The sequence below is a fragment of the Parambassis ranga genome, chromosome 1, assembly GCF_900634625.1.
Source record: "Parambassis ranga chromosome 1, fParRan2.1, whole genome shotgun sequence".
NCBI lineage: Eukaryota > Metazoa > Chordata > Actinopteri > Ambassidae > Parambassis > Parambassis ranga.
In genome coordinates this window covers 16,671,078-16,815,256 of record NC_041022.1, presented here as the reverse complement: position 1 = coordinate 16,815,256, position 144,179 = coordinate 16,671,078, and the positions used below count along the sequence as shown (strand labels likewise).

General features: G+C 40.7%; 1 protein-coding gene across 2 annotated transcripts; it reads left to right on the top strand.

Moving 5' to 3' along the window:
• The first annotated feature begins 51,974 nt into the window (after positions 1–51,974).
• LOC114436353 (alpha-1,6-mannosylglycoprotein 6-beta-N-acetylglucosaminyltransferase B-like) lies at positions 51,975–136,163 on the top strand. Of its 2 annotated transcripts, none has more exons than XM_028406586.1 (18): positions 51,975–52,083; positions 56,553–56,665; positions 81,762–81,912; positions 88,103–88,212; positions 90,946–91,022; positions 91,692–91,871; positions 93,447–93,611; positions 99,701–99,870; positions 119,275–119,406; positions 124,805–124,938; positions 126,083–126,213; positions 127,028–127,033; positions 128,501–128,656; positions 128,780–128,926; positions 129,150–129,266; positions 132,363–132,437; positions 133,456–133,739; positions 135,357–136,163. In XM_028406586.1, the coding sequence occupies exons 1-18, from the start codon at positions 52,013–52,015 to the stop codon at positions 135,553–135,555; spliced, it is 2,418 nt and encodes an 805-aa protein (XP_028262387.1). In that variant the 5' UTR covers positions 51,975–52,012; the 3' UTR covers positions 135,556–136,163. The 2 variants fall into 2 exon arrangements, with proteins under 2 accessions (XP_028262387.1, XP_028262379.1); XM_028406578.1 differs by having other exon boundaries at positions 52,013–52,083; positions 128,498–128,656.
• Positions 136,164–144,179: the final 8,016 nt, after the last annotated feature.

Below are 144,179 nucleotides of genomic sequence, written 5' to 3'. Positions count from 1 at the left end.
ACATGATTAGATGAAAGGCTCAAACCTGCTGGTAATTTACAACTCCTTTCATTTCATTCTCTGCTGAAAACGTACATCTTTACCAGCAGACCAAGACGATCTAAAGTCATTTGTCAGAAAGTTTCTGTAAGTTCCTACAGCTGCACACTGGAGATATTAGTTTTCATCGGTGGTTTGTGACAGTTTTGCAGCACTTGCAGCAGGAGAGTGTATGTGGGCCTGTTTATAAAAATGAACAAAGCCACATCCTGTCAGGTCAACCTTAGATTTATAGAAGAGTGGTTTCAAACAGTGCTGGAGGGGGATTCAGATTTATTTCTATACATATTTCTGTATTTCTATTTTTAAGCAGTGCATTTCTGTGTAAGGCTGTGCGTTTTAACATGGAATCTGTGGGGGTGAATTTGTGGGGGTCTGGTACTTCTGGTTTCATTTTCAGCCCTACTGCTCATTGTGTTTGTAGCAAGTGCTTAACAGTCTGTGGTCAGCACCTGCAGAACCTCTCCTTTATAGGGCTTGTCTTGATAACTGCCTCTCATTTCCACCTGTTGTCTGTTCCATTTGCACAACAGCAGCTGAAACTGATTCACAATCAGTGTTGCTTCCTAACTGGACAGGCTGATTTCACAGAAGAGTGATTGACTTGGAGTTACATTGTGTTCTTGAAGTGTTCCCTTTAATTTTGTGAGCAGTGTAGTTGGATGATGACTCACACAACCACAGAGTCCTCAGGTTGCATTGATACCACCTTTCTATTTTTGGTTTGGATTGTGATTCAGGACAGTGAAGCACCATTTCACCTCTGTTTTTTAATGCACTCAGGAGTTTTGAGACATTCTACTTAAGCAGATTAGAATTATTTCCTCAAGCTACACACACCTCTTCAGCCTCAATTGCTCTGTTGTATCTTTTGAACATTCAAATGTTGGGCCAAAATAGTTATAATAGTCTTTTCTCTCTCTCTCTCTCATTCTCTCTCTCCAGCATCCATCTGTCTTTGTGTGATGTGGTACTCAGTCTCAACAAAATCTCCGAGCCAGAAGAACATGTCATTCAGCATATAATTAGTATATTGATGCAACAGATAAACTCTTTACACTTTCTGGTGTCAGATGTATTGGTGCATTCGCACAGAAAGGGATACACAATGTAATCCTGCATCTACTTAGAAAATCTGCCAACACCTCACAGACACGGCACCATAATTAACTGACCCTTCGTGATTAGCACGTCAGCGGAAGGGATGAGAAGGCTGGTAACAATTCACAAGGGTGTTTTATTAGACAAACATCCCCCCAGCCTGCAAACATGTCAGCTAATAGACAGTATTACAAACAGAAAGCATCCTCTGAGTAAAAAAAACAAAAAAAAACAACAAAAAAGTGACTGCACCAACATTAGATTAGCATGTGAGCAGCATGTGTAGATATACAGATCTCTGCGTGACCAAAAGTATATGGACACCATGTAAAACTTAGTTGAGTCAGCAGATCTGCAGCTGATGACTGTTTACATTATTGATTTATTGTCCGTGGTTAATGACGTTTTATGGACAAACCAATTAAATATCAAGAAAAATCCACAAACATGATGGTGGCTTGGTGTCCACATAATGTTGTCAGTTTATTGTATGTGTGCCTGGACAAAATGGCCCCTATTTGTAAATGTCACAGAATATAACCCCAGAATAAGGCAAAAGTTATGAAGTCAGAAATGATACGTACATGATCTATGTCACTGAGTTGTGATGGCAATAGAGTGAGTATTGATAGCAATAGTCTGATGGTACTCGTTACTATTTCCCTTGCTTTTAATCCCAATAGATGAAAACAGATACTTATAATATTGCCTAAATATTGACTAACGATATAACGATATAACGATATAACGACCTCTCTTCAGTTGACCACAGACTATTCAAGGCATCAAAGATGACAAACTTTCTTTAAATGACTGGTGCATGTTAAGTTTATCTAACGCTGACCTCATTCTGTAGCCTCTGAGATGTTTGGAGAAGAGTCAGACGAGGTTACAAACATTTCCACAGATGTCACAACTGCTGCAGGTCCTGCCATTACCGAGAGCTTCCTGTCAAATCAAGCTTTATTGAATGTCAGTAGAACGACACACTTATGATCAGTCACAACCCATCATATTCCAGCACAAAACATAAATAGCTCAAATCATAAATAAATAAAGGAACGTTATTATAAACATGGACACAGTGAATGGAAAGTTATGACTCACATCCAGAATTGTGGATTTATCCAGCGTGTCCTGCACTATAATCAGTCTGTTGATATAGCAATGACTCAGTGCCGAGATGTTTCTGGAAATGAGTTTCTGGAGAGGAGACAGCAGTGCTTTAGTTATCACTCTAAACACACAATGTACTTTAATGGGAAATGATGAGAGTTTGTGGACCTCATTACAGCTCACAAATATGCAATAGTTTGTTTTTTTCCTAAGACAGATCGGTGATAAAGGTTTTATGCAGCATGTCTGATTTTAAACTGTCCACTGCTGTTTGCGTCCTGTTTCACGTGCTCTACGTGATTTCTGACACAGTTCATTTTTCCATCCTCTAATAGAGCATTTGTTTACCTGACATCTGCTGACCTGCTGTTTATTTAACCAGTCCAGCCCTCCTGATAGTGTTACAGGACCACAATGCCGATCAGCGGAGTGGTCTTTACAGATATCAGGAGTAGTATTCAGACTGCTGGCTTTCAATTACACACGTAATCTCTGTGTGTGTGTGTGTGTGGACTGACCACCAGGCTTTTACATGTGCATATGATGATCCATGGTATATGGATAGCTTTTTATTTACATGCATGTGCATGTGTGTGTGTGTGTGAGAGAGAGAGAGAGAGAGAGAGAGCGAGAGAGAGTCAGCAGCAGATGGCTTGTCAGTTTGCACTGGACTAAACAATGTGACATGGGAGATCAGTCACGCCACATCCTGTTGGAATCATATCTGCGACAATTACAAGGGTCAAAGGTTTCACACGGTGAAACTGAAACCTAGGAAAAAAAATATGCAATTACAAAAATGTTTTTGCTTCTTCTTCTTCTTCTTCTTTTCTTCTTCTTATTTTTAGATGGTGTATTTGTGTAAGGACCCATTCTTGTGTGTTTGCCCCTTTTTCCATCCACAGGTGCAAACTTAGTCATGGTTCCTTTATAGCCGGTGATGATGAATCTTAAATCTGTCTCTTGATCTGAAAGTCTGTTGTGCTTTTGTGGCTGTGATGGAGGAGGACAGGCAACAGGTGCCAAATCCACCCATGAGACTCATATGACACACAGGGAGGGACAGTTAAGTCACACAGAGCCGAGATTCAGAGTGGGAGGAAGCTTATCTTGAACTGTAATTGATGCAGAATTGTCATTTTGCAGTTTTGTTTTTGAAAAAACTCAGCTCAACAAAGACAGAAACAATGTTATCAGTGAAGTTAAGATCATATTTGGGTACATATATATGTGGTGTAAGATGAAGCCCTGAAAAGGTCAGTCCCTGCCTTCAGCTACTATCACTCTGCATGAGGCAGCTAATTGGATTAATAAAGCACACAGTGATTAGTAATTCACTGCCCTGTGTGTGTGTGTGGAGTTTGACTTCATATGAGGAAGGAGGAATGGAAAGTTATCTTATATTAGTTATGTTCACTCTTACTAATAGACAGAAAAACATGGTGTGTAAAGATGTAGCACAGAGGATGTATCTTTCTTCTGTGCCTGTACCTTTTTTATTCTCTTTACAATTTGACCTTGAATGGAGACGTATTTGATGAGTGCAGATATTAATGTGTCATAATTGAATTTGATGATTTTACTTTTGCAAGCTAACCCCATTATCAGTGACCCACATAGTTCCACCCTGCAGTAAATGATAACTGAATGCATATACGCAGTTCTGAGGCTCTGACCCAAAAACTGAAAATGGATGTGTCATGTCACGTAGGACCCCCTCATTATGCTTCAGTTTATTTCACATGTAAGTGTGCAGTTTCCCTTTTCACATCCTGTTATAGAGGCACGACAGGGTGACTCACTGGGGTTCATTGCATTGTACCATTTTGTGTGTTGAATGCAGGCGTAATCATCGGCTAATTGTGTCACCTTGGGAGTCAAAGAAGGGGGACATATCTGGGGCACAACACCGGTGCGTCATTATAGTGGATATTTTTATTTATTTTCACTGAGGTCACATCCGTCTGTCAGTTTGTGAGAAATAAATAACCCTGCTTCAGTCATCACCACAACGTTTTCACAGCATATCACTGATGAATTATTGAAGGTTATCTGCAGGATTCTTTTTCAGTTTGAGATGAGTGTTTGAATATCTTGGTGTGATAACAGTGAATGAGCACTTTACAAAATGATGATGATATAAACTAGGTCAGAAACCCAAAAACTTTGTGGTAGCTGAAACTGGATCAGAAATAAATGACCGTAAACGTGATGTAAAGAGACAGAATTCTGTCCTTCAGACATGGCCCACTTAGGTGTTGATGTTTATGTCTCTTATTCAGGCAGTGAATGAGCCTCCTGTGGCTCCTTCCACACTGCCATCTGCACGTCTCGTCCTGGCTTTCCCATGATATCTGATGAGGATCTGATGTGTCTATCTGTTAATACGACTACAAGCTGTTCAGTCGTTTGCCAGGCTGTCTGTGATATGTAAATGCTTCAAGCTAGTTTCAGCTTTTATAGAAATGTGACCAGGACGAAGACATAGCAAACACCGAGGTCCCAGAGGCCCAGGTCTATATACATTATTGTTCTAAAGTCTGGGGTCACCAGGCCAGTTCTACAGCTTCTCTGATCAGCATAACAGTCCAGCTGTGCTAACATAATTTCACAGGAGATTTCTAATCATCAATTAGCCTTTTTAACACGATTGGCTAACACAATGTATCATTAGAACATAGAAATGATGGTTGCTGGAAAAGGGCCTCATATAGCTTTGTATAAATTCCATTTAAAATCAGCCTTTTCTAACTAGAACAGTCATTTACCACACTAACCATGTCTAGACTGTATGTCTGATTACTTTAATGGAAATCTTATATCTTCATTGAAAAAATAAATACATTTCCAAGTGACCTCAAACTTTTGAACGGTAGTGTATATAAATAATAAATGTCATGTAATATCATGATGTTTTTCCTAGTCAGGTGCCAATCTATAGAAGGTGTTAGAGTATGGGTGCCCAGGGAGACCAAAATAAGACAAAGAAATGTAAATAATTATTATTATCAGCTTTGAGAAAACATGAAGAAACATTATTAAATATCACTTTATACTTTTAATATTTAAAAATGTCAGATTGTGCTGTAATATTCATTATGTATGATATATCACTTGTACATGGAAAACCTTCAATTGATTACTATGAACATTTTCACACAATATTACACATCTGGAAAAAAAAAATTAAAGAAGAATCCAGCTTAGCCTAAATGCATATTTTTGCACATATTGATTATTTTATCATAGCAAGTTGACTTTTTAGATCTCAGCATTTCTAAAATCATGACTACAGCCATGGACCAGGGTATTCCATCCAACATGAAGCTGACATGTTCGGCTGTGGGATTAAAGCGCGTCTGTTTGTAAGGATTTTGGAACTCCCTCTATTGATGATGCATCCTTAATTAGAGTATTCTTCCAACAGTCTGAGCTGGTTTGGTAGGAACTGAGCATCTCTGACCCATTTTTTTTTGGCAGAAGAGAATTTTAAAATCTCTGCATCAATTTCTATCTCCATCTCTGGCTGCAGTTTTATAGACAGATAAAATGAGTCAACATTGTATCACTTATTTGTGTGAAGGGTTATTTTGACGTACTGATGAACATTTTGGATCCACTTGTAAGAAAGAACAACCCAGATGAGTCATGGTTAAGCTTTGACAAAAGAATTCTGTGCATCCTGCAGAATTTCAGATATTTTAAGGAGCATTTTTTTCTTTTTCTTTTTTTTATGTGTGAGGCATCAGGTCTACTTATGCATTTCAGTGGAAGTAAAAATACCAGAGATGACAACTTTCCCTAACAGTGCACCGTCCTCTGGCTCACAGGCTCATGTTTCATGCTCGTCGTATGATTCAGATGCTTTACTGTCTGTCTCACTGTCCTTCATTTAGCCTCTCAGCTCTCTCTGTGCCTGCAACTCTCAAAAAACGTGGGGCTGCTTCTGCACGGGTGTCAAAAAATATTTAACCAAGCACATTATGAATCAAAACTAATGGGAATTAATTAATGAATAGGAAATCCCAGTGAGAGCTGTGAAGGACTCGTTTTAATCGGAGTTAATGTGACACTTCCCCTCCTTTGATCTCAGTATGTGACAGATCAATATAACAGCTGTACACGTGAGTGTCAGTCAGCAGGACTGACTGCTGACTGACACTCTGTGATGCACTGAGATAAATTAAACAGACCAGCAGCAACGCACTCCTTCCCTCAGCTCTAATAGCTGCACGGAGGAGCAATCAGTAACCAGGAACATTGATCATTTCCCGGAAATAACTTCCCGGAATTAGAATTCCCCAAAGTCCATATATTGTTCAATAAACATACCACTGCTGGACGGCAACATCAATCACAACACACACACATTCTTACATGTTTGTTATTCTGAACGCTGTAAGACAAAGGTCCACTAATGGAAGACTAGTTGATCACAACCACAGACATGAGACATTGTACAACCTGAAGTTTGTCATGTATACATTTGATTTTTTTCCCCTCAAAGAATCCAAAACACTTCATAAGTTTCCTGTTTTATAAAAAAAGGACTCTTTGGAGTGAGCTTAAAATGAAACGTGCTCCTTGAATGACAACTCATCCTGTGAGAGAAGCAGGCAGAGCAGGGATTGTGTGTTTTTTCTTGCCTCGGTGCCTTTCTTATTGTTCATCCTCAGCTTTTCCAGCACATCAAAACCTGCTCAGGTGTTTTCACACAGTGACAGATCTGGGTCTTTAGGGTGCAGGAGTCGCACTTTGTCCTGTCACCACTGATAATCAAATAATAAAGTAATTAACATAATGAATGAATCCATCCGCTGCAATGTATAGTATCTGTCTTCCTATGCTCTGCCACCTTTTCCCTTCATAGAAAAGAACCGACCTGTTGTGCCTGTGTACACACACAGTATGTCTGTGCCTGAGATGAATTGTTTTTTCATCTTCTATTAGTCCCCTAACCTGGCACACTGTCGCTGACAGGTAAGCTGTCAGAGGCAGCAGAGGGAAACAGCCTGCTGGGCATTCATGCACTAACAAGTCACATTTGTGTTGTGTAACTGTCAGCAATCCAAAGTCTAAACTGAAGTCTCTGCTCGTCTCGCTTTTTTACAGCTCGCTGCCGCCTGAGGATGTTCACAGGCCCAAGAAGATCAGCAGCATGAGTCACAAAGGGTAATGGTGTTCTTTAGTTATCCTGGAATGGCTCACAAAGTATAAAATTATTAGATCATTTTGTTTAATTATTTAACAGGGAAACTGCAGTAATGTACAACGTAAGACGTAGGAATCCTGTTGCCGATGGAGTTGTTACCATGGTAACTAAACCATGAACTAACCCTTGACCTAACCAAGTAGTTTATGTAAGTGCATAAAGATGGAAAAAAAACATGTAAAAATATTTTCATGGGAATCAAACCCAGCACACAAACTGCAATTCCTCATGTGGACACCTGAGGCTGATTTTGCTTGGGTGTGTCTATACTTTGAGTGACAGGTGGCAGCCATCACACACACAAATTCAAATAATCAAAGCATCAATATGTATGATCAGTTTTTTGTTTTAATATTTTTTATACATGTATTTCAGGAACAGTCGTTTGAAAGATCTGTGGGAGCTCTGAAACACATTTCAGATCTATGCGGGGGCATTGTTAGCCAAAGAGGTCAACAACATTAGTGATGGTCTGTTAAAAACATTTCTGAGTGAGTGCTCTGATGAAGCACACAGTTGAAATGTGCCAGAGGGATGTTAACATTAAAGGGAGAGCTCTGCTTGTTATTCTGTTCACTCTGTAAACATTTCATTAGTAAAATGCGAGGATAGGAATTCTGCACTGTCAAGCTGATTTCATTATTAGCGTGCACCTTTTTAGTTTTATTCCCTGAGCTGGCTGGATGTTGTTCTGATATTGTCCACTTGGTCCTGCTTTATGCCACTTGTTGTAAGCTAAAATGTAAGGATTAAAAAATGTGCCGATTCAATCTATTCCAACGACGATCCAAAGACTGAGCACAGACTAATCAGATTGTTTCTCAGCCTCCAGTCTCCGTAGCACACACAGATAAGCTGATTGTCGGCATGCAGAACTGTGCCATCCAGACAGTAAAAGCAGTCTTATCAGTGTGTCCATGTGTGAGCAGCAGGCAGCGCTGAGGAGATTTGGGAAGATGCAAAGTAGGCCAGATGAGACCTTTGGAAGTACAGAGGCTAAAGAGCTCTTGTGTAATCTTAGTAATGAATTCTAATGAGAACTTTGCACTCAATACTCGGCTGTGTGAACACAGGCAGAAAAACCCAGAAAGATAAGAGGCTTTATTTGCAATCTGTTTGCCCCAAAAACCCAGTCTTACATTTCACTCTTATTCTTAAGCACTTTTTATATTTGAGGTGTTATCGTGCATGATCGTTGGGCTTATGCCTAAATGGATTTTCTTTAGCTTCGAATTGTAAATTGGCTCCATTGTCTGTTTTTGAGCGCCACGTCGTCCTTTTTTATATGTGGACAAAATAAATGAGGCATGTGTCTCTATTTTACAGTTACACTACAGTAGCAGTTCTAACAGCATCATAAAGAGATTCATAATTTAGGTTTAGGTGCAGAGAAACCCACGAGGATTAGAAGCAATATGTTACATAAAAGCTTTCGCCTGTTTAAAAGGTTTTAATCCTCCCATCAGCTCCGATGCTGGAGCACGATGTTGTCCCTGACAACGAGTTTCCCTGCAGGTCCTCTGTACACATCACTGACTGAAAGATTACGCATCCCCTGTGATATCCTAAAAACCTAATGTAGAGGACAGAGGATCCGTCTCTGCGCAGGATAGAGAGTGAGTAAGTATCTGAGAAAATCAGCACCTGTCTCTGATGTCTGTTATCACACAGAGCAGCACGCACCTCAACCACTTTAATCCAGATTACTGCTCTCTCTCTCTCGTCTTCATCTCTCTCATTATGCATCTCAGGTCATACATATTACCCTGAGTGGGTTTCCATAGATGGGAAGCTCTACCCTTCATTCTGTGCTCCATCTCTAAGGTTATTAGGGTCTGCTGGAATGCATCCATTGATACAGACACACCTCGGTTTAAAACAGACCTTTCTGTCACCTGAACTCAGCCTGTGATGAAAAGCTTCTCTATAGTTTCTCTGTGATGAGGTAGACACCCCAACATATAGCCGGGCAGGCTCAAGTCTGCCTCAAAAGGAAAGAAATATGCAATCAAGCCCATGTGATGATTCAGTTTCTCTCTTTGTAAGATGAATGGCCTCCTGGCTCGCTGTGGTCTTGGCTCTGAAATGGGCTTTTTTGTTTCGGTGTGGAATAGAAATGGGGTCATTGTTGGAACTAGGGGTCATTCTGTTGAGGAGCAGGAAACTAAGAAAAACTTCCATGTTAATTAAAAAGATGGCTTTTCATTCTGAACATAAATGACAGTGTAATGTAGCACATTGTGATGAAATGTGGAATTTAAATGCCTCTATTATGTGAAAGATGTGAAATGATTTCAGGCCTGCAATTTATTCCACGTATTGTTGTTCATAGTTAGACTCTCTGATGTTCTCATCACTTTAGTTTGATGCTGCATGTCAGGCATTTAAACATGGGAATAAATGAGGACTGTGACACTTTCAGAGCCAACAAGTGGCTATTTGAGGAACTGGAGTTTTTAACACATTCTCATACATGTCATATTTATAGAGACGATTGAAACAAAGCGTTTGGACTTGTCAAGTTTTCTTGAAGATGTTTCGCTGCTCCTCCAAGCAGCTTCATCAGTTTGGTGGGGAAACATGGTTTATATGTGGTGGAGGACCTCAGTGGGTGGGTGTGGGTAAAAACGTACAAATAATCTAAGAAGGGCTAAAATGTCGTGCAGGTTAGAAGCAGCGCATCAGATGCACTATGGGATACTTTGTATAAAGCCTCATAATCTATGTGCAGCGTCTTGAGTAACTCAGGGGATATTGATTGCATACACTCCCTTCCAGTCTCCATTTTCTTAGCTTTCCCCTTCCCTTCATCACCTCCTTTACACCTGCGCTTCCACCTCCTCCCTTTCAACAAGGCAGATAATGAGTCCAACTGTACAGGGACATGTATCAATGACCTTTTCTGGGGTCATTTCAGGGGTCTACAAAGAAAGAAAATAGAGGTGAAGCGTGACTGGAGCCTAGGCCAGCAGGCAGCTAATGATCTGTCATCCCAAGCAAACCCTTAATGTAATTAAAACAAGTGAGACAAAGCACTTTTTAGTGTTTGGATGTTTTTATGAAATAACCACTGAGCACACCTCAGCTATTAATAAACTGTACACAGTTTAGTGTATTAAAGGAGTGGACGTAGACCCAGGAGGACGGGGTATGTGGGCTGCATTGGATCATTTCTTTTTCACTCTTACTTAAATTTAGGCACAATGGAGACTTTTCCTAATGTTAATCTTAAAGTGACCTTCTCCTCTTAGCAACAAGCTTCTGTGCCATTTTTTTAGTTACCATGGTGACAAGAAGAAGAAAATGAACGTGCCTTCATACCTTTGTGTAACACCTAGGGTCATTATAGCTAATTATCATCAATCATCAGTGACATCAATGCTCAGGGCTGTCTTCGATATATTCACTGAACTGCCCTTTCCAGGTTTTCATGGCTCGATGACATACAGAGACCACTCACACCACTGAACTATGCTTCTACAAACCCTAAGCTAGGGTGAGCTCAATGTGACCTATTGACTTACTCAGTGTGATGATCTGGTGTGTTAATGTAAAGAGTTGTGTAACAGAAATAGAGAGTCTGGTGAGAGTCTCTCAGCTTTATAATGGCTTTGGTTATATTCTTGGGTTTCTGTACTGTGCTTTTGTCTCTTTTGTGGTTCCGTTTTGCATTTTTCTCGTTTTTCCTGTCCTGCTCTGCCTCGATTGTCTTCACCTGTGTCTTGTTAACCTTTTTATATTGAACTCTTGTGCTTTCTTTTATCTTTTTCAGTTTGTCTGCGTTAACCCCCGGCGTTCATTTCTGTGTAGCTCCCTGTGTTTCCTGTGTGTTCTTCATCCAGTTTGTTTAAGTTATCCTTTATTTTTGGGTGTATTTTTTTAATTTCAAATTGTCTTTCAGTGACATTTTGGGCTTTTGTTAGTTTCTGTAGGTTTTTAAACCTAATATAACACGGTGAATGCTGTACATAAAATATACAAAAGTTATTCTTTTTTCTGCATGACCACCTAAAAAATGCATGTATTGGGGCCTTTATAGGTCAAACCGTCATCTCTCATATTGTCATCTTTAGTGCAGGTTTTATACAGCTCTTGCCTCCATGCAAAGACACAGTGCAGGTGACTGGAATGATTCATCCTTCAGCTACAACACAAAATATGTATATTCTATGTGTATTTTTCAACACACATGTAAACATTAAGTACATGCTCGTGGAACACATGAAGATGTTTGAGGACACTCAGATAAGAACACAGCACGAGCACATTTTCATGCTAATGACCCATATTATCATACATATCACCCACACGCTACACTTAGACAGGGACCGCTGATTCCAAACAAAAGCGGACTTTCATGGACGAACATAATCACTGCACATCTCGTGTATGCTGACACTACTATTGTTGATCATGCTGATTTGCAAGATTTGTATGAGCTCACGAACATATTCTGGATGCATGAGAGCGTCACTGTTTTCAAAAACAAGCAAGAGGATTTGAGGTAAACTCTCACACCCTTCTACACCCTTCTCCACCCATGTTTGCTGTCTCACAGATAATCCAATGTAATCTCAAAGTTTTTCTGAGCATTCATTAAAACCCTTAAAAGACCCAGATGTGATCATTCTAATGATGAGCCATAAATTACTTCAAAATGTTCCCCAAAAGTAATAAACTGTAACAGCTGTTAGTTCTGCATGTTTAAGATCTTTAAGCAGTGATCATTGCTGCTGTGCTTATTTATTTATTTATTTTTGTACTAACCTCTCTGCTTCAGTCTCCAGCACTTTCCACACAGAATGATACCTATTACAGCAATCAATCACCATGGAAACCACACACCAGCCTGTTTAACCGACAAATGGGATAATGAAGAAAAGCACAGCCTACGTTCCCAGAGTCAGAGGATAATCTACTCATGTTACTCATGAAATAGCAACAATTTCCTTCATCAATCCAGACATTTTGTGCTAAAACATGATACTGTCTATCTGTATATAATCAGTGGTTACACAGCAGTGTCACATCTATAGCCGTACACTTTAAGAGACTTCTTTGTTGTGGTTTGAGCCTTGGTTTCTCTTCTGTTTAGAAAATATCTTGTTTTTAAGGATTTTATATTTCCTGTGGTGTATGTCATGTCAGTTTTCCTATGTCTAACCCTACTTCTTGTCATTTTCTCTACATTGTCATTAGCTGCCCTCATTGTTCCCACCTGTGTCTCATTACCCTAACCTGGTATGGTCTGCGTGTTCTTGTCTGTTTTCCAGCCAGTTCTTATGTCCCTGTGTTGTTTGTTTTACTTCCTGTTTGTGTGTTTCAGTTTAGTTTTTGTTTGTTTCTTTGTTCAGTTTTACTCTTTTAGGGTTTATATATTTATTTGTCTCTATGCTGTGTTTGGGTTCTCCACTAGTTCACAGCACAGTTTACCAGTATATGCTGTGTGACCAAAAGCAGAGTCTGCAGAGCACCACCCTTGTTTAGATGCTACGAGACAATACAAACATTTTCCAACCTAACTTCAGATGGAGATATCTGCTCCTGATAGTTATTTAGATGCATGAAAATACCTTTTTAATCTTACGCATTGCTTACAGAAGCATGACCAAAGTGAATGACATGGAGAATCTTGAACAGAAAAAATAAACACATACAATGAAGCACACTACCTCCTCCTTTCACCACCACTCTGCGTGTCCTTAAACATCAATCAAGCTTAAATATCAAATGTCGAACACAAAAACCTGCTGGGACTTGTTCTTAAAAGAAGATTTTGGCAGCAGCCCCCCTCATCGGTTTTGTGTCTGTTCTACTGTGTATGTGTGTGAGACGATGACCTATAGCTCTGAGGTCTAAATCCATCTGGAAAGCTCTGCAGAGCCTCTGCACGGGGAGGAAGGTTCTATTGATCGCAGAAATTCCTCTTTGCAGAGAGGTCAAAATAACCTGAGTGGGCAGCTTAGACCTCTTGAGCCTTATTTCCCCCTGCTGGAGGATTGTTTGTGTCAGAAGGGTCGCACTGAAACAGCGACTTTTTTTCCCTCTTCCAACATAGTTTTTCATGTTTTGAACCAACATACAGTTTACAAAGCAGAGAATATAAATCAAATCTTATTTTGATATGATTTAAAGGATTCCTAAAACATGATTACATTCTGAAATCTTACAGCAGACATGGCATCCTACATGATAACATCACACTGATAACCTTTGAACAAAAGTAACATGGAGCGACTGACATTATACACTCAGACTCTGACCTTTAAGGTCATTTACATTTTTTCTTCTTCACTTAGATGTAATGCAGTGCAGAATTTTGGTTTGCTCTTTCTGGCAGTGATAGTAATTACACAAACACAGCCAGCATGAACTGTACAGTAGGACTGTCTGTGGTAAGCTAACTATGCTAACCCAGCTTGGAGCTTAACAACGACTGATAAATATGTTGTAGGATAGATCTATACTTGATCTTTTTGTTGTTTTTTCTCCTCCCATTTCTGTGTTTTTGAATATTTTCACACCACAAACTTCAGTTTGACAACAGTCCCAGAACTCAGAATCAGAGTTTGGCTGTGAAGATGCTGCATGTGTCTGAGTGCTGAATGTGACGCGTGACTAATGAACTGTCACAGGATGTAACTGTGATCCAAACGCATCACTCTGCTCAATGACCTACTTAGTTACATGTGGAGATCTGTCTGAAAAAAAAACATCATGGGGTGGACCTACTAAATGTCATGTCCACTTATGTCTGAAGGACTCATTGTCTCTGTGCCGCGCAGGAATCTGCTTGTTTCATGCACGTGCCTGTGTGTGTGTGTGTGTGCGCGCTCATTATTAAAAACACTTATCCAAAATAGGCCATACTCATGCAATCAGTTTGTTTGTTGATCATAAAGAGATTCTACAGATGCACATTTCCTCTTCCTGCAATGTCAACAGAGACATTATGTCTAGTGGCTGTGTGAGCATTTATTGTGTGTTTTTCCTATTCCTGTCTGCTTGTGTACTTATGCCTGTGGAAGTGTATACATGCACAGTGTGTGTTTGCCTTTGTGTGTGTGTGTGTCTCTGCAAAGAACATTTTGTCTGGCTTTTCTCCCAGTGTCTTCTTTCATTGGATGTTGACATGTCCAGAATAGAACACCAGAGGTGTGTAAAATAAGTGTGTGTGTGTGTGTGTGTGTGTGTGTGTGTGTGTTTTCAAAGAGTCAAACCAAACAAGCTTTGTTTGTGAGTGTGTGGTGCCGTATCACTGTTTGCAATCACTTATTAATTAATGTGTCAGCTCACTTTCTGTGGTGTGACTTCTATTTCCAGAAAGGAGAAGCCAGTTAGTTCAATGTTCTAAGAGACATATTGGTATTTGGTACTATTTTAATAATTGAACCCCATCAGTCTGGCCGCACTGTCCTCTCTGTCACCCACGGCATGCAGCTTTCTGTCCAGGTTGTTGACTTGGGCCAAAAACTTTAGCTTTGATTAAAGTTTTTGTATTGACGGAAGGCCCTGGAGTGGCTAATCTGGAGATTCAGGAGGATTCCCGAAAGGGCCGAGTCCTGCCAAAAAGTGATCGTCTGCCAAAAAGTGACTTAGTGTGTGTAGCCCAAGCTATGGCTGTTTGGTCTCATCCATACTGTTGCAGCACACACATACTCCTAACTCCATGTCCACAGTTATAGCAGACCAATTACTTTGTGATGGTTACATTTGTGAAAAGGAAATGATCACAAGTGTCTAGGAAAGTTTGTACTTTGTCATGTCAAAGAGACTGTTAATGATACAATTAGTTCTGTCTCCAAGTGACTTAAAATTATTCTTAATTATGACATATAATAAATTTTAATTCCAACCCTTTTATACCTATGAAGACCGCTTTAAAAAGCCAATAAACCTCAGAAATTGGTGTTTTTCATTTGCCAGAAGGTGTTTGTGGCCCCCACAGTGAGCCCAGGGGCTTATTTCTGCCTCAAAAGGACTTAGTTTTATTGTTGTCAGTGATATTTAACTGATTATCATCAAACCAGCTCATCTGTACCTGTTAACACACCTTTAAAGGGCCAATACACCTCATAAACTGCATTTTTCACCTGCCAAAAAGTGATTAAGGCCTCTACGGGCAGCCAGAGTGGATATTTCTGCCTCAGAATTACTTGAGTCTTGATTTTTGTCTCTAAATTACATCTTTCCCCGTGTCTTTGATTCCATGTCATGTAGCCTACCTTACACTTGTGCTCAACAGAAAAATATTGTGAAATAATTTCCTCGACCTAGTGGCAAAGGATGACAGGAACACAGTTACTTTTAATTGGTATACTAATTACGTGTAATGCATTACTCCCCAACACTGTATATGCGGTCCCATTAGGTCCATTTTTTAACTGTGCTTTTACTTTGGTAGCATTTCTATACAGATTGAACAGGTTTATTAAAACAGAGTGTTGATGGAGGACTGCTGGTATCTGGGCTTGAATGAGTCATCTTCCTGCAGATGGGAAGTCACAGTTTCTGCGCAGTGTAACATGATTTGATGTATTTCACCATCTCAGAATGGACTTTAAAATTGGCTCTGTCATCTCCAGACAGTGATCCCCCTTTGAAGAGTGAGCCTCCATTAAAAAGGTTCCTCACTGTTCAAAGCGGGCCCTCCAGTTTTTTTCTTTCTTTTTTTTGCTTTCACCATAATTGGGAACTCACATTAAACCCAAACAATCCCACCTCTCCTTCCACCTACGCCCCGGGTCACTTCAAAGTCATCTGTTGTTCTTGGGGAAACATGAGTATACTGATCAAATGGCAGTCTCCTTATTAATGCACTGAAATGTGTTCAGGCTCAGCGAGATTTACCGCAATTACAAGAATCAAAACCAGAACAAGAACAAGCTCTCCTAATAATAGAGTTTTATTTTCTGATCACAGTGAAGCATGACAGGCATTGATCCCTCTCTTCATACAGAGCAGCGGTGGGAACAATCTGCCAATCGAAGGGGGGGGGCTTTGTTGCACAAGTTAATCAACAGCTCATTCATCCGAGCCCTGGAAGGGTTTGTAATCCTCCGGGGATGGTTTGTTATGTAACAAGTAGGCTAAATGATACTTTATTGATGCATTCAAAGGGGCTTGATTTAAGTCGGCTTACAGCCCGCCTCCACAAACATGGCAGCACAGTCGATTTTTGGCAAGATTATTTGTTAGCTTGTTTCATATGTTTATACGCAATTACAATAAAAGATGTTCAGATATTGATCCTGTGTTTCTGAGAATGGTTCAATAACTCATACATATTTCATAGAGGAAATCCTGGAAGCGCAGAGAGGACACACACACATTCGATTTTTGTCACTGATACTGATACTTCATCCAGAGTAATGAACTGCATTTGGTTCAACAAAATAAGTGCTACTCTATTTGTGTGTGTTTTGTTTAATGATGTGATTAAGTGGGGCTGAGAGAGCCATTCAAGGGAAGTCTTTGTGTTGAAGCTCTAAAGGTCATGTGTACAATGATCACCTTTATCTTATTTTTTTTGTATTTATTAGTAAGAAGATGAAAGCAGCCCATTATTTTCAGTCATACAGCATCCTTGCTTTTGTGTTGTTTCTTTTCTGTCAGGACAGGGTTACATAAGCAAGGATACAGCGGCACTTGTTCTCCTCTTCCTGGTTAGACAGGGCTTCATTTTTGTTTCACAACAAGCAAAAGAACTTCAAGAGTTCAGTGCTAGATTCAAACATGCAAAGCAAAGAGAATTTCATTTAAAGCTGACCTTTAGCTTCATCATGTCACCTAGTACATCCCAAAGATGCACGACAGGTTGAAGCAAAAGGTGTGAGACAAATCATAATTTCCAGCGTTCACAATCGTTCACCGTTTACAAAACAACTGCACAGAAACAGTGACATCACATCCAGTTACACCGAAAACTGGATCTAATCAAACTGACTATGTGTGTGATCAAAAACTTTTTTTTTATGCTTGGGGCTCCTGTATAGATGCCTTTGATGTGATACATGGACAGGTAATAAACAGAGCAGATGCTAGACTCTCACCGCCAGGTTCAGTTAATAACATCCACAGGGTTCTGCTTACAGTAGATCTGCCAGGTCGCCTGCAGCGTTCTGAGCTGTCAGAGCCGCGTACGGTGGTGTTTCTATGTAAGCTTTGAATGTCTCTGCACAGCCTGTTGGCCACATGTGCTCTATGCCTGTTGTTCTAGGTGCTTCCAGATCCAGATGTTCTACATGAACAGATATAGCTTGGTGTAAATGCATTCTGAAGGCTTTTTCAGATTGACAGAGTGTGTCATAAAACCCATTTACATCCTTAACATCTAGTCCTAATTATGTTAATAAGAGCTTCGTCTGTGAGGTGAGACTTATGACCCTGTGGTCTCCCAGGGCAACAAAGGCTATGATTGTGTGCAGTTACAACGACACTTGCACCATCACACACAGGCTCTCAGCCTCCATACTTGTGTCTACGTTTAGAGGGATCAGAAATGATGCAGATGGAGAGGGAGGGGAAACATTTTTAAGAGAGATCAAGTTTTGGGCTTAGTGTAAAGTAAAAAAACAGAACTACTGACAGCAAATGTCCTTCTACTGTTACACCTGTGAGTAAGACTTAAACAGAGCATGTTTTCATAGCTCAGGCTGCCAGTAATGAAGAGGTTCTGACAGTCTTTAAATATCAGTCCTGGCACATAAATTAAGAGCATATATTGCTGTTTACTGTCACTTATATTTCTCCCTCTATAACCTCAACTTCACGTTTTGTTCATGTATCGCTAAAGGTTTTTCACTGAACTGCACAAAGGACAAGAAAACTGTTATAATTATCCACAACAGCAGAAAGAGTTGAGTCATCGATACACTGTGTGTATCTGATGTGCGGTATCAAGTGTCCAACGTCTCCTGTGGCGCTGCTGAGATATTTACAGGATGTACACAGACGTGGTGCAGTGAGTGTTTGAGCCATCGCTGTGACCCATAATCCCAGCACAGGAAAAGTACGTTTTACTCTGTCAATGGTTTTACATTACATTTACATCTACAGAGTAAAAGAGAAAGAAAAGAAGAAGATATGCACTGAGCTGAAAACAGCTGTGAGAGCTGTCACGGCACAAACAAATTGTGCATCATTGCCTCTCAGCCTTTTTCCCACTCATCACTTTCTCCAGCAATACACTTGACGTGGTGCCAAGCAACACTTGGGGTTTGTCTTTATACTGTAGCACTTCCCAGCAGGGCGAAAACCTTTCCACCTCTATATTTCGTCTTTGTTGTCCCATCCTTGTTATTGCATATGGCTGTCCAACCCTATTGTTTGTTGTATAGGTGCAAAGTCAAGGTTTTATAGATTCAACCTCTTTTTTACTTCATTGTTTCTACGTTTTAACTGTTTGTAAGTGCCTCTTATATTTTTCCATCATTAGTGAAATAATGTAACACTGTGGGGATTTAATGCTGTTTGAATTTAAGTAACTCATACAGTGATGTGCTGAAAAACACACAGCTGCAGGCTGTAAACACACACTTTATTGTGCATTTTAAATATGTGAGTGTTTGTGTGCAAGATGGGAGAAGAAAAAAAACACAAAGAAGCATTCAAAAACTGTGTTCCAACACCCGCTCTCAGCTCTCATCTCTTGGGCCATTTAATCCTAAACCAACTCCCATTTACCGTAATGTTAGGTAACAGGCTATCAGCGCCTCACATAAATCTGTGCTGTTTGTTGACATAATCTGGCTTTTATCTCCTCTTTCCATCCCCGCCGTCCCTGTCCCCTCTTCCTCTCTGTCACATCTATCCATCCTTGCCGGGCTGTTTGTCGGTCAGTCGGCTTCTTATCTTGTCTCGGGTGATCTGTCCACCTCTCCCCTCCCTCTGCTGCTCCCCCCTGTGTGTGTGTTATAACCTGCTGAGGCCACTCACCTGACCAATGAGCATCAGCTATCAGGGTGACAATGTAAACCTCCATGAGATAACAGCTTACAGGGATAATTGGTCTCTCTCTCTCTCTCTCTCTCTCTCTCTCACACACACACACACAAACTGAAGAATACTTTGCACCCAGGGAGCCACATCTCAGTTACCATGGGAACATGAATACAAGCCCCTATATACACTCACTTACACATCTTAGTTAATAGGCCAAACAGATGAGGTGCTCACAGGAGAAGCGGGCTTCAAACATTGACAGATGATGTAACATGTCAGCAGGTCATTGTTTTAGGAAAACAAAAAAAAATCCTGCTGGTCAGTTACACCACATTCATTATTTATGTAAGAAATCCAAACAAGATATGTTTGTGTAATTTAAAGTGTCTGTTGTGCAGGGAAATGGTTGTCTAGTTTCACCTAAAACAAGTGGACCCTTTACACCCTCCGTATGCTGTGAATAAGCATCAGTGTGAAAACAGCGAGGCAGCATCATTATTCCTGCGGAGGACTGTAAAATGTGTGACTTGGTCCACCTTGTGGTAACAAACAGACATTACTGTAGCTGTGGAGAGACGCTCAATCAGCTGGAGCAGCTTTTGTCATTTTAATACCACAAAGTACAGAAGACTAAAACAACCAAAAAGGTGCAGTGGTTACCATGGGTTACCTGGTTTCTGGCTGCACATTTGTTTAATTTAATTTTTAATCTCTCTAAACCTATTTGGTGCGTATGATGGTTCCATTGATAGTTCTGCAATATAAGTTAGCCCTATCGTCTACATTTCTACATTCATTTTTAATGTCGTCTTGCCGTGTCAAATTATCACTGAGCAATTTCTGTTTTTTTGTTAAACAGTTCACACTCCAATGAGAAAGGAAATGGTGACAACTCAAGGACTTGATGACAGTGTGATCATCCAAAGATCTTAAATTTCAGTTGAATCTGTGTTTTAACCTGCAGCAGAAGCTCTAATCAATAAATCAATCAATAAATCAGCACATTTGTATATATTTACAATAGAGCTTTCTTGACAGTACACATTAAACAGTGTGAACTAAAGGTATATTTTAATTTCAGACCAAATGCTTGAGCACATTCACAATTATTTACAAACTTCAAAGAGGTCAGTATTGAAAAAAAATCCAGCATTTATCAATCAAAATGTAAATGAACATGAATCACAACAAAGCCATTATAATGTGTCAGCTTATTTTCACAGTTTTAAATCTACAGTGACAGTTTTATTGTGCAGCATTCAGACATAAATCACACATATTGACACACACTTTATACTGTATTTTATAGTCATTGTTTTCATTTAAGTCAATTTAATGTAGATAATTATTTATTTTTCTCACAAAACATATTAAATATGGATACATGATGTATATATGTACAGTTTAAGCATATATATAACATTTTAAGATGATGACTGCTTTAAGGTCTAAAGGATTACAACGAGGCAGGTTAAAAAAAAAGGTTACTCATTTGAATATGTTTTCAGGATACGTCCATGCAGAGGTCACCTTGAATCTTTTACCCAGTGGGATCTCTGCTGTGCCTTGCTAAAAGCACCAACTTCTCCCTGCATGGCACCGGTTTAGTGGGACCATTAGCGAACAGTCAGCGCTGTGTAAAGAGGGTGCACTGAGCCGTTAAAAAGGGGGAGTTTGTGGGGCTCTGGGTTTGTTCTCTGCCTTTTACTAGCAAAGACAAAAAGAGAAAGTAAAAAGGGCTTTGTTCTGTAAAAACGTGTGTTGATGTTTGTCTTGTGTTTGTGTGAATGTAGCACATGTAAATGTGATGAATTTGTCATCATTCCACTTTAGGCAAACCCTTTTGAATGCACCCACATTGTCTTTCAGCTGTCTTACTCATTACTGTGCTACTGGCTCACCAGAGGGCAGCATCCAGCCAAAAACCACAGACCTGCTGTCTGACTGTTCCTGTGTCTGCTGCTGCTTCCTGTGTAAAACTCAAAGGTACCTGTTTTTATGTCTAAAAGTAAGGGATCTTTTTTTCTTTTTGTCTGTCTTTTTAAGATGCTTGTGCATAAAATTCACACAGAGGTTTCATATGGACATCAGTTTTACAGGCACACACACACACACACACACACACACACACACACCTGTCAACAGACATTTACCTCCTCTCTGAATAAATGCACACTCCTGAAAATAAAGTTCAAAGGTTTATAGCTCAGCTCTAAAGTGAACCAATACCCAGGCTGACCTATTTGCAGTTATATGAATGTGCTTATCTGTGTGTACTTATCTGTGTGTGTGTGTCCAAAACATAAAAACAAAGCTGTTTTATTATGTGTAATGATTAACCCCAATCTCATTGATATCGTCAATGCTCTTGTTCACCTGAGCTACTAGGACCAACAAAGGAAAAATGACACTCTTGTTGTTCCTAATTGCCATTAATCCTCATGGCTCCACCTAGAAGTCATTCATTCATTATTTCAATGTACAGTGAGTAAGACTAACATACACAGGACTGTCCTCAGGGCTCCCTGTGATCCCACTCTGTTGCTGTCCGAGCCGCCTGTCGGTGTCTCTTTCACGTGGTACTTCGACTTACTCACAGCATGTTGAGCTGACTCATGGCACTCTGAGGGGAAGACCAGGAGAAGAGTCTTTAAGTGAATTACCCATACTTACTTTACGCTGGTAATTAATTACATACTTTAAAGACGTAATTTGTAGAGGGGCTTTTCCAAAGTGGGTTGTTAGATCAGACTTACAGAGCCATCTGTGAGAAAGTAAGTTTCCTGCTTTATGTGTGACAATAGCCTGTGTGGACGACTGCAAGGTGCAGCTGTTCACATTTCAGGCACACACTTCTCTCACAAAGGCAGCACTAACTGCTAGCTTTTTAGCAGATCTTTAGAGTTTCCTCTGATCTGATTGGCTGTTAGCCCAGGATAGGATGGGTAATGTAACCACTGCAGCACACAGACACCATCCAACAACCAATCAGCATGTTGATCTATTGGATGAGCTGCAGAGACCAGGCTCTCAGCACTGATACATGCTCAGGGGATGCTGTAAGTGGTGTGTGAGGAAGTGAAAGCACAGTAAGAGGTCTGTGCTAGGCTAAAAACCAGGAGCCTCAGCTATTTTAGTTTACTGCTTCGTTCACTGACTACCTGTCAATCAACATGATTGACAAGAGGCGATAAATACTAAAAGAAAAGAAAAATCGCTCTCTGTTGTTCTTATGGTACTACATTTTTTATTCTTTGACACAGAGTCTTACTATGTCTCTGGAAAGTTTTAAACTCTTACTTATTTTATACTGGCTTATGAGACCAAGTTTTGCTTTTCACCTTCTATAGAACATGTCATCTGACCTGCTGCTAAAAGCTTTTGGTTTCAGTTGGACACATACACTGAGACATATTTTTGTGATTACATTACCTTTGAATTCCACTGTTGTATTTTTATAGAACACTCCGTGGGTTGATTGAAGTTTGCACATGTAAGTTGAGTCTTTGCTCTCCAGTGAGTGAGGCCTTTGAAAAACAAGGGATAGATGCCCATCTCTGTACCCACAATGCCAGTGAAGGGAGTCTGTGTCCTGCGTGTGGAGCTTTCCATCCTTGACAGAACATAGCATCTGTCTTTGGTTTGGTATGTACCAATGCATGCCTCTCACATGCTCAGATGAAGATGCGTTGCAGTGCAGGGTAACTTGCTCGCCACACTCTGCTGTGATATGTGGAGTAACTCTCAGAAAATCTGTAAATTAAGACCATATTTTTATTATTATATGTCTTGTTAGTCAAAAAGATACATAGCTGCACCATGTGAGAGACATATACATACCTTGTGCTGTTGGAGAGAAGGCAGAGAGAAACCAGATCAAATGTAAGGCTCTGACCCCCATCATCACATTTCACTGTAACAAGGAACAATCAATTTGTTTTTCTTCAGGCAGGATGGAACCTGCTGATTCTAAGCACCACTAACCTCTGGAGGATGCTACTTTCTCCTGAGCTGTTCTTCAGTGCTGACAGGCAGAGCGTATTGTTCCTCAGGCTTCTGAGGGCAGAAAGTTAATCATTGCAGATTTATGAAGTGAAATCATCAGGAAGGCTGAGCACTTAAAAGGGTGTGTGTAGCGACAGACCGACACGGCAAATGCAAGGAACAGGAGGTCTGGTGCGTCTGTGAGAGATAAAGATGGAAAGTGAAAGTCCCATCATGCAGACTTTCACTTTGAACAATAAAGAAAGGACCTCAGATCTGTATGGATGAGTTATAGTGCTGCTTTAATTCACTGAATGCAACTCTGCTACAGCGTTTTTCCCATGACGTCATCATATCTATTAAATTCTGCTCAAACATCATGGCAGTCGCTTCAGGGGGAATGCTTTCATGTATTATACTTAACTGAGTGACTCCATTGTCACTCAGTTAAAGTCTTCATTTTGTGTAAAGATCCATCACACTCTATCATGCACACACATTATGCACACTGTGTTTCTTCAAGGCGCACGAGATAAGTTCAAAGACCTGGCAATCAGAAAAACATGACTCATTCTGACCTTTGCATCCTACACCCATACTGTAGTTGAAGACTTGAAAAGAAGTGTTCAAGAGATCATTTGAACTTTTAAATATTTGATTCTATTAGTTATTAGTAATTAACATACAGAGATACATGAGTCACAGTGACCTTTGACCACCGAATTGTTATATGAGTTTTTTTTAATCCAAGTGAGCATTTAAGCTAAATTTAAAGGATTTCCTTAAAGTAGTGTAATACATGACATGAGTTTCACAGGGCTGCTGGTCCGTCTGTGGATCAGGTTTGGGAGGTAGGATGAAGGAACATGGAATGTGACAGACGCATGTTATTTCTGAACCTAACCAAACAGTGACAGACGGTGAAAGCTCAGACTTCCATCCTCAGTCTACAGAGTGTATTAGTCCTTTGACTTCAGCACCTAAATGACCCTTTGAGAATCACCAGCAATCAGTCTAATTTGTTTAATTGTAAGGACAAGTTGGCAAACAGCTGATTTTTAACTGCTGTCCTTTGGCCGGATGTCAGACTGTTCACTGGAAATGATTTGGCATTACATCATGAACTTCCAACCTTAATGGCACTTAATTGGATATATCCAGAAAGAGTGTTTGACCTTCACACAGACACACACACACACACAGGACAAGACCTGCTTGTCAAGTGTGTGTGTGTCTGTGTGTGTGTGTGGAGAGACAAAATAACACTAATAATTTACTTAAGTGAGCACTGGGAGCCAGGGAGGAGCAGCCAAAGAGCTCACCCCTAAATTTAAAGAATTTTATGTTATTCCAGCTCATCAGTACGAGCCAAGCAGACAAAGTGACAGAGGTGGCTGCTGGTCACAGACGATGCCTTCCAGCACTATTAACAAACTGAGAGCTGCAGCCACAGCCTTTATTGTTGTAAAGTACTCAGTAACTTTCAGTGAATCTCAACAATAGCAGTATCACACTGTTCCAGACAGCACCTTATTTTTCTGTGTTTACAGTGAATGTGTCAAGAACATTAGCAGAGACAGTGTTTGACTCTGTTATAAGCTGCACTCCAGATGTTGCATCATAGGATTTTATTTTCTTCTGTGTACTTTTGGGTAGCTTATGAAACAATTTTTATGAGTTTCATGAGTGCAGTGCAATACTGTAATAAATCCTGATTAAATAGGCCGGCCCTCCACATCATCTGGAGGATAGTTTCATTACTGTCCAATCGTGCTTTGACACATTCTGTCATTACTGCAGTCCCACATAGTTCTACATACCTATCCACACTTACATGTGTATATCTGCTGGCTGATCCCTACCTCCTGTTGCACACATCCTGCAATTGTTACAGCTGAAAGATCCACAAAGAAGGTCTGTCAGTATTAAAACTAATGTGTGACCCAGAGATAAGCAGCATAAAACACACCACAGTTTAAGGTTAACAAGTTAAACAGAAAGCGTTGATGACTAACGTCAATGTCAATCCAGAATTGCAACATCGCTGTGCTACTGCTTTTTCTGAGTTCCTAAACTAAAATAAATGGAAGACACAAACTTTAGCTGCATTTTGACGAGCGTCAGGCCACTAAATGCAATAATGGACCCATGTGACCTCACTTATAATTTTCTTATTGAGCTTTAGTTAAACTAAACTACAGTAAGTCCACGTTGCGTGAGTGAACGGGGAACTGTATCTCTGGATATTTTGCCCTGTCTGTAATCCAGCTTTGGCAACACACACTCACACCACACACACACACACACACACACACGTCAGTAAGTCTCACATTGAACTCTCAGGCCCGCACTGCCTTGCATGCCAGTAGCATGCAGCTCAGTCATATGGCGGGCAGACTTTTATCCTGTTTTTAATTGCTGTGTAGAACAGATTACCCACAATGCTGAGTTTCATCATGTGACTTCAGCGTGATTTACATAGGGACCAGTCATGATGTGTAGTATTTGGTATCTTGCATGAATGAAAGTCTGATAGAAACAGCAAACAGCAACAAAGTTACACTAAGGGCACGTTGCTATGGAGATTTGTCAGATAAACTTGCTTACAGCAGGGTGAAAACCTCCACTCACATTAAAGTAGTGATATTGAACAAAAAGCCTGCTTTTGTTGAATACTAAATGTAACTGAGAAGGATGCATTAGTGAAACCAAACCAAAATGATTTAACATGATTTAACATCATTGGAAACAAAAACAAAGGATTTAATAGGAGCAAAATAACAGCAAAGTGAAATGAAGCTGTGATGTTTGTTTAACGTGACTGTATTACTTAAGCTGTTGATCTTCATATGCATCAGAGTCTTGAAGATGCTGGTACAAGTTGCACTAATAATTCCTGTGTATCTAATTCCTGTTAGCTGTTAAACCCCCCCAAAGCTTCACTAAAGCTCAGCCTCACAGAGATTTAAAGAATCTAAGCTGTGCTGGCACTTAACTCCAAAACCTGTCTCTGCAATTTTACATTTAAAATACAACTTGCTGCATTTTTTGTGACTGAACTGAAGCCTCCTTCTGGAGAGCAGCACGGTACAGTATATTTCAAATATGCATGTCAGGTTCAAGCAATACCTTAATGTATCCCAGACAAGAGGGCAATCATTCAATTAAACATGTCAGTATGGAAACAGCACATTTCTAGGTCAGGCTTACAGCTACCTTCTTCTACTGCCGCACCTTTAACTCAATGTTGAATGTTGACCCTTCCTTATCGACCTTACAACACTAGTTAACCCTTGCAAACTATAATGAGAGCAGAAATGACCAGCCCTTCCATCCTTTATAATGGAACTATCCATCTTAGACTGCTGATGCCAACTATCAGCCTACAGTGCATAGTACAGCCATTACTGTGACCAGTGGCAGGATGCAATCAGTGCTCTCCTGTGAGAGCAGTGGAAGAGAGCAGAACCAGGGCTCCAAATTGTACAGAATTAGTTTCTCAAGCAAAGAGGCAAAGCATGTTTGAGTGACAATGACTTTCTCTGTCGGAGAGGCTTTGTGCAGGTAGCAAGTGGCTCGCCACTCAAATAAAATAGCGACAATTTTCCCAAACTGTCAGAGGACTGCCTCAGGGGATTTCTGAAGGGCTGAAGCTGTTGAGTTAGCCATAATGTCAGTTGAGAAACTGGTTGGATGTGGAATGTCAACTTGACTTACCGTCACACGGTTTCCAGAACAAGTTAAAACATAACTTTATTACAGGGTGTGATGAAATACACAAATATACAAAAGGAGCAAGCAGTAAAACACAAGGTTTGCCTCTAGTGGCTGATTTAACTATTTGATTGTTGTTTGGTTACATTATGATTTACCTAATGTAAGGGAACTGCAGGGGACTTCCACTCATAGTCATAGTCATAGTCATAGCTGTGTGTGCATAAATGCAGTGTGTGCCATCGGCCTGTTCTATTACTCCAAAAACAAATCATGTAACAGGCCATAAGGTTACAAAGAACCCCAGGCTGGCATCTAAGCAGCTAAAGGCCTTTCTCACATTGTCTAATGTTAATGTTCATGATCCACCATCACAAGAACACTCAACAACCATGGGGTGCATGGCAGGACTGCAAGGAGAACTGGACAACCAGCAAGCTGTTGTATGCTGCTGTATGAACCTGTCCCATCAGTGAAGCATGGTGTTAGTATCATGGTTTGAGCCTACATTGATGGAGTGATGAATTCTGAAGTATACCAGTGAATTAAACAAGGAGAATGTCAGACACTGATACTGAAAGCAAGGGTTCATGTGGTTTTGCCACTCACGTAAATGTAATATTGGATCATTTTCTTGTGAATTTCTGTTTCATTTGTTTGAGTTCTCTTTTTGAGTTTCCACTCAGTGGTTGTGGGAAAATTGTCTGATGTTTTGGGTCAAGGTTCACAAACTTTTCCAGCGTGACTGTAAAGGGTAGCACATCGAGTCCTGTTCTGGTTTTAGCCTTTCAGGGTTAAGAATGAAGTGAGCCTTAAAGGCTGCAGTCCTTGACACAGACACTTGAGACTCCACAGGCGAGTCTATCCCATCGACAGTAACAAACTATCTATGCTGCCCATAGGCCTTTGTGTTGTTGTCCAACTCTACAACAGAAAAAAAGAATCCTTTGGCACTAAGAACACTGACACCACTATCTTCCAGATAAATTGAATGCTCAGTGTTCAGTGACAACTGAAGCTGTGTTGTCTAATAGTCAGATCACATCAGCATGACTCCCTGCTGTGCCTCCTCATCTCCTCAGCCTGTGCCTTCACTTCAGAGCTCTCAAAGTCTGAGGACATTTCCTGCACACCATCATAAATCACATTTATAAACTGGTCTGAAGGCTTTGCTGCCCAGCACCTGGTCCAGTTTCTACTTATATACCAGTAGCACAGTTTCTACCTGCATTGCCGTGAATGCATATATTTGGACCCAAAGAAATGCTGATGTAGAAATTCTGTGAGCATGATGCTAAAAGAGTAGCTATAAAGATTATTTCTAAATACACTACATATCATAGTATTGCATTTGATTGCAGCAATTCCATCATTTGGCTCAAGTAGTGGCTGCATCAAGACAAGCAGTTCATCAACAAAGGAAAGTGGCAATAAATCAACACTGGACTTTATGCCCAGTGCCAGAGAATATATTTTGCACTATTTTGCATAAATCTCCATCTCCCCATCACGATTCTGCTGCAAACACCTTTCCTCTGCTTCTATAAGCTGCTTTGCCGCCCTAGCTTCTCCTCAGGGCCTTCTTTCTATACACCGTGTCTGACTTAACATCAATATATCAGTGATGTCATTGCCATTGATGCCTGCTGTTATCTGCACTAGCAGGTCTTTGTTGCTGTTATCCAGTGGAATTAGTCCACTGATGTAAATAAACAGGCTGGATGACAACAGATATAATTATGGTCATTATTTCCTTTTAATGAAGTTGCCCTGACTGTCAGGTATAAAACACAACTCAGATACCACTGTGACTGGTTCCACTGTATCCAGGGCATTTCATATGCATGTGACAATCAGACACTTTTAAATATTTAAATTCAAAGATTTAAATTTCTGGTGATGATAGGCTGTTTTTCATACTGAATAACTTTCTACCTTTTTTTGTAAAAACTCCACAAAGTCCAGCAGATCAGTAAAAAAATGATGTTTTTTTACACCATAGATGAAAATAATTGGTTATAGGACCATATAATCTTAAAGGTCATTTCATTAAAAATGTTTTAAAGTCAACATTGCATTTCATAATGGCCTGCCATCAGCACAGTGATGCACACAGCAGCATAAATTACCCTTGTGGGGTTAGAAAAAGCTGCAGCAACTACACGAACATTGAGACATTTAGGGAGCATTGTACTTTGCCATCTGTGGCCTCATTATACACCAATCTCACCATAATCTACTGCCTGTGACTGGCTTCAATAGGATGCAACTGAATAATCTTGATTGTAGTGCAGCTGCTTGATTCAGTTGCCATTGAACGGGACTTTGAGGGATCTGAGACTAACAGGAGGGGAAAAAAAAGTGTCCCCGAGAGAAAATGTTCTCACTGACATGGAGGACTTCATCCAGCACAGTGTAGAGGCCGAGTATTGATTTTTAAATATCTAAAATCTACTCACCAGGAAACCTAAAAGTATAGGTCAAGTTTTTATGACAATTAAAAAAAAAGAAACATGCAGAATCTCCCAGTCAAGCAGTGCCTTGTCACCATGATGTTAGCTGTTAGCCCGGGTTTAGATGTTATTCATTGAATTATAAAAGTATTGGAGAGCATCACATGTCTAAACGGTTAACAACAAGTTTCAACCTGCATAATACTGTAAGTCTATCAAAAGCCTTTGTCACATTTTGGCAGGAAAACTCAGGAAAAGCTGAGAAGTGGTGTGACATGTATGGCAGGATGGGTGACTGTGCATTAACCAGTCGTATACCACACACATATCTTACAACATTTTTATCATATATTCTGCCCTGTGAGTTATCGGAGCTGTAATGCTCTGTAATCTCTAAAGGAACAACTGTCTCAGGGATCCTTGTTATCTTTTATTTGGAATAAAAATGGGTGAAATACAATATTTGGATGCCTCCTGTAAGCCCGGTGGTGTTGTCAGCAGCTTTGATGCAGGGCAAATTTGTGTCTGAGGGAGAATTTATCACTCTGAAAACAGCTTTGAGAAGATCACAGGCATGTTTTTTTTTAGTTTTTTTTTCGCAGAATCAGGAAGCTAATCTGGCTGAGAGGGTACAAGCACTGAGTAGCTGGAATACCTTCTTAGCAAATGTAGAGCAATACTCAAAGTTGATGCCAATGTTTGCTAATGCAGAGGATTAGCTTTCTCTGTTTGCTTGTACTTTGTGCTTGCTGATGTGCAGCATTACTGGGCCCAAACACATCCTTTATTTTGGCTCCACTCCCAGAGCAGATTCCAGCCTCTAAAGGTGTTTTATGATACGACAATTAAACATGGCTCAAACTGTCTTGGTGAAAGATGACCCCCTCTGAGACAGCCACTTCACACTGAAGTGCCTATAGACGCAGTGCCTTCCATTTCCATTTAAAGTGGCTGTATTCACTTTAATTATAAAAAGCAAATGATGACGGTAATTATTCCGTCCCCTCATAGCTGATGGAGAAATGATTTTTGATTTAATAATGAGATGCATACAAAGCTGCTCTGTTAATTAAACTTTTGTGCTTAACCTTGAATGTGAGACTGAAAGTTGTAAAATTACAAACACATTAATAAAGTTATCAATGAGCTGGGCAAAGCAACCATAACCATAATGCTATAATAACAGTGTAGTGCTGCTGGTCAGTGGCAGCTCCCCTCACACTCGATTGTTGATGATGTCAAAGACTTCCAGTCCAGAGGAAAGGACACACTTCCTCTGACCTTTTATTGTAAGGCTCTACAGGAGGGTAGATTCCCGTAATCACACCTCACTGATATGTTTTTCATCAAGATCCTCTGTTCTCATGTTCTTGTTTCTTGGTTATTTTAGTTGGAGTGTGTTTGTTTTGATTGTTTCCCCTGACATCCCGAGCTCCTGGTTATCTTGTTATGTTTCTATTTCCATGGTTTGTTTGATTGCTTCCTGTTTTATTTTGAAAGTCCCGTTCTCCTTGTGTATCAGTGTCAGCTTTACTTCCTAGTGTTTTTCCCTCCTTGTTGATTACCTGCCCCAGCCTAATGTGTTTCACCTTAGTCACATTGTCTTGAATGGTACCTCTTGCTGTGTGACTGTCTTCTTTGTACTGTCGCCTGGTTGGACCACCTTGTGTATCGAACCTCTGAATAAAATATTGCACTCGCTGAATTTTAAGTCCTGCTTTTGGGTTCTACTCTTGAACCAACCCTGACATTTTCGGCCTAAACTCAAAGTGCAATTAACAAATGAAGCCTCTTTCCCACCTGTGGCTGCTCAGCTCTGAGCTGACAAACATCGGACTGGCGCCGCCTGCTGCTAATATGCTTAATAGAAGTGTAAGCAGTGTAGTGGACCTGAAAGGAAGCTAAATGGAGCAGTATAAAAAATGCTTCTTTTTTCCTGGTGCACAGTAATAAAGCAAAATTGTTTTTGAGTAGTTTTCTTGGAAACAAGTCAGACAGCCAGCCAAGAAAATGTCAGCCTCTCTTATGCTCACCTGATAAGGATACGCTGCTTAATGCAGACTGTAATACTCATTATGATTTTGAGACAAATCATTAAATCATTTTTTGTCCAAAGTCTTACACAAACAGTACCTTTACACCAGAACGTTTTAACACAGCAGCTCTGCTGTTCTGTGACAGCTCCATAAACACTGTTAAGTGAGTGTGGGCTCTTTCCTGGATACACCATCCAGGGTGTAAATCCTGTCCTGCAGAGGAAGGAATGTGTACTCCCCCTGCCCACCAATCTATTGTTAAGGCACTTAAGTGTTTGCTGACCAGGAAGGTACATTTCCCTTAATCACACCTTCATAATATCATCAATGTGATGGACTAAATGCAGGAAAACAAGAGTAAGAGGAAGTGAACTTCATTTAAATAAAGCCACAGATAGAAGATCACAAGAAAATCTGGAAAATACCCCCTAACCATGCAAAACCTAACGAAGGCTGAGCAGATAATATAAGGTATAAAAACTGAACCAAAACTAGGTGAAGAATAGAAAAGATAACATCTCAAAGAGTGATGTTCCAAAACAAAAAAGAGGAAATCATTAATAAAATGAAGAATCATGGTGGTATAACTATATAATATAATATATATACAAGTTAAACCTCGCCTCAGGCCCCATCCATCTCTGAATTTAGACTGGCCTCACTGCTCATACTGTTCATGGACAGTGTGTAGCAGCCTTCTAGCCTCAGCTTGGTGCTCAACACAGTGATTCAGCGGACCCAGCAACCATTCATTTCAGTCAAGAGATGAGAAGAGACGGTGATTTTTCCTTTTGTTTATAACTTGATGTGAGGAGTGAGAAATCTTTCAAAAAAGGAGGGAGATCTCTGCAGAAGAATTCAAGATGATTGTATTTCACCAAATGGAGACTTTTGTAGTTGTTTCTGCAGCCACAATTTATCACTAAAAGCACCTCATAAAAGTGAGGCTAAATGTCATCCAGCAAAGAATTGGCAGTCAGATCATTAGCCTCCACTGCTGTCCCCTTTAAAGGCATTACCCTTCATAAATGATACCCCTGTCCATTAGGTGTAGTGCATAAAATGAGCTGTTTGACTGCTGATGAAAATATGAAAATGGCCTCTATCAATGCTCTCACACCGCTGAAGCTTAAAATTATAGCACTGGTGGGAGATTGCGCTAAGGAAGTGTCATTATCGCTGCTTCATAGGTCTCGGATGTGGAAAACAAACATCAGTGGTATATTTCTGAAATAACAGTCCCTGATTTGAAGTGGTGTCCTTGTTGCAGAGGTGGAGTGAGAAGTACCAAGGCTACACAGCTACAATGAGGAGAAGAACCATAAAACAAAACAAGTTTCTCCATCAAGACCATACATGATATGTGTCACTGACACACTATATTTAACAGTGCTGCGCTCCCCACGGACTCCTCAGCTGCAGAAAGGCAGCAGCGGGGATGTCAGAGCTCCGTTTGTCTGGAATGTAACATGTAATACTAACAATACAATATAGGTGAGATAAGACAGACCACCAAAGGCTGGCTGGTCAGATCGGACAGTAAGGCAAATCAAAGATCACCTTAGAAAACACTAGAAAGACTCTGACACAGGGAGCAGGGAGCAGTGCAGACAAAGTTCCTGTCAGGAAACAGTAATATAGCAGGTTACTGACCTTTTTGCCCTTTCTTCCAGGAAACTTCCATGAAGAAACAGTTCACAATTGTTCATCGCTGAACTGCAGCAGACAAACACATTCCTGAAGATCTGTTGTTAAAAAAGAAATGTATATAAAACAAGCTGTTTGGACACTTAAGTGGCCTCACCATGAAAAAGTAACACAAAGTCAATATTTTAATCCTTGTGTTTAAATCTCTACGTGTTTTCAGATGGTTTGAACCTCACCTCTTACCCTGTTTTTAACACTAAACGAGTAGTTTTTAAGCCTAATCCAGCTGCGACTACCTGGAACTGTGTTTGTGCCTTATTTTTCTTCACACTTCTTCTTAACTCATTGTTTATTTGAGCAGAGGATGTGAGAGGAAGCTGAGCTGATTCCAAGTTTACATATATGCTTTGTATTTTCCTGTACTACAAGGTATTTAGAATATTGAAAGAAAGCTGCACCGTTTTGGAAAACCTCTCATGTTGATTTCCTTCCAGAGAAAAGCCTTGAGCAAGAACAAAGTTAACCTTATATCAAAGAGCAAAGTGAACCATGCTGAAGCAGTCAGCCGTGTCCACTGTATTACTTCAGTGTCCTGGAGTAGCTCTTTAGACATTTGAGCAAAACAAAACGATCACAAATATCATTTAAATCCAGTAGAAAGTTTTCTCACAAGGCTTCAGGGCTTGATTAAAGTTTGCCACAAACATTACAAGACAGCTTGTTCCCCTGTTGTTAGAACAGTTACAGCCAATCTGCTCAGGGCTGAACAACACAGATTAGAATCCAGTTTCACTCACAGCTGCTGGTTGATGTGTACAAATCCAGTCCTGTAATGTGAAGTTTTTCATCTTGTAAACTTTCCTCTCCTGAACTAGTGTGCTCACCATTCTGATCTGGATTCAGCTGTTAAATTAAACCAAGCTGTTAATGACAAAAGTTCTCGTCCTTACCTGTTGCCTCTTCTGTCTGTGTCTCTTTAACTTAGTCTCACACTCACTGCTGAGCTGCTCACTGCTGAGTAATTTCCTTTTGTGAAAGCTATTGTCTCCTAAAAACCTGAACACACTGTCTTAAAGGTAATAAATCCATGCAATGCTCTTCCTTCCTTAACTATTCTAAATTATCTATTTATCTATACATTTTTCCCCACGGCCTGCATTTTACATCTATTTACTCAGAAAGAGACCATTTGAGATTTACAGTGATGATCACTGGAGTTTGAGACTTGAAATAATCTGCTAAGAAAACTCCTCCTCACGCCCACAATCCAGACACACAATTTGGACAGTTAGCTATCAATGATTTTTATTCGTCACCTCAGAATGAACCCACAAGGACGACAAAGACTCCAGAATTATGACACTTCCTCCTCCATGTTTATAGTATTTGAATGTAACTCATATAGATGTAACGTTGTTCTTACTGTTCTTCTCCACACATTTCCTAGAGAACGCTAACAATCAGCTTCGTCATAGCATTAAGCATAGTTGAGATTTTTAATCTTAAACAAATGTTAGATTTCCACTGTTAAATTCAAGAACTCATCAGCTGATCACAATGCCATTTTCTGTGGTGAGATGCTCTGTCGCCCTCTGTTGGTTTCTTTTGGACGTTCTGGTTGCCTGCTCTTTTCCCTCCTGTTGGTTTCTCCTCAGGTGCGCTGATGAGGCTGCAGTGGCTGCTGGGTGGAGCGCCAGGCTGAGTGGACACACCTGGTTGTCATTACCCAACCAGCCTGCCGGCTCCTCTTAAGGGCCTCACTCTACTCCACTTGCCACCAGTTGTTCAATTTGCTTATGCAGCAGCAGGAGCTCCGATCAGATGAACCTTTTTAAAAGCCTTTTTTGCTTGAATATCATCTCTTTTCTCTCAGGAACCACTCAGCCAGGTGACCTCCAGGACGCTGCAGTCCTCAGAGCAAGACCATGTGGTCCTTAGGTATAAAAACCAACCATATGTCTCTAAAGTAGACATCACTTTGAGACAAAGGAATTTGTTTCTTGGCTCCATGAGCTGGTTTGTTTTCACCTGCGATTTGTGGCTGGATTTGGTATTATAACAAAAAAATACTGGTTAGCCATTAAAAACAATCAAGATCCTGTAAACTAAAAACACACAAATTCCCAGCATTAAACTCAATTTACGAGGTAAACTGCTCCCGTTGCGCAGTCGCCATTTTCAGCTACCATTGGACTGATTGAACACATGTTTAAAGGGTGAAATATCAACCTATTAAGTTTTCCTGGTGAGGACGGGCTGGGATGATTATTGTTATTCAGACCTTAAAGGAAACAAAACACTTGTTGAAGTCTGTTGTTATACAGCATCATTGTTCTATGTAAAAAAAAAAGAAAAAAAAAAGACAGACACCAGGCTCCTCTTGGGGTGGATTAGCCTTCATATATGGGTTGAGGTGTATACATTAAGATGAAACTGAACTCATCATTATTTTAATTTCCTCTCTGTGCTGAAAGGTTTTGGTATTTTCCATTAGGCTTCTAATGACACCAGCGAGCTGTGCTTGGCCACAATGTGCTTTTGTTACAGTACATCAGGGAGTAGAGTAATGTTTTAATGGGCTTCTGTTAATAACATTTCACTACAGTTTGTTGTGCCATGTCACACAGTGACACACTAATGCTTTGCTGATCCGTCAGGAACATTAATGGGACTCAAAGCTCATATCAGTGGTGCAGTGATATTTACAGATTAGACATGTAGGATCAATAAATGTCACAAACCATCAATCCTTTTTTTTAGATAGAAACGCATTTACGATCTGTTGCTTTACACTATTTGTGCATGAATAGATAATTCAGTGTACTGCTGTGTGAGATGAGAGATTTGGTTTATGGCACACTGGTCATTGCACATACTGAGCGACACTATTTCAGGGATGAAAGGAGGAGGCCAATTTTACTGTCATCCATGCTCAGTAGTCCTCATCCCCCCCCCCCCCACCCTTTCCTCCACCTCCTCTGACTTTGCTTCCACCAGCTGCCCATGAGAGACCTGATGGCAAAAAAGAATGAGGAGATTTCTATGCTGGTGCAGTTTTATGTCAGCAATCTTGTTTTCCATGCTTCAGTCTTTGCCTTCCTCTTTCCTTCTATCCATCCATCCATCCTCCAATATACTCCTTCTTCTCTCCTCGGTGTTGGCAGTTGATCGCCTTGAGCTTGTTAAAAAAAAAAAGTAGGCATCTGGGGACAACCGTTAAAGCACCAGCCTGCAAGCCCCTCTGTTTTAATGAAAAGTTAAAGTCGCAGCAATCACACCTACACTCACACACACACACACAAGCCCTATGCATACTGCCACACATATAAAACTGACACGTACATTCTGAAGCAAGCTAGCAGGCAAATCTGGGTCTATAATTACCTATGCTTCGTAGAGTCCCGCTGGCGTTTAACAACTGGAGTTACCACCTTGTTTGCCTGCTGAATAGAAGATTTATTTCACAATGTCAAGAGGATTCTGACTGACTGTAAAAATGAGCATTTGTGGTGAAAATGAGTTCCCGTGTGTCTGTGGAGAAACAAGAGGTGTTTTTTAAGAGTCACATGCTGATGGCACAGAGAGGCTCTAACATGGGCGGGAGTCATAAGAACTAGAGAAGAGAGAAGCTCCAGGGGGAATCAATATCATGTATTGATCCATGCAGAGGAGGAAAGGTTATGTAAGGTAATGTGTGTGTACATTCTGTATATCATGTCTGCTTTGTGCAGTGTGCACTGATATTTCAGACAGTCCATTTCACAAAAGTGTCTCTCAGGGTTAGCAGCTCCACAAATATTCACTGTACAGAGTCATGCTTATAGTTATTTAGTAAATGTTTGTCCATCTTGAGAAGGACCCACTGAATGGGGTGAGCTATGGATGTGTGAGCTGATGTAAGCACTCCTCTCATCAGCATCTGTTTTCTGCCATAACTGTGTGCCCAACATCAGACCCCTTTATAGATACTGAATAAACAGTACAGAACTGCCTTCCTTGGCATTTCAGGGACATTTCACTTTGAGGCTTTGGGCCTCACAGATTTGAAAATGACAAAGCCATCATCTTCAGGCTGTCTCTGCCACAGCCACAAAAACCTGTGTTAGTAGTTTGGTTGGCGATGGGGGCGATTCATACAACACCACACACTTTTACCCAGGAGCCCGATGCTTGAGTCCCGTGGGCACTGCAAGCTGTTTCGTTCTCACCACCTGTTCTTGGAAAAAAATTGCATTTTATTTGGGCACAAATAGCAACTTAACATTTAGGGTAAAAAAAACAGGGTAAGGGGTGAAGTAACCCCTATGAGTATGTAGAGGTGTGGCAGCAGAAATATGCACACATGTTCTAACTGAAACAACCTTATGTTTCCCCGGTGAGGACAAGCTGGAAACAAAAATATATCTGAAAAAGGGAACTTTTGAGTTTTGCCAATAATAACTACATTTAATCATACTTTGCTGCCTGTGCTGAATTATGTGCAAATTGCTGCTAAGGGCAGTGCAGTAGCTGTGGGCAAAGCTGTCAGATTAAGTGGTGCTGTTCAAATGCCACACAGAACAAATTAAATCAGTTGTATCTGATGCTAATTAAATTGTTTCTGAATGTATTTTCTGTATTTGCATAGTCTGGATATATATTAAGATTTAGCCATATTTGACGCCAGCTGCAGTCCTAAATTTTCGCTCCACAGTGGGCTGTTTGGATCACTTCACACTCACACGCCTGCAAATGTTCCCTGCTGAGGGAAGCTGCTCAGCTGTGGTGTGCTCGTTTGTGCGTGCACACATAGAACACACACTGCACTCACCTGTGCGCTTCTTCTTAGCTTTGACTGGAAGCCAGATAGACGAGGTGTTTATTTTAGGAGTTGATTTTTCCTTCTTCTCCATGTTGTGCGTCTGTCTCTGGTCTGTCATGCTGCTGCATCCAGCAGATCAATAATGCAATTCTTAACCAGTGGCTGCTGTGAGACGGAGTAATTACCTCCTCCATTATCTGGCCACATCTCTCATTATGCTGTAAGCAGCGTTCATTAGGGCTGCAGGCAAAAAAAAAGTCATGGGGGAAACACAGTACACACGCACACACTAACACACATGTGTAAGTGAACAACTGATAAGCATGCATAAACATCTTGGTAGCATTATCCTTGAGTGCTCAGTAAGACAAACAGACAGACAGTCTCGTCACCTTCCTACACTCCTCATCTCCACTTCCTCGCCTGTCTTCCTCTCTTTGCCCAGTCAATCAGATAGCCATTAGCCAGTATTGGTCCCAAGGGGCAGTCTCTCACATACTGCACATCTATGGGAACATTTCCATTCAGCAAGATGGCTCACCTCCTCGCCTCGCTGTGATAGCAGCGTAGCCCAGGGGAAATAAAGACAGTCGCGGCTAAATTAAATCCGCAGCACAGTGGGGAGACGATGGCACAGATCAGCATGTTACTGGCCTGTTTAGGCTCCTTCTGTGGGGCTTCTTCAGTCCGGCTCAGGGGTGGTTTAATGCTTTAATATTGTTAATGCTGCCAAGGCTGCAAGTATGATTTCCAGTGAGGATAACTGCTAGAGATGGTGCAGAGGGAGAGTAAAAAAATATATTATACATAAGGAATGTTTATGCACCACCTGTATTAGTAATACACCCACACAAATACTATTTCACATTCCTCTCTTTAAGCCACTACTACAAGGTAGAGTTTGTGTGCTTATTAGCCTTTTCAGCAGAGGCTGAAGTCACAGTGCATTAGCATTGGCTGCAGAGACAAAGGCCAGTGCGTGACAAGAGCTAGGAGGTCACTGTATCCTTTGTAGAGGAGACCAATGCAGCTTTGTTTGCAGCACAGTGGGTCAGTGTGTGTGCTGCTCCATAATAACTAATGTTGCACAAGAAAACGTTAAGTTATGGGTCTGAAAAGGTTTGTAAGTTTGTATTAGAAAGCTAAGCCAGTGACAATATGCTTTGTGTGTAAATATAACTGTGATCATGCATTGTCATCCCTAACAGGCCTTGCATCCACCTTCTCTCTCTTTTGGGCATGATGAGCAAAACGCGGTGTAACCTGTGGCAAAGGAATCGCTGTTGTGTTGTTCATCATCAGCTGTCTCTCTCCGTCCCTCCCTCAGCTATCAACCGCTTGTTATATGACTGTTTATCAGCCTGATGGCAGTTTGCTAATGGTGTCAGCGGACTTCAATTAGCTCTCCGCCACGCTCGATCGCACCGACCGTTATGCTGGAGAGGGACTTTAAACAGTCTGAAATACCAGAGCCATTAAGTGTGAATGGTTAATAGGAGTTTAAACAGAGAGTGAGAGAAGAACAGGTAGACGGGGGCACAGCAGCATCATGCCGGCCGAGTGTTTCTGTCTTTGTTTTCCACTCTGTCCTCTGCTAACTGGCTGAAAGTGATAAACACATTATGTCTCCAGAGGTGGAGGGATGACTTCTTCCTTCAACACACTGCAAATTGCTTTCCTTCTAAACCTCTTATGGCCGACATAGACAAGAGGCCCATTTTTATTTCACTTTATTTCAGTTCAGCCTATGAGTCAGCAAAAAGAAATATTCACATGTAAACAGAACTTGTAAACATGCATATTTCTGCTATTGGCATTTTAATATGAATATCTCAATTGGCCATTGTGCTCATGAACACATGACACAAAGATCTCTAATACATAATTTAACAAATTGATGCTGAGTCATTAAGTATCATATTGCAGTTGTCCTTATTTAGGAGTAAAAGCTGAACCAGAAGTGTTGTTGTGTTGTTTACATTTTTAGGGACGTTCATCCTCAACACGCACATTTCGCACAGAACACTGCACCCTAAAAAAAAATGACTCGGATGCTTGTGGTTGTAGTTTAAGTGCTTGTTCCACAAAGGTAGCGGGTGCAGGTAGACACATCACTGCTTAACACCACACAGTGGACCTGAGGATGCCAAATTAAAAAAAAAAAAACTGTGTCAGTCCTGCACCTAACGTTAACATTTACTTTCTACATACATTTTTAATTAACTCTGCTTGCTTACTGTATTGATCTGTATGTGTGAAACTGTTACACATGGTCAAATCCTGTATATGAGGATCTGGTCATACCGTATTCTGCATTAGAACCTTCTCCCAGCCAGAGACAAGAGTTTGTCTTTGAGTTAAACTACAGTTGTAAGTATTTTCCACACTAATACACTGCACACAAAAGCAAAGCTTCTTGTGCCAATGGAAAAGTTGGGATGGGATCTAGAAGAAGGAGGAGAAATCTTTGCATGACAACAGCTGCTACTGGAACAAATAGAGTGGATACATCAAACAAAACATTTGTGCAAATACAGTATCTACCCACTCAAGTACAATCTTTCTTGCCCAGTCTGTAGGCATAAAGACTGCCAGTGACAATGTGCCAGATCAAGTATTGGCATATCTGTGTTGTCTAGACACAGCAGGTGTCTCAAAATAGAATCCATTTATTTTTGTCTCACAGCTCCTCAGAAGTTATTGCTTCACAACCAATACTGACTGCAGAAAGCAGTCTACGCCTCTGCACCATGTAAAAACAGGAGTAGTCTCTTTTGTTATACAGTTACATTTTAAGCCCAATGCAAATTTGACACATGCATTTGTATTTATATAAATCCAAATGCCTTGGTGAAGCCTTTATAGGACACAAAAACAGACACACGTGCAGGAGTAATCTGAGTAATCTGCAGAACATCTGTGGACACACCTGAAGACAGAGACTGAGCGGCTCTGCTGTGAAGAATGAGACTAACAGCCTGCATCCATGTGAAAAACAAATGTGTAAAAATTTAAGCAATTAAGGCTTAAAGCTGTCTGTTATGATGGGCCTTTCTAGAAACAGCAGATATAGGACAGAGAGCTGTTTTGTATTTTTACAATTATACAACATGGTGGTGTATGCAAACAGTCACGGGCTCTGAAACATTAAAGTATAATAAAGAAAATAATTTCCTGGTTTGGGTTATGATCCCATGATCTCGTGGTCTGTTTTCCTTGTTTCTTTTAAGTCCTTTGTAGTGTTGTAGTGTTATGTGTTTCCTGTTTTATTTTGAAAGCCCATGTTCCCTTGTATTTTCCTGTGTGTTTTCCCTCCTTGGTGATTGCCTGCCCTGCCCTAATGTGTCTCACCTGTGTCTTGTTACCCTTTAAGTCCTGTGCTCCCCTTTGTTGCGTTGGATCGTCTGTTTTAGCACGGTGCTCAGGTGATCACGTTGAACCGGAAACTAAACATGTATAACCCGGAACTGTTGCTGTTTCAAAGAATAATCTAAATCAGAGTGTTGCTGCCTCAGCTCATCAAATATAGCCTCCATCAATTCTGTCCAATGCCGTGTGGGCCACCATGATTGTTATCATCTGAAATCAATCTGACATTGAGCATGTTCAGCAAACGCATGCACAGTGGGGGAAAAACACAGACTTCGGGCGGTATCTCTGCTTAAACTGTGTTATACTCTCAGGAGGTGCGACAAAAATATCAAACATGTCAGAAATTGAACCGATCATCCGATCGCCCATATTCATGTGACGTTGATCGCCTCCCGTGAGCCCCAGTACACTGCACGATTAAAGACACATGACAAAGCTGAAGTTCGACCGGACCCAAAAAAAAGGTACGACTCAAAATTTGAGATTAAAATCAAACCTGTCCTCATGTCTGCATTTGGGTCCTGTTAAACAGCTTCACACAACAGTTTGTGCAGGAAGAAGTCAGCAGGTTTGTTATTAAAGAGTTTTGTGCTTGTACTTTTCCGACAGGGATCTACAGTCTTTACTTTGTTCTCTTCAAAGTTACCAGACTCCTTTGCCAAGAACTGTAATCTTCACCTCGTAAAACACAGTGGTTACTGGTCTGACACTGTGGTGTTCAGGGACATAAGTCAGATCCAAACTATTATGTTTACACACCACTGTTTACACACAACTAACAGATTGAAGCAGCAACACCCATTTTGCAGGTAGACTAAATGTTTCTGTAACTGCAGTCTATCAATATTGCATTGCTTGGATTCTGTGTCTGTACTTCACCATAGACTGCTAGTAATGCACTAACTTTACAGAGACTGTGGTAGTGGCATTGGCACACACACATGTGCAAACTCAACATTGTTCAAGGTAAAACACTTGATTCTAAAATGGAAATGAGTATGAATCTGTCGTTTCAAGGCTCGCTTTAGTTTCCTTCTGTTCTCTTCCTCTCTATCCTTGTCTGCCTTCTGTTCTGGCTGTTCAGTCTTTGTGCCTCACATCACACATATACCTCTAGTATTTCCGTCAGACTAATTTGCTGTTTTTTAGGTGTTATCGTCACTTCCAAATGAACATTTTTGTTTGCACAGTCACTAAGCACTTCCCAGGTACTTCTCAGACTTGTTTGATTTTGATTTTTGTAAACACTAGGTTGTGCTGCTAAAACAAAATTGACTTGGCAGCATCTCACAGCTTTCTTACTCTCTGATAGTCGTCTTCAAAATAAACCTCCATCCTGCCAATTGACTAATGTTCACGGATGGCACGTCGAAGAGTCAAGAGTTTAAATTCATATCACTACAAGTTGCATTTCATCACAATAACTGCTTTAAGATAATGATACCATTACTCTCCTGCTGAGTCAATTAAAAAGTCAAATGCTGAAACAGCCACACTGAATAATTAAATGATAAACTCTGTCTTTGCTTTGATGGAACATGGATTCTAGGAATGCTAACAGATGAATAAGATTAAACTTATGATTCCGCTCGAGGCCACCTGCTGCTCACAGACCTGTGATGTAGGAGTCCTGCAGCTAGTTGTGGGCGTCCATCTTGAAGAGTCTCTGAAGCTTCAGAAGATGAATGATGGCTCTTGATCAAATATGATCAGCAGGTGGTCAGGAGCACTATTAAATGTTCAGCTTCCTCTTTTTTGTCTCGGCATAAGACACAAAGCAAATACATGCTCTTTTTAAACAAGTTAGTTATGCCCCATGCATGATTTATTTCAGCTCATCATATCCCTTATCCTTGTTTAAACCAGGCTGCTCCCATGTATGTGACTTATTTGCTGCATGCACTCTTTTTCGTTGTTGTGTACGTGTCATATAGATATCAAAAGACAACAGGGCAGGAGAGACAATTTAGCTCATGATCAAAAGTGAAATTTATATTAATTCGAATGGTTTTTTTTTCCCCCTTTTGGTGTCACAAATGGCTACAAACCAGAATTAGTCATTCTTCAGTTCTGAATTGATGTAGGAGTCAGAAACAGGAACATCGTCAGTGTAAGATGTCACCCATGGTACCCGAGAGAAAAGCCTCTAGTGGGACTTTTAGGTCATGATAATGTTACATTTTTCAAAAGTTATTTTTAAATAAAACATTCCCAGTACAGTAGTCATTTATGTGGAAAATCAGCACCAAGAGAAGGTATTGTTTTCGGGCTGTAAACATGTCTGATGCAAATTAACTCACTGAGGAACTGCATTTCTGTTTTGAATTCATTTTTTCCTTTAAAGTTGATGTCCTTACACAGGCAGAATAAGTTATAATAAAAGTAATTAAGAGAGCACCACCTGTTGGATGTGGCAGGCATGCATCTGAGGACAATACATGTAAACTAAAGCTTTTACTCTTTTACTTTTGTTTTGCCTGCAGTTACTCCAAAGGAAGTAGGAACATCTACTTAAGTTTTAAGTGCAAAGAAAGACTGTTTACTTTCAGGGATGCTACAATGTCTAATGTTATTTTGCAGCTGTTTTTTTTCTACCTATATTTATATAATCAAATAATCCCAGCTCTGCCTGTTAAGCTTAAACACAGCTGGACCTCCTAGTAACACCTGAACTCATGTGTTCGCTCTGTTACAAAGCGATTGTGGTGCTCTGTGCACATCTACTATCTAGATTTATGAGCCTTGTTTCTGCCAGCGAGGAATGAGAATGAAATTGGGCACATTTATACACTGCTGTGTAAACAACTGAGTGAAAAACAACGTGTCTACACTGAAGCATCTCTCAGTCTCTTCCCCTCCTCTGGTGCATGCACTATACAGCAGCACTGTACGTCCTTTAGGCTTATTGAAGAATTTCTGTCGCTGCTTATGGGTGCCTTGAATTGCCAGCCTGCATGCGTCCCAGGTGACGCCAGCAGCTGAGACCTCCCCACTGGTGATTCATTGCTTTAATCACTCTGGCTCTCCAACCTCTTACCAACCATGGCAAGGTTTGACACATGACTGCCTTCACTGAGCCCTCACGCCATTTGTCCTATTTAGAACATTGTCTGTACCCTTGTAGACAATTAGATATTGGGGGATACAGTGTTGTGTGGTGCTGGTAAAATACAGCATGGCCAGTGGAGACTGAATAGCTGTGAAAATTGGTTTGAAGTTTTCCTTATTCACCTGAGTGTTTTTACACTTAGAGTAAGTGTATATGTGAGTTTTATTTAAAATCAGGATAGTAGCTTCACTCTGTTAAACTGAAAGTGGGTATAACATTATATCCACGGCAAAGGAGCAACCTTTATAAGCCTTTATTGATTTTGCCCTGGTCGGTCCTTTTATTGCTATATAAGGTAGAAAGAGGATAGGATCAATCGCTCCACTTTTCTCCATTTGCCACCTAAAGGTTGAGCTTTTAGTAGCCCTGGGCACACCAGTGGATGAAGAAAGCTCCATAATTTGTCAATTTACTGCTTTATCATGAGGAGATTACAGCTGAGTAGGAAAAACCTCTGTTCTCATTTCAGTGAAGACCGCGAAATAGCCTTACAGATGTAATTCACTGTCAAAGGGGACACTGTGGGGCAAGTAGGATGGCCAGAGACAGTCATCAGAATCCTAGGATTCAACTCACATCAAGATAAGAGGTTCATCTGAAGTCATCTCCAACATGTTTCAGACACTGGAAAGAAATGCAAACAAATGGCTAGAATTGCTTCTAAACCCTCTCAGGTCCAAGCTGGGTCAATGTGGCTTTATGTATGTAGGCTGATGAAGAGTCCAGGTGTCACAGCAAATTCTGTGGTCCATTGAAGTAGTATTCACCTTTGTGCATTATTCATGTGCTGTTTGTGTAATTGCTCTTACTGCCAGAAGGGAAGGCAGAACTTTAATAACTGTAGCTTCGCGAGTCAGTTCAACACTGCTGCTTGGATGAAAGGTCTTACAAACTTCAAATATTAGCCAGCATTGGCTAACTTTCAATAGCAGCATCACTGTTTACTTGGGACAGAGTGTGTGTGTGTGTGCATATGTTATTTGATCTTTTGTATTTTGGCTTCTGGGAGCTTGTCCTTCTCTTTGTGTATTCCATGCTAGCCCTGCTGTCACAGAATCAGACTGCCAGTCACAGTGTCAGTATTTGGGGCCCTCGGTGGCCCCGGCAGCCTTTTCCCCTTTGGCGTCCCTCAGTGATGGTCTCTCAGATGACTGCTCCCTTCAGTCTCAGGGCTGCTGGCTGTCAAAACAGTCTGCTTGACAAAGGTGATCGTGTGTCTGTGTATAAACTCTGTTTAGCTTCAATATAGACAGTGCTGCCATACTGTGAGGATGACTGGACATAATCAAAGCATTACAGATGAGCTCTAACGCAGTTGAATAAGTTTAAAATAATAAGAACAATATGCTAAAGTCCACCTTCTTGTCAGAGTCAGACTTTAACCCCATTACATACAGACACATGGTCACAATCTGAAGCCAAAGAGCGCACACTGGTGTCAGTTTTCTGTGTGTAAGTCTCAAACCACACAGGAGAAAGAAGTCAATCTCAACTGTAATGAAAATGCAAATGGTCTCTCTTGTGTCGACCTGTGCTGTCAATCAGCGTCACAATACTTCATTTCCTTTCAGCCTCTCACAAAACAGCTACAATCAGCCCGGACGTGACTGGGACAAATCACTCCACCAAGCCTTTTCCATCATTCATCACAGATAAATCAATCTCCCTTATTGTAATGTTCTCTTCACATGCCCATTCTCTATTCAGCCATTGATTTCTGTCATCGCTCCATCAGTCTGGACCGTTTCTTTCAACAGTTTTCTTCCATGCCATCCAGAGGGAGTGTGTGTGTGTGTTTTGGTATAGAAAGGGTTGGTAAAAAAATAAATAAATAATTAAAGCTTGGGGTGAATGGAATGATTAATGATTAGTAATTAACTCCAGACTCTGTTTTCAATTACACTTCAGTGTAATGGATTGTTTTGTGTTTTTGTTTTTTGTGACCAGGTGCAGACTTCCAATTAGGCTGTCTCTGTTTGAAACAAAAACTGAACAGGTCTGAATGAACAAAAGAGCAGGTTATTTCATTGCTCGGTCTAATTTCCGCTCTTTTTCTCCTGTAGTTATCAACTGCAATGGAATCCACTCATCGAAGTTATATGGTACAAATCAATCTGTATTAGCAAGGGTTTGAAAGGTGGGAAGGAATTAGCTCACACACATACTTTCTGACTCATTTAACAAACCAGTAATCAAATTTCTGTATTAAAAAATGTTGTAATGCAAATTTTATGAACTTTAAAATGATGTTTAATGTTGCTTCTTTAAGGGCCTCTGTGGAGGATTAATGTTTGAGTGACGTTGAGTGATTAATTATTATATCTCTAAAACATGTTGGGTTGTTGTTAGCTTGGAATGAGCCCTTGATATCTAAAAAAGAAGAGCAGATCCCATTTCATAGAGTACGCTATGGCACACCACAAAACAAAGGGTCTTTTGCTAAAGTGGGTTCTTTTATATGATTCAATCAGCAGACATATTCACGTCAATCTGCAACCTCACCACTAGATGTCACTATACCCAGCACGCCTGTCCTTTAATTAAACAGTTGCCTACTGAGGTGCATAAAACCAGCTGTTATTATATTTACATTTATGTGCAGTTATATGTTTTTTCATATGAGTTGTGAGAGTTCAAAGTTAATTAAATCAATAAAGCTGCAGATAAAACAATTAAAACTATGAGCCAAAAGCTCATGTATAACACAGTGTAAAACTGGTGGTGACGATTATCTGAAGGTCTGTTGAGGCATCCCTCATCGTCTGCCACTATCCCTCTTTGGTGTATATTGATCATTTCTCTTGCATTTCCTGCTCAAAAAAATTTACCTCATTCTTAATTCTTGTCAATACTCTCCAGTTTACTGTTCACCTATATTCTGTGAACCACTTCTTATCTAGTCCTCATACTTAAAATTTCTTGAATTTATGCCACTCTACTTTTCAGACACATTCCAATAACACCGAGTGTCTCCACCAAAGTCTCCATCGTCCCTCTGTGAACTCTGTTCCACCAGCAGCAGCTTGATTAAGTGCTGACCTTCAGATATTAACAACTAAAATAAACTTGTTCACAGACTGATTAAAAAAGCAGCCCCTCATATATGATATCATGGAAGGTAGTCTGTCTGTATTTCCAGTCTATATTTGTGACTATACTGTAAACATTTGATGCATGCTGTTCAAAATTGGACACAGTCTGAGTTAAGGCAGTCTCCGACTTTAACTGGTGTGTTTGTTCAACAGTAGTACTGCTTACTGTTGAACAAATGACAAGAAAGTAATTTCATACTTGAAGATGCCCTGGGTCTACCATTCACTTCAATTTGAGGCTTTGATTTTGTCACTGAACATTGAATGTTGAAGAGGAGCAAATAGTACCCACAAAAACAACTCTGTGTCCATTCTATGAATATGAAATTGAAGCTGAATCAACTCTTTTAGGCTTGTTGCTTTCGTGACCACACAGCAGTGACAGCTGTCACGGCGGCATGATGAAGACACCCGTGGACATGATTTATGCGGCTGTGGTCTGAAGAACAGGATGTGTGGAGCCACGTTTATATTTTATTTTTGTTGGATGTATTTTTTGTGTAATTTACTTCATGTTGTGACCTGCATCCGTTACTGCATTCTTCTTTTTATTTATTCATTTATTTTGTGGTTCCTCCTGGCTGCCAGATAAAATTGAATTATACCGTGTGGCAGGGTGCATGACATCGATGTGTCTGTTGTCTGCATGTCAGCTCTGCCTTACTTTTATAATGACCTGCATAAATCAGTTTTGGTTGAACTGATGCTCTGATGAGCAAATGGTTTCGACCTTTTTAGGCACCAAAAACAAAGAAAATCAATGTATGCTTCTGTTATAATAGCTTCTCAATCAGCTCACAGCATACATAGCAACATATTTTTCATTTATTTATTTGACCAGAATATACATATATCAGTGCTTCTATTGACACAGATTTAAAGATCCAGATTTTTTTTTGTAGGAAACATTTTGCTCACTGTTTCTTTAGCAAACATTTGAAAATGAGTCATGTAGACTAATTGAGATTAAATAAGGACCACTTAATCATACACAAGACTGTTGAGCCTTGATTAGATTTATAATCACACATCAAATTGTTTTGCTTTTTATCTCTGCTCATCAAATTTGCAGATTTGTTTTGCATGCTCTATCCAGATTTGTTTGGATAAATCATGTTGTAAAAAAAAAAAAAGAAAAATCATGCTTGAGATAATCCATGTGCTGTGCTCTGACATCTGAAAGAGAAGAGGGAATTCTTTAACCCTCACACACACACACCACAAGATTATTAGGACCAATCCTCCAGTGCATGCCTGCTCAGCCTCAGACTGTCTGCTCTTCAGAACAGTTTAGAAACATCAGGCTACCAGCTGTGTACGTTGCCTGCAGCATTAACCAGTGTATGTGTATTTAAACAAACAGAAGATCAAAGAGCAAAATCCTGCTGTGATAAACACACGGTTCATACACGGAGGAATGGTGAAAATCCTTAGTGTTTGTAGAGAATGATAAAAGTGGATGAATGATGTTCAAAAGATAACTTCCCTAAAAACAAAAAAATATATTTATGATCCATAAATACAATGTCTGTGCTGAGACCAACTGTCTTACACCTTCTGAGACTAGTGTCATGTAACTCAGGCTGAAAGCAGCTGTGATCATGATGCAGTCATTCCTCTGACTTGGTCACAGAGGTCATTATATTCTGTGCTGGACTCCGCCTGGAACTGCCTGTTGATGGGTCGTTGGCAGCATAAATATTGCGACCTGATTTGCCAGAACTACATCGATTAACTGACAGATTTATACACAAAGAATTAGATCTGATACAGTCATTTGTCAGGCTCTATAGTGTAAGGGCGCATGTAGTTATGTATCCCTGTATTCACTATTTTGTCTAATTCTGGATGAAAATTGCACAAAGCCAGTAAAGACATGAAGCAGTATATAAACAGGATGAATCACATGTTGTGTTTGTGCATTAATCCAGTGGCCTGGAAGTTGCATTGTAATCATCTGTACATTTCAGGACATCTATCATTTGCTACCAGCAAGCTGGATGGGAAAATCCTTTTTATAAGCATCTGCAACAACAACACATCAGCACCAGTACAGAAAAGTGTGAAAATAAACACGGTGAACATCAGGATGTGTTTTGCTTTCCTTACAGATTGCCTACTACTTCTGTGGCTGAGTTGGCTTTACATATGCTGCTGGTTAGCTCAGCCTCAGGCAAGATTTTGTGTCTATGTAGACAGCTCATTAACAATAGCGACAAGTGCTGCAGGGAGAACTTAACCAACTGAGGGGAAAAAGAACCGGGCTACCAAAAGCTGCCTATAGCTGTGATAGGGCCTGTGACACTGTCTCTACTCTAGAATGTAGCCTTTAAACGTTATGATTAGTTATTCTACTGAAACATAAATGCAAATATCCCACAGATCAATAAAGACGATAAATTAAAATATTTAATTAAAATATTAGTATTTTTACTTTTGTACTTTTGTATTTTTGTGAGTAGATATCACCTTTCCTCTGTTGCATTTGCACAACTGCGTATGCATACATATATGTATGCATACGCATATAGGGGATTGCAATACACTGTGCATACAGAGAGAGAGAGAGAGAGAGAGACACACACACAAACAAACCAAGGTGTAAAAATCCCATGTTTGCTCAGCGGATTCCCGTTGATAGAGCAGAACTATTCCCACAACCCGTAGAGAGGGACAGCCTGCGTGGGTGGTGGGATGTCAGTCAAATCCACATGTACAAGTGCCGGTGATGCATGAAGGGAGTTTGAGATTTCACTGTCATCTTTGGCCTGGTCCCCCTACAGACTCCCCCCTCACCCCTCTGCCTCCATTTCTGCTCCACTGCTCCACTGGCTACAAAGACTGTATAATCTGTGCTCAGACTAAGACTGACTGCAAATCATTTCACTGAACAAATAAGGTGGTCTACAGGTGGCCAGAGAGAAAGTGCTTATTTTGTTTGTTATTTTATTGCCGCCATCTCAGCCTACCATGTATAAACTGTGCTGTATATTTTATATATACAATATGGATTCTGTCTTGTTACTAAAGTGGTTGCCGCTGCAGTACCGCTATCTGCCACTGGGTGCCGCTGATGCGACCTTGTCGCTGTCCGCGGTGCTGAAATGCTTCACACAGGGTTTCCCCTCTTTGTTGCAAGGCAGATACACAATCACAACCGAGGTCCTGATGTTCCCACTTTAACTTAAGAAATATCACTCCACCCATTGTTGCACTATATCCAGCTGAAAAAAAAGAATAATGAATTTCCACCAAACAGCTTTCCCTCATTTCATCTATGGAGAATGAAAGGACTCTCATGAACACATCTGAAGGTCTCAGTTGTAACTCTGTATAGAGATAGCCTTTTGATGAGCTTCACAATAAAGTGGTATTTTATATATAGCTTGCACCATTGTTAGACAAGAACATGGCAGTTAAGTAGCTGGAGTGCTTCTCAAAACTCACAACAGCGTGACTGGGACTAGATGGCGCCATGCAGAAGTAAACGTGGCTGCAGAGGCACCAGACCTTCCGGATCTGTCTAAAACTGTGTCGCTGAATCAGAGTCAAGTCGACAAAAGGAAGCTGCAATAAGACAGGAAATAAAATGACGCTGCCTACAAAATAAAAGCTGTTATTAGCGTGTGTTTACCAGTGAAAAAAACTAAAATCATTTGCTAGCACTGCAGTTCATTGAATTTTGTAATAAAAGAGACTAAGTCAATTGTGGGGTAAAACGCTTTTACTTTAAACAGCCTATTTATGTTGAACTATTTAAATATAATGTTTTGTGTAAAAAGCGAGATAACGATCATTATTATTATTGTTATTATTATTATTAGTAGTAGTAGTTCAGCCATGTGTAGTCGTGTCTCTCTCGGCCTTTATTTTGAAAGGATCAGGCGGATGTTGACGCCTCAGCTGCGCTCAGGCGCCTCTTCAGAAGTGAAACGCTGGCTGACTGGCCACTCTCCGGCGGCGCCGTGAAGTTACACCGTCCACGCAGCTGGCTCTCCTCTTGTGATCTCCTCTCGAGAGATAAAGTGCATTTTTCAGTCGACACGCACTTTTTTCCCTCTCTCGTGTTTCCACGGAACATCTTTTTTTCATAAACTAAAGACTCGGATATCACTCAAACCCGCGGCGACTTCCCCTGATTCACCGTGTGTATCCTCACCGCGGATTGTAAGGCTTTGAAAGACATTTTTTTACGCACGGATAAGGAGATTTGCTGAATGAAACTTTGTACCGATACTCCTGGATGAGTGAAGCAGCACCTCTGGGTGCCGTTTTTGCTGTAGAATAAAGTGCTACGGTGCACCGCTGGATGGGACGCAGATAAGATGTTTGGTCACTTCCAGCTTCAGGTCGGGAGGTTAGCAGCAATGTCAGGGGTCGCACGTTTTGGGAAATGATAACTGGCTGCTGCACCGACGGTAAAATAATGGTCAGAAGATGCCTAGTAACGTTCAAACCGTTCAGGTAAGAGACAAAGAGCTCAGTCTGTGCACACTTTAGCCTCCAGCACCGTGTATGCTCACTGTGTGTTCCTCACTGTCTGCATTCATTTGTCTCCACGCTGAATTGAGGTTTTAGTGTGAGTTGTTTGTGTAGACTTAGCTAAAGGTGTGTGTGTGTCCATGTGCTGTCAGTCACCACAGCAGATGTTTCACTGAGTCAGCCAGATGAATAAGGTCTGGATCCATATGGATAAAGAGACAGCTGTAAGAGCTGCTGTAAATAAGCTGTACAAGCAGCCAGCCGAGCTCTCACTTCTTGCTGCATGGATAGCTCTGTTATCACTGTGTGGCCATGCTTTCTGTGAGCATAGAAAAGCAGGAGGAGGAGGATTTCTTACACATCTTAACCACAGAAGAAACTGATACTTCACAGTCTGTTAAACCGTGTGATCAAAATCTGTTTCATTTGGTTTGCAATGAGAGATATTGACTGATGGTGTAAGAGCTTACTTGGTTTTCTACTTGTCACAGCTGGATTTATTTGGGCAGGGCCGCCACTGCAAAGAAGAAAGTGGCATGTTGTTGATGATTTCTTGAATTATTGCAGCTATTTACCCTGTCAGGCATTCACTCAAGCACATTTGGTTTAGTAGCTCTTTGGTAAAGCTACATTAGGCCTGTTTGTGACAGATATTTAAATCAATGAAACCACATCTCTTTCATTGAGTACTTTGGACAAGAAAAACACTAAGAGAGGTATGACTCCTTTTGGCAACGGACAAAAACCCAGCTCCATGTGGCCTCTCTCTTCATTGCAAGACAATCTGGATTTATTCACAGGTCAATGGAATATCCATGATGACGCTGCAAACATGACACCTGTGTTAGGTCTCAGTATTTTTTGCCTCCATTTAATAACGTTCGTAGTTTTTTTCAAGCCACAAATGACATCTGTTCATAAAAAAGTAAGGGCTGTAACATATCATCATTGGCCTCGGTGTTGGCCTCACCCATTTTACAGTGCAAGATGTTGATGTGACACACCAGACCAAAAAACAAACATGAATATTGTAAAGCAAAAGGTACTAAATAAATAATGGATGGCCATTTTAACAGGTTTACCACAGTATAAAAAAAAAAAACTAAAACATACAACTGGGGCACAGGGACCACCACAGGAGAAGGGAAGGATTTAGGCAGTAAGCCTCCATAATGGTCTACTCGTTTGTTCATATTTGTAAATGGTAATTGACAGATCTGAACATCAAAGTGCCAAAATTCAGCTCATCTGTGGACCGACTTCATAAGATCTGATTTTTTTTTTTCAGAATCTTGGCTAATCTAGGTGCCAGGAAAAGTTTCTTGGAAAGCACCATGACTAACACCTACAGCATGGTTCCTCCACGCCTGGCAGAGCTGCTCTCTTCAAAATCATCTACCTAGAGGCCAAATCTGATAAGTCTATATGTGTGAGGAAGCCAGTTAGCTGATAGCACATCTCTCCCTCTGATCCAATTATGAGAAGCAGTGCATTTACTTTAAGCCGGTTAATTAAAGACTCGTCAGGCAGGACCGGGGCCTAATCCTCTCATATCACCCACCTAGCGCCACTTTGCAAAAACAGCTAAATGATAAGGAAACGATTGCCCTAGGACAGCATCAGCTTCTGCACGCCCACGTGAACTGAAAATCACCGTTTTTTTCCCTCCATCGACCTCTATGTTACGCATGCAGACATATATACACACAGAATTGTTAATTCTCTCATAACTAAAAAGACGAGATAAAAACTGTAAAGCTTTAAATTCAATTATTGTCTCCTGTGTAACCTCTTTATAGTCTCTATCCTATCATAGTGCATTTTCAGTTTTTTTGGAAAATGCACAATAAATAGGTCAGCTGAAGTATTATAATGCTAGATGAAGCCAGTGATTATCAGCGAGCCCCTCTCTTGACCCGATGCTACAGTAACATAGACTGCATTATCCATGCAGGTATTAGTGGATCATGGTCTCATTGATGACAAGTAATCCCTGATGGTATAGGATTGGCTTCACATCAGTAACCAAGTTGCTGTTCTCTGACAATAATGAAGTTGACACATAGAAAATATCTTCTTATTTTTTTATGGAATATTACAGTTTCCTGTGAAAAATGAGAACACACTGTGAATAAGCCTAGATACTGTGATAATGGTTTTCCATGTTTTTAATGAGAATGCCACGTGCAGGAGCCATTTGTATAGCCATGTAAATCATTCTTTTTTTGTTTTTGTAATATTAAAGTCATGCATTTATTAGAAGGAAAAAAAACTAATTTAAAAGACAAAACTTTTGCACAGAGATATGCGAGCTTTTGTACACAATAAGAAAAAAAAAGACCTAATTTCCACTTGTATTCATGCACAAATATCTGTGCTGTAACTAATTTAATCCTGCTCCATCTACAAATGTAATCAAATCTCTCAGCTTCTGTGAAAAACCAAGATAAATGAGCCATTTCACTGTAATGTTTTTTGTTAGGCAGCTATAACCGTGTTTGATGCAACTTATTAGACTGAAGCCATGATGATGTATTCTTTAATATGTCATTATGTTGTAATGCTGCACAAAAGAAGTTTCCTCTTAAAAGAGGCGACACATTGTTGGCTGTCCTTGAAGCCCCCCCCCCCCCCCCCCCCCCCCCCCCCCCCGAGTGTATTATGACTCAGGACAAGACACACTGGCTCTATCTTGGAATACATACTCACCTTGGGGGCTTGCCAAACCACCAAGCTCTATACTTAACAGATTATTCAACATCATCTTGATCCCTGTGGGTCAATCAGATCCCTTCAGCAAATGTTCCTTTAAGTGGCCATTCTTCCTTGCTGTTGATAGGAACTCATTTCTTATGACTTCATCAATATTAAGGGGGTTTTTATCCAGAAGTTTGTGCTGTGTCAGCACTGCAAAACAGTCTGCTTGCACCCGTTACCACAGAAAAATAGCCTTTGCGTGGTGTAAACAGCACAGGCAATGGAAGGCTTTGTACCAAGAGTCCACATCAATAGCTGCTTAGCATTCCAGGTGCTGTCAGTTTTCACACAGGGCTGGGCATTCAAGCAAACAGCTCCTGCCTGGAGAGAAAGCAAAAGTTCTGAATAATTCAGTCATTTGTTATGTTAGGATTCAATTTTTCAAACCTTGAGTGCAGAAGTTAAAAGTTTAAAAAAGGTCAACTCTGTAAGATGGGCCCTAAATTAAAGCTAAGTGAAATGAGATGATTATATCTGTATTTCTTCCATCTTCCATGAGTTCTCTCTTGTGGGGGGTTAGCAGTTGAAGCGTTTTAAAAGTAGGCCTTGACTCTTTAGTCATGGCGGCTGACTGGTATTTTGTCCACTGCATGAGAGTCACAGGCAGCTTTTCCTCTCTGTTTCCCCAAAGAGTCTCAGCATAATAAGATAACCTCTGATCCGTATACATGGAGGAGAGTCACTTAAATAAGGCAGGATTTACCCAGACACAAAAGCCCTGATTTTCAACTCTTTTAAGTCAAAGATCTGATTCTCTCTCACTGTGTCTTTCAAGGTAGAATTGACACAGCGCCTCATTTTTTTTCTCCTTTTTTAAGGTTTTTAGCATTTCCAGTATCAGATTTGCAGGAAAGCAGAAGTCACCATAAAGAGGGCAAAAGTCAGACCTCTACTTTTCATCTCACATAGCTGTGTCATTTTAAAAATGGAATTCCCTGAGAGCTTAATGCATTCTTTCAATACACTCACATACTGTATATATATTCTCACAGTAACGCTGAACCCTGTTTTTGAGTGGGTCAGGACAAAGGGCTGACTGAGACCAGTTGTGTGCTGAAGTTGGCATTTTACGTGGCACTCCCTCCCTCCCTCCCGCCCTCACCTTAAAGCCCCTTCATGTTTCCGCCTGCCTCCTGCCCTCTTTGCGCCCTTTTCTTCCTTTCTGCTCTGTGCACCTCTCATATTACATAAATAATCACATCTATTTTCCCTGCACTTAGGGACAAAGTACTCACCCTTATTTTAGCAGTTGTCCCTAGATGTAAGCCAAGTGATAACATCACAACACTAGTTTGTTTCAAGTGCCCTTTGGCTTCAAGAGTCTACTTTTCTGTGATTGCTGCTCTATTTATGCTCTGCCTTCTAGAATAGCTGCCAGGCTCTCTTGATTTTTCTCTTTCTTTCTTCTTCTTCCTCTTCTGTTTTGCCTCCTTCTTTTCTCACTGTCAATCATTTTGTCCTGCCAAACGTATCCTCTCTAATTGTTTACGGTTGTTTATTGTTCCTTTGCCTGTGCCTTTTCTGCCTTCAAATTGAAAAATCTCACCTTCCACCATCTTCTTTTTGCCTTACTCCTCATCTCATATTCCAGCCACTCTCCCAAAACAACTATTTACCTGCCCTTATCTATTTATATGTCAATCTGTTTTAACTCCCCTTTCATCCATTGCTCCTCTCCTCCCTCTGTGTTGCAGGATATTCGTGGTGGGAATAGGCTTCTTCAGCCTGTGCTTTTTAATGACCTCTCTGGGGGGGCAGTTCTCAGCCAAGAGACTGGGGGACTCCCCTTTCACCATCCGCACAGAAGGTACTGACATGTGCTGTGTGTCTGTGTGCATGTTTGTGTGTTAACAGTTGCCTCACTGAGTTAAGAAGCTGTAATGTCACTGCATATTGTGATGCTGTAACTCTGTGCGGCCCTGCTGGTGCTGTGCTGTCATGTGCTACTTTGTCAAAGCTGCACCACCTGTCATTGAAAACCACACATATAACGGTGCAGTGTGTCAGGATAAGGCATAGAAACCATGAAGTGAATGCAGGATTTTGCAGAACCAGTGAATGTGTGAAACATTACATTCTTAACCTTCAGCAGTAAAGCTGCTTTTTTTGTGGAGTCCATGGTGATGTGTTCAGTGTTGGACGACCTAATGGTCTCTGCTATCACACCAGCTAACTTGTTACCAGATTGCCACCAATTAGCTGATGGTAGCTGACAGCTAGAAATGGTTTCATCTGAGTGGCTAAATGGTATGAATGCATTGATCCAGGGCAGCCCATCTTCACCAGGAAGACGTGACACGAGGTTGATATTTCAGTCCTTAAAAACGGAACATGTAGCATTATTATTTCTCCAGCAGCATCTCTATGTATTTATGGGGACTTGTCCTGATGGTAGGCAAACATGGTGACCACAGAAGGAAACAGGGTTTCTCTGTAATATGTGTTTAACGTTATGGATTCATGTGTTTTAAGATGGTCTTTACTAAACCCTGTTTTTATCTACCCTTAACCTTGTCTACCCTTAACCAGTAGTTTTTAAAATCAAAGGCAGCTGCAATTAAAAACAAAACTTTTGCGAGACATACTGTATTATCATCCAAATATACATGTGTCTTGTGATTTATGTTTTTTTTACTTTAGCATTGTGTTTTAGGTGATGTTCGGCGCAGTAGTGAAATGCATTGAATATATAGACATTATAAGTTTAAATGTGTCTTACAGAGTTTTGGTTTCATTTGTTTGTTTAAATGACAGTTTATTGTAATGTGCGGTCTTCTACTGCAAAATTCTAAATATATTCTATTTGGCCTGAATTCTTGCACTTAGACTTACCCCACATTCAGACACACAGGCTCTCTTTGGTTCTTGTTTGGCCATAAATAGTACAGGACAGTTTAAAGTATACTTTTTAAACAACTCTTATGCAAACAGGCTCCAGAGATCTCTCTTTGCAATGCAGATGCGTCTTGTGATGATTAAATTGCTAAATTCATTAATTCCTGGTAGTGGCGAGTGGGTGAAATAATAAATCATTAATGAAAAGATCTCAAACATGAACATGATTTAGCAGCTATTCAGAATTTTAATTTGGTGGATTAGAGGCGTCTTTATGTGTTGATTATTTTTTATTATTTTACCTACAAGAAAAGGTTTTCTCTATTCTAATGTGTTTGTAGTATTACTATATATCATTTAAATCTCATTAAGGTATAACAGTAATGTATACGTCTAAATCTTCAGAAGACAGACAGATCATCATATTATTTACTACAGAACTGTTATTCAGACAAACTGTTGCAATGCACATGACTCCCAGGATTAGGAAACATGAGTCTCTCCATCACTTTACCCAGCACACTGATGCTGAAGTCTTTAGTCCAGCAAAGCTGTATCTCACCAGCGAAATGTCATTAATTATACGTTGGCCAGCCAGCAGTATCACATGACCCAGAGCGTAGGCTGACCGCCAATAGCTAAGCTGAAAAAAAGAGTGCTATTGTAATCTCCTGCTGTACAAGGTGTGAAGATTGGAAGTCAGAGGTCATCATGTGGAGGCCACCCGCTTCCCACTGCAGCTGCAGTTAAAATAAGAAATCCTGTGTTCTGAGGGCATTTCAACATGTGTGCAGCATGTGTGTGTGTGTGTGTGAGTGAGTGTATGCTCTGCAGCAACTTTCCATGTGTCAGGTTGCGTGGGCATGAGATGGAGTGTTGCTGTAACTGTGAATCATTCAGGTGTTGGGGTGCGTCACTGAGAAAGATGAACAAGTGAGGATGGAAACTAAGAAAGCGGTGCGCTGATGTGAGGCAAACAGAAACATATTCAAACTCAGGAGCAGTGCGTCTAAGAGAGATAAAGCAACTGAGCGACTGGGGGGCATTTGGGATTACTGTGTTTGTGATAAATTGAGATTACTGTGTTTCTTAGTAAATGTACTTGATTAATCAACCTCTCGTGTGCAGCAGCCTGGGAAGACATCTGGAGCAAGCTCATTAAAAGCTGTGTAGTGTCCAACTGTGCTTACCCATTGGAGTTAACTTTGTGTGTGTGTGTGTGTATCCTTTATGTGCTTAGCCATCATGCTTCCCTGTGCACAAAAGTTGCCCAAATCACTATCATCTACCACGCCTGGCAACATTTGTTTGTGTGCACGTCCCACTGTTCCACCTTCTTTTTTCCCTTTTTGTGCACCTCTGTGGTCTGCTACCTCACACTGTTTTTTGCCATCTCCCTTTGTGTGTATTTGTGCCCGTGTTTATGTGTGTTTGTGATGCGCTGGCAGGAAATTGGCTGTTAAATGGGGCGACAGCAGCAATGTGGGACAAGATTGAAACCAGAGAGACTGAGAGACCGATCCATCTGCTCTCTGCAAAATCAGCCCCGCACAACAACTGGCCCTTTCATTAAGCTGCTACTCACCACCTGCAGAGCAGCACACACACACACATAAGTGCAAATACAAAGTAGATACACACACACAGCAATGTTCCTCTCTTATTTCATAGAGTACATGTCGTTTCTGGCAGACCTTGTGAAAACATGCAGCATTGCCAAGTTAAAAATTTTCAAGCTCAGTTTTTTTGTCACAGTCCAGGCATATTAGGTTACTTTATATTTTTATCGATTGAAATATTCTTCTCTAAAGTTTTGCTCGTATGTAACCTTTTCACTGCAGCCACATAATTTCTAGTTTTGTGATTTTTTTTCCCATTTCTTTTGTATATTAATTTAGTTTTGTAAAATTAACAATAGTTCTGTGACTTGACAAAACATTCCTGGCAACAAAAGGAGCACATTTAAGTTGTTGTAGCTGTAGGTACTGCAGCACTTCTTGATTCAGACAGAGCTGGTAAACAAGACAAGTCCAGTAAAAGTCTTCAACATATCATATCATTGTTTTAAGCTGTTAACCTTAAAAGCTTTCAATTGCAACTCCCAAAAGTGAGAACTGTGGCAGCCGCTCTGGTCAGATGTTATCATTAGCCGAAGCAGCTGCAGTGCAGAGCTGTCAGTGGAGGCATTAGGTGGTGTCAGCCCAGTATCAAAACACCAGCCAACCATTATGGTCTTTTTAGATGTATTTTTTATTTCAGTCACAAACAGTTCACAGCTCTACAAGGACAACATTTTAGTTAAAGATCAGGCCTAGAGAGAGAAACCGCTCATCTCATGAGATACATATATTTTAATTGTATGCAAAGCTCTTAAAGTGTTGAATGAAGCTGCTCCAGATGTCCAGGAGGTGTTTTGACAGGACTCCTAGTCATTTTAAAGTGCAGAATATTGGTCTCTATAGCTAATTTTCAGCTTTGTGACATAGTTAAGACTTTGAATGACGGCTCACATCACAAGTTGTCAGCCTCACACTCTACCCACACTTTTTTCCTTATTTTTTGGATTAGTGGAGAGTTAGGTGGATGGAGGCACAGCTCAGCTGCCACACTGGGCTTTGAAACCACTCTCAGGAGTGACAGTCTCTATGAATAATGATGCATTTTAGCACTCCTGGTCAGAATATTATTACATATTGTACAGGCCAAAGAGCTGATCTCTCTTTTTCCACTGATCTGCTGTTAATGTTTTCAGTTATGCTTCTCATTGCTTTATTTCCAAATGAAGAAATAAGGTTCTTTTGTCTTGACACTTTCCACAGCTGATCTCTGTGAGCTCAGTCAGTGTTTTCTTAAAGATGAGTTTAGGGATTTTTAGTCTTTCATGCACAGGTGACAGTGGGGGCTAAAGAGGACGAGAATAGTTTTAGTCACTGTCTTTTGTTTCCTCCAGTACGCCTGACTCAGCAGCAGTTATTTAAAGCCAAGATGAGTTGGCTCTAAGACCATCATGAAGACAAACAAACACGTTGCTTTTCTCTGGAAAAAATCAAATTTACGGGATTTCATCTCACATTGTGTGTCAGTCATTTTTACACAGATATTAGCTTGCTGTTTGCACCCAATAACAACCAAATTTGTGTAAAGCTTTGTCACCTTAGTGGGAGCTGCGCTGATAGCAATTGTTTGGGTATTAACTGAATTTTATTGCTACCCCTCGCTTCTCTGGATTATCAGCTTCCACTGGAGGTTCAGAGAGCTGGGTTTTCTCTCAAATCCCCTTCTTCCCTCAGTGATTCACTGTGAGCCGTGAGCCGAAGATGGGGAAGGTAGGGGCTCAATAGTGAAAATGAGAAAGTGGAAAGCGAAGAAGGAGATGGAGGAAGAATAGAGATTGTGTGTTTTTGTGTACACTGATTAGGCAAATGCAGGAGATTTCAAGGCGTTGCATTGCTAAGAAAAAAAAAAGATGAAAGTGGGATAAAAAGGTACATAATGAGATTTTTTTCTGTAGATTAAAATACATCCAGCAAAAGGGAGCTCGATCAAAGGCACTTCCTCCAGTCTTAGCAGTGTGCTACTTAAGCAGAGACCCACACAGTTTGGAAACATGTTTCCCACTGCCCTCATTGTCGTATATAGGTGGGTCTTGCAGCTCCATCATTTCTGTTTAACAGCTGCCATCTTAAAAATATCTATCCATAATACAGAATTGAAACCTTGTAATTGTCAAGAGGGGTGCCCTGTTTGGATATGCTGCTGTGCTTAGATCCAAGCAGGGGCCCGAGACTAATGGTTGTTTTACTCGCATTAAACTGAGTTCTGTGATGTTCGTCGGAAAGTTTCCACGCCATCGGTCAGAAAAAGACTCATGCCAGTGTGTCACTTCCCAAAAGACATTTGGTCGTGTCCTTAGAGGACCTCACTGCTGAACTTACACAGATAGAATATAGCTGCAGCGTATACTTGTCATAAAGTGCCCGATTGAATACCTGCGTGTGTGTGTGTCAGTTCATCAGTATGCAGTAGCTGGCACTGGTTAAGCACATCACACACACCCCTGCTCTGTGGTCCCCTTTCATGTTTTTTTTCACACTGAATGTTCATCTCTATCACATACCCCCCACAGTTATGTTTTCTTCCCATCACTTCATGTTGAACAAATCTGGCATGACAATCTTCTGCATGTCGCCGGTGCAAGGTGCAGCAGGGGAGTCACTTGGGAAGTGTACTTTATCAGTTCACTTATAGCCTGTGGAGTCTGAATGGACTGTGTGTGTGGATTTATGGGTTTTTGAACCTTGCTGGATAACATCTCCTGTGAAAGTGCCAAAAATGTAAAATGGTTTAGGAGTGAATGAATGTGTGGCCATGTGTTTAAGTACACAAAAACATTATATATGGGGGATATTGGCTGGTAAACCAGCGACAGTAAGTCTTGTGATTAGGGACAAGGACAATAGGTTTTCTTGGTAGACGGTTACATTAAGAATTTCCTTCAGCGTCCACCACACACTTACCCTGTGAGCGGTCTCCATTCTGCTGACAACACACATTGCTTACACTGCTCTTCTATCACTATAGTTCCACTGCTCCACTGTCCCACACTCTGAAAAAGGATCAGCCCACACATACAGTACCTCCCGAAGCCTGCAAAGCAAGGACCGCCACCGATTGAAACTGATCACATCCTTTCATATGAACAGGTATAACTAGTGAAGACCTTACAGCTCAGGTTGTTTCCCATTGTATTGGATGAGACAGTTAAACCAGCAACAGTCTCTTACACTTCATTACTTTACTTGTCAATGTTTGCAATTATGTATGTGCATATTGGTCCCGCCAGAGTACTCACCATCACGGGGCTGTAAGGATGTAACTCACAAGTCTGAAATGAATTAATCTCTTTTATTCAAATTAGTGACATTATAAATGCATAAATTATACTTGTAGACAGCTTAATCCAAGTCATATGGATAGGATATATTGCTGTATTGCTGCTGTGTCTCTTTGGCAAAGTGAGGCTTCTTAAACTGACCATCTATAAATAATTTGAAATAAAAAAGTCAAGTGTGGCAAAAAAAGAACCAAATGCAGAAATGCAAACTGAGGCATAAAAAAACATTGGTGGGTAAAACATGTTTTTTTTCTCATTGCACACACATTTAATGGGTAATTAGGAGAAAACAAACTATTGCCTTAGGTTCTGATAATAGCTGCCAATTAAAATAAATTAATTGTGCAATTAGTTGGAATTAATCACGACTAATCACTTTTTTCTAATTATGACTGAAGCTTGAATTTGATGTGTAATAATATCTGTAAAATCACAAAATTAATGTGGAATCCAAACATTACTAAAAACAACAATAAAATTATAATTTTTTTTAACTCAGATTGAGCATGTTCATCCTCTCTGCCTGTACAGTATCACATTAAAGGTAACAATGGAAGGTAATATGCAGTTTGCATAAAAGCTTTATTTTAAAATGTTCAGGAGGCACTTGTGTCATACCCCGATATACATATTTTTTTATTTAAGTGTATAAACTTTATTTTAATTTTAACTAATGAGTACAGTATGTTGGTACCTGGGATTCTTCTATTTAACACACCTTCACTATCTGCCTTTAAAAGTGCCCTCACCAACTTTGTTTCCCATCGCTGCAAACATCAGGGCCTTCATTGTGTTGTTCCATCCTTACCCCATTTCTACCACCAATACATATTAATGAAAAAGCCTATCCAATTTCCAAGTAAAGAGGGCCATTGTTCTGACCTAAGTGCTATTACCCCGCTGTAAATGAGAAATTTCTCCATAGCACATTATATTATGGTTATGTCTCGGGGAAGGTTACTCTGCAGCAATATGCTGTCTCAATTACCCGTCCTGCATCAAGCTTCGTCTACAGGTCGCTAGCTCATCATTTCCTCCTCCATAAGCTGGTTATTTTCCCAGGTCCTGATAGTGTCACACTCAAGTGTGGTCACGCCTCCTTCCTGCAGATATACACTAATGGTGCACAGCCATAGCCTACTGTTGCCTGACAGTTTGGGATGACTACTGATTGTATTATGTCTGTGTTAACAACAAATAGCAGCTGTGTTCATCCGGTGTCTTTACTGGTGTGGGCTGATAAAGCCATAAAAGCACATCAAGCATGACTTAAGATTTTTTTTTCTAACCTCAAGCACCTACTTCTCTCTTTTTCATTGTTGTTCTCCTCCTGCTCTCATTCTCTCACATTCTCCCCTTAGAGGTGAATATATTAAATGTCCAGTGTGAGGCTGAATAATTGCAGGGCAGCTGTAGCTTTTCTTTTGTTTCTTCAGCTCACTTCTGCCTATTACCCTGCCATTTTTTTGTTCTGCTTTCACATGCATGCCTATGTTGAATTGGACTATCGCCAGGGCCAAAGAGACTGTTATGTCATCGTCTGAAAAGTGCAGGAGAATTCATTTTGTTGCGCCCTTTTCACCGGTCTGGAAAATGATTGAGCCCTGCTGTTTATCCTGACAAATCTACTCCTAATGTGTAAATTATTGAGATGGAGATGGCATTTAATGGCTTTTTCATGCCTCTGCTTTGTGCTGTCTAAAAAAGACTGATATATGAGTAATGTTTTATTGTCGTTCAGAAGGAACACTATATGTGACTTCACATGCTGCAGACAAATAGGAGATATTGTTGAAAAGCCTTTTACTGCTCTTCAGTTTGTTGTGTATTATACGTGGCTCTGTGGATTGTATCTTTTGGGAAATATACAGCAGTTATAAAACAATGTAGAGAGCTTTTACAGCAATAAATATAACAAAGGTTTTCAATGTTTCTGTCAGCGCCATGAGATGCAGTGATGGAACGATAGATTTTTTTTTTCTACAAAAAAATCCATCACACAGGGCAGCGCCAAGGACAGAAAGTTACAACATTCAGACAGAAATAGAAATGGAATGTCTAATTTTAAGACTTGAGTAGTCATTGCCCAAGGTGTTCCATGGGCATTGTAGCAAGTTGTAAAAATGATGCAGTTGCAAGCATGCATGCAAATTAATAATGAATGATACAGTATTTCAATGATCTGTTCTTTGAACTGACACTCATGCCACAGTGTTACACACTTCGTACCAACTGTATCCAAAAATAAACCTAGTTGTGCTAAAAAATGCTATAAAATCAGAACTAAGCTGATGTGAGAAATTCATGCAGGGGCCATAAATAAATGATGTTACCAACACTGATTGGGGTGCAGTAAATCCTATATTCTCTATGCACTGTATCTAAAGTGCATTGTTGGATACAGTGCTTATGTATCAGTTGAACGCCTATGAGGGCATTAGTGCTATTTCAGGAAACGCTGCAAGGAGGAAGTGACACGTCTCTCAGGGCAGCAGAGATGCAGTGTATAGATGCAGACGGATGAGAAGAAAACAAAGGACGAGAGGGATCGCTCTAATAAGACTTAACTCTGCTTGGCTCCGTTTGGTTCACAGTGCAGTACACGCCCGTTTCATTTGCATCGCTTGCTGCAATCACACTGCAGCTCTCTTCTTATTTTTCATTTCCAACGTTATGTTCCTTCTGCTTGTTTGAGGGCATGCAAAAAGTTAGGAAGTTGGTCATACAATGCCACAAAGCTGTTTTGTGCTGGGCCTCCTTACAGACATATGCTTAAAAAAACGTATTGATTATATGATTATAATCATAATTAGTGTAGAATAGCTAATTGATAAAATATGATCATAAGCCTTCACCTTAACTTTTTGCTGAAGAAATAAGATGCAGCTCTCAGACCGCTGGCTGGAGTCCAAGTAAGACACCCTCATGCTAGAGAGCAGAGTAGATTCTTATCATGTGTGCTGAAGATATTTTGAGAGAGAGTAGCTCGCGAACTTACACAGTTTTTATGACATTGACATAAAAAAGATGAAACATTTTAATTTTTGCTGTTGCCTTTTGTTTAAAGATAACAATTACTTCACCCAGACATACCTAGACGTGCCGTCTTCTGCTGACAGCCTTCCTTGAGTCGAGCGTCTATTTAGAAGCTTTCTAAGCTGATCAGGTTGTGTGTGTGTTATACTGCCAAGCCTTGGGCTCTTTCTCTCTCTGGGAAAGTTTAAATGGCATTACCTGTCAGCTCAGATGATAGGGCCCATCAGTTTCTCAGTAAATAAAAGACGTGCTGAAGCACAGCAGTAAAAGCAATTTCTAAAAGGTTTTCCCAAATCTCTCATTCTTTGTTTCATGTCATGTAACATTCACTAGATTGGTCTGCAGAGAAACGCACCATGTTTGAATGAGAACAGTTTAAACAAGTGCGTTTATTTCTCTGTCAGGAACGCTCAGCTTACAGTGTCTCACCATCACTTTCCTGAGGTTTAAGTATAATGTCAATTTCATTCTTTTCACTTCAAGCACAAGTTGCTGTCACAGAGGTCAACAACAAACAACAACAAATGACCTGATCCTTGTGGCTTCTCTCTCATGTATACTTGGTGTTTGTAATGGGTCATTGCCTGGCATCGTTACCTCGGCTTCATCTGTGAAGAGCCAGAAAACAAAAGTTAATGATGCAGCTTGGAGGAGCAGCAAAACACCTTCAAGATGTTCTAAAAAACAGAACAAAAAGAAAAAGAAAGTCTAGTTGCTGAAAGTTTTTTAAACTCTTTGATACATGATGACCCTGATGACTGTGAGTCAGTACTTGGACAAAATACTGCTGCCTTTTTGGAACTTAATTGGAACAGCCACCGAACAAAAGTTTTAAAGGTTAACCCTCTTGCTTTAGTTTAGCTGCTCTGCCAGTATAATCCGGGTATCTTTTGTTTCTTCATGAAGACAGCCTCCTGGGATAGAAATAGTTTTCAATTATTGGGCATATCGAACTGAAATTTCCAACCAAACTGAACATCAGGGAAAATACTTATATCATTATAAAGCATTTAATCAATGCTTTTAAACTCTCCCCTTGCTCTGGGAGCGCAGTGTTGTCCTTTATAGGACCTCCAACTGTCATGTTGTTACACCCCTATGTATAAAAATGGATGTGCTGGCTCAGAGTTAAATTTCTTTATTTGCCTTTGGAGATCGAGCTGGATTAATCTGTTTTGATTGAGCTCTCTCATTTCCTTAATGGACCTGCTCAGGGCAGCATCAGTCTCTGCAGCTCCCACAAGGCTATGAAGAATGAAATGTGTCCGACTCAGCATCCTGTGGTTGGTGAATCTGGGAATACACGCTGTAAATCTGTCGGTCTTACTGTAGTTTATATACACATTATCAGAGTATAAAAAGGATGGGAGGCATATCTGCAAGCTTCGTCCTCCACTTTCCCCCTCTCTCTCTCTCTCTCTTTCTCTCTCTCACACACACCCACTACCCACATGCTTTCATATGAGCTCAGACAGTTTAGCAAGTCAATGGAGAAAATTGCCTGAAGACCCTCAGCAGAGCTTTGTGCAAATAAAATCCATGTTGCATTCACAGCTAGAATAAATGTTCACAGCAATTACATGTATTTTACATCTACATTTAAATGCACCCTGCTGTATAGAAGTTGGTGTTTCTTCCTCTGTAATCCCTTGAGATTGTTTTGCTAGTTTAAATTATGGATCTGTTTAAGTGTTGCCCACCCACTGTCTATAGCGTCTGTACGTTGTTTTTCTTGCAGACTGCATTTATTCTGTCTTGTAGAAGCAGAAATATATCTTTTACTGCCTTGTTTCCACATGGTTTCTATTATTCTAACTGGAGCTTTTAGCTGTTCTTCATCCTTTATTTAACCATTAGTTCATTGCCTGAGTTTTCCTCAAAATAAACCTGCAGAAAGTTCCACTGCCTGTGGATATAACATAAGATTCTTGAAAATGGAACATGCTTGTCCATGTTGTGTTGGGGATGGGGACTTGCCACAATAGCAACCCATGTTCAGTTCTGAAATGTAACCGGGCAGGTGTGTTATCAACCAAATATGGCATTTTATTTGTTGGCCTGTACCTTTAAACCAAATATCTGCCATCTGAAACTGAAAAGATCATTGCTAACTATTCTAGATTGGTGTCACTGGTGTCGATGACAAAACAAAGTCTGTTGAAGTGAAGCAGTGTTGTGTGGTTGTGAGTGATCGTTTGTTGGGGTGTGAAAGGAATACAGCAACACTAATATAACCACATCATAAATCACAGATAAAATATTGATGGATTTATATATGTATAGTAATATATGTCTCATATGAAGAGTGCAGAGAGAGAAGTGCACAAACACATATAAATTAGCCACACACAGGCTCTAGTAATACAGTTATATATTTATTGGGTAGCAAAAACGCACTTGGCAATGTCTAGTCACTATCATCAATATTTCATAGAAACATCATCGTCAGCACAAGGGAATTAATAAATAATTGATTAGCTATCCTTTGGGATTTAAACTGTGTTCTTTGCATGCATGGTGTTATGATTTGCGTGCTGTGCATCTCCAATGGATACAAAGGCAACGCTCTAACTGAAATCACGGCACAGTTTCACCTTTTAACTGGAGAGGTATTTGTCTGTCTGCACATCACTTACTTTGTTTAGAACATCTGTGCGTCATCAGCTGAATAAAACACTGTAGTGTCTCAGGTAGCTGAAAGATAATACAATTAGAGGGAGAAACCGCACAGACGCAGCTGCAAACAGACACTTATTGAAGCTGACATGGCTGTCAGATTAAGCTGTGAGGGAGGCAGATCAGAGTCTGAGCTTTATATGTATGTGCTGATTTGTGTGTGTGCAAGCATGAGTGTTTGGGTGTGTGTGTGTATGTGTAAAACAGGGACACAGCAGGCAGACACAGCAGCTCTGCTGCAGATTACACAACGCCAAACGAGAACAGAGGTCACTCTTGTCTTGGTCATCATGAACACACACCTATTAGGGTCCTTGTCAGTTTGCCTGCTTCCTGCTACATACAGTACTTACACTGACCTGCCAATGAAATGTGAAATGTGATTAAATAGTTTCATATATATTAGGGGTTCTCTTATTATTTCATACTTTATACGTAAATAGATGAAAAAAGGAAACAAAACTAGTAAAATTGAGCTTTTGAACTTGCAAAATATTACAGTGATTCATGTCATATTCTATTGAATCTTTTAAAAAGATGCCTGTGTTTAGCGTTTGTAGATTGCTGCCATGTTATCATAATAAAATTAAATTGAACTGTATAGCTAAAGGGTCAGACTGTGTAGAAATGTACAAAGATGTTCACAGTAAACATCAAAAACATGTATATAATCATCACTGTACCTTTTTTATTATGTGAAGAATATCAGAGATAAGAGGTGTATTGGTGCGGCATAAAATTATAATAAAAATGGTCAATTATTTACTTCAGCTTTTGAGATGAACTAACTCCTGGTAGCTGTGTTTCCTAAAAATTTTAAACAATGCCCCCTGATTTACTCATCTTAGGGGAAAATGGCTTTAAATATCTGCTTCAGCAAATATCTGTTGTTTTTGCCATTTTAGGAAACTGCTTGCATTTTAATAAGATGTTAGCTAGCCACAAAACATCTAGTGAAATTTCATTTACCCAGCCTGCATAAATGGGGCTCAATAAGAACAAGTGAAAAATCGAATTGTGTGCAATCGACCGGTGTTTTTCCACATGAGAGGCAACAACGTGGTGTTCATTTCCATTTTAGCTCTGTGGAACACATGGCACAGTTGTTGCCATTGGCTAAAAGCCTTTTGCTGTGTACACCTAAACTGCTCTCAGCCCAGCTGTTCATTTTGACTGTAAACATTTGTACATCCCCAGTCTGTAACTCATCCTCCCAGTATCACAAGGCCAGATGTCCGTTCTGGCTCCAACAGTGTTATGTCCTTTTCTACACCACACACAGTTTCACCAGTGTTTTGCTTCATTACCTGTGTGTCGAAGTAAATAACAGGTTGAGTGAAGGTGCCAGAGCACCAAAGTGTGTGCCACTGAGAAAAAAATACAGCAGCTTCTGCTGCTAAAGCTCTAAACTCAAAGCAAAGCCATGGCAGGTGCTAATATACTTGCTGAAGGCCGAAATGGAGACAAACATTATAGATCCATAGAGAGAGAAAGAGAGGTAGATGCTGTCAGATAACTCTTAAGGACAATAAGGTGTGAAAGATACCAGTGCCGAGGGGCAGATGGATGTAAAGCACAAAGACACAAAGACACAGAGATCATTGAGAGGTTACAAGGAGATCTGTGGGGAGTCAATATCTGCAGCTCAGAAAGTATCACTGTCCTTTGGCATGTATCTTGATATTTATCAACAAAAAAGTCCACTTGTCTAGAACCAGTTTTACTGCTGTTTTTCTCCTCAATCTTTGCCTTATCCTTCCCCTAGGCTGCAGTGCCACCATGTTTCATTGTGAGGTTGATTGATGGCAGGCCTGTAGGTGATGTAGTGAAAGATAATGGAGAGGCAATGGAGACACAGCTCCTACAATTACCGCCAAGGGCTTGGCCATCATCTTACACTTGTGTATGAAAATATTGTATGATGTACAGCAATACATACATTTTACTACAACAAAACTACTACAGCCACAGACGAGACAATGTAATCTTCTTTCTTGTATGTTGATTCTTTGTTGATGTCTTTTACTTTGGTTGTTTGCACAGATTCTATGTTTTTATGGCATAGCATGGAAGGTTGCAGTAGGTGAACATGTTTGGTTTTGATGAAATCTCGCTTCTGGGTCCTTCAGTAGGTGTTTCTTTACTTCAGAAATTTGGATGTGTAACCAAAAGTGTCCTTGGATCAACTCCCACCACCCCCTGCACATTTTTTAGTTTTGTTTTTGTGCAGTTAACCTGTGGGTTTCACTGCAGCTGGGTTTAGCATAAAAAGGACTGGTGTTAAGGTTAGGGGTTGGTGAACAGAAATATTGACCTCCTGGGATGTTTGTCTGGTGAGGAGGGACTGAAGGTATGTTCTTTCTTGTCCCGTCCTTTCTAGGAAATTCCTCAATAAGACCTAAAGTCATGCCTAATGTATCTGTACACACAAATGCCTGTTCAGTCACACAGAACAGTGAAAAGGTCATGTCACACATATTTCATATCTGCTTCATACCCCCAACCCTAACACACACACACATACAAACTCACACTCAGCCTCTCCAGCTCTGCCAGTGTCAGAGTACCGCCGACATCTCTGTCACACTAACATCAATGGACGTGGTTGTGGAGGAAGCAGCCCCTGCAGCTGTATGTCTGTCTGCTCTAAGCAGTAGAGCTGTGCTGAAATGGTGAAAGTCAACAGAGAGATGCTTTCCCACAGACAGTCACCCACACCAGTCTGTGGTGGAAATGGTAATAGGGGTCATGGCTTGTGTCTACCAAGCTTGTCAGGAGTCTGTGCTTGTAAGTTCTCATGTCGTTCAGACAGTAATTATTAGAACATCTTTTCTGAGTCTGACTCAGCTTCTTAGAGTTGCACCAGTACAGATAGTAGAATTGGAAATCTCATTCTGTGTATTGTTCTTCTTGGCACCATCACATTAGCTTCACAATGAATGGTGAGGCAGAGATGGCGGGACATGAGTGTTTTTTTAGATCTTTTAAAGAGAAGTAAGTAAGTGAAACGAACTGCAAGCTTTGCTAAATTGCCAGGAGGAGGAGAAAAAACTTCAAGCAATTTCATAAAACATCTAAAGACTACTAATAGCAGTGGGAGACAAAATGTCTGGAGACAACTCCGAGGCAGCAAAGATAACAAGGCTCTTACCCACATTGTTCTTGTTAACCAGCTGTTATCATGTGATGATCATGGTGATGATGATGATGGGGGATTTAGCTGCCTTCTGCATCCTCGAGCTCAAGAACAAGATTCCCTGTTATCACCACATTCCCAAAGCTGTCTGCAGGATGTTTGAGTTGTCAGCTTCACCTGAAGCTAAAACATCAGTGACGCTGATTCTGAAATTAAGTACGTAAACAAGTCCAGAATCTTTGAGCACTTCAAAGGCGTAAAAGCTTGATTTTATGATGAGGAAAAAATATCCAAGAAGAAAGTTTTATGGACTGATGAAACTAAATTTCCATCTATCAAGAGGAAAGTGTAACGAAAAATGAGCTTGACCCAAAGCATATCACCTCATCTGTCGCACCATGGTAGTGCTTGTGTTACGGCTTGTGCACCTATGACTGCCAATGGCATTTATTGAGGTTTTTACTGCTGACTGTAGCAAGATAAATGCAGAGGAACGCTCTTTGTGTGTGTGTGTTCGGCCAGATGCACCAAAAGCGACCGCAGCATTTCATCACTCAGCAGCAGTAACAGCAGTAAGCAACCGAAGAGTGAAGAGATGGAATACTGAGCTGATCAACAGATCAACAAATCTGACTGAAGACCAAAGTAGAAGTAGAGCAGAGCAACCACAGAGCTAAAGGTGTCTGTAGTAGAGACGTGGGACAGCATCACCTAGGACGATAAACAGCATTTACGCCTCATCATCATCATGTGTATCTATGTCATCACTTGAACCTCATAGAAAATGACAGTGCTACATTTCTTTTAAAACTTAAACCGGGAGTTTAGACTGTAATATCCATTCTTGTATGTTAACCTGAGTGTGCTTTAGTACAAAGCCTGAGAAACAAAATGTGGGACTGTGTAAATTATTCTGTCTGTACTGAAATGGAGTGTGTGTACATATACATCCATCTCTCCCTCCCTTCTTCTTCCCTTCATCCCTTTTGATTGTGTGATCAAAACGGTCATTACTCAACAACATCACCTTTAGTCCCCCCATTGCATCGCAGTTTCATCAAGAAACAAATGCATCAACACTGCACTTGTCAACAAGCAACCTTTCTGTGCTGCATGTGTATATATTCAAATTTGAGCTTTTGTTAGTGTTTCTGAAGTGAATGTGTGTCTGTGTCTGTGTGTGTTTCTGCAAGCTCACTGATGCTGGTTTTTCGTCATGTGTCGTCATTGTGCGTTAAACTATGCTAAATCAAGATGACAGAGGGGGGAATAAAGAGTGCGAGACAGTGAGGAGAAAAAAAGAGCAAGATGCACAGAAAGATGGGCATTTCTAGCAGAAGAGGACCATTTTGTCCACTTTGAATGCAACATTATCAAAAAACAAAGTGCTAATCAAATGAAGTAGAAGTTTTGCAGAGAAAATAATAATGGACGGGGGAGGAGGAGGAGGGTAGAAGTGAGCCTGAACTGTTGAGACACAAAGATTGCAGTCATGCACAGTGTCTTTCCTCATCCCTCCTTGATCAGTTTCAAACAGAGAAGTACTCAGGAATGAAGTGACTGAAACTGTCAGCATTAACAGGTATTATGGCTGTCGTTTAATATCCTCTCATCTATCCCATCTGTCTTTATGAAAACCAAATGAACAATAAATATTTCAAAAGCTGCAGCCGATAGGAGAATGAAGATTGAGTTTTCCATTTCTTTCTATTTTTAGGTGGTTGCATTCTATTAAATTTTATTTTATCTGTTCTGTAGGGTGCAAAATAGCTTATTGATCATCCCATCATCTCTGGTCTTATGTCTTATTAAACTGTCCTTTAGATCATTGGTATTCATTGTGTTTACTTTATTGCTGGTGCAATATTTCACTTCCTTCACGCTTCATTTGCTGCATTTTCATTTGGCTAAGCCCCGCTCCCACCCTATACTTCATTCCCATTGTGCCACTAAAAGAGAAAACACGGCCCACTCCTCTGTCTGTGCTCAGTTCTCTGGTGTTTCTTTAGCTAATGAACAGTAGAGCTCCTGCACCATAATAATTAAACTGCATGTAATTTGTAGTAATTGAATGTGGGTGAAGAAAATGAGGAGCGGAGATGTACTGGAGATTGGAGTGTTAGCGGGGCATTTAACGCCAGTCTGACAGAGTGTTGGTGTGCCTGTCTGTCTGTCTGTCTGTCTGCTCCTGAAGGATGAGACAGGAGTTTTATTGGTGACTGTGTTGTTTTCCTTCCTGCAGAGGAGAGGAAGGGTGAAGTGGAGGGGGAGTTTGAAGAATTAAGTGGAGTAAGGCTAGGGCATAAGGAGGTGGAAGAAAATGAGATAGAGGCTGGAGGTGAAGATAACAGAGAAGCCAAAATAGAATAAAGGAAGGAGAGTATATAGGAGGAGATGGTGCAGGTAAAGCTGTATCATAAGTGAATTAATATGCATTTATTGGGCTTCAGGTTTGGTAATAATGGACAGTAATTATTTGAAGGTTCAGTGACCAATAGTTCTGTCTCAAGCCTCCAATTGAGCAGAGAAAGATGTGCCGAAAACTGTACTTCCTAAAATGACCACACGAGGCTGGCCCTAAAAGTGAGTCAAGCTCCTTAGGCCCACATCTTTAAATGTCCGCCTATACAGCAGAAATAACTAAGTTACCTTATCAGGACAACTATACAGGAAATGCAGTTTTAGATTAATGTTTATGTTCCAGCCATGTTTGTGACCCACTTTATCCTGCAGAGGTTTGCAGAGGGGCTGGAGCCTATCCCAGCCAATTTAGAGTCCACAATTAACATAACATGTTGGAGAAAGCTGCAGTAATCGTATCGCTTCTACTTGTAGAGAGAAGGCAGAATTCTCCAAAAACACTGCAGCTCACTAAAACAATCAAGATGCAAAGGCCTAAAATACACCAACACATTGAAGTTTACTTCTGTGGTGAATGTTCCATTTAAGTCTGGTTTCCTAGACAGGCTCTGGTGATTATGTTTTCTCGAGATAAATACAGAGCTGCCAGTGAATAATGGGAAACAACAGGCAGGACACCATGACAGCACTCACGGTGATACTTGCATGTGGCTGCATTTTCTAAAGCACAGCTGGAAACCCTGCATTCAAATTATGCACAGTGGGATAGGATATCTCAAACAAAATCCTTATGAGACCACCAAGTTATTAAGCAGTGATGGAACGTCTCTATTATACACACTGTGTCATCAATAACTCAAGTCTCAGCTCAGTTTAAGATACTGATACTGATGGTGTGAAATCATATCCGAATTTAGTTTCAAGGTAGGTTTTCTTGTTTAACTTTTAGTGTGCTATCCTGTGTGTGTGTGTGTGTCTCTGTGTGTGTGTGTGTGTGTGTGTGGGGGGGGGGGGGTGACAAAATGACATAGGTCTCCAGTTAATTTAGCTGTGTCAACTCATATCCAGCAGGCTCTTCTGTCAGCATTCATCAGCCCACAAATGGTTTTCTTCTCATGAATATGCAAACATCCCCCACAGCCAATCAAAACACCATCCTGCCCCGGCGCACATAATATCTCATGCACGCAGATGTATGTGGGTGTTTAGGGTTTGTTTGTATCTCTGTACACTCACATACTGTATGATTAAGTCACTCATGTGTGTTATGTTCAGCCACAGAGACAATACCAAGACCTAGAGCTCACCCAGCTTTGCACTGTGTGTGTGTGTGTGTGTATGTGTGTGGTGGGTTTTGGATACAGCTCATACACACACACTCACCATAGGGAAGATTATTATTATTATATATATCTATCTCTATATATCTATCTCTCTCTCTATATATATATATCTATATCTATATCTATATCTATATATATATATATCTATATATATATATATATATATATCTATATATATATATATATATATATATATATATATATATATCTATATCTATATCTATATCTATATATATATATATATATATATATATATATATATATATATATATATATAGAGAGAGAGAGCGGTTCCATCAGTTTATGTGTATATCAATATATATACACACACACAACAATGCCTGGTTGACTCACCATAGGAAAGATTATAGTTCAGAGCTGCCTCCCGAACCCACCACATATCAGATGATAGAGAGTTTGTTTGAAGACAGTTTCATTTTCAAAGACAGAGCTCTGTCATGCTTGAGATGACTGAGACGGTGAGGCTTTTTCAAATGGTCAGCGCTCATTCTTACATCTTTCAGCTCAGTTTTTCTACAGTGCTTTTTTTTAACAGTATCATGCTGTCAGCGTACTTGGGATTTGTTAATCCACTCAGAGCTCACTCGTGCTGCCCTTTTGTTTTGGACTTTTTGTCTATTTTTTTGTATTTAGAACTATTTAATTCAATTAAAACAACCAGAGAAATCCAACTCTTTTTTATTATTTTTTTTTTACAAATGTAAACACACACATTAGCACAGAGCACCTCAAGGCAGAATCACACCCTTTTAATAGAAGGTACCCCACTGATAAAAAACCTTTTTCTCTTTTTTATCCACCATTAAACTATAATGGCACCCTAACCCTGGTCATAATAAATGCTCTAGGGCACTTTTTCACAGCGGTGCAACAAGCACTGACAATTTGGTAATTTGCTCTGTGTGGTAGTTTGGTGCAGAGCTCATGGGGCACAGGTGGAAGGAAAGGCACTGACGTGTGGGTGGTCCATTGAAATGAGGCATTGAACCACTAGTGGTTTGTGTGTTTTATGCTTTGAGCACCATTGGTCTTGTAACATGCCAAAGTATAATTGTCCCCACTCCTCCACAGGCATGCCATCCCACAATACTTAGCACTATGGGCCTGAGCACGCTTCATCACGTCTGTGTGTCTTTATACTTCATTGAATCCCATTGACCATCTAAAAGCAGTTGGACGCTTACAGTATGCTGACTCCCCTGTTTTATTTGACCACCACATGACCATCTAAGATACAAAGTAACTCTTACTGAATTGGATGTCAATACAACTGATCAGATCAGGTAGAAGCAGATGTTTCTCTTTTTCATGCATGTAACTTTATTATGTAAATGCTGTTTATGTTATGAGACACAGTAGAAATAAACCTGAAATGGCTTGGACTGATGAAGTTATACGCTTGGCTTCTTCAACATTTATTATCATTTATTGTGATCATCACTATATAAGCCCCCCGCCATCTGCCTCTGGCTTCAGGCATGGTGTGTTCAGGTCGGCGTCTTTCAGACTAGCACACTTCTTCTTGCAGAAGCCATTTTGCATTTGTTGACTTGTTGTTGTCATGCATCCGTGTAATTGGCACAGCTATTTCAGATGAGATGTGATGTGATTGTGTAAAAGTGAATTCATTAATCATCATGCTCCTCTAATTGATATTCAGTTCTTTTGTACTTGATGCAGCTAAGTAACAAAATGGCAGGTGCACTCACATATTCTGTCTGCTTAATGTTTATTGTGCTTGTAGGCCCTATACTTCCTTTGCTGACATACTGTAGGAGTCCCTTCTTAGGGGTGGGGCAGTTGACACAGAAATATAATGTTCTGATGGAACTGAGTGACCCTCAATATTATTTCCTATAATAACCCTCAAGTCAGACAGATGTCCTCTGGCTGCTTCATTTCGATTGGACACGCATGCATGGATTTCTACTGTGACTTATTGTACAGTTTTAGTATTCTGTATGGCCTCTTAGTAAAGCTGCATCGGAAAAGCAAATTTAATTTCCACTCTCTAATGTTAATTGTTCCTCCTGCTGCTAGAAGTGGTTAAGTGGAAAAAAGGTGCTCTTTTTTCACTTAAACATTTCCACAAACTGTGCACACACTACTTCAAAAGTTTTTTTTCAGCAGTCCATCTAGAGACACTAACAAGGATTCTCTTCATGCTTCACGCATTTCAGTCCTCAGGAGAAATGTGATGTGCTGTGACACTAAATATTCAGCCCAATATGGTGGCTAAAGCGGGGCACTGTGTATTTGTGTGTGTGTATGTGAGCTGATTTATTCCACCCATGCCAGTGGGTAAATTCAAACTCGGCATGAAATAGTATGCCACAAGCTTCGTCCTGTCCCTCTCATTGAATCTTAAGTCTGCCTTTATCGCACACAAACACAAACAGGTAGTCAGTGCTGTGCTAAATTCATGACTGAAGGCTCAAAAACAACTTCTGTTTGATCTCTTTAGATAAGTTAATTCCTTGTGTATATTAAATAACTTACAGCTTGAGTCTGATTAAAAGCAAACATTTGGTTATTTATTCAGGCCAATATTTAATCTCCCACATTACCGTTTTCTTGGGATTAAATGTGTCAATCACCCATAATTCTGAAGCCCCCCCCCCCCGAAAAAAAAGTTTTGTAAGGGTTCACTTTTCATATCCTTTATGACCGAGAGACAACCTCCATGGACTGAAAAAGAAGCAGTGCAGAAGTGCATCTCCTTGTAACTGGCTCCACTTTTTGGTCTTTGTAGCCAATCTACCCACCCATGACAGTTTGCTTTTTGAATTTTTTTTGTATGTAAGTTGTGTAAACATAAGGGACATGGTATGATTGACTATTGCAACCAGGCCTCCTCAAGGAGTGGGGTTGTTGCCCTGTTGCTGAGCAGGGTGGATCCTATTGTGGCTTTGCCCATGTTTGTGCGGTCCTGGTCAATAGGAAAAAAGGCACCCAAGATATCCTAAGGTTCCTTGTGGAATGTGAGAAAAAATGATCACATAATACAGTTATGTAAACTCTAAGAAAAACCCTTTTTGGTTCATTTTTAAGACCACACTGTTAGTCCCATGGATGCGGGCCCTGTGTTTAGACACAGCTGTTGTTTTTCCTTAGCAAAGCAGTGGCACAGAGGAATTTGAATCTGTTCAAATCTAACTTGCTGTGCTGTGATATGCTTTTTATCTGTTCGATACTGCATTTGGTGGGTTTGCCTACTACAATAATATAAACTGTTCTTGTCTCAAATTCCACATAGCTGAATCTCGGTTTTGTTTTGATACTACTGCTCTTCTGAGAATGTGCAGATCAGACTGTTACAGTCACTGTAGAACATTTCAGCGCCTGCCCTTGAACACACTGCATGTCATTTGTCATGTACTGTACATAAAACCAGAGACATTTGAATGTGGATTCATCTGACATTGTGATATGGGTTGTCATTTCTAATAATGGATATACATCTTGAACGAAACACATTAAAGGTGTGAGGAGTCTTTTATGTACAAATTGAAAGCAGGCTGAATTTATTATAGATAGTTATTTGCCATCCATGGGAGTCTGCGTCTACATCTGCATTCTGAAGCAAGAACCGTCTCATAGAGAACAATTAGCCCCCTGACTGAAAGTTACATACGTTAGACCATAAGAATATGTGATACATCCATTCATTAAATTCTTTGATCTCTTATACCATTAAGCTTTTTATCATTTCCATTTGCACCCTAAGCTGCCGAGCATCCCAGCAATTTGTAGCTGTTATCTGCATTGTAATATAACTGTGTTTTACATACTCTCATAGTAGTTCCTTAATAGCCAAGAGGGAATGACCCATTTTAAACTGATTCAGAGTACCAAAGCTATCAGGATTTTACTGAGTGTGAGTTGGGTCTAAATTAATTTTTTGAAACTCTGCCAATAGCTACTCTTATTTCAGAGGGAATTATTGAATACAAAAGCCCTTATTTGTTTAACCCTCTAAGGGTCAATTCAGCAGCCTAACCATTCCTTCAGTTTTTCCTGAACCTTAAACATGGATGCTATCCATTATCATCCAATCGCAAAGATGCCAACCAGAGTGACCCACCGGCAAACTCTGACACAGCAATCTATCATAAAAGCAAAGGACGTGACACTGTCAGTCTCAGATGAATACATCTGTCGCTGTGGTGATAACTCACTGAACTTAAGATTCCTTCTGCTGCCGGTGGAAATGGAGGCAGACAATGACCTTGTGCCGGAGCTGTTAGGCACTGGAGCCCATTGGCTGTAATTGCTTGTCAAGCAGCAGACATGGGGTTTGACAGAGCTGTTGGCCGGTGTAATCCAGGTGTTTGCAGCGTCAATATGGGCCTTTCTGATGGGAGGCTGGGAAAATAGTCTCTGACCTACGTGTCCCTTATGTATCAAGCTGTAGCCTATATCCTGTTAACTGCAGTGCTGTATACCATGTGGTTGGATTTTTGTTATTATGGTGAGATTTTAGATCCCTACTGCTCACTGACAAAGATTAGTCCAGGACTTAACATCACATAAAACCAGTTTATTTTTACATTTAAATAAAAAAAATGTTAGTTTCTTTCTTAGTTGTATTGCCTGCGTCATTAAACACATGAAACATGACAGGTCACAGACAGTGCTATGTTTTTATATTTAACACTGCAGCTGTGATTTTACATTCACTCTATCTACTGGAAGGCTCAGCAACAAAAAGCATGCTCAACAAAATGTTCAAACATGTCTTTAACTATATTTATATTTATATAAATGACAAAGATGTCAGGCAGCTCTGTGTCTTCCATTTTATATTTCTGCAATAGTTATAAAGATTTGTTGCTCTGGTGCTTGAATGAAACAGTATATGAATAAGCATTTCTCATTGTATCTACTTTGTCCCTTTACAGGTATAGTACTATCACCATATTTCATTTTTTATGATTACCTGAAGGTTAAAGAGGGATAAAATGTATGTGTCTCATCTTTTTGTCACATTTTGTCTCTGGTTTTATTCTTTTCTTTTCTTTGAGCACTTGAAAATGATGAGTTAGACCTCTACAGGCGAGATTAATTCTGCACATAAATGAGAAAGCTTTCCATCTGTGGCTCGCTCTTTCAGTCACCTTGTTCTAGTCCATTATGACTGAATTCACAGACACTCTGACCCTGGCAGTGTCGGTGTAATTATCCTAATGAGGTCTGATACACCTCTTATGCAGTCAGAGTGTATTCTCCCTCTCTTCTCACTGTTGCATCTGTGTGTGTGTGTGCTCATTTGTGCTATGGCTCACTTTTCAACTCTGATGGCCATCACTTTTTTTTTTCCACACACACAACTTTGTGCAGGTTCCCCTCCTTTCGATTCCCCCTCTGCTACACTGGGTAAAAGAAATAAATTGGCTTTCACACAGAGAAAGAGGCAGGAAAAAGAGAGAGACTGTGTGCCTCGGCATAATTAGTTCCTGGCTTTTCATAACTCATAGGCTTGGAGGAAGTCATACTCTCATATCATCATATCAAAGAGTATCAAAGGATATAAAAATAAGTCCACATTCAGACATCAGACTCCACAGTGTCTGGGTGTCTGGCCTGGACAAAATCCAGTTTATGACAAGAGATCAGAATATAGTGCTGGATCATGTGTGCTGTTCTAGGCAGAGAAGAGATCAAGCTGTAGAAGTGCAGGTTAAAGACTGAGATAGTCCCACTGGTGGCTTTTAGACTTTTAGATGAATTACACACAGGCTCAAGTGAAGAGGAGCTTCTCTCATGAGAGTGGTGTTATGGGCTTTATGTCACAGAAGATTGTATCTATTAAACCTAATATTGCTTTCTATGTTGATATACAGTGAATTACAACTCACTGGTATCTTTTGTCCTAAAAGTATTATGGAAATATGCTACACATGGCTCGGGTCAATCTGGTCCTTATTAAGATCCCCCTTTGGGAAATTTGGTTCTTACATTTCTGTTTAATAAAGTTATTGCAGGAACTAATATATTTATAGTCTTTGGTTGTGTGAGCCTGAAGGCAGAACAGTGCACCCTGGTTACACACAGAGAGAGAGAGAGAGATCAGTATAGATCCGTTCTGTCAAAGACAACTGATTCTTTTGTGTCCATTCAGGACAGTTCAGCCAATCTATGACAGAATGAAAGGGTTGGATCAAACCTAGAAGTCAAGCTCAACAAATCAAAATTAACAGCTGACCACACCTGATGGCTCAGCTGACTCTTCATACTCTATTTGAACTCTTCTTCCTCTGATTCTGCAAGCTGCTTTGCTTCTTTCTCACCTCACCAGAACCACCTTTCTATGGTCTGTCTGGCATTATGTTATATTTCTTGTCAGTGATGCTGCCCTGTTGTATTCATAATAAGTATTATTGAACATTTTGTTTTAAAAGTCCATTAAGAATAGTGATTAAGAATACTGATTGTTATAGAAAACACAGAAGTAAGCTCCATTGTAGTGTAGTTCACATAGAACAATTGACTAAAACAAGTACACAGCCGATATTAAGCACACCATGCTGAACCAGAGTAGCTGCAGGCTTTCTGATTAATATACAGGCATTTCCATTCATTTTTCTGTCTCTCCCCACAGTGCTGGGAGGCGTGGAGTCACGTGGTGTGCTGAGGAAGATCAGTGACATGTTGGAGGTGATTATGAAAAGGATGGACAGCCTGTCCAAACTCGACAACACCTCCACCTCCGAAGCAAGACGCCTGGATGAGCTCAGCTCTGCTATCAACAGGTACACGTCCTTCATTTATCGTTGTTAGTTAGATTCACTCCAAAAGTGGAGCAGAGTTGGTAAAATGGCCTTTATAAAATGTTTGGCTGTAGTTAACTTACTTTAAATTAGACCTGCACACCTTCAGTATTAGTTCATCCATTTATCCTCCTCACCTGTACATAGTCCTGGCGGCAGCTGGAGCCTATCCCAGAGTAACAACTATCAGACAGTGTACCAGTAGTAGCTGGAATAAATAAAGGTAATATGTTGATATTTCTAAAATGTGGTAGACAGACTTCAAGTCTAGTGAAACTACTGTATTAAAGATGACATCCTTGTCATTCACACTGTACATCACCCTCTGTCTCTGCCACAGACTTCCATTTTCTCTGCTTTTACTCCTTGCCATATTATATTTTGCTTTCATTTTTCCCTCCCTCCTACCTTCACTTGTGGAAATTGCTGCCCATTACCTCAGATTCACTGCTGCAAACAGACAAGTCTTGTGTGACCTTGCTGCTGCAGCTTTTATTTAAACTGCTCTTCTTTTTTTGCCCGGTTAGCACCAAAACATCCAATTTGTCTTTTCTATCTAAGGTTGTCTTTATTCCAACTTTCATTTTCAAACAGCCTGACTAAACAGCAGGAGTGATGTGATACACACTGACAGAAATCCCCTCACTTCCTCAAACCTTGTTAAATGATCCCAGATAAGCGCTTAGGTTCAGATCTGCACAGAGGCGCTAGAGCGGAAGGATGGAATGATTAATACAGTCTGACGTCGGTGTTAACAGCAATCAATGTCTAGTAATGGGTTGTTTAATGTGGAGGAAGCTGTTCTACTCTTAGGCCATTACTGAGAAGTGCCCTGCTTAGGGTTTAACCCTGAAGAGGACGGTACACTACATCCATGCATTACTGTTCATGTATTGCTGTAGATAGAGACCAATGGTCAGTGAGTAATTAGTTTTAACACAAGATGAAATCAATGCTGTGTAACCCTGCTCCACTTTTAAATGTGGTTAAGCTACAATTTGCCCTTAACCACTAGACTTACTCACACACTTACTAGCAGATAGCAGACTGATAATGAACAGTTTGCCTAAATGAGTTCAAAGTACAATAACAAATGACAGCACTTTATACCAGCATTACATAATTAGACTAATTACATCATAAGTAGTGCAATACTGATATTATTTTATTATTTAATTTATTATTTATATAATCTAAAAATCCCTCTGCATGCTGTGATAAATTCACGTTGTGTAGGACTGAAGGTATCAATGTGAAATATCTCCATGGTAACAACTTGCAAGTGTTTGTGCCTATGGTATAATTTGTGCTGCAATTTGGCAATGTTTACATTATCCCAACCAGTTATTTTCACATTCTCTGAACAGATCTGCTTAGTCAGTTTAATGAAGAGACTTTGGTGTGTTGGGGTTACAATACAGTAAGGTATGATTAGTAATTTTTGATGGGAGGCAGCACAATCTTTTTATATAGCCTACTGTGTATATAAAATGTTATTTAAAACAGAAGTGATTGTTTCCCCAACACCACAGTCCATGTAACTAGACTATAGTGGTGACAGTGATCCCTAAGCTCTTAGCTCTTGCTGGAAATCCTGTTCTCATGTTTGTTTGCAAATATTAACATATTGCCAAAGTAAAATCCACCATGTCTCCCAATGACATGCAGATCAGCAGCATCCCCGGCTACAGACACACAAAGGCCAAATGTAACATTAATGGCAGCACACAGTTCTGTTTATACATTTACTTACTAATTCAGTATCTACAACATAAAGAAAATTCTTACAAATTTCCAATAATTTATGTGAAAAAAACAAGCTCAGAGATTGTCACCTAAAGTTTTGCTACAAGCAGTACACACTACATTGTTTAATTTTTTGATGATTTCTCTACCCATCAATAGCAGTGCTCTGTGAACAATACAAAATCAAATCACACTGAGGGTAAGAAAATCCATTGAGTACAGCTATGTTTGGTTTGCACTGAATGGATCCTCAGTGTGGGGCAGCTATAATAGCTGGAATGATGGTTTTTCAGAAGGCAGTGAAAGATTATTGACTAAGGGAGCTTGGTACATACACACATGTGTACACACTCACTCTCATGGACAAGCATTTTTTGCTTTGATAGAAAATAATATGTGGTCAATAAATGAATGTGTGACAGGCTGCGTCATGCAACCTGTCTGTGTTGGTTTGTAATAAGTAATGGTTGTTAAAACCAGTTTGTGTGTAAGACCAGGGCACAGACTCCTGGTGGAGCACATAGCCTGCAGAATCAATGGCTCACACACACACGCACACACACACTCTCTGACAGGCACAACAGTGACAACTTAGGTCTCTTCTCAGTCCAATAATTTTTATTCTATCAGTCGTTCCCTCTCCCTTGCTGCCTTTCTCTGTTATGTTCTCTCTACCTTCACTTCACTATCTCTGCCTCTTCCTTCACACTCTATGTCCGACCAATCTTTCTCTTTCTCTTGCACATGTGCACCGAGTGAGAGAGTGTGTGTAGGAGAGGTAGGTGGACATGAGCGATGTGGTAAAAGTGTGATTTTTGCCAGCAGGGAGAGGAGCAAATGGTAAGAGAGAGCTTCATAAAAAACATATCCCAAATCCAGGCCAGTCAGGCACGCAGTCACAGAAAGACACATACACACTGGGCGGCAGTCTCATCTCTGTGTGAGCTTCATTGGTGCTGACACACTCCCATGTAGCGGTGAATGGGACTTGATGTCTGAGGCCCCAGCCTGCGAATCGCCCACGGGGCAGCCACTCGTTAGAGCGGAGAATGGAGGGAAGTAACGAGGAAGGGAGGGAAGGGGTGGGACAGCAGAGAGTCTGAGAAAATGAGGAAGATGAGGAAAGGGAAAAGAATGCAAAGTTGATTCACTCTGTTTTACTGTTCAGTGGGCGAGAGGGGAGATCGGCAAGTCTCCCCTTAGGCATACACTCTCTGAGAGATCAGTGCTCTGGCTTGGCTTTACCTATTTCTCCTCCCCCTAAGCACCCATCTAAGCTTCATCAGTAACAACACTTATCCCAGAGGGCCTTTTTTTCCACAGCACTGAAGTCATTGTCAGGGCTCTGCTGGAAGTGGTCAGCAGAGGAAATGTGTAAATTCTTTTTTTATTTCTCTTATTGATTTCTTTCTGGATTCTCCTGCTCTGTGGAAAAATGTCAACACTTGTGATTACTGCTGTTTTCTGGGTGTATTGTGAACACAAGCACAGCCCTCCTACCTTCCAGAATAGCCGCAGGGGGCATGCATTTCTGTGGGTCAAACAGTGACGGAAGGCTTCAGTACGATCAGAAAATCAGGTTCGTTTGTTTAGCTCTGAGGCTGGTCGGACTCCTAAAGCAGGTGCTAAGTTACAGCAATCTGTGACAGATCGTAAATATAAGTGAGGCATGTTTATGCTTTATGTGTGAATATAGGCCTTGCTGCAGTATGTGATGTTGGGAATAATAAGTCAAACGGCATACAAAGAACCTTTTTACGTGGACCTCTTCCTATCATCCTGATATGAACCTGCCAGATCTGTTCTCTTCCCCTCAGAGGGTGAAGACCCGTTGGACAGTGGTAGTGAAATAAGAACATGAAAACACATTTTTATTTGTCTCCATAGAAAGTCTCCGTCTCGTTAACATTGATTTTCTCTTGCTGCTCGTTGCCTCTTTTCAGAGCCTACCACTTCTCCTTGGCATCTGTCAGTAGATTTGCTCTTGTTGTTTTTCTCCCCCAATGCTTTCCTCCAGTTTTGTCTTCTCTTTGCTCTTCCCCATTTCTGTTTTGTTCCTCTGATTTGTAAAAGAGCCAACTGTCTACATTCATCAAAAGGGAAGAAGCTTCATTGCGAGCAGCGTGCAACAGTGGCCTATCAAATATGTATATCCTTGTATTTCTTTGATCATAATCATTGCTTTATGTTTTTGTCAAGATGTTTTGTTGGCTTCCACACAGAGGCACAGAGGATCTCTCTATTTTATCCTCTGTCTCTTTTTTAGCACAAAGGTCCCCCTTGGTACTTTTGGTCTCCATGCCTTTATTTTCTGACAGTTTTTATTCCAATTTTTTCCTCAAGTCTCCTAGTGTGTGTCTCTTTCAGACAAGTTTTTTTTGTACAAACCTCTTCTTAAGTCTTTCATCCATTTCCCCTTCCCCGACTTTGTCCTTTCTCCTTATCTTCATCCGCCATTGAAGCAGACATTAGAGGTACTTTTGAGAAATTGTGTTCTATAGGGACCATCTTACACACCATGCCCCCCTAAGAAAGTTTTATGGGAACGGGGGTTGCCCAGCTTATTAAGGCGTTGTCCTCAAGACTAAATACACTGCAGCTTTTAAAAAGGAGGTACCATGGCTGCTGTAATACTCTCCAACATCAGTGAAATGTTCCATTTAATAATATTAAAGCTTGAGTAGTATTTAATAGCCCAATACAATGCTGCCCCTCATTATAAGACAATTTAAAGTTATATGTTTCACTAATGCATGCACTGTATTTGTTCCACAGAATGGATGAAGGAAAGTTTATTGATTTCCGTTCATTAAAACATTAAAACATCTTTCATACTGTAAAGCCACTCATGCAGCCTACTCTGTGTTTCACCATTCCTCTAATAAAAGAGCAAACAAAGCAGTCGCAATACGGTTTCTTTGTACTTTCTATGGTCATATATCTTAATGGCATCAGAATCCAGTGCACCATCCTGTCAAACCAAATGGAAGTGCGAGTAGTTAATGTCGTCAAACAGTATAATGTAAGATTTCATCTTCCTGACTTTCATAGCAGTCATGTCTTTAATATATCCAGAAAGATTGAACACATGGTCACATGGATGGATGGATGAAGAGTAAACACAGCTGAATAGTGTAGGTTTAGTTTAAATACTGATTTTTGCTTTTAGTCTTTAACATTCCTTTGTCAGTGTAGAACGATGCAGAATGTAATATTTTTTAACATGTATTTATTACAACAGAACACATAAGAAAACCTCAAGAGGAATATATGAACCAGCTTTGCCCAAATGTTACCTCCTGCCCTTTATTTCACAATTTTTCCTCACACTTTTCTCATGTCTACATTCAGACAGCTGTTACCCTTGAAATATACATGCAGTTGAGAATAATGACATGTTACAAGAGAATGCAAACACATGTAGGGACGTTTACAAGTGACACTTACAAAGCTGTTAATGGAGCGTGGAGACTGCTTGTGCCTTTGATTGCTGCCTCCTTTTTAGTGTTTACACATTGTAAAGCAACAAAAGCTTTTTTTCATATATTCCCTTGGTCCCATGTTTTTTTTTTTGCATCTTCATGCAGCTGCTGTTGACATGTAGTTAGTTAAGCAGCCTTGAGTTTTGCATGCATACACAAACGCACGCACGCACAAACACACACACATGCATGCGCACTTGCACATGCATAATCAATCATTCGGATTATCATTTGTGATGATGTACTATGTACTATGCTGCATTTAAGACTTTGGCTAGAATGAGGGTTAACCATCTGCTGATTTGACAATACAGTGAGACAGGAAGGCACGCACTCACACACACACAATGCACACTGAAATTGAGTCATTTAAGTGGACATAATGGGCACAGCAGTGTGTGTGTGTCTGTGTGTGTGTGCGGGTCTAGCCTTGCGTTGCATGGTGTGCTGTGTAGACATGCAGCCTGGTGCTTTAGAAATACCCAGCACTACAATAAACACACAAACAAACACACACAGATGCACACTTATTTTCCACACATCTTATTATGTGAATGGGAAGTCTCTCACCCTAGAGAGGAAGTGGTATTAACAGAGCAGGTCTTTTTCTATTTCACGCTCCAACCAAGTGTCTACCAATTTGCATCTCCTACTAACACTTCTGCATCTGTTGAGATGTAAAACGAGAGCACGGTGAAGCAGAGTAAGAGGGGCACACAAGTGAAGGTGGGGAATAACTGAAGAGGAGGGATAATAGCTCTTGAATGAAGGGAAGAAATAGGAATTTAAAATAGGGAAGAGTTTTTTTTTTTATCAGAGCGTGATAGAGATACATCAGTGCAGAGGTGCATGAGTTATATTCATGACACCTTTTGTTTTAAATCAAGTTTATTGTGCACCTGTCATTGTTTGCTTTTCTTCATTCTGCATTTTTATGTGTGCAGATTTCAACCAGCCGGCCTGGTGGAGAAGATCCAAGCTATAGCCCAGAATGTCTCCAACATGGCCATCAGGGTGGAGCAGATTCTGCAAAACAGCGTGATGCAAGGCAGAGGTACAGTATTGTTTTCTGTGTGGTGTGTCTCCAACATATTGTTATTATGATATGTATAACTTAAGATTACTTTAGGTTTATTCAGTCTATAGATTAGATAAAAACAAAAACTGTAACCAACCACTCTTCCTGTAGTAGGGAACGTTTTTAGAACCGTGTTTCCTGACAGTGACATTTCAAAGCACTTATTTTCTTGTTGTTTATGACATTAAACCATGTCTTAATCCAATTTAAAAAGTTAAAAATAATTTTGAGTGTGTAATTTACCATTGCTGTTAAGTGTGTTAATTATAAAGAGCCTAAGGAATTAATATAAAGCATTAAGTTGCATAAATGTAGCCACAGGCAACACACAACATCTGACCTATTCATCTTTTACTTTTTATCCCAAAGTGAAGTGAGTTATGCAGAAAATCAAGCATGCACAAGAAAAACGTACACAGTAAAAAGAATCAGACAGAGCAGACACTGGCAGACACCCAGCACCATTGGCAGTATAATCAATAACCAGTACTCCGTTATAATAATCTATTTTTAGTGTAATCCCTTCAACAGAAAAGAAAAAAAGAACATGCGAGTAATTCTTCAGAGATGTTCAACTTGAAGCACAGCTGGACTCACACACAGCTGTCTGCTTGTGTTGGAGTGGATCTGTGGAGCTGCAGAGCAGAAGAGAATACAACAGATCACAAATGCACAGTCAGGGAGAGAGAGAGAGAGAGAGAGAGAGAGAGAGAGGGAGAGAGACCCAGGCGCTGGCGCTGTCACAGGTCGATTTTCCCACCCTAATCACCATATTTTGTCCCTACACATGACACATAGTTACATTTATGCTTGATGGCCATAACAGAACATAGCAGCCCAATAATAATAAACAGCCCAATACAGCTGCAAAACTTTTCACTCATGGTTGGGGTTACGCAGTTAAAAACTGCAGCTACTGTGGCAATGGGTACCGCACCCGTGAACACATAGAGATGCAGCTGAAGGGATTTGCACACATGAGGGTGAACTCTCTTATGCTCAACAGCATAGTTAATTTGTTTGCTTGTTTTCAGTTTAACTCTTTTAAACTTATTTTAATTGTTTTTTTCAGTTCGGTCAAACCTTGAAAATGTTACATTTACACACAGCATATTGATTTTATTTTTAGTAAAGTAGAGAATAGAAAGAGATAAATGTGAGTAATCCAATCTTAATGTGGTGTAGAGGCTAAACACTGTAGTCATCTCTGTATATCTCATCTCTTTTCTGCTCTTATCCAACCCGGTGGTTTTTGTGTTGTCCTACTGCTGCACGTTTTTAATCAAAACCTAAATAATACCCAACATTATTTCCTCCTTTTTGTCCTCTCTCACTTTTCCTCTTGAGGGTAATTGCCCAACTCTTTACATGAGGATAAAATGAGCATTACATCTCCTTTTGTTTCTCCCTGCTGCCTCTGCAGGGACAATGGCACGCGCCAAAATAAGAACACTGCTGCTTTCTCTAATCACAGATGAATTGAAACACTGCCGGCAGACTTTATTATCATACGGCTCAGTGGCGGTTTATTTATCTCGTGGTCAGGCATGTGCGGGAGGAAATGACTGGAGAAAGAGACCAAGAAGACGTGATTAGAATTTCCTTCCCTTCAAGCACTTGACAAGACTTTTATGTTCTGTCTTGCAGTGACAGGAGTCAAGTTTTTATCTAGTTAGTTGACCGCATTTTCAATTGTTGCTATCGTGCTCGCTGTGATCATATTTGTAGGCGGTGTCTGTGTGTATGTGTGTTTCTAGTCCATGGAGAGAAGCCCCGGGGAAGACTTATGTGGAGAAATGTCTCTTTTTCATTAGGCAAATGGAAACAGACTCAATCTTAGAAAAGGCAAATTTGTTGCTCCAGAGAGGGGAAAGAATGAGAGAAACTGGGGATTTAAAAGACAGTGAGGGACAACAAAAATCTGAAAAAAAGCTGTATTTATTCTGCTCAGACAATACGATTCCAGTCCTCTCTTCCCATCACTCTCGTCTCCTCACATCCGCAGCAGAGGGGCAGTTAACTAAGTCAGTGGAGCAATTAATGCAGTGAGAGCAGCCTAAGTGAGCAGACGTACTTGCTAGCATAACCTTAGGCTGGTTGGCAGCGGTGGGAGACAGGCCGTGCCGCGGTGTCGGGTCCAGTGAATAGTGTGCACTGCAGTACAGCAGATATTGCTGCAAAGGAGGGGAACCAATGGGATTTATTTTATACACACTGCACAGCACATGTGTGACATACGCTGTAAAGTCAATATCGCTATAAAATGTCCACAGGCGAGTTAACAAAGGCTGTTAATGTGAGTGATACTGTAACCTCAGTTCTGAGGGGGGAGCCTGTGGGTCAAATCAGCTCAGTCATTTTGATTAAAAAAAAAAAAAATAAATAAAGGCTGATTTTAAACAGGCTTTAAGCACCATAGGCTGCTAAATGAGCTGATAGATATTGTTACACTGGCTGATTTTTGCTGGAAGTCTTATCTGCACTGGAGAATAAATATTCACATTAGAGCCAACTGATTTAAGACAGCTAAGCCAGTGAGTCCACAGATAAGTGATGCTGCAGTGAGTGCGAAGGCACGCATGAGAATTCGGAAATACAGTAAAGTAACTTAACACTTATTAACGCCTATTTCAATGGAAGTGATATTACAAACACATGATAAACGTGTTTATTGTTGATGGTAACATTTTACTTATGGTGTGTTTTCAGCTGTGAGAGATGGAACGTCAAGTCAGTGTGAAGTACCACGAGACCCCCGCTTTCCAGAGTGTCCTGGAAAAGTAGATGTGAGTATTTTTATTATTGACTATACTGGTGTCAACCGGTTTAAGGTATGCTATAATAAATGTATTTAATAATTCTGCTTAATTCACTGCATTATTGTCTACAAGGGCAAGCTCTTTGGGTGATTATGCAGAGAGTTCAAATTATCCACTACCTCAGTCTCAAGGATTTATCTCTCGGGGAGATTCAGGAGGACATGGTGGCAACTCTGAGGATGCTCCTTCTTTCAGCAGCGTGAAAAAGTTGGCTGCTAAATCATCTAATGGCAGAGAGCCTGGAAATTGACTCCGGGCATGAAACGCGTGTCACTGTCATCGCACAGAAGACCACTTAGACCGCCTCATCCAACGAGGATCCTGCTGTTGGAATACTTGGAAAACGTATACTACACTGATCAAGAAAACTCAGTGTGGTAAGCTGTAAAGAGGAGTCAGCGCTGCAGCTCCAAAGTTCCCTCAGACTACCACCTCACACATGATGATGCAGAGGACTGTGTTATTGTGTCTTGTATGCTGCTAACATATCAGTCACCACAATGGTTTCACATCCTGATAGCAAAAAATCTTCAGGAAACTTTTTTCCACTGATATCCTCTTTCCTAAAATGTTGTTGGTATAAATTTGTATGTGCACCAGTGTGACCTGCGCCTCTGCTCTCTGTATGTCCTCTAGTGGATGCGTGCACGGTGGACGTCAGACCCTTGCTATGCCTTCTATGGAGTCGACGGTTCGGACTGCTCCTTCCTCATCTACCTGAGCGAGGTGGAGTGGTTCTGCCCCCCTCTGGCCTGGAGGAACCACAGCAGTCCCCCTACTCAGCACACTTATCAGCCGAAACCCACCAGGAGACATGTAAGGGCAGTGTTAACAAACACATATTGCAAAAATACACCCAGTCACAGATCCATTCAGAAGCACATCTACAGTGGGTGAAGCCTGACAGCTGATGGATGCTCTATACTCCCATAAGTGTTGTATATGGCTCATCACCTCAGCACAGCTGCTAACAAAGCTGCTTACGAGCACTGTGACTGTTTACATACATAACATTAACTTTAGTTAGCCGTGCCTATTACAGTGCTGTGATGATTTTATGAGCATTTTTCAGTGTTCCGACAAGCTAGAGATGCTGCAGTGGAAAAAAATGTCATTTTAGGGCAGCAGCTCCTTTAGAAATTAAAAAAAGGATCGTGAGGGTGGAAATGAAGGCCAAACGGTTTAGGTGAATGCATAGAAAAGACTGATTGCTAACATACATCTTGTATTATACATATACTGGCTAGATAGGCAGGTGGTTTCCTCAAAGGTTCACTGCTTATTTTATATTCAATGTTTTATATAAATAAAAGAAATAGTCAGGAAGGCTTTAGATAAGTTTTTTATTTGCTCATGGAACTGACAGAACTGTTTGTTATTACAGTCCTTTTAAAAACAAATATCCAATCAAAACATTTTCTTCCATCCTTTCATGGGTTACATATTGTTGCCTTTGTGTTGTAGTTGCAGGCAGCCTTTTATCTGACAGAAAATTAAAAAGTGAGTGGTGGTAATTGAGGTTGCCCAGTTGTCAATTTCATGTCCAGAGTACCAATTAAAAAAGGGGAGAATAAGATTCTTTTTTTTCTCAGAAGATGCCTTTGAGAAAGAAACACTCTGCCCATAATACTACATAATAGTTGACCTTCATCTGACTGATTGGGACTGATTAATTAAAACAAGTTGAATCGTACCCCTCATTATCCCTTTCTCACCTGCTCCGTTTACAGTATTGACAGTTTTTGATCGTAGGCTGATGAATCAGCCTGTGTTTTTTAAACATTAGCTGGTTTCCTCAAAGCGCAGCTCAAGGTGCTCTCCAGGGCAAACCTCTGCAGCCAAATGAAGGTGATGTAGATGCTCAAAATATGAGATTAGGAATGGGCCTGGACAGGATTTCACCATTGGTTTAGGATGTTGTAAGTACTTAAAAATGTGTGTGTGTTTTCTCAGGTTGGATTTCCTTTAATTACTTTGGTAGGAGTAAAATGTTCAGCTGAAGCAGAGTGTCAGTATCGATGAAGACTGATATGTTCATCTTGCCCAGCGAGCCAGGGAGATTACAGTCTGCCTTTGTTTTTTTTTACATAAACAGGGCCGAGCCAGGAATGTTTCTAGAGAGAAAAATCTTTCATTGTTTCTAGCATTAGTCTGAACCATGCACTGTATTTTGCTGCAGCTTCTCTTTATATTTATGATTGACAGATTAAAGTAAAGCTACAAGCTATTCTCTAACATATGTTGCTGAAATTGTGTTAAACTAAATTGATTCTCTGATGCTAATGCCAACGATAAGTGGTTTATTCTTCACACTTGAATGTAGCTATATTTTTCAATAGCTGTATTGCTTTATCATATCTGCCTTCTCACATGTGTCCTCCACCTTTTCAGGCTGCCTTCCGCACAGACCTCTCTGTACTGCTGGACCAGGTCGGGACAGGAAAAGAGTCCCTCAGCTTCATGAAGCGCAGAATCCGCCGTCTCACACAGCAGTGGGCAACAGCCGCCAACCGCCTGGATGCCAAATTGGAACAACGCTGGAGGGACCAGAAAAAGGTGATAGAGACAAGAGATTAGATGAAGATGAAGGTTTGCGAGAGGATGTAATAGAGGGAGTGAAGCTTTTTGAAGAAGTGGGAGGCAGGAAACTCTTGGTGACTCTTGGTGAGAGTACAAGAGCCACCATCTTGAGAGCATATGAGTGATGTGCAATACTCAGCATGATTTAGAAAAGCTTCAAAAAGTGATTTTCCTCTCAAGTAAAACAGCTTTTTCAAATGCTTCTTGAAGCGTCCCTGTTAGAATGATAATAGCTGGTAGAAGAGAAATGATAGAGGAGATAATTATAGGCTGCCGTCCATCACTGCAGTCTGTGTTTCTTTCCTGTAATTGGTTGGCAACTGTCTTGATGTATCTGTTCAGAATACGTTTCATAGCCATAGATCTTTACTGTCATAGCAAACTGTAAAACAACTGTAAAACAGGCTCATTTATTTCCCGCTGGGAGCCATTCTAAAGGAGTAAGTGTGAAAGAGAGCGGGAAAGAGATGCAAGGATACATGAGAGAGAGGAAGCGAGAGCGAGTAAGGAGGTGAGGGCTGATTAAGATGAATGAGTGGGATTATGACGACATGCCAAGCATGTGTCAGTGCTAGAGGGAGAAGAATAGGATGGGAAAGGAAAGACGAGCGGGGGATGGATGGTACGGTAGAATATGGATTAGTAAAGGATTGATGAAGGGAGGGGTGGTACTGCTGAGAAAACCCAGGTGCCTGTGGTTTTAGAGTATTTTGCTTAAAAATCTGAATAATATGCATCATTTAAATTTGGATATGAGCAAAATCCCAGTGTTTTAGGTGTGATGATCCTTTTTGCATTTTTCACCCCTTTTAATTAAGAAAGCACTGATAAATGCAGTTTGAGCTCACATTCTGCCTCTTCTATCCAAAATATTTCTCTCTGGCCCCATCTTTTTCTAAAATAAGTTAACAAGAGTGGAAATAGTCCTCTGTCACCGTGATTGATGTTCTTCTTTCTTGCACTGCACTGAGGGGATTTGTTATCCTCTATCATGGCTTCTTGGCTGCTTGAACCGCCTATATGCCTTTACAAAGTGCTGCTGCTGCTATCTCAACAGCAGATGTCCTGGTGTTTGTTAGAGTTAGCCCTGGCTGTCTAAAGCTGTTTATCACAATAATTACTAACGGAAGTAAGGGGGGAAAAATATGTTTATGTTGTCTCTGTCAGTCTGTGTGGGTTTGTGTTTATGCTTGACTGTTAATTGGATATCATGTCGATGAAAGCCAACAGCTGAAGCTCATACATTTTATTTTAAAAATGGAACCTCTCTCTCTCTCTCTGTAGCAGACATCTGGAATATTTTTGACTGTTAACTCTCTGGCTCTCATTTAAACTTAAGAAAAAAGTTCATTCACTTTGAGAAGAAGAGCACTCTTTGATTTGAATTAAATGTGACCTTAATAAAAACACATTCTCTGAAGCCCTGCACTTGCATTTAACACAATCCCTGCCTCCAATGGCAACTTTAACATTATGCATGCGTGTGCAGTCTCTGCAGTTCCAATGGGGTTTTGTTGATTCAGTCTTTCTTTGTTTGGCTGTCTCTTTTGATTGTAAGCAGAGTGAATGTTTACTCAGAAGAGGAATGAATTAGTAGAGACACTGTGGAAGCAGGACAGATAAAGAACGTTTCTTTTGTTTTCATTTGTGTGACTAACCTGCCAAATTTCTTAGTGTTTGTGAGGTTCAAAAAGAACGGTCAACCCTTTACTGCAATAATAATATAGTTTTGAAACTTAATCAAATGGCAGGTTCAAACAGTTCTACCGTCATAAAGAAGCAAAACCTTTTTAAGCAACACAGTGCTGTTCTTCTTTGGAGACACGTTTAGCAGAAGCTGTGTTCTAATGGAAAGCTTTTTAAAGATAATATTGCTGATTCCATGACCCTGACCTCCTCCTATTAATCTGCCACAGTGCTTTCACTATCTTTCTGTTGTTTGTTTTTGCATTGATGCATCTGTGCTTCTTGGTTTGCATGCATTGAATGTTGTGAGTCAGCATGTGCCAAGTTAATTGGCCTTCTCCCCGTATATGTCCTCTTGAGAATTGCTTGACCTTTGACTGATTAAGTGCAAACAGTGTAGGAGACTAAAGGGATATGGAAAGTCAAGTGAGGAGTAAGGGGTTAAGAAAAAAAAAATGTTAGCGTCCTTTGTAGCTGTGCATCGTTTTTTTCTCTCGTCTCTCGCTTAAGATTATTTTCCTTTAGGACAGCCACTTTTTCTTTGACATGAGGCAGGTTCGTTTCCACTGAACCTCTTAAAATAGAACTATTGTGTCCATATTTGAAACTGTGGTCACCATCCACTTTACATTTTCGGTTTGTAACACTTTTTTGTCCACACCCGCACAACAAAAAAGCTCAGAGCTGCACTCTCCCACCAACAACAGCCAGAGTATGAGCGCCTACCTCTAAACTTTGAGGTTAATTTTTTCATACAAAATAAACTGCAATCCTATTCAGCAAATCTTTACATTTACAAAAAAGATTATCTATGGTTTGGACATCGGTGTGCCGGCCAGATAGAACAGTGCTGTGGGCCGGATTTTTCTACACAATAAGTAGGAAAGATGTGAGCAGCAGCAAAGAGGAATAAGTGGCATGAAAAAAAAATTTGAAGGAGAAGGTGATATTAAGGGTAGAGTTGCGACGGCTGTCAGTGCCAGCTTGTGTTGCCACCCATGGCCTTCCAACGGACAGCTGCGACCTTCTCAAGGGCCACTATGCATGAGAGAACAGGGTCTCTCACACACACACACACACACTCAGACGTTGATATGAAGTCCTGCATTAACAGATGCTGAGACAAGCATTAGCATTCCTCTGTCGTTAGCCCGTTAGTGATGAGTGGAGCAGAGCAGAGCACTGGAGTGCTACCACATACTTGAGAGCCACTTCTGTTCTCCTGCTCTTATATTCACCAAAGACATTCCAAGGATTTTGCTTAGACACACAGTCATATTACATAAAACATTCCGTGCACAAATAGATTTTTATCCCAGTCATACAGTCACATTTGAGCATTCAGAACAGGGAATATGTTGCGGGAAACAGTTTGATTCATGGTGTAAAAGGACAATATGTGTGACGAATGAAGCTCACAGTGTGTTGTAAAGGTGAGCAAGTTATTCTGTCTCAGTGGGTTTGGTGGGTCTTTGTGTTCAAATCCCATGAGATGTTAACTGTAGAGCGCAGCTTTAGATCTTGATGAGAATCCCCCAGCTCACAGTGAGTGAGCATGCATTTACGCTTAACACACACTCAGGATTCCGACTAGAGTTTATTGATGTATCTCGGCATGAAACAAAGGCACGCAAACAAAACAAAACAAACAAAATTCAGAATGTTTCATTGCACTCAGACACACTCACACACACACCATCTGGGAGTACCTTAAGTCCACTGTTTAAAGAGCTGCACTTTATCGTCTGTGTGCTCTGATTCCTGAGGGAGGCAGCTGGCTGTGACACAGGAGTTTATGAAGAACTGCAGGTTCACTTCCCATTGTGTGCCTTTTTCTAACTATTCATCTTCATCATCCAGTGAGAGCATAAGTAAATATGCTAGATTGCCTTCCTGGTGGTGTGTGCTGGTGTGTCTCTCCTTTGTTCTATCTATCGAATCAATCTCTGTGATATAAAGTTTACTTCTCTGGATGGTTTTCATTGAGCTGCATGGTAATGTTGACCCCAAACACTGAAATTAACTTTACTAAATGGAAGTAAATACAGCCTATTAGAACAAAAGGGAAGTCTCCCTTCAGCAGTATAGATCACGAGCGCCAGCAGGCTGCCAGGTTTTACAAAGCACCCTCAGTTTCTCCCTTATTAACTTTGCATTTGTGTGTGGATGCCAGTTTTATAGGATCCAATCCACAGTTATTCAATTTTGTTGCCACAGTGTGAGATTACTCATTTTTATTTAGCAGTTTCACCGTGCTGCCAATATGTGAAACTCAACTCCTTCTGTTTCCATTTTTGTGTAGTCGCCAGTGTTGTCTGATATACCCTATAACCAACACCACCTGCACCACCAAGAGGGTGGAATAGTGTTGGCGCCATGTATCCTCACTTTTGCCATCTGCCACCCAAACTGTAATTAAATTTCACTTATCTTTTTTTTTTTATGAAGCAAAAGTTAATAGAGCAGGTTTATTAAATCAGGGGATTTTTCACGCCAGCTGGAGTCTCACTGGAGCTTGACTCGGCTGCGTACACACCGTCTTCCGGTCTTTTACACATTATGTACGTCATGTGAGGACATCGGTGGAAAGACTGTACTGGATGGACACCACAGCTGTAATACTAGGGATTACTCTCTTGTGGTTGTCTGCCTCCACTAACCAGTCAAGTTGCATCATTTTTGTATAGACAATTAAGTTGACTATTAACATTATAGGATTTTTTTTTTATTGATTCATTTAGCAGCTTAATAGATGAGAGGTATCCCTTAAGAGATGGACCACAAGGCAAAGAACCTATTAATCCAGTGGCCATTCATCCAGAGACAAGAAGGGTTTTATACTTTATACAAAAGGTGTCTTATGTGTGAATGTTTGTTGTGTGCAGGTGTCTGTGTTCGCTTCTGAACCTTCAACATTAGAGCATAGTGACAATGTTAAGAGGAGTGAAATAAGAGTGCGCACTGCACTTCTGAAAGGCTCTCTGAAGCTTTTAATCATTACCGCTACAGTTAGGAATTGTAAAGGTACAGACACAGCATGCGCTCATGCTCTCACATACAAATGGAGGCCTGTAATGAGAGGCAGAGACAGTAAGCAATCACCATGAAAACTTTTTGGCACTCTCCTCACAGTTGGCCTTAAGCTCATTATGTATGTTGCATGGTCAAAGTTGCGGGCTTCATTTGCCAGCGAAAGCAGCTGGAGGTGTTCATGCTGCGTTAGTTAATCAGGATTACTCAACAGAGCAGCGTTTGGACATGGCTGTGGCTAATCCGCTGTGAAAAGTAACATGTTGCTCATTTCTCGGTGGGATGCACTAATTATGCAGAAGCTAGGTGGACTTGTATGACAAGCCTGTAGCTAGTATACAAAGTTGTGTAACAGTACTACATATAAACTATGATTAACCCTTCACATTTTGTTTTAAAACAAAGAAGAATTCTTATATCAGAGACCTTATAGGCATTTGGTAATCTCATGGTGCATATGAAATGAGTTGTGCATTATAATCCATAATGCAGGATTTTTGCATGAGTGTGCTATTGGAGCATGGGAGGATAATTCGTTGGGGATTTTAGGGAATTACCTTTCAGTTGCCATAATTTCCTTTTTGAAGAGCCTGAAATTCTAATGGTTATAATCCTCAAAGTCATTAAAACAGTTTGCAAAGCAAAGCTTAACTGTCAGAGCATTACTTTTTTTTTTTAGTATCCCCTATACTATAAAATAATGAAATGAATAATGAACTTTACATCAGAGTAAATTACTGTGCTTTGTAAAGTAACATTATACTTTACTGGAAACATTTTGTTAAGTTTGTTAAAGATATTTTAGGTGTTTATATTCTTAACTGTCATGAAGGGGTCATAGACAACATTTTCAACAAGAAGCAGAATAAGAAGTCATGCAGCAGATGGTCTGGCCCCCACAGAGGGCTGGTCTCAGAATTATAGAGTGGGTTTACATAAAGGCAGAGAAGAATTTGAGTGACAGCCTAAATCCACAGAAAAGCTGCAGAAAGTTCCCCAAATGTTTAAAACACCCAACTGCCAAGTGTTATAAAGAACAGTACCATGGAGAATTGGTGCCATTTTTAAGTCAATGGGTGAATGCACCAAATGTTGTTTATCTCCAAGTATTTTCTTGCGTCCTCTCTTTAAATGCCTGAAACCTTTACAGAACAGTACTCTGTGTTATAGCGCATGCAAGAATATCTGGAGCTTGTTTTTAGACATGTACCTCTGAATTTTAAATCTAAAAATATGTGTTTAAATCAGAACTAATATTATCTTTTAATGTGATTTACATGTCAGCAGAGACATGAAAACATGAGACATGTTGGATTGTCTAGGTCATAACTATGTGTCTCTGTCTTCAGATCCTGGTCCATGTAGGCTTCCTAACGGAGGAGTCTGGAGATGTATTCAGCCCCAAGGTGCTGAAAGGAGGCCCTCTGGGAGAGATGGTCCAGTGGGCTGACATCCTGACTGCCCTGCATGTTCTGGGACACAATCTCAAGATCTCCATGTCTGTTAAGGAGCTTCAGGGGTGAGTTATGTTTAACGTGCTGGTGATAAATCACGTGATGTAATGTTTGCTTCTTCTCAGAGAAAATAAGAGGCGATTAATGCTCTGCAGCAGCACAACATTAACCAAACACTTGGACCACTTTGACCAAAGCCTTCACTAATGTCACTCTGTCACAACTGTAATTTACATGAATACACAAATGGACCCCTAGTGACAGCTTTGTCGACAAATCCATGACCTTTTCACAGAATGTAGAAGAGCTTTGCTCTCTAATTATTCCTGTTTCCTTTTTAATCCAAAGATAAGGCATGGAGGCACTAAGGTGTTGATTTATTTGTCACTATATTGATCTCAAATAGAGCTTCCTGTCAGTTGGTATGCATTGGTATGTCTTTTTTTTAATTCAATGTCAGCACGCTTGCGTGTTTCTGCTGACGGATACAGCAGTAGAGCCAACACACACACACACACACACTCACTCACACACACAGACAGGTGGATGGATGTAAATCTGATGTGTTAGGAAAGATCCCTCAGGCTTGTTCTGCCCAGTCTACGCAATGGTCGAGACCGAATAAATCACAGAGGTTGTCATCTTACATGAAGATGGATGGCTAATGTTGTAGAATTATGAATAGGCGCATTGTGAGAAGACAACTAAATCACACCAGGTGACGTCTTTGTTCAGCCTTGATTGGGCCAGTAGTCTTTGTCTTCCTGCCATCGTTGATCACTGCGATGACACAGGGGGGGAGTATAGATCAATATAATGATGCCTTCAGAGACCCCGCTGTTCTCTGTATTTTAGACTTTGCGCCACCCGCGACAACTCTCACAAATCATAGAAGAAGTATTGTATTGACGCTCAGCCTTTGGCAGTCATTTTGTAGACATATAGCACATCTGCAGGGACCAGGAGAGAGTGGGAAAAATCTAGAGGAATGTTACACTTTAAAAATGAGTTCAGAGATGACAGGGACATCCATAGGGCTGAGTTCCCTTGTCAGTCTTGAAATGGATGGCAGGATTGTTTTTAGAGTCTGCTTGTCACTGCATTGTCTTGGGAACCACATTTTACAAGTGGTCCCTCTTTACATCCTGGTGATGTTTTAGTTGACTGCACAGTGTAACCTAAGCATGAACAATTATTTTATCCACACAACATTTTGTCGTCACCTTTGCTTCTTCTTGTTGTACATCTTTGCACACAGTTTGTCACAGAAAAGTTTTAGGGTAGTGTGTCCAATCACTTTTTGTTGTCAGTTCTTTTTTTCACATACTTTGTCTCTACCTTCAGTGGGACATAACAATTGGGCTATAAACTATATGGCTATTGCTGAACTGTATGTGTATGTAAAAACAAATCTGAATCAGAATCGTGTTTATTGCCATGTAAGTGAAGAAGTTACAGATTACTAGGAATTGGTCTTAGAGATTAGTGCGTACATAGAACGTATAACAGTTAACATAAAATAAGACATAAGACGCATGCATGGTTAAAAAAATAAAATAAGATAAATAGGATAAAATAAGGTAAAAGTAAAACAAAGTGAACAATGTAATCTAAAAATAAGGCAATAAATTGACATGACATTACAGACATACAGTGAACAGAACAGAACATGAGTAACGGCTGTAATAGCACAACATAGACCCTGATATGAACAAGTGTAACAGGTACCACATGGGTCAGTGAGGTGGTACCAGTGTGCAAAGTAGTGCAAGATGGTATGTAAACAGTGCAAACAAACAAAAAAACAACAAATGTCACTATAAAGAGGGTACACTGGATACAGGTATTACTGTCATACCAAACCATAATGCAATATTCTGTGCTGTTTTGATATAATAATAAAATAATATAATCTAATATAATAAAATCCATATAAACCCCATTATTACCTGCCTGATGACTGAGCAACACACAACCATACACAGTGAAAAGGACAAAAGAATGAACCCATTAATCTCTTGAGTTGTTTTCATATTGTACTCTCAGATGCTGGGTTTGTGTTCGTTCACACCATGTTATGCAAATGCAATTATCACCATTTGTTGGTAAACAGACAGGCTTTTGGATTTGATTATCTTACACCCTTCACAACACTGTGTATGTGTCACAGTTCATAGTGTTTCATACAAAATACGTTAGATTAAACTCAACAAATAGGTGGACAAAACCAGTCAGATAAGCAAACAAAACAGAGACTGCGATATAAATACCAAAAAAAGATCTGACTGTCTGCATAGGCAGCCCAACAGAGACAAATCTGAAATATCTGGCAGAAAGACAACGATTGCCCCAACATGGCTGCTTAGTCGAAGTTCAGTCCAAACACATATTTGGAAACTGTTTCACTTTCCTTTGAGCAACACTGACCAACGGTAAAACAAAGCTGAACAAATAGTGCCTTTGGGTCTATCCATCGTCACGTTTCCTCCTCTGCACTGTGTGTGTGTGCGTGCACGTAGTGTGTGTTCACAGCTCTCTACAGCAACTCTCAAATGGCTACATCTGAGAGTTGTGATTGGGTTGTGAGGAAGCAGAGGGAAGCCATAATTGGCCACTGTGGGGATGATTAGGTCGAGGGTTGTGTTACTGTATGTAACACACACCCTGGTTTGTAATTTCCGGTGAGCACTGCAGTGAGGTGGTAGGACATCATTCACTAGAGATGCTAAGACGCCATGGCTATTGACCAAAATGACAATTCTTTATTTAACAATGGGGTAAATTAAACTTGCTGTAAATATGATAATTAAGCTCTTCAGCTCTTTTTATTTTTTGAGGTAATAACAATACAGGGATCATTTACTTAATTCCTTCCTGAGCCATATCTCCGTCTCACGGCTGTCACTGTGCTGATGGATGCACTGATGTTCATGGAAAAGCCTGAGGGGGAGAAAAAGGAAAAAAAAAGGGAGAACGGCAAAGTGCTGAGTGCGCATCTGTGGAGTCAGGGCACAGGGACTCTTGGTATTCAAATATGCATATGTATTTTTTGAAGGCCCACTGGTAAATGATATTCCCTCTGTGTTGAGAGCTGGACTATCCTTCCTTTATGCACTGAATTTTTACCATTTACCACCAATTACACAGCAGCATGCAAGTCTGAGTTAATTCAATTCAGGTTTTTGCATCTCGCCAAATCTGCTGAGCTTGCATTCCTCACAACGTGGGCCCACTGGGTAGCATGATGGAAATGAAGCTGAATTGGCGTCTGTTAGATTGCCAAGCTGTTTAAGATATATTAGTGTGAGAAGGAGAGAAGACGTGGCTCTGCCTGCTCATTACAGCCTGTGGAGGGTCCAGATCACTCAGAGCTGCTGCAGTCATTGAAAATGTTGGATGGTCAGAACCATAGTGATGCATCCTGTCACTGCTTTTAAGCGACACATAAATAGTTCAGTAACACTGTGCGATGAAAAGAATCTGGCACAGGATAAGAAAGAATGGTCTCTTGATGTGTACTGCCTGCAGCACCCACAGGAAAACATAATCATTGTACAGTGAAGTACACAGGAAAATTGCTGCTGATTTACCTGGAGTTTACTGTGGTGGTGTAACCCAAGATTTCTCCCCCCAAGAGGGTCCAGACTCAGACCTACTTTAAAGGTCTGATATTAACCCTTCCTTAAGTTTATATGTGTATCCAGAGTGTCTGACCCAGTGTAAAACAACAGAAAGGTTATGTTTTCCTGTGTTTTTATAGTGCTGTTGGTTAGAATTGAGTTGGTTTTGGTTGAACTTTTTTTACATGATTATAGTGTTAAGCAATACCTCAGGCCTCATATGTAATCAGGTGTGGGCAGCGGAGTGGATAAAAAGGTTCGTATCTTGACATTTTTTATTCCACTTGGATTTTTGTGTTACGGGAGGTAATTACTGATTTCAAATCTAGCTGAAGGCAAAAACTCCCCAATCTCAGCTGTCATGGGTGGTTAAGAATCATATCACATACTGTACCTGCAATATATCCAGTTTGACTGCAGCCAGGAACCTCCTTCTTACCTCCTGGTCTCCTTACTGTCTCCATACTATCTGCTGTCAACCATCAATATAACGGAACAAAAGGAAATGTTGAAAATATGGTTAGTCACTTTTACATGCTTGCACTCTCCATCTTTTCCTCAGACTGTGTCATGTTACACAATTTAATCCCAACAGTAGGTAGTGTCTCCAGTTTCCATGGAGATTACTCTCCAGGTCTAGTTGGGTTTGGCGATAGAAAGACAGTAACAGCCACCTGTTTTATATACGAGTACAATGAATAAGGTTTACAGCTGACATCATGCCCTTCTTGTATCTTCTCTTACATTATACATCTCAGTCTTGTGTGTAAAGGTCAGATCTTGTCAGGAAGGTTTGATTTTTATATTGTGTGGATGGGTCAGCCTCTGGTGACAGGAAAGCAGGGCACTAGTATATATTACTTTCAGGCTTGAAGACTGTGTGTGTTATTGTGTGTGTTATTGTGTGTCTTCTAACAATCTATTTGTTGTTTTGGTGTATATCCATCTGTCTTGTGTGAGAAAAGGGAGCGTTTTACTGGGTTAGAATTACTCAATATGTGAATTTGTGCTAATACAGCAGTTGGACCAAGCTGTTAAAAAAGCGGCTAATGCTAGTTTGCATCATAAGCTCATTGCAATAAGACAGGCGCTTTGGTCCAGAGATGGCTTGCATAACCCAAGAGATTATTTTCCAAAAGATCTGATGTTATGTAACTCTTTGGAATGGTCTTCACTCTCACTTGTTTTTTCTCCGCTCTGTGTGTGTGTGTGTGTGTGTGTGCGTCCTCACTGTGCCATAAGTCTATAATTTATACACTACTTATGTAATTTTACATATCTAATATGACTTTTGCCAGCTTGTTAATCTATAAATGGTCCGCCTGTATTTTCCACATAATGGTTGCACTCAGAGCCACAGAAGTCACAAACCATGAACCAGTGAGGACAGCAGAGCTGCCATAAGAGAACGGGTGGACACATTGTGCTGCAGAGGCCAGTCTCATTTGCATCACACACATGAAAAGCATGTAAAAAAAAAACAAAATATAAATATACCAATTATGTTGGTAACATAAATTAACTGTTTTGAAAGATACATTACATGTTTATGAGCTTAGTTATTCTCTCTGGTGAGATGTTTGTAGTTGCAACAAGTTGAACAATCTCTGTTCTTTCAAATGATTTGGTGGCTGTAGCTCGTAGTTGTGGATGTGGAGGTTTGAAGGTTGTTCAGTTCTTTTCCCCTTCAGCTAAGAAACCATCTCAGAAATGTCCATTTACTACTTGTGTTTACTACTTCCACCACTGTGTTGAGAGATGCTTCTGTTTCCCTGACTGAAGAAGAAGCCAAAGTCTCTCTGTTTTCATAAACTTTTCTTCTCTCTCTCGCTCTCCCTCTCTCTCCCTCTCTCTCTCTGTCTCACTGTCCCACTGTCTCTCCACACCTTTCCTCCTTTCTTAACCCTCCATCAACCTGACTCCCTCACCTTCCATTGTCATTAAAGTGAAGCCTGAAGAGAAAGTGGAGACAGTGACTTAAGTTCAACTCCTTCACTTCCACAATCTGGCTGGGAGCTCCCTTATTATACCTGCCCCAAGCAGATAAGAGCACACACATGCCCACATAACGTCTTTGAACATCCAGCCTTGCTTTTCTTGCTTCTGTCTCAGAAGTTTGTTGTTATCACCCTCCTCAGATTCCTGCTTTACCTTTATCTTTAGTGCTTTTCTGTTGTTTTTGACTTTGTTGTGTAAGTGAGCGACTATGCAGGTTTAGGTGGGAACAACTTGTAAAGCTGCTGACTCAAAGCATTATTATAGAAGTCTCTTATTAAAAATATCCAAAGTTTGTATAAAAAGGGAGCAAGTATGTGATCTCTTTATTCATGAGAACCTGCTGAGGTGCGTGAAACTCTTAAAGTGAGGTAGCTCCCTTTTTATGGGAAACTGTAGCACATTAACATTAATCAGATGTTAGTGTGTGTATTTGAGGCATGTGAGTCGAAGTGTCAGCTTGTCTCTTTGTTGTAAACTAGAGCGTATAAATGAGGGGTATGCTCACTCTGCACCATTTTGTGTGCTTTAAGTGTCTGAGTTAGCAGAAATAAAAATACTAGCAAAGTTCCTTTCCTCTCCTCCTCTTGGTAGATCCTCTGCTTCTGTCTTCTCTTGTTTTCTTAACCTTTTTTTCATTTTTTGTTTCTTTAGCTCCCTCTCTCACTCTCTTTTTGTCTTTCTGTTTCTTTCTCCTTCTCCCTACAGCTATTCCCTGCTAAGCTCCAATCAATGTGCTTGTTAGCGACTTCCTAGATTTTTAGAGCATTTCATCACCCCTACCCTCTTTACTTCTAACCCCCTTACAGGCACACACACACATAAACCATAGTGGAACAAGCTTGGTAATGATTTCCCATATCCTTTATCTCAAATTTGAAGAGAAAAAAAAACAGTTGTGGCCCCTGTTTTCGTTAGCGGTGTTGCTTTGACTCGCATCTCCGCATGACATTACCTCTAATTGGTCTGCGTGACACAACTGGGGCTTGTACATACAAATAGGACAAACTGCTGCTTATCTTGCTTCAGCTGATTTAGCACAATGCTCAGTGTTCTTGCATAACTGCTCATACAGTTAACCTTGTGAGCCTTGTGAAGCTGCACACAGGCACACATAAGTAAACCCTCTATCATGTGACTTAAAGTGAATAAGGCTACATGTATAGCATCACTTATTGCATGTTAATTATTATATGTTCTTTGTATGCACCAATCACTAAGGCAAATTCCTAGTAATGTGAACCCCCTTCACTTACATGGCAATAAACATGATTCTGATTCTGATTCTGATTCTGATTCTGATCACTTCCAGGTCACAGAGTGTAATCAAGTGTAGGTAGGGGTTAGCAGCATGGAAGCTAGTGATGTTATGTCAGTGACTTTTTGACTTCAGTCAGAGCTGAATGATGTGTATGTGCTAGCTGAATAGATATTTGTGGCTTGATTGAGCTGATAAATACCCATAACTACTGCAGGCACTTTTACCTGTCCAGTGTTAAAGAGACTTGAGTTTTGTGTCCACAATTCTCAGTTGCATTAATGTCTCCCTGCTGTTCTAGCTACAACACTTTCACAGATCACTGATATTCTTCTCTGAAGCCTACAGAGTACCCAGTGCTGCTATTTATACCTGTACTTTTACAGCTGTAACATGTCAACATGTTAAATAAAAAAGGTGTGTTTTTTCTTGTGGAGAAACAATGTGTGTCCAGTTTTAGCTAAGTGTGTACCGGTGCAATGTGAAATCTAAATGCAGTTTCCATTTTGGTCTTTGTATGGCCTATGTTGTCAGGCTAGAAGAAATGCTACGGGAGGTCGGTCTCTGCTGGCTGTAGGGCCAAAACACTTAGCTCTGGCTAAATAAATTGAAGAAAAAGAAGACAGTAGATAGACAGGTACACTGATGGGATGTGAGTGTGTTGCATCTGTGTATGTGTGTGTTTCCTCATCCCTGACTCGCTGGTGCTGCAGACCTTTCACTCCACTCTCAGGATTTGAAGCAGTGGAGGAGAGTTTTTAGCACTGAATAGGCTCCAAGGTATTGGAACACGTTAAACCAAGCACCAGTAAAACTGACAATATCAGCCCTTTACTGACTGTCTCTTCCTCATCTTAAATTTTTATTTCTCACAAGAAACTGCCTGAGGAAAGTAGAAAAGGAAATAAGCACAATAAAAAAACAAAATGGAAGTTAGATGTAGTAATGTAATCTGGTGAATATGTCGCCATCACCATGTGGATCAGTGGCACAGAAGGCAGAGTAACATAGACAAAGATCTGTGTCAGTGTCTTAGATAGTAAATAGTGTGGCAGAGAGAACTAAATCCATTCTTGGCTTAACAGAAATAATGAACCTCAGCTTGGAAGATTATAAACTGCATAATGGTTTTTAATTGCCTCTCAGAGCAACGGTGCATGATCATTACTGATAAATGAGTGTGCAGCACCTGCTCTGCAAACATATAGTCATCGCTTCTGATGTTGGGAAAGAATGCAGTCATGCATTAAAAGAAAATATCCATAGCTGCATCATCAATTATGTGCAGCAGGGAGACGTTCATGTGGTGTTTTCCCATTCCAGCTTTTTATCCTCGCTTTCACCAAAAAATGTTTTTATTAGTGATAAATTGTGTGCAAAGAAGTTTTGTCTTTTTTTTTCTAGGTCAATGTGAACTCTATTCTTTATCTACTCATTATATTATCTTTTAAAGAAACAATAGCTCAAATGACATTGATACCAGACAAAGCAATTTATCACGTCTGCACCCAGCATTGCAAAAACGGGGTCAGAAACCTCTTATTATGCACATTTTGCTTTAACAAGCCTGACAGTGCTTGTTAGTTATGTTAGAGCGCGTGTTGTCTCTACCTTTGCTGGATTAAAGGCAGCAGCTGATGTGAGCAAAGTCAGGCATAATTAGCTTTTGGTGCCTGCATATTCTACTTCATGAGGCGTCCTTGGGAGTTGTGAGGAGTTAAAATGAGGACCCCAAACGTTTTGCTCAATGATGCTGTCAATGTCTCCTCTTCCTAATAGCTTAAAAAAGAGAACGGCTGTCATAGCTCATAGCTGGGCTCAAACTGGTGTCAGTACGCCTGATATTTCTGTGCCCTCTGCAGGAGAAAATTGGGCCATTTTAAGGCAGCCAACCTTGAAATTAGGCTGAGCGAGGAAAGGTGTTTATTTCACTAAATCTAAATAGATTGCTGTCTCTTCCCTCACCTTTACTTCTGTCTTTGATTTCCCCACTCTGTCTCACTTTAGCCTTTTCCCTTAAAGTCTTATCTCTGGTTTTCACTGCAAATTCTCAGAAATAACTGAACACAAGGGCAGAAAGTCAGATGTAAAGCACACTGACAGATCCTTTTGTGAACGCTGGCTGTGTGAGTGCAGACAAATGCAGCTCCTGCTTTACTAACAAACCAACACTGTATTTCTCCCTTCTTGATCAATGCATGACATCATGTCTGTCCCTCAGAACTAACGTGATTTATCTACACTTTATTTCAGTAATATGGATTGGTTCCTGACCGATCCTGTCTTTATGTGTGAGATAATTAAGAACAATGATTAAAAGAAGGGAATAATCTTACAAATGCAAGCAACTAACAAGATTTAACAGGGATTATAAATATGGCAGCTACATCTGGATCCTGTAGAATAATGAGACACCATTCTTTAACCACCTCTTTACTGTTAGGTTATGAAGCTATTGGGCAAAGTCTCAGAGGAAAAGCTTGACATTTATAAGTGGTATTATGTGAAAAGATTGTGCACATATACCTACTAAAGCAAGGCAAAATGTATCTATTACCATTGCTGTAATTGGTTATGGACCAATATTGGTGCATATATGTGGATGGAGTCTGGCATTTTGGTGCAGAGAAGGTCTGTTTCACTTACAGTACAGCCTGTAACTGTAATGTCTTTATGATGGAATAGCTTTAAGGCTTCTCTTTTTTCAGTGTCAGATTCACTTGGGCAGTGTGAGACAGCCTGAGAACAAGTGTCACAGGAGCATGAGAGTTGGTGATCCTGCTTTTAAGGACAAGCTTACATTAGAATGTTAGAATGATACAAGGAACCATGCTAACATGATGATGGTAAGCATATATATATATATATGTGTGTATCAATGCCTGCACTGTTCTGATTGGCCTGCTGCATGAAAAGACAAACTAGCATGGCAGATCTTGTTGCACAAGAAAACTGAGGCACAGCTCTGACTGTGCAGAGCCAGCACGCCCATTTAAAGCCTGCACAGAGCTCTCGGTATTGTTTTCTGTGGGAATGGCCAAAGGTGATAGCAGCGGTTTTATAACGACATTACATGTGGAAGGTGCTAATCACAGACATGTTCGTGGTTAGAGGTTAAGAGAGTTATTATTGGGTGTGGCTGTCACCCATTTATCTGTCATGATGTCATTGTTTGCATGACCAACAAACTCGGTAACAAACGCCTTGTGACTTTTATCGTAGTGTTTTTTTTACGTTCTCCAAAGAAGAATAAAGAATGTAGTTTTACAATGTGATTCCAGTGTCACTTCACCTCCCCTTCATCATTTCTTTATACTTTTTGCATGGCTGCACAGTGTCCTATCAGCTCCTCATGTGAACTTTTTAATTAACATTCATTACAAACAAATAGTACTTGCTGATGAAAACGATTCTAGTCATTCAAGCAGTGATGGTCCATTGAATGTCTCATTTCAGGTGAGCTTGAACTCAATTCGTGCAGCTGAGTGCAGCTTCAGAAGGTGGATGATCTACAACACACATCGATAAAAATCAGTTCTCCATTGGTGCTCTGCCCCGTCAGCGGGCTAATACTAATGACTTCACTTATGTGTGTGTGTGTCGTAAAATGTGTCATGGCACTCGAATCCACACATCCACTTGACGTCAGATAATTTGTGAGCACGACTGTTTGCTCCTACACATTCATTCACTGTGCATGCGTTCGCTTCACACTCGAGCACAAGGCGTCTGCCTGCTGTATCACTTGACTGGCACTCTGCTTCCGTTTTATTCCTTCCTGAGTGCCAGTGGCAGGTTGCAAAGTGGATTTATCTGATCTGCACCATGTGTGAGAGCATAATGATATGTACATCTGCCAAAGCAGCTATTTACACATCCATAGCCACACCATATGTGTTTTCATACATGTTAGTGTGGTCTCACACGCCTACCTGTGGGTGTGCGTGTGTGTGCATTTCCTATTCCCTCGACTTCCTCCGTCACAACCAATGCCGGCTCTTATTCTTCTTGATTTACTGGGATTAGATCAAAAGTTGCTGACGGAGGAAAAAGCGCTGGCTGCCTGATGTCTTGGGAGACAAAGCAGGAGCAGACTTTATTAGCAAACAGTGCATATGCAATTTTGTGTGTGTAAGTGAGTGCACTTTTGTACTGCTATCTTTGTGAGAACCAGTTTTACTGTTGTTAATTTATTGATGTATGCACACCTCCCTATGTCCAGAAAAAACACTCAGTGGCATGACTGACAGACACAAATACACACACCTCAGTCCTATATATCAGAGTCTGTATATTCATCTGTATAGATGAATGCAACAGTGTGCAAAATATTATCATGGTGTCCTTTTTCAATAGGTGGTCATGACACTGATACTTTTAAAGTCAGATAAGTAATATTTGAACTTCATTTAATCTTTATCTTATCTTATGGCATCTGAACATAAAGAAAATACATAAAGAGACAGATATTTTGCTTTTTTTATTTTATTTGTGTAGTGTGGTTAGAAACATGGACAGCATGTGTTTTTCCTTCACTTCTCCCTTTTCTCTCTTTCTTTCTGTTCCTTCCTTCTTCTCTTTTTTCCTGCTCCTGTCGCTCTTTCATCAGTTTTTTCTCAGCCTTTCTTCTCTCCCTCTCAGACATGGGAGGCTCACTGAGTTTTTTGCTGCAGGAGTTTTCTCTCCTCTTCCATTGTCTGAAGGGGCAGCTGAGTTGTCTTTAGGCTCAGCTGATCTTCCAAAGCGAGGTCTTTGGTTTTGGTTTCGTCCTGGCTCCAGGTGATCTGGCCTTCTTTGTCTTTGAGCTTGTTTGTGGTCTCCCTCACCTGTTCTCTGAGGTTGTTGTTTTCATCGCTCAGTTTGATGTTGAGACTTTCCTGCTCTGACATTTTTGAGTGTAGCTGCCCGTTAGAGTCTTTGAGAAGCTTCACCTGTTCTTCCAGGTCTTGGAGTATTTTGGCTTCCTCTTTTGCACCCAGCTCACTTCTCAGTTGATCCTCCAGGACTTTCTTTTCTTCTGTCAATTTAGAGACAAATTCATCTTTTTCCAGTGCGACCTATTGCACCCTATTTTCCAATTCTTTTGCTTTCTTGGAAAATTCGACAACAGCTTGTGACATTTGACAAAACGCTGTGTCTCCCCCTGAGTTTCTAATTACTGACGCTCCATCACCGAAGACTCTTTAAGTTCCTCCACTGTCTGTTTGAGCGCATCATTCTCAGCAGTGACTTGCAAAACTTTGCCTGAGACTCTTTCCTGATCTTTACGTTTTCCCTGACTTGCATGTCTAGAGACTGTTGAAGCAGGCTGATCCCATTCTGCTGTTCTGTCACTTTTCTTTCCAGCTCAGCTGTTGTTAATGCTGATCGTTGGTTCTGGCATCTCTCCTGCTCCAAGCGTTGTTTCTTGTTGGACAGCTCCTCCTTCAGAGCATCCAGTTGAGCATGGAGGTTGGCATTTTCATTATGAGCCTGCAGGAGAGCTGTCCTTTGGCACGGCAAGTTTCTAGAAGTGATCGTGTTACCTTGGTTCTCCATGGGACACAAAGGTTTTGTAGCAGTGTTCGATTTGTTGTACACGGCTCGCCTTTTGTTGTCGAATGGTAAAAGCAGCTTGTTGAACTTTGGTTAAACACACTGTGTGTGTCACTGACGGATGAAGATCGATTTGTCGCGAGCTAAATGGTTTATCATGGTACAGAGGTCCTACTTACTGTCTTCTGACATCATATGATGTCAGAGGCACTTATTAGTGATGGTTAATGTAAGGAGCTACAGAATACATAATGTCCTCACAAGGATGGCTGTACAAGGTGTTGGAAAGGAAGGAAGACAGGGAAGAAGAGAGCACCTGTACAGGCTCTAAACATACACACACACGTTCCCATTACAGGCACTGAGACCCCCTATTCTTCTAAATCCTTTTTCTTAATCTTTCCACCTTGTGTCTTGCCCTCTCTGTCGTTCTCCTCTGCCCACTTCTTCATCTTCCCTCCTCTTGTTCAGACACACTTTTTTTTTTCGACTGACTTCTTTTCCTTCACCTTGCTGCTCCATCTCTCTCCCTCGCTCTCTCTCTCTCTCTCTCTCTCTCTCTCTCTCTCTCTCTGTGTCTCTAATTCTCCCACTCTCCACTGTAGCTCTTCATCTGAGAATTTTATTATCTCTGACAGGAGTGTTGAATTTTTCCTCTTCCTTCTTTCATCTCTGATTCATACATCCCTCTGCTGCGCTCTATCGCACCCCCCCAAACCCCAACCCCCGCGCTCACCACAGACACGCACACTCTCTCTCTCTCTCTCTCTGTGTGTGTGTGTTAGTGTTTATGATGCCTTGCAGCTCCCTTATCTAGTGCACCCTGCCTTGGCTGATAACTTAGGCCCTGTCAGCTGCTTCTAGCCTGGCCGCATATGCGTCTATAAGTGTTTCGGTGCAGAAGATTGCATTGAATGGTATGTTTTGTATCTATGTGTAGTTCTGTGTATACAACTGCCTTTATGAGGACATTTAAATTAGAGCTAAGAAAAATGTGTATGTTAAAATTAGGTTCAGGACCTGTCCTGGAAATGAATGTCCTCACAAAGACGGTATGTCAAGGTGTGTGTGCCACTTAAGAGAAACTTTGCATGCACTGATCCCCTGGGTGTAATCAGAGGCGAAGGAAGGCAGAAACAGATGATTACATGGATGTTTGAGTGTTTGATTACTGTGTGTGTGTGTGTGTGGGTATCCAGGTATCATTTGATTGCACAGAGAATTAACACCTCGCTGATTTACACACAGTATTTACTTTTATATTTTATATATAATGTGTGTGTGTGTGTGTATGTGTATGCACACACTACATGAACATAGATACACAACACATACTTCTAACATCATAACTGAGGTTCTCATCATATCTTCTCGACATGTAAAATAGGCTTGTCTCCTGCTTACAGCTGCCTCTGGGGTCCACACATAAGAGGATCAGGCTGGTGTTGCACAATTTTGTCATCATGTCACGGTGATGAACTTAACCAAATTCAAGTTTGAGAGTTTCAAGGCTGAAACTTTAAAACTTTGATGTCACCTTATGCAACACAAGGCAACATTTTTATGAGACTAAGGATGATGAATTTTACCTCATTTAACCTTTAACCATTAATAAATACACAATTTCCGCACCCTGATCAAACAGAAATTGTGGTTGTATTTAAGAGTGATGTTTGGCAAATAAGAAGTTGAAGACAATGTACACAGACACCAAGAAAACACTACTCTAGACTAGATATACTAAAAAAAATGAGTTTTTTTAAATGTCTTTTTATGATAGGATGCACACACACACACACACACATATATTATACAGTGGTTGTCACCGTTTCCACTCTCACTGCTGACCCTTTATTGCCCTCTTGTCAGCCAGTACAGTGAGGATGACGTTCACTGACAGCACTGACCTGAATGCCCCTCAACTTTTGCACATGCACACAAACACACGAGAACAATGTAAAATGCATGTACAGTATATTCACACACATATCTGCACACAGTCCGACACACATCCCTGAAGATCAGAGGCCTCTTTTCACTTACGCAAGAACCTTTCCATCCAGAAATTCAAATTAAACCATCACATTTTCAGCATTTTTCTCCATCATTTATTAACGGCTCTTGTAATTAAGTCAGTGTCACACCATCTTCTTCTGCATTGGTTTAGCAGCGCTCAGTTGAAGACATTAATATAAAATTATATTAATGTGCTGATTTTCTGGGAATTCATTAAACAAAAGTTCAACACAATTTACACTAAATTAGAGTGGAAACTTAAAGTGACAGCACACTGAATAGAAAGACACAAAAACCTATCAATAAACCTCTACAAAGAGTAGGTCCTGACAGACCTACAGAAAAACGTTGCACAATGACAGATATAAGCTCTCGTTGAGTAATACACTGCATGTTATTGCTCATTTTGTGCTTTTGTGCGTCTAATAACACCCTGTCAAAATTGCTCCATAGGAGATCAATACTTGCATTTGGTATCGAACAAAATAACTATATACTGTAGCTGCATGCACCGGGAAACACACAAGAATCCTTAATGGATATGTGCAGAGTTTGACTGAGATTCTGTGTTCTCTAGTGGTAGACCAAATGAGTTTAAAAAGTTTTAATAGGAGGATGCTATATAGAAAGTAACATGTATAAAATGTGTGAACATAAAAGTTAATACTGCCTAATTTCCAGTGACCATCATGTATTTTTTCTTTACATTGATCAAAAGGACATGATAGTCCCAGGGCGGTATTAGAATTTCTTTTTATTTTTAATCCTTTTTTTTATATACATTTATGACTGCTGTGGATTAGCTGCATCCTCCACATGTCACAAGTTTTTTTTTTCTGTTAACAGCACACATTACCCTAATAAAAAAAAAATAAACAATAACAATGTAAGAATGAGCCTGTTTTGTTTGGGAAGGCTTCATGTACTCAGTCAGAATTTGCTTTGAATGAGGATTGGCAAGAAAACTCTGTATCTCTGCTTTCATACCTACTTACTTCCTCACATCCTCACACAATATGAAGTGTGTGTGTGTATGTGTAAAAAGAGCTTGTTGACTAGATGCCAGCCAAAAGACAAGAGAACCATGGGTAATTGGACTCCTGTGTAGCCCTCCATGCCACTGGAGTTGTGTCTGGGATGGCTGCCATAGTGTTGTGTGGGTCAGTGTGTACATTGCTCATGTCTGTTCTAACTGTATTAGGTCATTTCTGCACATTTCATGTGTAGATATTGTATGTGCCATGCCATTATGCAGACTGTATACAAACATTTGTATGAGAAGCTCAGAAGTACATGAGCAGGTAACAGATTAGGTAAACATGTTTGTAGCTGACTGCATGCTGTCAGTCTATCAGCTTGTTCAGAATATATGGCTGCCATCACTCAGAAATCATTTTGGCTGAACTAATAGTTGTCTGATGACACAACATCGCAGAAAGCTCTTGGGCAGGTTGGCACAGATGTCCACTTATTGATTTCATTACTGGGACTTCATGACCATTCTGTTCTAATGTTCTTCTTCTTGTTGTTTGTTGTAGTAGTTGTTAATTTGGCACAAACCTGCGTGTACTGAATGGATTTTATTGGACAAATGTCCATGTGTGTGATGTTGACAATAACATGACAGCAGTCTTTACTTTGTATAGTGTAGGGCTGGACTCATCCCTAATACCATCATCAGCCTGGATGCAGACATCCTGCACTTTCAGCAGTAGCTGTAAATAGAACACTGTTATTTTGTTTGGCAGTAAAAAAAACATGTCTTTTAAATTAAGCATAATGTCTATTACATAGTTGTGGTAATTATCCAGTGTTTAAATGTGCTTTTAATGTGCACAATAACACATAATACCCAGATGCACAGTGGTCATGTTACTGTAGTTTTTTTATTTTTGAAGAACAGCTATTAAACCCATCATACAATAAGTACATGTAACATGTAAATGTTTCTTTGATAGCTATGCCAATTTTCAAAATGCAGTAGGTCCTAATTTGATGAAGGGGAAGGTTCATCGACACCAGAAAAAATATTTTTATCAGCAAATTGTCCTTCAATGTTCCATAAGGAAACAAGAATAAACCCTTTTCTCCTCTAGCCAGTACACTATGGTGAAATAGCTGTCAAAATAGATGGATTAAAGGGAAAGGCTGAGAGAAACATAGAGTGAGGAGTCAATAAGCAGCTGTACTCTGTTCTTCTGCTTTTTTCTCAGCTGGTGCCACACAGTCCACTTTTTTGATTCCCACTTGGCATCACCACAGTCTGTCTAATGCTTTTCTCTCTGTTATATGACAAACTGATAAGTGCATGCTTTGACATTGTCTGTTTTCTATATTGAATCACCAGATGAGGTGATTATTACAGCTTTGGAGCGAAAACCACATGTGTTTGTCTGATATAAAGTAGGAGTGATGTATATAGTCAATGTAATGAGACATATTTATGCCCTCTTATCATTAGCATGGCAGATACTTCTCACATCACTTCACAGTGCAGTTCATTATTTTTCAGTTTTGGGACATTAATACACAGCAGTCTGTGTAACCTACTATACATGATCTAAAGACCTAAAAAAAACCTGCACATTTTATCCACCATATTTATTTTTAAATGGAATAATAACCCACAGTGAAGAAGAGTCCTGTGCAGTAGTTAAAGGTACTGGCAGCAAAAAATTCACTGTGAAGCTCTGTCTGACCCTTTTCTCATCATCACACCTCCCAGCCTTCAAGTAAAGTGTCAGAAGATTTTAACCAAAGTAAGACTGTGGGAGAAAAAAAATAATGAAATGTGCAAATGTGACTGAAGGTGTTCTATTATCTAAGACAAAATGTGAGAATAAGCAATCAGGAAAAATAAGGAGTCAGTATAAAAATCTGAAAAGTTCCTTGTCAAACCAAACTCGCCCATGTCACATTCAATATGTCCATACTTTACTTCTGTCATCTTCTTAGTTTCATATATGTCCACAACATAGAGGGGTAGTCTCTGTCCTCTGAGTGAAGATCTGTATCCATAAGTGATTTCAGGAAAAGCTATGAGTCCAGCTGCCTGGATTTAAACTCTTGGACATCAAAATCATCCATCCCAATTTTTGTTACTCAGGTTTGATGAAGCGCCACAGTGCTCAAAATGAGAGTACATTATAAATTTCATGTCCTGATTACTGTGGCAAAATGAGATTCAAAAAAACAAAATTTTATTAAAATGTCAAAAGGGATTAAATATCACCCTTAAAAAGTGGTCAGTAAACCTTTAAATAAATGCCAGTGTAAAATTTCCTCTTTAGTTTCTTGGTACTTATGAATGGATTCTGAATGGATTCTTTTAATAGAAAATGAGAGCTGTCCATCATCTGTAAGGGTGAAAGCAGACTTTGTGTCGTTAATGGAAATAAGACTAATTAGGGGCGCACACTCCAAGCAGAGTGCACACTTGAAAACCCATCATCTTTGTCCATAGTGCATCTCAGGGCTTCACACCACAGATGGTGGCTACTTAAACATAAATGCATGTAGGTCTGTGTTTAAAACAAGGGACGACGTTGGCTGCTGCCCTCTCCATGATAGACAGGAAGATGTATTTGAGGCTAGTGCATAATTAGTCCTTTAGTCCAAGTACTTTTTTATTTTTGAGTAGACTCAGTGGGGTGTGGGTGGAGCCTGTCCCAGCTATCTGAGAGGTGGGTACACCCTGAACAGGTTGACAGTCTATCACAGGGCTAAGAAGAAGTAATCGTGCAAGGAAATCTGCCCTCATACACTGCCATCATGCACAGCCTTACAAGAAGCAGAAATATCAAACAATCAACATTGCCTGCCTCTGTCTACACTGTATGTTATAACCACGTGGTGCTTTACATTTTTCATCTTACATAAAGCTCCTTTGATCTGCATGTTTTCACTCTTCTGATCGTGGTTAGCAGCTGCCAGCAAAGCTCCTTTAAGTGCTGCTTCTCGACACTATTAAATTACCCTTTGGATAAGCAGCGCAGCCAAACAGGCTCCAACGTAAAGCTAGTACAGCAAGATGAAATTCACTGGGGGTACAAGTGGTATTACAGTCTCCATTAGCCTTTGGCCTCGTCTGTCACAGTAATATCAGCAAGTAAGAGCGGGCAGACTGCTCACAGGTCAGATATCCAATAGCAGGTCTGTCAGAATGGTAGCAGTCGATCAATAAGTTGAAACTGAGTCAAACAAGGATGTGAAAGCAGACACAGTGTACCATGCACTGATAGAAATGTTGTGTTGCTTTGCGTATAGAACTGTCTCTCGCTCTGTCTCCTTCATCGGTTGTTGCTTACGATCCCTCTGTAAGGCACAGTTCAGACGGGTCATTACAGATTCAGCTCATTTCATCCTGATTGTTTGAATTGCGTTATGCCACAGGCCTCCCTAATGCCCCCTGGCTTACCTTTGATTGAACTCAGCATCACACATACGATACTATCTGTTCAACAAACACACTTTTTAATTCAAGTTTCAGGCAAAACACCATTTTAGTTTTTGCTCTCCTCCAGGGAATTTGATTTTTAACTTTGATATGAGACATTTCTCCCCAGAGCGTGGGGAGATGTAAACAGTGATGGGCTTTTGAGTGGTTTCATGTCAGTGTATTATTTGTCACCTCACTGTTGTTGAAGGATGTGCTGACGTTTTTCATCGTTGTGGCACACAGAGGGAGTTTATGTGCTGGTCAAAAATACATAAATAAATACACAACAAAAGGATCACCAAAGATCAGTTAATAAAAAAAAATACATAAAAAATGCAAAAATATTCTTTGGTTGCTTTATTCAGTAAACTTAAAAACTGGAGAGCCTCCAGACGTGATAGAAAAAGTTCACCTCGACACCTTCTGTGCCTTCATTTTACCTGTCCTTGAATGCATTTGACTGCAAGCTAACACTTTCTCTTCAGCTCCTCTCGGCTTTTTGTTTTGTAACAAGAGAAATGTTTTGATGTCAATTCTGTGTTTTTAGAGACATTCTTTTATCATATTTCTGTATTGAGTGTTGTATTTCTGTGTGTGTGTGTTGCAGGTTCCTCGGCGTCCCCCCGGGCAGAGGCAGTTGCCCCCTCACTGGTCCCCTCCCTTTTGACCTCATCTACACCGACTATCATGGCCTTCAGCAGATGAAACAAAACATGGGACTTTCACTCAGGAGACACAAGTGAGTGGATTAGCTGTTTGTGTGTGTGTGTGTGTGTGAGAGAGACTGTATACGCTCACTGCTTTACCTGTGCGTGTGCTGTTGTTGTTGTCAGCAATTTTCCAGGCAAGTGAGTGTAGGTTTATTGGCTGTGTTTATGGATTAATTATTGCTGGTAATAAGGTGTACATGTCTTGGTCCAGATGTCGGGCTGTAACTCATTCAGCTCGTTAAACTCACACTTTCATTTTGTAACACAACCACACTCCCTCTAACATTCATCACCTTTCAGTTAGCTCAAAATGCACAACATGTCAAACACCCGTGTCTGACCTGCATCCTTCCCTACACACACAAACTGGTACTGCACCACCTGTTAGGCACCATTTCACTCCACATCAAGAAGGGTAATAATAATAAAAAAAACTCCATGTGAAATACAAGATTGAGATATTGATGCATGCACGTTGTTGCAGTTCATTTGTGCAAAAACATTTCCAATCAAACTGTATTTCAGCAGCTTATTATTACAGTCTGAATGCTGAACGGGTGCGTGCAGGAGGGAGATGGTTAAACAGAGGAAAAGAGAAGACATCTGCCACATAAGAAAGCAGAAAAATAAGACAGGGAGTTTTTGTGCTGTTACAATAGCGTGCTTAATGGATTTTGGCATCGCTACAAAGATGCAACAACTCTAGAAACTAGGCCATAGTCATGAGGCCGAGGCAACGAAACATACAGCAATAACCAAAACTGGAACGTGAAGTGCCACAGTGCATTTGACAGAAGAAACCGCTGTACATCCCTGCAGAGCATAGCGGTATGAACCCACATTATCTTCAGAGCTCTTTCATGTTGTTGCCTCAGAAACAAAAGAGGATTGAAAGTCCACCTTCAACCCCTCAAAAACAGCTTGCAGCCGCGCCCCCCCTCGGTCCTTCTCTCATGTTTCCTGGTCCAATAAATTGGCATCTATGTCTATCCCCTCTACGTGATGACAATTGGCATTTTGTTTTGTTTGTTCTTGCTCCCAGCATAAAGAAACAGCAGTGGAAGATAAAAGAGGAGAGGGCATATGTGAGTAGGAGGTCAAAAGAAACTAAAAGAGGGATGCGTGAGGATGAGATAAAACGAGATGGCAACAAAGCCAAACAAACAGCAGAGGAAGAGAAATGCCAAAAAAACAGGACGGTACCTGGAGTCAACCTGACACCACATATAAAAATGGTCTCCATGTATTTTTAAAATCCAATTATGAGTGAAAGAAATGCATTACTCGTGGGCTGTGGAGCTATTTCCCAAGCACACAACCTGTTTTGCTGTCTCTCTATTTCTCACGATTTGTCTCGCGCACACACACACACACACACACACACACACACACACACACACACACACACACACTCAGTCCCACATTTCCCACAAACAGTCAGCAAGCAGTCAGCACCTAATTGCTTGCTGAGGTTAGCAGTTCTTTGTTCTCGTCATTACCGTGTGGAGTCTTGATTTCTGCTTTCACTAACAGGATGTGACTTTTAGTGTTGTAAGAGACAGTCTTTTGTTCACCGGGAAGCTTGCGGTGAAAGAATTATCTGAATGTTTCAGCAATACAGATGGAACATGGAACATCTATCTTCACTTTCACAAGAGGATGTGACTTAGTGATTACGAATGCATGCTGAGGATATTAAATGTGTGGACTCAGGTGAACATTTGCTAACACACATTTGAGCATGCCGTATCTGTAGCCCGGACATTGAACTGCTAGCGATTAGCCTCAGGCTATACTATTTGTCTCCTGAGTTCATACACACCATTGCTGTTGCCGTAAGTTGTAAGATACAAGATGTAACATAGTCTGCATGTCTCTGTGCTTTATACCAATTCCTACAATCCCCAGGAGGTTTAAGATAGGTCAATGACATACCTATTCACCTCTCCCCCCTCTCCCTCTCTCTCTCCTTGTCTGGACTGGTTGAGTCTTGTGCGCTGAAAGGAATCATTAATCAAGCGCTCTGAGCTTTGGGGCCCTTCAGCTCCCTTTAATTACTTTTGTTTTATGTTCCTACCAACATCCACACTCATTCATTATGCCTGAACAACAAGGTGCTCTCCTGTCCACTGTGCCACTGTGGATCGTGTATGTGTGTGCATGCGTGGGGGTGTATCGGTGCATGTGCGCCCCCTGTTAAAGATGCTGGATGCTGATAGGTGATAGTCTTAAATCACACCCACTCATCTGATAATGGGACTAGCATATTGATTTCTTCTGCATGCTGAATTTACTGCGCTGATAGAGGCGGATCAGGGAAGATATCCGGAGGGGATGGTCTGCCACAAAACAAAAACACCTTAGTAAGACGCATGGCAAGCAACAGTGCTTGTACAAGTAATGGACGATAAATGATACATGGACATGGGAATGTTGTGAACAGCCCTGCATAGAGGAGATAGGGCTGCACATGTTAACAGATTTGTTTCCTGTGTCTTAATTTTATGTGAAATTAACCTTAAGACTTCAGTAGGATTTCTATGTGTAATAAGGGGAAAGCAAATTATGTATTTAATTAATTAAAAGGCTCCAAGAAATATGAAACCAGTAATGCAGTACTGCTATACTGTTATATTAATATATAATGCCTTGCTTCAGCTTGAACATTAGCCTGATTTTATTTGAGTTTGAATACACTAAAATAAAACAGAAAAGACATAAATATGGCTAAATGTATCTTCCGAAAAGGGTCAGTGAAAAATACAAAGAGAAACACACAGGACAGAGGCTAACCTGACACATTCTGCAGCAAAGACACATTATCTTACACCTTACACTTTTGCAACGCTGTGTGTTGTACTGACATGAGCAAATGTATGTGACAGATGGTTTGTTGACAGCCAGCTAACAAATTAAATCAGGCAATGAGTCAAAGAGTAAAAGAAACTGTGTGAAGTGTGCGTGTGCTGGGGGCAGGTGAACCCAGCACTCTCCTAAATTCAAACAAGTCAAAGAACACAGAGACAGACACCATGATATGACTTTTTTCGTATTCATATTACAGTCATTTGTCAGCACTGCCACTGTTACACATAGGAAGATTACAGTAGTGTGAGTGTTTACTTATTTTTTTCCCCAGTTTTTTTAAACTATTTGTTGCTGCCAGGCAGGTCTGGTGAGCTGTGATTTAATTCTGATAATCAAGTGCCTTCACGTTTTACATCGTCATCATCGTCTATCAAATTAACATATTAAAGTTGGTGCTGTGGTTTATTGATATTCAAGTTCCTCAGCTCCACACATCTACATCTCAAGACTGCAGGTGACAATACAGCACCCTGCCATATTCCCCTCGCCCCGCAGTACTGTTGAGTCTTGCTGAGCAGCCGTTTAACCCAGATTAGCTCCATACTCTGATCTCCTGATAGATATTCAGCTCAGCTACTCCTCCGCTTATCCCCTATTCTTCCACTCCCCCCACCTCCTCCCCCCCTTCGGGACCTCTTATCTGGTGGCAGAAACATTTTCACAGTTTTAGAGCTGGCGATGTGTGATAGCACAGGTTAGAGAGAGGGAGGAAGGAAGACGGGATAGAGACAAGCGAGAGTAACATTTCCTATTATTAATTTATTGCCGGCTTTCTGTGACCTGTAGATACCCAATACTTTATGCAGAGTTTCATCCTCAGGGCGTCGAATAAACAATTCACTGGTTCCCTCTTGTCACTCTATTGGCTGTCCTCATGGATGCTGCAGAAATATCTGAGATGTGTCTAACAAGATTGGGGTGTCACCTTGACTCTAAAAAGGAATGAAAGGCCCCAGAGGAATATCTGTTACAAGCAAAAGCTTCTGAAATTGTAAAACGACACAAATAAAAACATCCAAGGTCTCTGTCTTTAAGTGCCACTGATGCCTGAATACAAAGCTAGCAGCTGGTGAGGGAGGCCGGATTCTGAACTAGGGTCAAGATCAAGCATTTCCAGCTCATCTGGAAATCAAACTGTAAATTACTGTAAAGACAGATTTGTGCAATAACAAATGAATGGTGTAAATTTGCCACTATATGTTCTACAAGAAATCAATCATAGAAGGGTCAGAGAGAGAGAAGGCCAGCCATTTTAATCTTAAATTTAGAAGAAAAGAAAACCACATAAAATTGCATTTATTTATTTAAGGAACGTGTTTGTTTCCTAATTACAAGGCTATAAAAGGGCTGTGAAGAAAAAAATGGTTTCCTTCAGGCATTAAATCAACAGCCTCCTTGTGAATAATAATTTTAGAAAATCACAAACATTAATTCACTGATTGCAACATGCTGGAGATGTGCCTGTGCACAGCTACAAGGCCAGCAGTGTTACTGGAAATGAGGTCCTGTATGTGGAGGCATTAGCCTGCAGAGGTGAGCGTGCTCTTCAGATGCTCACCGTGTTTTAGTTTTTTTGTTTTTTTTTTCTCTTTTATGTACTCACACAGAGACACAATTATCTGCCAGGAGAGAGTCTCAGTGCTGAGGAAGTGGACTCTTCCATCTTTACCTCTTACTAATCCCCCTGAGCTCACTGACTGGCCTGTTTGAACACAGCCGCTAGTACAGACAGAGGGGCAGAGTGGGCTTTGTGCATGCACATGTGTGTTAAAGAGCACCTTAGTTGTGAGTCAGGGCTGTGCTCTGAAGCATTCACCTGGAAACACTATCGGCGCCCTATCACAGCTCCAGCCTCCAAACATCAAACATTTTTTTTTTTTTTTTTTTTTCTTATTTTCATGTCAAACCTCCCACACTGCTGGTTGCTTTGTTGTGGGTATTTGGCTGCTACTTTATTGTTGGACAAGAACCCATATGTATTGGACTTTTTCAGGAACCATCTGTTGCTTCCACTCTCTTTTATTTCCATTAATGTACAGCTGTATTAGTATAAATGAACAGTGTAGTGATGGTGTCATTTTTCACCCTTTCTCTTTTGCTGTATTGTATATTTTTTTTAATTTTTTAATTTAATATGAATTTATAAAGGTGGAGCTGTGATTATTTGACTTTTTTATACCATACAGGAGTAGATTTACTAACAAAACATGTTAATCCTCTCTTGCATGTATTTTGTGCACACAATCTGAAATTTGCTACATATATACTCTGCAGGTGAGTCAGACCGACAAGCTCGGTAAGATAATGTAACGCTGTGATGCAGCGTTACCTCAGGGTGTCACCTAGGAAAAGGAGTTGTAGCCCTAGGGCCCACCCAACTGACCTGAGGCCCCAATAGATGACAAATTTTAAACCACATCAGAAGTTTTAAAATGATGTTATATATAAGGACGCCTGGGTACCAGGACAGATTTGGGCCTCACACCCAGGTGATGTGGCTCATCAAGTGTGTTGCATTATAATCTATAAATAAAATAGCTGTGTGCTGTGCCTTTGTAGATGTCACATCCGAGTGATTGACACATTTGGAACGGAGCCGGCTTACAACCACGAGGAATATGCAACCCTGCACGGCTACCGGACCAACTGGGGCTACTGGAACCTCAACGCCAGGCAGTACATGACCATGTTCCGTAAGAACACATTCTCTTCTATTGTCAACTTAAATATTATTCTAACATAATTCATCACAATGAATGACACATCATATATGTGTGGATGCTCTCATTCATCCAGGTCATAGTCATTTCCAAGAGTTTAAACTGAGGCAACTGGACTAAAGGATGGCGAAACGTCTTCAAAAAACAATCCTTGAGTCCAGTTGCCTCAATTTAAACTCTTGGAAATGACACATCATATGTACAAGCTGAGTACTCCGTCAGTTTCACCATGTGTATTTTATGCCTGAAAAATCAAATTATATGCACTCACACAGAGCTGTCATCTTTTGACAGTCACTCTAAATACAATAAAGTTCACTGTTTTCACTTTCTCTGACAGGTCTGACTGCTTGTTCACATTAATTTAGAGCAATGGCTTTAATGCATCTATTTTCAGCAACAGCACAGCTTCTAACATCCCTTTAAGTCTGAGCTTTTATCTTCTCTGTTTTTTCCTGTTCTATTCTACACATTTATGTCTGGTCTGCATTTCTTCAAAGCCCTTGTTGCCGTCTGTCTCCTCACTTCCCGACTATTTAACGCTCACCTTCAGCTCTGACAAGTGTGATGCCCATTCAGCTATAGCTGGCACTCAGCAGCGGGATCATTGTATTGTCAATATGTGTGCTACTGTAGGCGCCCACATTTCACACTGTCCAAAGATGTGGTGACTGTGAAGTATTTCATACTTATGAAAGAGCAGCAGGGGTTTTATTAGAATTCTTCCATATATGAGAATGTATAAATCAAAAAATACAGCTGTGAGGACGGATCAAATACATGGTTCCCCAGTGATACATTATTCTAGTACCTGAACTGACAGCCTAAAGCACTTAAAGAACACTTTAAGTACATAATTCCTTGTGTTACCCATCACAGACTTACAGAGCCAAGAGCCGCTGGCTTTATGACGATCACTATTTATAACACTTAGAGAGGCAATAATCACCCTGCCTGAGCCATTGATCCGGGGCACCTGAGAATACAGAGCTCTTCTACCGTTCTTCTCATTGTCTTACTAACAATAAAACTATTTCTTGTCTTCTCACTTTCTGCATTGTTTTCTCTCCACTTACTACTTCTTCTATACTACTCACACGCACACATACATATTTAGCTCACACACCAGACAACTCGTTCATGGGCTTCGTTTCGGAAGAGCTGAATGAAACCGAGAAGAGGAGCATCCAGCAGAACAAAGTCAACAACATGGCCGTGGTGTATGGGAAAGAGGCCAGCATGTGGAAGGTAAAGACAACACACACACAAATGTTTTACAGATACTGTATTTGTGCAAAGTGGCAAAGAACTGACAAGTGCTTCAGCAAGTGTGTCCAAAATCCTGCATGACGGCAAACACAACACAAACACATGTATGTACTGTATGTTCACGCACATATGTATATGCATAGTTCACAAAGCCCCCTATAATCACAAACATAGAGTCAGGTTGTTGTGATGTTGGTTGTGGTGTTTTGTGTGTATGGCTGTTTTCACAGTACTGCAGCATGTATATAAAAAGCTTCACTACGCTTCTTTCATTGTCGGTGCATTCAGACTCAGAACTCCAAACCACACACTGCATTGTTAACAGCAAAATCTCATAACAGCATTTGGACACCCTGCTGTTTGCACCATTACAGTTCAGCTTTGTGTGCTTCTATACACAACTGCACGGCAGTTTAATTTACAGGCAATTTTCTTCTGTCAGCATAATGTAGAAGGGCATAGCCGTGCTTCCATTGTTAAAAAGATTTTAACAACGTTGTTTGGCTGCCATCGCTTTCTACTGTCTGCCTGCACAGCTCGATTCCTTTATGTTTGTTGTTTATGAAAGACACACAATTGAAGCTCTATATACGTATGTATAACACAAGGGTCATGGAGGTGGAGCTCTGAATTCTGTACAACCTACCGAACAAAAACATGTAATATGTTATTTGTTTGTCACCTCATTCATTTTGGTTTCATCTATTGTTCCATTGTTGCTCGTACAGTTCTGACTGGATTGTTTCTCTTTTTTTGTGGCGGACCATTGTATCTGGATGGATGCTTACTGTAGCTTCAGGTAAGAGCTGGCTGCTACTTTCACCACACATTCCTCTTAGGTCCATCTTAGCTTATGTACATTACTTTCCTCTATTTTGTGTCCATCTGTGCTGCGACTATCCAATAAAAAGTTTTAGTATAAGTACATTTGCTGTCTCGACTGACCCAGAAATGATTTATGAGGCTGCTTGTCACAAATTCAAAAGTACACTGAAATGCAGTGCAGCACAGGGACGGCCATCACTCCTTAAAGAGGTTTATGAACAGCAGTGAACTTTTTATCCTTCTGCTTGTCAGAACATACAGATGCCTGTCTGACAGCTAGTTCTTTGAAGGATGCAAGTTTGATTTTAATACAGTTTGCTCTTGACAATGTTAATAAAAACACCCATTTGACAGCTACCTTAGCATGTTGACATGCAGCATTCCCCTTGTGGATCCTAGATGCTATAATAGATGAAGGGAACAGGGTCTGTCAGTGGATTAAACCAATGTTTACACCACAGCAAATGTTACAATAGTATGTATTATGTTCCTCAATTGCATTCTCCCACATACTGAGAATTCATTATATCATACACATATTACAATTACCTTGTTACATGTAATACAAGAAGTGGGGTATCTAAATAGGTTTAGGTTTAGTTTTGTATCCTTTCACATCCTTTCATTGTGCATTATAAGAAATGTGGTGGGGGACACAAACCAGCACAGCAGAACCACTCCTAATCCAATACATGTTAAAAGCTTGGACACACACAGAGCAACTTCCAAGTGCATGTTACGGAATCTGTGCGCTTCCACAACTTGTTTCCTCTGTTAATTCATTGTCGTTGTCTGCTGCACTTAGCGCTTGAGCTAATCTCCTAATTGGCTGGGAAAATCCTCACAGAGGAAGCTATCGATTGCTACTGTCTCCAATTACGGCTTTGTGGGGGGGCGCACGGCAGCAGAGGGATACAGTAAGCAGCTTAACACGGGCCAGCCGGTCAATATTCTAGTCAGGGTTACAGTCCATTCACATGATTAAGTTTTGGCTGTTAACTGATGCTGCCTGGTTTTATTCTCTCAGCCATTGTGCCCAACCTTGACTTTGAAAATAAAAATATATTATATATAATATATACTTATATTCTCTGTTTGAGTAAGCAGAGCTGTATGTACAGCGGTGAGAAAGTGCCTCAACCATTGTCTGTTTATTATTGTGAAAATTAGGAGCTGTTACATTCATACTGTTACACTGTTAAATATGTGCTGGTCTGTAACGAGGTGGACAAACAACACATTTCTGAGTCAATCGCTTCGATTCAGTTTTAGAGGACTGCCCTATCCACCATATTTTAAGACCCAACAAAGCCAAACACATAACACAGTGCATGTGTAATCACAATCGGAGGCAGGACACAAAAAGTACCTTTAATCACGTTTTTCTCCCTGCTGTTCATTTCTGACTCATTTTGTATGAATCTGTCTCCTCCTCCAGCAGGGTAAGGAGGGTTTCCTGCAGATTCTCCACAAGTACATGGAAGTCCATGGCACAGTGTACTATGAGACCCAGAGACCTCCAGAAGTCCCAGCCTTCGTGAAGAACCACGGCCTACTGCCACAGCACGAGCTGCAGCAGCTGCTGCGCAAAGCCAAGGCAAGAATCTGACGAAAATATGAGCTGCACACATCATTCTGTCTCTGCACTTACAAATCCTGCTCCTTACATTCGTTTACAAATGCAGAATACATTATGTTAATTACTGATGTCTTTTTCTAGCTCTTCATTGGCTTCGGTTTCCCCTATGAAGGCCCTGCACCTCTTGAAGCAATAGCAAACGGCTGCATTTTTTTGCAGCCCAAGTTCCACCCACCCCACAGCTCACTAAATCATGAGTTTTTCAGAGGCAAGCCCACATCTAGAGAGGTAAGGTCACCGTGTTTATTCCCTCACACCAGCAGTCAGTGGTGAGAAATTGTTGGCTGTGTGGACAAATTATGTGTCAACATTGCAACAAATATCAGCTGCAGACAAAATTGTTAGCACTTGAACACAAAGACAAACAAAAGCACTGACAGGACCTTTGTCATTGTGGAGAGAAGTCCCTACAGTTTGTCTAAAATTAATCTGTCTGGTGTTTTATTTGTAGGTCTTCTCTCAGCATCCATATGCCGAGCAGTATATCGGCAGACCTCACGTCATGACAGTGGACTACAACAACTCCCTGGAGTTTGACTCCGTGATCAGAGAAATCATGAGGACTGAGGTACTTACAAACCACTGCAAAGAAAGAGGACATGAAGTATAGACAGGCTTATCAACATCTTTGTTTTCTGGGAAGCAGCAGCAGTAAAAGAAGTATTATTGCATTCATCTTCAGTTTCACAGGCTGTTTTACATAACATATCACAACCTTGATCCTGCCAGATGGATGTGGGGTTATCAAGTCTCTTGTCAAGCATTTAATGATAACTTTTTGTGGCTTGCAATAATAAATGACTATTTGCTCATTGAGGTTAGTCTGAAGACTGGCTGGATAAATAGAAATGCGTGCTAATAGAGAAAGGTCTTAAGGTGTCTTCTTAATAAAAGCATGAAAATGGTGGAGAAAATGAAAAAAAGAAGACATAAGACGTTCAGGGACTTTGCATCAAAAGGCTGTATGACAAAAGCTTTCCATTCTCAGCAAGAATTCTTGTGCATGATGTGTCAAACGGTTACAGTTTGTGAATTAGAGGCAGAATCCAGGGAAATTAGACAAAAGGTGACATGTTGTGTGTATGTGTGTGTGTGTTGGGGGGGGCTCTCATTTCTTCGTCTTGTGTGCGTTGTCAGACAAGCTACAGTTCAGTAGCACTGGTTCATTGCGCTGTCTCCATCTGCACCGACAGACCACTGAGAAAGAGCTGATGGACCACTTCACCCTTCACTGGAGGCACAATGCCCCCTGCAAACACACACACACAGTTAGATAATATTCTTGTGCTTGCGCACACACGCACACACACACACACACACACAGAAACACAACTGAGACAGAGAAATTGCACAGATCAGGCATATGGGCACAGAGAGCCTTACCTGCACATTACAGCCATTAACTTCATGAAACACACAAATCTACACACTCACTGTGTGCCTGTGTGGCAAAGGATCATGCTCAGTCATGCAGGGCAAAGCAATCTCTGGCTGGCTGACAAGTCCTCAATGTCCTCAATAAATCCTCTCTCCATCTTTTTACTTTCTTTCTTTAAGTTTCTGTCCTTTTGCCCTCTTTATATGCAAAAAGTGTAAAGTGTAAAAACCCCTTTTTTAGGAGTGTAGTGCCAAATTGTGTTTCACTTAACCATGACCACTGAAGATTCTGGATTCTGGCTGATTGGAATGTGTAGAAACAGTAAGGGCTGAGCCTTAGTGAGTAAGTGTTGAGCTATAGGGTTATTTGTGTAACCACCTCCAGCAACAACTGAGAAAATGAATAGATAGCTTCCCAACTATCCAACCATGCAAATGTAATTTTGAATGTGTATCATTCAGTATTCATTTTCAAATCAATAAAGGAAAGGACAGGAAAGAGAACTATTAACAGAGAAGCTGAACAGCCGGGCAGAGGCAGGAAGTGCAGGAGGAACCAAAATCCAACCACACAATGAATATAAAGAGACGCAGGGAAACCACAGGTCAGAGAGGGAGAGTCAGAGCCACAGCGAGGCTGCCAGTTGGAAAAGGGGGGCAGCCTCTGTGTGTGTGTGTGTGTGAGGAAGAGAATATATCACATCTGCTGGATACTGATACACAACTGTACCTTTTGTTGGGTTCTTCATTCTGTCAGGTCTGCTGTTGTTGCCGTTACTACTGCAGCACTTCCATATTTATTGTATTGATTCAAACAAATTACATGCTAAAAAAGATCATTTTATTGACTTAAATGGCATACCTTATACACAGCTAATGGCTGAGCGTTTAATATGAACCAAGACAATAATTATTGCCAACAACATATCCTCAGAGTTAATTAGTTGCAGTACCTCTAGATGTTAATGAAGCTGTCAGTGCCTCACTTAAAGCTGTCAGCCATGGAGGGCTCATCTTGGTTAGTTGTTGCTACTGTGCTGGACTTTCAGGCTGTCTAATAAAACGCACTCACACTGATGTTGCTAAGTGCAGGGTCAGCCACATTCAGTAGCACCCTAGAAGGTTGTGAGAATCATTTAACCATATTTAGTGAACTCAATGTATCCCACAATGCATCACAATGAATCTAGATACCTAACATCTGCTATGATAAGTTACACATTCAGGATAAACCACTGGATGGCTGTTACAGAATTGATTGATTTGACAGCATGGAATCAGATGAAGAGAACATTCGAGCAGCACAAACATGTGGCCCATTTCAGCTGATGAGTAAGAAAGACCTGTGAATGAGAGCACGCTGTAAGTCACCTTGCCTGGTTAAGCAAAGCTAAATGAGAAACGTGATGGAAAGAGGCCTTATGTACACAGGCTGATCTGCAGGGAGCTCGTGTGCCGGCCCTTCCTGTCTAAATGTTTACTTTCTGCTCCAGCTTACAAAGTAGATTAACATACGGCTTTGATCAGATTTTCAGTGTGTGAAACTTTTTGAATTGCATCATTCCTGCTTGCTTGCTTTCAGTAGTCATCACTTGAAATGGGCCTATTCTAAATTTCATGCATGGTTGAACATTGGACTGCTTTGATTTTAGATTGGAAAGGCAATTCAGTGAGTCATGTCTCATTTACAAAGGCAGGTCCTTTGCATTAGGGCGTAAAGACAAGCTGCTTCGATCTCTCTGAAGTCAGGTCTTTGCTGTTAAAACGTGTGGAAAAGTGTTTTTGTTCGTGCCTTTATTTAAAAAGAAATCTTTATACAACATGTTACATTTTGGAAATTGGAAATATGAGGCTGTTTATTAAATCACCTAATTATTTTTTGTTTAATCTCAGCATTAGTGGCAGCCATTTTGTATCCATCCTGTTTTATGTCAGTTCGTTAGTGTGTGTTGAACATGCTGGTATTAGCATCTAGCACAAAGGATATATAGTGTTTCCAGCTCATCTCTAATTAGACCAATCAGAAGTGTGCTTTAGTTATAAAACCAGCACATCACAGCAGGGGATGATGCATTGGTATGCAAATAAAGCTTAATGAGTTTCCAAGCAGAGACATACTGTGATTAGGCCTTGCAGAAAACTAACAATAGAAACATTCATCCACTGAAATTAACAAGGAGAAGAGACAAATTATTGCAATTAATGTGAACAATGAAGTAAAATGGAAAAAAGTGCACTTTAATCTGGGAAAAATGTGATGTGTGTGTGTGTGTGTGTGGTTTTTCAGGTTCAGCCCTATCTGCCTTATGAATACACTTGTGAAGGGATGCTGGAGCGAGTACATGCCTACATACAGCACCAGGTGAGGTCCAGTCTGTGGCACTACAAATACACACACTGAACAGACATGCCAGAGAATGTAACACACCCTTTCACTGCAGAAGCTCTCTGCTGTGCTCAGTATTTCATGACTGTGTGTATTCAGCACCCAGAATATCACGTATCCCCGCTTGTGTGTCAGCGTCTCTGTGCTCCATGTATGTGGACTTGTGATTAATCTACATGCTAACTCTTATTACCAGCCACATATCTTCCCTGCAGCTCTAAAGCAGAAGGTCTTCTGACACTAATGAGGAGGGATGAGTAGGGGGAAAGAGCAAGAGTGTGGGCAGGATGATGATGATCACGATGATGATGGAATTAAAAAAATGTAATCCCACACTAGATGTCAGAAAAACTGCATAAAGTCTCTCTGCCCCCCCTTAAACCTGCAGCAGGTTTGAATCCAACAGTAAGCAGAAGTAAACCTCTGTTTGTGTTTGTTTTTTAACATTTATTCCACCTCACATATTTCTTGCTTCTCAGATCACTCTCATACATTTACACTGCAGTATTTTCTATATATCTGCATACAGTTTGTTTACTGCATTGATGTGTGTGTGTCTGTTACCCGGTAAACTTCCTTCAGGAAGCATTACTATGTATTTATGTAGCTGAACTGTATGGATGTAAAGTGCAGCTCCCTCTCCAGGTCTGTTCGTTACAGTGTTGTGTGTTGTGCTTGACAAAAGCAGCTGCTTGAATGCCTTCAGGCACAGTGTAGTCTAGGTCACTCAATACTGCGCCTGCAGGCAGCTTGTTCAGGACTGAGGCTGGTGCTGCTGCTCTGCTAACGAGCTGCTTATGCTAAGCTTCCTGTATAAATGCAGTTTTCGAGTACAGTTGGTGGGTAACAGCACCAGCTGGATGAAGCAGATCTCTGTGTAAAGGAGCACCACTGTTCACTGTGCTGTGTCCTGTAAGAACAGTGGAGGACACACGATTATGTCTTCTTCTAATTGTCTGCTGTAAATCACCTCTATCATGTCTTTTACCTCCAGGACTTCTGTGCTACAGAGCCTCCCTTCATACCAGCCAATCTCTCCAGACAGGGGTCAGCTGGTGGCAGCAGACTGACAGGACCCCTGTTTGTGCCCCTGCCCAACACCACAGCCCTTGGATGGGCCTCCAATATGACAGCTCCCGCCGCCTGGCCTCCTCTCAGCTCCCTCCGGCTGCTCGTATCTCAAGAGGGCCAGTCTTGTGTGGAGGCTTGCCAGTCAGCTGGTTTCATCTGTGAACCTGCTCACTTCCGCTTCATCAATAACAAGGAGGCTCTGCACGGGTAGGTTGGCTGAAAGCTCAGCGATGTACTATATGTACTATAATAAGACAATTAGCATTTAGTCAATTTTAAAGGGATTAAAGTTCTCAACCACGATACGAGCCATGAGATATGTCAACACACATCAAGTCCTTTCAGACCAGAGCAATGCACTGATTTGTGTCCACACTGCAAGAACAGCTTCATTTCATAGAAGACACGATGGTATTTTTACTCACCTTGAGTAAAAATACCATCGTGTCTTCATTTCATAGAAGACACGGAGTGTAAGACTGGATGTGCTATTTAAAAAATGTAATAATTGGAAAAATGTTCTCTGTATAGAAAAAAAAGAAAGTGTAGACAGTCCTGGCCTTATTGAGTTTATGTGCATGATTGTGACTGCTATGCCAACCAAAGGCCGACTGTTACATCACTCTAGAAGACCTCTTAGCTGTAAAAATGCAAATAGATAAAAGCCCTTGAAGGTGCGTAGTTGTCAGGAGCACTCCTCAGTGAGTGGTCATCCTCAGGGAGTCCCTGGAACTGTCTACTGTCAGCTCCACCTGAAGATAAACTGTGCTTCATATAAAAACAAAAAAGACCAGACAGTGTGCCAGTATTTTTGCATCAGCTCAGAATTTTGTGTCTTACTAACATCACAAGACTGGAAGTCGTACTAAGCCTCCTGCGTGTCCTCCCACACTGCCATCGACATGCTCTGTGAACCTCTCTGTGAACCCAGCCTTCATATTCCCTCTGCTCCAGGATGCAGGCAGCGTCTCTTTTATTAAAATCTCTGTCCATGTCGGCAGAACCCTGCACAGGTCCTCAGCTGTAATCTTCTGCGTGCCTGTACATAACCGCGGCTGTGTGCAGCCCAGATAGGTGTGACCTAGTAGGATTTTCATTGAAACTAGTTTTACAGAAAAATGACCAGATGCCTCAATCAGACATGAAGCAGACACAAGTCAGCTGATGTCAGATCAATGGGAAAGTTTGAGAATCACTTGAAGCTGCACTGCCTGGATGAATCGCCTCCCTCTGTGTTAGACTGTGATATGTGAAGTCACTAAAAATGTGAAACACATTGTAATTCCAGGCTGACAGTGAGAGCAGGTGAAGGTGACTCTGAGCAGGTATTTATGTAGTTTTATGTACCAGCTCCTGGCTGCTGAACCAGAAACTTCAGACGTCTCCTCCTCCTCCTCTCTGTAAGCCTGCTGGTGTTTGAGTCCCTCCTCCAAACATCCTGCCCTGACTATTTTCTCATTCTTTGCTCTTACTTCAAGTATCTTTGGTCTTTCCTTTTCTTCTGTCTGTCTTGGTTTACAGTGCCGCTCTCCTTTGTCTCTGTTCTGTTACTCCTCCTTGTTGCTCAGGTCTGTTTTCTGACTCTTTCTCGCTCTCTGTCACATAGTTTTTCCAACTTCCTTGTCACTTCTCTCACATTTCTTGGTTGGTGTGTTCTCTTTTTAAACTTTCTTCTGTGGTGTGATGAAAGTGGTGAAATCTTGTCTCCTGGTTATGCTAATTCAACTCTCCTGTTGCCTTTTATTAAAATAACTTTTATTACTTAATACACAGTAAGCTGCTTCAGAGTGCATTCAGATATCTGCTCCTCTGTTTCACCTTCAGGTTGGAGGTGCAATGCGAGGTGGTGGACTCTGAGATGAACCACATCCTCCCGGCCTTCTCGGTGGTGCGGCGGGAGTGCGGCCTTCAGCGGGAACCTCTCCTCTTCAGCTGTGCTGGACACTCCGCTAAATACAGGCGTCTTTGCCCCTGCAGAGACTTCCGCCGAGGGCAGGCGGCACTGTGCAGAGACTGTCTATAATAATGGGGAGGGGACACATGAAGGAGAGACACAAAAGAAATGGGGGGGGGGGCACATGAAGGCAGTGTAGCGCTGTAACAGGGAGTCTTTTTGTAAAGTAAATGCAGGACGATGAGGAGCAGACATGCATGGATTTGAAGAGTTTAAGCTGCTGAGATGTAAGTGAGGATTTTCGGCTGGAGGTGCAGAGCGGTAAAACATGTTCCCATAATTCCAGTTATCATCTACAACCTAGAGGTATATTCCACAGAATTTACACCTCACCAAGGCAACAAACTCTCATACTGCAGGTTAATAGTTCACTATATGATGACCGGTGATATTATACTAAGCATTTCATCCAGCAAAAGAAGCCTAAAGAAGTGTGTGACTGTGGAGAAACTGGGACTCTCATGACAGAGTCTTCAAATATCTTAGCTTGGAGAAGGCAACCTCGGGTCAATAACCAATCTCCTCTCTGCACTTGGACAAAGGATGATGGACAACCAGGTTATCTGCCTAGCTTTTTCTCCCCCCTCCACCAGTGATGGACAGAGTCATTTATCAGTGTGAACCCAAAGTCTGAGGCAACATCAGTGAATGCAATCATCTCTGGTCAGAAAACGAAAGAGGAGACAAGAGAGGACAAAGATAAAGGGCACAGGATTATTTTTCAATAAATAAGCCTTCAGAGCTCTCAACTGGATTTTTAAAGAGTCCTCTGGGCTTTGTGATGGAAAAATCATAAAATAAAATAAAAATCTGAATGGATCAAAGTGTTAAGATGGGCTTTATATTGAGTCTGGTCTTCACACTGCAGTTCCTACATATATCTTTATAGGTTAGAGAGCTCTGGTAACCCCCCCTCCTCCCAACACTCTCTCACAAACCATTCACCAGATTCCCATCAGTCCTCCCACCTTTAAAGTGAGACGTTTAATCCCCTTCACATGCCATTACTGTTGGAAGCTGACAAGAAGATAGCAAATGTCAAAAGGAAGAGAATAAATCAGTCTGACTGTTTGTTCAATCTGAATGTTTATTAATGCAACAGGCAGGTCACAGGGTTCTGATCATTAACGCTCACTGAGTTTTCACTTTTGTCAGGAGACAGAAGAGGAGCAGACCTCCCCCACTCAGAGCTGCATCTGTTTACATCTGTTTAATAAAAGTCAATACATGACCTTCATGCTCATCATGCGATGAGCAATGTGATGCTTCACGCTGCATCAGTATTTTTTTTTTGTTCACACTTCACACTAGGAAACAGTGGAGCTGGTTTACCTTTGTGAGGAGGTATGCAGCCTGTCGCCTGGAGCTCTTCAGCTAACAGCTCACACTATGTGCTGTTGTGTTCTTTGACTCCATGTAATATTTAAAATCTGATCTGCAGACAAACAAAAGTGGAATGTTTTCTTGTTTCTTAGATGCCATCAGCGTTAAATCCAATGGAAAGAGAAACAGGTCTGAATCGAGTTCATTACATCTTGGTAAGAAAGTTATTTTCTCCATCGTGTATGACTTTGTTTTGTTTTTTATTATGTATTCATTTTGTGTAAGGATTTTTCATTGATTGACTCCTAAATGATGACTGAATGCCTTAAGTGTGTGTGTGTGTGTGTGTGTGTGTGTGTGTGTGCTCTTGAATCTCATTGACACAATTTAGTGAATAATCACAAGCGCGAATGCCGCAGTGGATTCATCAAACCCTCATTGACCTGCTCAAGCACAGGAAAAAAATGTCACCCTATTCACCAGCTTGCCGTAATGTTAATGTAGCACCAGAGTCCATTCAGACTGCAGTGAATCCTTTCCATCTCAGTAATTCATCCATCATTTGGAGTAATATATTACGATGATCATAAAAAAAGCAGTTCTGGTTCTTTCTCTGTGTGGACACATATCATAGTGTGCTGCAGCTGGCTGAAGTCTTTCAAACACATCTCTGAACATAATGTCACAGGATGAGTCAAGTCATTCACATGAAGGAGAACCTCCATTTCTTCTTTCCTGAATGTGAACTGCACGGTGCTTTAATATGTTAACAACATTGTAAAATGTGCGGAATCGAGGAGAGAATGACTAGATAATGACATGGAGCTACAAGTCAAATTATTAGCAGTCTCATGACAGGAAGCTACATAATTCATAATGCCATAAAACACTTTATTTTAGATACCAGTATTAAATGAGGTGAACATTAGAGGATGGAAAGCTCTCTAAAATTCCAAATATGTAATAAAGTCATATGTCTCTGCCTCATCTCTGAATACTGTACATAATCCTCCCTGCTGCTTCCATTTGAAGCTCATACATTGTTTTTAAAGTCAAGGTTCAGCCTAGTCTGTCTATTGACTGTGCTGTGAAGGTTGCATAATATTTAAACGGTGGATTCAACAAACACAACTCTTTTGGTAAACTTTTTAAACTGCAGCTTTTTAGAGTTGGAACAAGTCAGATCACAAATTGTGTGTTGTGTTTTAACAGATTCTCAAATCTCTTTCCCAGAACTGTTTCTTTGCGTTTTGAGGAAGATGCAGCCCATTTTTTACTGTGAGCATATCAGAGAATCTGACACTAACACAGGCCTCACTTGGAGAAATGTAATATTTGTTTCTTTGTATGTCCTGATATCTAGACCTTTATTTCAGACTGCACTGTGTGAACCTCACAGTGCTCCCCTCCTGGCATTAGATATAAATCAGTGATGCAAATGAGGTGTGAATTCACAGAAGATTACGCTGTTGTTTCAGTTTCTGAAGGTATTCAATGCAGAGTTTCATTACAACCACCAGATATTAATCTGATCCTATAAACTCAGAGCTTTCCATCTCTCTCTCTCTCTGTCTCCCTCCCTCCCTCTCTCTGAGAGTCGTTATCTGCTCTCAGGGTGACTTTGAAACTCTGAACATAGCTGCCTGGGAACCAGATGGGACTTCTTCCAACAGCTGCATCTCCTGTTTGTTGGAGGACCTCTGTCATAAAGGCCCATGACTTATTTCTGAAGGACACAGATCTTGTGTGTGTGTGTGTGTGGCTCAGCATGAGCCTGCAGTGAAAAGGCCTCCTCAAAATGCCTTCAGGCAATGTTTCCAGCAGAATGTTTTTTAGTTCCCACAATGCATCTTGAATGAAGGCTCCATCCAGACAGACAGAAACAAAAAATAACAATTTAGCAAAGTGAAGCAAAAAAAAAATAAAAAATCAACTGGTGCACAAACTACAGATTGTTCTCAGACAGAAAGACATATCTGTGAACTGTTATTGTCTCATCAAGACTTCAAAGTGGAAGAATATCCAGTAGAGGGCCAGTTTTCTGTCACAGCTCAGACCTGCAGAAAATGACTCTGCCTGGTATGTCAGAGAATCCAGTGGGGGAAAATGTACACAGAGAATGGCTGATCACTGAGGGTGATGCCTAATCAAGCCTCCTCCAGTGAAAAGAGCTCCTCTGACTTGTTTAAAGGCGGCTCATGTGTGACTGAGACTCCCTCTAAACATTTATTCTGCTGCTGCCTTTTGTTCTCAAACAGAGCGCGGCATACATGAAAATTCTTCAGTTCTGCTCTCACACTGTTTGTGTCATGATTATGCCTCACATGTGCAGCGCAGAAAGAAAAAAACCTGATCTTTTTCTGTTTGTTTGTGTGTGTCTGGAGCTGAAACAATAACCCTAAATGTAAGATTTATTCATGTTAAAATAACAAACCTTTTCTGCTGCTTTGTTTGTTTTGTTTTGTTTTGTTTTTTTGATAATAAAGTGATACCAGTAAGTAACGGCGGTGGAGCTGAGCCTTCATATATACAGAGAGGCACCGGCTGCCAACAGACAAGTCAGGCAACAACTAGGGGTCCCAGGCCAGTTGAGGGGCCACTGAAGGGCTGACACACTTATAACTACTATCAGTGGCAATTTACAGTCTGCACAGTGCAGCAGAAGAAGACCGCTTCCCTGAGGGCGCCCCACCTGACTCCATTTACTCATGTTGTTACAAGTGTGGTGCGCTTCTAATGAGAGAAAACATGAAGACGATTTCTGTTGACATGAGATCGTTTATAACATGTCAGCAATGGACACTGTTGAAGGGGCCCCAAGAGATTCTAGAGGTGCTTCCCGAGTCTGTAGGACTATATTGGCTTTATGATAGTAGAGATGAAGTAGAGATTGTTTTTATTATTCTTAACAGCAGTTTCATCCATTTGCATTTCATGATTTATTGCATGTCTCTATACTATTGGAAATTAATTTAATCACTGCTTGATACACTTAGTGACTGAAAATGGCACCTCACTGTTACAGGTGTCTCAGTCTGTGTGTGTTTCATTCTTTTTTTTTACTGCACCTGTTTTTAGTGTAGGTGTGTGGTGGAACCTGTATCTACAAAGCAGCATTAACAGGCTTATTATCAACCCTATTTGGTCTGTCAGCTGTTAAGGAATTTGAATTAAAACCACATCCGAGCATGTTATTCATGCAGTTTAAACAATAATTAATCAGTACGGGGACAGATTGATGTACACAGCTGAATAATTACTGGGGCAATGAAGTTAATAAATATATAAATAATGTATGCCAGAACCTGCTGGTCCTCGGATTGAGATTGACAAATGTGTGGACGTGTGGTCACAGTGGCCCACACACAAGTACACACAGCGTATACCTGCTCATTACATCTGTCTGAGGAACACGCTGCATCCTTTAAATATTCATCTGCTCACAAACACTTAAATATTCTGCTAACAAATGCAGACAAAGCAGCCTAAACTCAAGATGTGCTCCCTTCCTCTTTTCTTCCTCTTTCTTTTGTTTATAATTTGTGTGTCATTTTTCGGTGGTTTCTCAGAGGTACAATTCGCCCGACAAACCTTTGGCACCGCAGTCTTGCTGACACACACTTTGTTTGTTTGTAGCTGTTGCCGACTGTGTGCCTCTAATTGCTGCTTCCCCTGATTTTCAGTTCTGCACACTGTGCTGTCCTTGTTCAGCCTCTGATTATACAATCGTATTTGTTTTTTTTGCCTGTACGTTTGTGTGCGTTTCTGAATGTGTGTACAAACACTCATCTCTTTGTAGTACTTTCTCATGTTTCCTGGTTCAGCACTTTAATGAAGCCGACATCTTTTTGAAGTAGAGGAGGAGGGAGGAGGAGGTGGAGGAGGAGGATGCATCCTGCACCTTTACTCGTGTGGTCAGATCCCCGCTGGGCTTTTCACATCAAGGTTGAGTGCGCCCATTTCCTGTTCACCTCAGATGTGCTGCTGTCTCACTCTCTGAAAAGAAACCCCTGCTGTGCCAACACTGATGACTACCAAGCTTCACTCAGGAGACCATGTATTTATATACATATGTACAGCATGCACTGGAGGTGTTGAGTGCATGAACAAATGAACTGACGGCACTGAATAACCATTGCTGAACCAGTAGCTTTTAGGAAGTACTAACAGCACAATGAATAAAGTCCTGCATTTGAAGTGATACTTAAATTTATCCTATTGTCACTTGTCTGTCTATAGAGAAAACAGTGAATCCAACACTCCCCTGGTTTGACCAAAAGCTTAACTTTTATAGGTATTATGGTAGAACTGATGATCCCATGGGAAGAACAGATGGAGGCCGTGCATGAGCGAAAGAAGGACAAGTATGCTGATCTCTCAACAACATTCTCACAACCTGGGTGTAGAGCCTTCACTTTCCTGGTGGAGGTCGGGTGTAGAGGTTTCACTGGGGTATCTCTGCTGAGGCTCCTGCATGACAAATCTGGGAGTGTCAGGTCCTAATAGAAAGCGAGCCATTCACAACGTCGCCGAGGAGGCTGAGCAAGGGAGCTTCTGGATCTGGCTCCAAAGGAAGGACAAGGCATGGGGAAAGGAAGGATCCTAGGCAGACTGCGGGGTTCCACCACCACAAGATGTTCCGGGGGTAATGGAGTGAAACAGAGGTGCGACAGGCAGAAATGCCAAGCAGGTAAAGCTACTACTAACAATAATAATACATCATTAAATAGCTCATATACTGAAACCACTTTCATCATGATGTGCTATGATTACACATGTTTGACTAAACCCAGGTTGTCCTTTGCAGGGTCACAGAGAATCTGAGCTGTCCGAACTGGGTGAGTGGTGCACATGGGTCAGCAGGTCATCATGGGGAGAACATGCAAACTCTGCACAGGGGAGCAGGTATAAAATACACATATAAACAGTACCGATATATGTATGAATAAACATGACCAGTGGGATCCACATTCCAAGCACTATCTTGATGAAAGCACACCAGCCGTACCCTGAACCTCCCATGATTTACTGAGCAGCCCTGCTCTCTTTGTCTTCCTCAGCATGCATTTATATGCCACTAATGGATGCAGTGTGTGTCTCTTCCTATGCTAACATAGAGTATAAATGTGTCTGCTTGCTTTTTATTCTCTCTTCCCCTCCTCCTCTCTCCTCTGTCTTGTACCACAGCTCCCCTAAAGGAGTCTGTTCTGTTCAAGGTGTTCAGTTAAAAGGAGTCACTCCTCTCCATCGCTAGGCTCTCTGTTATATAGAGAAAATATCCATAAAATTTGGTTGATTCCATGCTCATTCACACAGTTTGAGAGCAGGGTTGAGATAAATGGTGAACAATAGAAAGATAAAAGCATAATGTGTGAATCACTGTAAATCTGCACAGTAGGATGGAGCTATAATCATCCTTTGTTTATACTGAAACTCCTCCAGAGCTGGAAATGGAGGGAAAAAGAATAGATGGGAGAGGTAAAGTGAGTCACGGTATGATTATGGTACGATGTAATTATAAGGGGCGGGGGCGGGGGGGGGGGGGGGGGGGGGGGGTGTTTAGGAAAAGTAAAGGATGGGAAGGAATGGTAAAAATAGAAGAAGATGTAATGGGAGGAGAAGGCAGGAGGTTACAGGAAGGAAAGAAGGAGAAAAGAAGGAGGAGTGGCACAGATCGTAGCCATGAGGGGCCGACACCGTCCTCGTCAATAATGCATAGGTAATTGGCTTACTCCTCCTGAGCGTCGACGTGAGCCTGAATAAATAAAGCGGTTTGTAAATAAAAGAGCCGCTCAAATATTTAAAGAGAAGCAAATCAATGGCCCCACATGAGCAGGTGAGAGAAAAAGGCGCTCCCACTCTTCCTTCACTCAGGCCCTCTCCTTCTTGCTGTCTTCCTCTCAGCATTAAGGCGGGCTGTGTGGCTCAGAGCAGTAAGCTGCACAATAAGCTGTGCAGATAACAACTAAGCAGTGTGTGTGTGTGTATTTCCATTAATTTCCTCCATCTTTGTTCTCTTGCCCAGTCTCCCCACAGCGACCTCTCCATTCTTATCTTCTCTCTAAACATTTTTCTTCCTCACCTGTGCCTTCTCTCTTCTGTACTCCCAGTTCCTCCTTCATCCGTCCATCTCCTTGTCTGTCCCTTCAACCTCTTTCATGGTGTATAGGTGAGGCTTGACTAAAAGTGATAAGAACCCCCTTAGGGAGCTGTGTAATGAGGTAGTGAATGAATGAGAAACAGAGTGAAGACGAGGATGGAGGGTAGCAGATTCAAAAAGCAGCAGTAGTAAGTTGTGACGGCTCAAATCCAATTTGTTTTGACAAATTCTGATTGAATCCACATTGAAAAAAAAAATCATGAGATGTGAGAAGAGGCGGTTTAAGGTTCAGATTTGTGTTGCAGTTCATACACTCTGGGCACTCGAATCTCATTTTAAAGCGTTGTAACAACAATTTTAAATCCAGAGTGACAGAAGTCAAGGGCAGCAACTCATCCTCTGCAGTCGACCTTTTTAGCGGTGCCTGAGTTTACCTCTCTCCTGGTTGAGTAAACATAGACACAGCAGTCTCAATGGGCACTTAAAAAAACTGCTGTGTCTGGCATCTCAGTTGAAGTCTGTGTGATTATGTTTGTTTTTTGTATAAAATTTTTTTAGACCAAAACTTTATCAACAGCCATTGTCCTGTATTGATCATGGCAGCAGATTTACCAAAGCATTCATGTAAGTGATGCGTGTGGCCGTGCATGTGACCACGCAGAGGTTTGCACATCTGGTCTCCCTGTCCTCTGTCGCTGCTTCAGCAGCATCGAATATTTCACCATTATCAGAGGCAGAACCAGATTTAATTTATTTTAGGAAAACTTCTCCCTTCTGCATCACGTTTGTTTTTGCTTCTAGATGATTTTACGTGCCTGTATTTATAAAGGAGGGCACATAGCTACATATCTTCACCAGAAAAATGTAACATGAGGTTCATATTTCAGTCCTTAAAAAACAAAACACATGAGCATATTTCTCGGCCACATGGATGTATAAGGGACTTGTGGTGGTAGTTGAGAATGGCAACCAACAAAGGGAGCAGTTTTCCTTATAAAACATTTGTTTTAAGATGATCTTTATATAACCACCTGTTTTTAATGTCTAATTTTAACTCCAACAGTGAATTTTAAATTGAACTTAACATAAAAAAAACTTTGTAAGGGGGACTTGAACTCCCCTGACTTGCAAAGCCTGTGGCATTGCACGACCCACCATTCCTGACCTGCCTCTTAACATGGAATAAAAAAAATACAATTTATGACACTGTACATGAAAAAACTTGAAAATTGTATGACTATTCGAGGTGATGGAGTGAGATTGGCACCTT

Bases quoted from the DNA above. Each gene is read 5' to 3' on its own strand.
- LOC114436353 (XM_028406578.1), top strand. From the start codon at position 52,013: ATGATAACTGGCTGCTGCACCGACGGTAAAATAATGGTCAGAAGATGC. The intron at 99,871-119,274 runs GTGAGTTATGTT...TGTGTGTTGCAG, and splicing joins TCTGTTAAGGAGCTTCAGGG to GTTCCTCGGCGTCCCCCCGG. The intron at 119,407-124,804 runs GTGAGTGGATTA...GTGCCTTTGTAG, and splicing joins CTTTCACTCAGGAGACACAA to ATGTCACATCCGAGTGATTG.